The sequence below is a fragment of the Microtus oregoni genome, unplaced genomic scaffold, assembly GCF_018167655.1.
Source record: "Microtus oregoni isolate MIOR12 unplaced genomic scaffold, Mior012 000147F_ref0000457, whole genome shotgun sequence".
NCBI lineage: Eukaryota > Metazoa > Chordata > Mammalia > Rodentia > Cricetidae > Microtus > Microtus oregoni.
This window is the reverse complement of record NW_024544797.1, coordinates 1,140,817-1,284,995: the sequence shown is the minus strand read 5'-3', so window position 1 is coordinate 1,284,995 and position 144,179 is coordinate 1,140,817. Positions and strand designations below refer to the sequence as shown.

The 144,179-nt window shown below is 38.6% G+C and overlaps 1 protein-coding gene across 5 annotated transcripts; it reads right to left on the bottom strand.

Moving 5' to 3' along the window:
* Positions 1 to 24,967: 24,967 nt before the first annotated feature.
* LOC121444912 (probable ubiquitin carboxyl-terminal hydrolase FAF-X) lies at positions 24,968 to 137,785 on the bottom strand. 5 transcript variants are annotated; one of them, XM_041646850.1, is made up of 45 exons: positions 137,769 to 137,785; positions 110,056 to 110,309; positions 106,001 to 106,146; positions 103,397 to 103,476; positions 102,205 to 102,317; positions 100,825 to 101,043; positions 96,987 to 97,102; positions 96,325 to 96,576; positions 96,110 to 96,248; positions 94,024 to 94,176; positions 93,258 to 93,362; positions 91,022 to 91,228; positions 89,793 to 89,929; positions 87,686 to 87,834; positions 80,345 to 80,432; positions 79,615 to 79,957; positions 78,400 to 78,495; positions 77,742 to 77,953; positions 75,445 to 75,685; positions 74,798 to 74,947; positions 73,842 to 73,962; positions 69,900 to 70,030; positions 69,426 to 69,704; positions 66,897 to 67,022; positions 65,260 to 65,385; positions 63,728 to 63,894; positions 61,488 to 61,596; positions 61,167 to 61,313; positions 59,768 to 59,914; positions 58,544 to 58,766; positions 55,694 to 55,914; positions 52,323 to 52,513; positions 47,940 to 48,113; positions 44,843 to 44,984; positions 42,643 to 43,393; positions 41,914 to 42,037; positions 40,517 to 40,742; positions 39,231 to 39,360; positions 37,376 to 37,561; positions 36,781 to 37,001; positions 36,604 to 36,692; positions 33,497 to 33,653; positions 32,850 to 33,110; positions 31,363 to 31,458; positions 24,968 to 26,541 (listed from the first exon to the last, which is right to left on the bottom strand). In XM_041646850.1, exons 2-45 carry the CDS (start codon positions 110,149 to 110,151, stop codon positions 26,404 to 26,406), a joined length of 7,725 nt encoding a protein of 2,574 aa, XP_041502784.1. In that variant the 5' UTR covers positions 110,152 to 110,309; positions 137,769 to 137,785; the 3' UTR covers positions 24,968 to 26,403. The 5 variants fall into 5 exon arrangements, with proteins under 5 accessions (XP_041502784.1, XP_041502783.1, XP_041502785.1 ...); XM_041646849.1 differs by lacking the exon at positions 137,769 to 137,785 and adding an exon at positions 136,798 to 137,496; XM_041646851.1 differs by lacking the exon at positions 137,769 to 137,785 and adding an exon at positions 136,798 to 137,496 and having other exon boundaries at positions 87,686 to 87,819.
* Positions 137,786 to 144,179: the final 6,394 nt, after the last annotated feature.

Genomic DNA, 144,179 nt, shown 5'->3' with positions numbered 1-144,179 from the left:
GGGCAGGTAGGGCTATAAGGCCCTCACCCTGGTAGCCACGCCTCCAAACCAGTTGTATGCAATTCTGCCCTAATTGCATGGTGGCCTCAGGAAGGGGTAGAGGATGTAGGTGGGGAAGAACTAGAGGAGGGGCTGCAATCTACATGGCCGGCCATGATGGTTATAAAGACATAAAGGGATCATAGGAAACAGCTGAGGTTTACAAATGTATGGCAGGACTAGAGTCCCAAAGAATGTGCAGTTGCAAAGATAGACCTTAGTGGTTTTAGAAACGCCAGTGCCAGGTGATAGTCACCAGAAGTACCAGCTACAGTGAAATGGAGCAGACTGAGATCTCAGAGACAGGCTATGTATATGCTGTCGAAGGTAGGGCCAAAGAGGTACCTTATTTTTGATAATGCCGGAAGACATTTAAGAGATTTTAATTTTTTTAAGAACAGTTAAGACTATAGAACATTTGTGCTTATAAAATGTTTCATATTGTTGCCGGGCAGTGGTGGCGCATGCCTTTAATCCCAGCCTGGTCTACAAGAGCTAGTTCCAGGGCAGGCTCCAAAGCCACAGAGAAACCCTGTCTCAAAAAACCAAAAAAAAAAAAAAAAGTTTTATATTGTTAATATTTGGACTTAAAATATAAAGCTAAAAATTAGGGCACAGCCATAAGCACAAAATGCTAACCAGAAACCAAAATGTTCACTTCTTGTGATGCAGAAGACAGTGACCTAAGCAGTTTGATAGAGGGCTTGAAACAGCGTCCAAGCCTGTGGGTCTCAGTCTTTTGGGATTTGTACAGGAGTAGCCTATGACCACCTCCATGCCAGATGTTTGGATTGAGATTCATAACATTGGCAAACTGCACGTGTAAAATAAACGCAGAAAAAAATTGTAATGGGGGATCACCATAACATGGGAAACTGTATTAAAAGGTCAAAACATTAAAAATATTAACTAATGGTTTAAAAAATGTATCTCCTTGCTCAAGGCCTATTCAGGCTTCAAAATGCATGTTTAGCCTCCTTGTCTTTGCTAGCTTTGTTGGGTTCCAGCTATTTGGATAAACTGAGTCATATAAATTTCTTTTGCATTGCTAGTAAGAGGAAAAATTGTTTTCTAAGGATAAAACTACAAAGTCCTTTTCCCAAGGTCAGGCATTCAGATAAAGCTCCCATTCCTGCAAGTGTCACCCTCCTTATCTGTGACAAAAGGAACTTGTGCCCTGTTGCCACACCACACACAGCTGTAGTGCCTTAGAACTTGGGTAATGCTAGCCCCCAGGCTCCCTCCTGTTCCCATTTCCCCCTGGGACCTTTTCCTTGCCTTAGCAGGAGGCAGCATTAACAGCTGCATACAAACTTGTTCTATTTTTACCCTCAGAATTACTAGTTTAGTTTCTTTATTATTTATTCAAAATCATTAGGTTTTTTTTTTAAGATTTTATTTATTATGTATACAGTGTTTTGCCTGCATGTACACCTGCAGGCCAGAAGGGGACACCAGATCTCATAGATGGTTGTGAGCCACCATGTGGTTGCTGGGACTTGAACTCAGGACCTCTGGAAGAACAGTCAGTGCTCTTAACCTCTGAGCCATCTCTCCAGCCTCAAAATCATTGTTTTTTTTAAGGCTAAACCTGAAAGAATGTAAAGTTCTAATCTTATGAAAGCTGCTACCTTACGACTGTTAGGAATTACAAGTTAGTCAGTCATTTTTTTTTTTCCTTTTTAAGGTTTTTTTTTTTTTTTTTTTTTTTTGATTTTTCGAGACAGGGTTTCTCCGTAGCTTTTGGTTCCTGTCCTGGAACTAGCTCTTGTAGACCAGGCTGGCCTCGAACTCACAGAGATCCGCCTGCCTCTGCCTCCCGAGTGCTGGGATTAAAGGCGTGCGCCACCACCGCCCGGCCATTCTTTTTTTTTAAAAATATTTATTTATTGTGTGTACAATGTTCTGTTTGTGTGTATGCCTGCAGGCCAGAAGAGGGCACCAGACCTCATTACAGACGGTTGTGAGCCACCACGTGGTTGCTGGGAATTGAACTCAGGACCTTTAGAACAGCAGGCAATGCTCTTAACCACTGAGCCATCTCTTAATTACAGGGTTAAGCCTTTTTTGGTCCCCTGTACATGTTTTCAAAGTCAAACATAAAACAAGTTACTAGAAACAAAGTTTGTCTAGTTAGATATATGTAGGCAGCCCTCATACTTCAGGGATCTGCAGAATATGGCATTTAAAGTGCTGATTAAAAAGTTTATTATATTAGACAGAGACTCCATGACCCAAGGTCTCCAAAGATAATTATGGAATACCATGATGTCTCCACTTGGATCATGACAACGCTGACCACTGGGCAAGATGCCCCAATATAACACCTGCTACCAGGACCCAGCCCAGACTGTGGAAAAACAGCAAGACTTTGGAGAATTGATTGCATCACTTTTGCCTAGACAAAATAAAGTCAGTCTTTTCCACTCCCTCTTCCACATGGGCCTGGCTAAGATACTTCTGCTTCCAATGCTGTGGAGACCTGGGCATGGCTAACTATATATAGACTCTAGTCTCTGTCAGTTTTAATAGATTCAGAAGCTGCTTGGTCTATACTCAGGTGTAATTTATTTATCTTTCTGGGATCTCTGACAGTATTGATGGCTAGGCCAGCTATAACTTTGTCAGCTTATCAGCAGCAGGCATCCAGATCCTTCTACAAAGCTATATCCAGCTTGTTAGCTCATTTTATATATATCAAGACTTGCTTTTCCTAAAGCTACTAGGTCTCTTGATAAAAAAAAAATATTTTAAAACATCTAAAGGTCTGAGGATATAAAAGATCATAAGCTTTTAGGGTCTTAAAAATGATTTAAGATGTAATTGTTGTGCCCAGACTCTTACTCCCAAGAGAGACCACCAGGGATCTAGAACTTGGATGCAAAAAGCAAGGTTTATTCCAAAGTGCAGTACGAGCCAGGCAAGGAACTCATCCAGTACATTCAATACAATCTCCTAGAGATTACAGGGATTTGTATAGACAATCTTGCAGGACCACCAGTTCTCACCTAATTTGCATACACGTACCTAATTGAGGACAGCAAACGATTACAAAAGGGCACTGTTAGCTGGGTGGTGGTGGCGCACGCCTTTAATCCCAGCACTCGGGAGGTAGAGGCAGGCAGATCTCTGTGAGTTCGAGACCAGCCTGGTCTACAAGAGCTAGTTCCAGGACAGGCTCCAAAGCTACAGAGAAACATTGTCTTGAAAAAAAACAAAAAAGGGGGGGGGATGCTGTAATAGATTAAGCAAAATGCTGCAGATCCCCAAGTGGTGGCAGTGGGCCATGAGAAGCAGCAAGTCCCAGGCAAGGAGCCCCCAAGTGACCTGTGAGCCATGGCAGGGAGCAGCACAGGCAAGAGACCTCGGTGGGGCAGCCAGTTGCACGAGGAGCCGCAGCCCCAGCAGGTGAAAGACAGATGGATAGTTGCGCCATGCAGTGTGAGGTTGGATATTTATTTAGTGGGTTATGGAAGGAAAGGGGAAAAGGAAAAAAAGCAGAGAGAAAGAGAGAAACAGAAGTGGGGGAAGGGGAGAAGTAAACTGGAGAGACAGAAGCTGCCTCTTTGATGTGGGAAGGTCATTTGTCAATCTGTTGTTTCATTGGTTAATCAATAAAGAAAACTGCTTGGCCTGATAGGTCAGAAAATTAGGTAGGTGGAGTAGACAGAACAGAATGCTAGGAAGAAGGGAAGTGAGCTCAGATGCCATGCCACTCCTCTCCAGGGCAGATGCGATGAAACTCTGGCCCAAGATGTATGCAGGTCAGACATGCTGAATCTTTCCTGGTAAGCCACCACCTCGTGGTGCTACACAGATTATTAGAAATGGGTTAACCAAGATGTGAGAATTAGCCAGTAAGAGGCTAGAGCTAATGGGCCAGGCAGTGTTTAAAAGAATACTATTTGTGTGTTGTTATTTCGGGGCATAAACTAGGCCTGTGGGAGCCAGGTGGGATGAAAAGCAGGCCTTCCCGCAGCTCCTTCTACACCTCTTCGAGAGGGAGACAGAAAAGGAAAGGACTCAGGCTAGAAGCTGAAGATCAGTTTGCCTCAGCAGATAGGGGGGTTGTGGGCATGGCTTGTCTCTTAAAGGGACAGGACAGATCATTACAGGCACAAAATCCAATAAGCATGATATCATTATGCAAATGAAGTATGAATATAAGTACATTCTCAGTTGGCCCGTTCCTATCTGTCCTTGGGGTATATAGATGAAGCATACTACAGACATATTTTGGACAGTTCTTGGCTGTCCTTGAGGATGCTCTCCCAGTTGTTATCAGCTCCTGGCCCTTGTCAGGTATGAAGTGTTTTTGGCCTAGCCTAAATAGCGTGGTTCAGGAGGAAAGCAATTAGGTCACTCTGACCGGCTTTTCATTTCTCTCAGTAATACATGTTACAACAGTATAAAAAGATGATTAAGATATGTAAAATGTTTCTGATTTATTTTCCCTTTTATGGTATAGTTCTGATAAGCTGACAGACCAATGACTACTTACTGTTTGGGTCACAAGCTCAAGATTTTAGATTTATTCTGGTCGCCATCTAAACATTAACTTAAAGGTGTTTCTCATCAGGCCAAAGACATCTCTATCCAATCCATACCTGGCTCTCTGGACAGCAGAAAACTATATATGCTTCTAACCAAAATCTGTAGTTTTAGCTAGGACTACAGGTACCTGTTATCTGCTTTTTTTTTCTACAATATGGATTTCAATATAGGCCTGAAAGTTTCAAATGTATTTTCCTTTAAGTACGTAAGTTTTAACTTCTGTTCCAAGTTTAAACCTTGTGTCAATAGGTTTCCACTTGGCTGGCAGACACATCTAAGTATCAGTTGCTGACTACAACCTGCTCTGAATGACTGAGAGGCCTGGACTTGCTGAGAGCTGATGTGGATGCTCCCTGTCTCTTCAACAGAGTCAGTGAATCGGATGCTTCTGACGAGTGCCCCATTGCCTGAATTCCCTTCTTACCTTTGGCTAGCCTTTCAGCCTACCTGGGCCCTGTTAACAATGCCCCAATGTCAGCTTGAAGTAGTTACAGAAAAGACCACATTGTACCATGCTCCCTGCCCAGAATAGGTTGAAATACTAAGACAAAGGGGGGAACTCCCTGGCAAGGCTACCTATAATGCCCATCACATAACAAAAAAAAAAACAAAAAAAAACAAAAAAAAAAAAAAAGCAGGCCCAGAGTTGTCAATCAATGGATTCTAAAATGGTTCTACAATAAGAAAATACCTTGGTTCTTTATGCAGAACCAAAGAGAACATCCAGGATTATATTTATAATCTGGTTGTACCCAAAGATCCGAGCTACAGGGCCTGGGAGGATGGCCACTGCTTTGAAAAAAATCTGTTAGCTAATGATCGCCATACTATCTCCTTAAACCCATGGGCAAACAGGACCCATGATTGGGTCCTATTATTGGTATTTATGAAGGGGGAAATATAAGACCCAGCCATGACAAGCTAAGTAGAGGCTTGAATCTCAGTTGTTTACCCTAAGGCAATAAATACCTGGTTCCAATAAAGACCACAAACTACCCAGGCACCACCCAGAACAGACCAATCAAAGGAAATTCCTAATGTTTTCACCATTTTAGATAGGATCACCTGCCTGCACACACCCATCGCTTTTCACCAGGACACCTCTAGACAAATGTCAACCAATCAGAGATCCTGAAACTTAGTAATCCCTCGCCCCTACCCTTGCTACTATAAAAACCTACCTCAACTGAGCTCAGGGCTCTCTGATCACTCTAATACGTTGGACACACAGAGAGACCAAGTTTGCAAACTTGTATAAGAATAAAGTCTGTTTTACATACAGGACTCATCTCCTAGTTGGTTTTGGGGGGACTCTGTGATCGAGGCATAACATGTGCATGTGTGTTTTCATGTGCATGGATTCAAGTTTGGTAGTGCCTAAAGATCCTACAACTTGGAGGAACCTTTATTAAAAAACCAAGTCAAGCCTGGGGTATGTAACCTTTGAGAAGCCCTGGGTTCCATTCTCAGCACTGCAAGCAAGAATAAGGTAAAACAAAATGAAAACAGAATATGTACTTCAGACTCAAATGCATGCTTACTTAGAATCAGACAGAAAACACAATTCACAAAAACTAAAAGCTAAGAAATGTACTAAGTGGTGGTGGTGCAGGCATTTAATCCCATCACTTGGGAGGCAGAGGCAAGTGGATCTCTGTGAGTTCGAGGCTGGCCTGGTCTACAAGAGGTAGTTCTAGAACAGGCTCCAAAAACACAGAGACCATCACTGGCAGGAACCGATCATTTCAGGTAAAAATTTTTCTTTTATAAACAAAATGTCTGAACACATTACTGTTCAAGAATTTAACAGTTTTTTTAATTGTACCATGTGGGAGATTTTACAAGAGGTATCTATCACCCCACATCTATGGATCCTTCTGGGATTCGTAGTTTTCATTGGCACTAAAAAATTGGTATCGATTCTTGTATATTGATACAAAGTTAAATTATATTTACTATTGTATGCATGCATGTTTCTATCTCTGTTTAAAACATTTTTATGTATTGACATATATAGTATTGATATATATATATATATTGTATATATTTACCATATTGCAGTGTACATTTCTACCTCTGATTAAGATACTTATATAATGTTTGTGTATTGATATATATTTACCATATTGCAATGTATATTTGTACAGTGTTTATATTTGGAGGTCATTATCCTCATTTGTTACACAGTTGTCTATTGTCTTAGTCTTTAAGTTAGATAGGTATTGAGAATTATATAGATAAATAGTCATCTAAGTTTGTCATTTATAATTAGACTAATCAGGTTCTCTAGATATATAGAGATTATACTCAGTATAGATAGATAATCTTCAACCTCTTCAAAGAGCTGTAGAAAATGGCCTTTAATCTAACTCAGAGTTTCGTGATAGTGAGACACAATTGCTCCTGGCAACACCGCTCTATTCCCGAGAGAATGTTGAGCACCAAAGACACTCCACCTGGAGCCTTTCTATTTGGCAGAACTGGCCTTTGGGCAAAGAAATGCCCATACCGCAACCACTGACACAGATACAGAGCGTGCATCAATGGATAAAACAGGACTGTCATATCCTGCCAAGACAGGGTAAGGTAGTTTTGAAAAGTTCCTTGCCTTTAATAATGGTATGTCAGTTATGTTAGGCCTTAGCCAAAATTGGTTGACTCAACATTGCAAACGAGACTTTGGGTGATTGCCCAGGTAGTCAGTTGTCTCTGTCAATTGTTGCACATTTTGGATATATCTCGTTTGTTGAGTAGTGTTTATTCCCTTCTCAGATCTTTGACGGAGTTGAAGATTATATAATTGTAGTTACTCTTTACATTATTTAGACTCCTTGAGATAGAATGTTTAGCAAAACTTTTGTTCTCAATATTTGTTATATTTATTATTTGTTATTATTGTATATAGTTGTATTTGGTTTAGTTCTGTCTTATTTAGACAAAAAGGGGAGATGTAGGGATAAGTCCCGCCCTTAGGAGGCGTGTTCACCTCGGGCTAATGTTTGCCTATAAATTTGGCAAGCGTGCTCCCAGCCGCTGCTTCTGCTTTCCTGGTCTCTGTGGGAACGGTGGTTCTGTAAGTCTATTTCGCCATTAAAGCTGTATACATATTTTTACAATCTGTCTGCATTCGTTTACGCTGTTACACACAGAGAGATGGGGGCATGGCGAGGTTAAAAACGTGTTTTTAAAAATAGTTGAAAAGGATGGTTATGTGGCTCAGTTTGTAGACTACTTGGTTCCAACCCCAGCACCACATAAAGAATGCACATAGTGCCGGCGGTGGTGGCGCGCGCCTTTAATCCCAGCACTCGGGAGGCAGAGGCAGGTGGATCTCTGTGAGTTCGAGACCAGCCTGGTCTACAAGAGCTAGTTCCAGGACAGGCACCAAAGCTACAGAGAAACCCTGTCTCGAATAACAAAAAACAAATAAACAAAAAAAAATGCACGTAGTTGTTAATGTTTTCTTTAACTGATGAGTCTATTTTCTCAATTGTAATCCAAGAACACATAAATGTAGTTTTTTAAAAAGAAAGACTGTCCCCCAAAATTAAAGGAAATGAGAATAAGAAAGAAAGAACTAAAGTTAGATGTAAGCACACTGGGGAGGCAGAGGCAGAATGGTTGTCACAAGTTCAAGGCCAGCCAGGACTACATAGCAAGACTCTATCTCACTCCCATAAAAACAGGAAGTGGGGGAGAGAAAGAGAGAGAGAAAATATGAGAATTTTATTGCATAGTCAATTGCTATTATATTTTTTGCATTGTTGATTTCTGTTGTGTGAAAAGATCTTTCCTGGGGAAATAAAACACACACCTCTACTTACCCCATGATAGACCAAAGTTTAACTTGTACTGGGTTACTGATGGGAGTATGGTGAGGGGCTACTTACAGGAGTAGGGGTGACTCAAAAGTAACCCTAGCACAGGTGACATCTCCTCAAGAGGTACATCCTGAAGTTCTCTGCACAACTGGACAGGTCTGAGCTATTGCCTTTTGGCAGCTGGCCAGAGTTACCTGCCCCAGCAGGAACTGACCACTTCTGAAAGCTGAGGAGAAACCTTTAGAATCGTGCAAGTCTCGGCTTCCTCAGTATGTATATTTAGTGCCCTTCTGGAGGGAACCTTTCTCAACCCTTTCTGCTAGTTTTGGTTTTGTTTGTTTAAATTTTACTTTATATGTATGAGTGTTTTGCCTGCGTGTGTGCGTGTGCCGTGTGTGTCCTTGGGGACTTGCAGCGGTTTACCATACAATTGGAGTCCCTGAAACTGGAGTTAAAGGTGCCATGTGGGTACTGAGAATCAAACCTGGGTCCCCTGCAAGAACAGTCAGTGCCCTTAACTGCTGAACCATTGATGAACCAGCCTGCCTCCATTTTAGTCTTGAAAACCACCTTTTTTTTTTTTTTTTTTTTTTTTTTTGGTTTTTTTGAGACAGGGTTTCTCTGTAGCTTTGGAGCTGTCCTGGAATTCGCTCTGTAGACCAGGTTGGCCTCAAACTCACAGAGCTCTGCCTGCCTCTGCCTGCCGAGTGCTGGGATTAAAGGCATGCGCCACCACTGCCCGGCGAAAACCATCTTATAGTAAAGACAAACTAAGCTCATTCCTGTTTATGGTCAAATCTCTGTTTCTCAAGTGTTGGGCTATGTTCCACCTGTAACCTTAAGTACCCAAGTTTCTGTGCTGCCTGTTCCAAAATGTTGGTATAGCCATGTAACCCTGATTATTTACCCACTGAACCCCCATTTGGAAACCCCTACCTCTGAGGTCTAAAAGCCTTGTCTTCCTCATATCCAATGCTGACCTTTCCAACCCTGTGTTGTACATTAAAAAAAAAAAAAGGTTGCAGCTGGACAGCAGTGGCACACGCCTTTAATCTCAGCACTCGGGAGGCAGAGGCAGGTGGATCTCTGAGTTTGAGGCCAGCCTGGTCTAGAGTGAAATCTAGAATACCAAGGGCTGTACAGAGAAACCCTGTCTCAAAAAAAAAAAAGCAGGGGGCTGGAGAGATGGCTCAGCGGTTAAGAGCATTGCCTGCTCTTCCAAAGGTCCTGAGTTCAATTCCCAGCAACCACATGGTGGCTCACAACCATCTGTAATGAGGTCTGGTGCCCTCTCCTGGCTTGCAGGGATACACACAGACAGAACATTGTATACATAATAAATAAACAAAGTTAATATTTCTAAAAAAAAAAAAAAAAAAAAAAAAAACAAGATGCTTAAAAAAAAAAGCAAAACAGAAAAGCTTGCTTTAAGATTAACACAATCTCGACAGCCCTCGTTTTAATTTTTTTGAGATTAGTTCTCAGTATGTTGTTGTTCCTAATTTCTGGCTGGCTTTCTTGTCTGCGGGTTGGAGGGTAAAGATGTTACGCAGGGAAGAAGACACAGACACGCGGCGGTCCCACGTGGGTGCACTTTTAATGGGGGAGGGGTAGCAGCGGGCAGGTAAAAGGTGTGCGAACACAACAGGAGAGGCGGGGAAAAAGGGAGAGAGAGGGCTCGTGGTGGCCCTCGCTTTTTAACGAGGAATGCAAAGGCTTCTGGGAATATGTCCGTAGTTCACAAAAGAGTTTCAATATTTAACCTAATCTTACAACCTAACTTACCATGATATTTATATGATTCTCTGTAATAACTTGCTTCCCAAGGAGCACCGGCGGGTCTGGGAACAGGCGAGGCTGCACGCTGATGAAGTTCATCAAACGCTGGCTTCCCATCCCCCAGGGGCAGAGGCAGTGCCGGACCAGGAACCCCACTGGGATTACAACTCTCCCGGGGGCATTCTCACCAGAGACCGGTTCCTAACTTGCCTCATGGTGGGGCTAAGGAAGGCTGCTCTCAAACCAGTAAATTATTCTAAACTCGCAGAAATTTTCCAAGACACTAAGGAAAATCCCTCTGCATTTCTTGACCGCCTTACTAAAGCTATGTTACAGTTCACAAACATGGATCCAGAATCCACGGAGGGCAGACAGCTCCTGATGACCCATTTCGTCAACCAATGCTACTCAGACATCAAGGCAAAGCTCAGACATTTGGAGAAGGGTCCCCTAACCCCACAGGCACAGATCCTGGAGACGGCCTTTAAGGTGTACCACGCGAGGAACGACAGAACCCGGAATCATTGCCACGTAATCACCGCACCCGCCCGGCCAGCCGAGGTGATGGACTCCACTATCCCCCCTCCCCGTCTCGGCTCCCCCGCCCCCCGGGGTGCGTGAGCCGCTGGGCCCATGCTTCAAATGTGGTAAGACAGGTCACTGGGCGAAGGGATGCCCCAATCCCCATCGCAACCCAAGGGGCCCCTGCCCAATGTGTCACAGAGAGGGTCACTGGTCTGCAGACTGTCCTCGTGCATTCGATGATGCGGGGGCGGCCACCCCAGAGGACCCCCAGGTTGACCTATTGGGTTTGGCCCTGGAAGACTGAAGGTTCACGGGCTCCTCCATTGACAACCCGACCGCCACACCCATCTGCAACCAGAAGCCGCGGGTACTTCTCACCGTGTCGGGACGCCTCATCTCATTTCTCTTGGACATCGGAGCAACATATTCAGTTCTAAGGGAATTTTGGGGGCCAACCTCCCCCTCAAGCTCCCCTATCGTCAGGAAAGGGGGATAGCCTTATCTACCTCACCAAACTCCACCTCTCAATTGCATATTTAGAGGTATCTTTCTCACTCATTCATTCCTAGTTCTACCAACCTGTCCAGTCCCACTCTTGGGAAGAGATCTTCTGACCAAGCTGGGAGCCTCCATTTCTTTCGCGCCCCCCCCCCACTCGTTTTGTTTCAGATTCGTCAGTGACACAGCTGCTGCTTCTCCTGGCCCCGCGATCTTCTGATACTAACATGCCTTTTCCTCTTCCAGCCTCCCAAGTGGACCCTCTCGTGTGGGATACCCAAAACCCCGCTGTCGCTAAACACCATTCCCCCGTTGTTATTCAGTTAAAAAACCCCACTGGGTATATCACCCAAGCCCAGTTCCCCCTTTCTTCCCAAAGCCTCAGAGGACTAAAACCTATAATCTCTGATCTTTTGAGGAAGGGGCTGCTTCGCCCCACCTCCTCCCCCTTTAACAATCCTATAGTGGCTGTCAAAAAATCTAACGGAACTTATCGTTTGGTTCAGGACCTCCGGTTCATCAATTCTGCTGTCGTTCCTTTACACCCAGTCGTACCCAATCCCCTCACCCTTCTGTCCAACATTCCTTCAGGGACCTCCCACTTCTCAGTCTTAGACCTCAAGGATGCCTTTTTCTCTATTCCTCTCAGCCCTCAATCTCAGAACATCTTTGCCTTCACCTGGACAGATCCTGATACTAATTTCTCCACACAACTAACCTGGACTGTTCTCCCTCAGGGATTCTGGGACAGCCCACACCTCTTTGGCCAGGCTCTGGCCTCTGATCTGCTCTCACTGTCCCTCCTTAAATCAAAACTGGTACTCTATGTCGATGACATTCTGCTGTGTAGCCCATCTTTGGAGACTAGCAGGACTGACACCGCCACCTTATTAAATTTTTTATCCAAAAAGGGCTACAGAGTCTCGCCTTCTAAGGCTCAATTGTCCACCACTCAGGTATTTGGGATTAATCATAACCCCAACACAAAAGGCTATCACCCTGGACAGAAAAAGACTAATTCAATCTCTTGCAGTTCCTTCCACCAAAGAAGAGGTTCTATCGTTCCTGGGAGTGGCCGGTTTCCTGCGATCCTGGATTCCCTCATTCTCTCTCGTCGCTCGCCCCCTATATGAAGCAGCTCTTGGCTCTCTGCATGAGCCCCTCCTTCACCCCATCACCAAACCTTTCCAGAGACTCCAACAGGCCCTTACCCAAGCCCCAGCTCTCCATCTTCCGGATTTAACCCGCCCTTTTCTCTTTACGTAGCAGAAAAAGAGGGATATGCCCTGGGAGTCCTAGGCCATCAACTGGGACCTTCCTTCGCACCTGTAGCTTACCTGTCAAAGAAGATGGACCTCACCACTCGGGGCTGGGCACCCTGCATACGTGCTTTGGCGGCTGCTAAACTCCTTATTAGTGAGTCAAAAAAGCTAACCTTCAGAGCACCCACTACGGTTTTCTCTCATCATAACCTGTCTAACCTCTTAACTTACAAAGGCCTACAGACCCTACCTCCTTCTCGAGTTCTTTCCCTTCAGGTGGCGCTAGTGGAAGATACGAGTCTCACATTTCAATGCTGCCCACCTCTTAATATTTCAAATCTTCTACCTCAACCTAATGTTAATGATTCCCCATCCCATTCCTGCATTGAGGTCCTAGAGGACCTACTGCCCCACCCCTCACATATACAGGAGGGCAGTCTGTCCCAGGCTACTCACACCTGGTACACAGACGGCAGCTCCTTTCTATGTGACGGGACCCGCAGAGCAGGTTATGCCATAGTGTCAGACACAGAGATAGTCGAGGCAAAGGCACTCCCTGCTCATACTACTAACAAGCAGGCTGAGCTGATAGCCCTCACCCGTGCCTTTCAGTTAGCCACGGGACAATCTTTAAATGTCTACACAGATTCTAAATATGCTTTCATATCCTGTTATCTCACGTGGCCATCTGGAAGGAACGTGGGCTTCTCACGGCGAAGAGAGGGTCTATTACCAACTCAGAGCATATTATGGACTTACTAAAAGCTTCCCATCTCCCTAAAGCTATAGGAATTATTCACTGTCGGTCTCATCAGTCTGACAGTTCTATTGTTTCCAAGGGAAATAACCGGGCTGACAGAGCAGCTAAAACAGCAGCCCTTAGCTCAGATCTGCCTCAGTTACCTCAGGGAGTTCTTACAGCACAGCCTACAACCTTACAGACACCTCCTAACACTCAACAGATCCTGTCCTACCTACACCAGCTTTTTCATCCCAATGAAAAAGCTCTACTTCATTTTGTAAAAACACATATTAAACCCACACCTGAGGACATCAGGTTTCTAAAAGCCACCACTGCCTCCTGTCAGATCTGCCAAAAGTCAGATCCCAGGACCAAATATCATAGCTTCCCTTTCCCTACCCACCAGGCAAGGGGCTCCCTTCCGGGAACTGACTGGCAGCTGGATTTTACGCATATGCCCACAGTCAGGAGAATTAAATATCTCCTGGTTCTGGTGGATACAATGTCTGGGTGGGTTGAAGCCTTCCCCACCTCTAACAAGAGAGCCCAGACAGTCTCTGATGTTCTTCTCCGAGAGATTATTCCCCGGTTTGGACTCCCAACTTCTCTTCAGTCAGATAATGGTCCAGAGTTTACTTCTCAGATTTCTCAAAATCTGTCTAAAGCGCTCGGAATCCCCTGGAATTTTCACATACCGTACCATCCTCAGTCGTCAGGTAAGGTAGAACGAACTAACCGCTCTTTAAAGGAAGCTCTCGTTAAGATGTCACAGGAACTTCACCTCGACTGGGTAAGACTTCTGCCCCTCACTCTTCTCAGGCTTCGGGCTCTCCCAAAGGGCCCCCTTTTCATTTCACCCTTTGAACTCATGTATGGGCAGCCGGTCTTAACCCCCGGCCTCTCATTGGGGACCTCTCCCCTTCCTGACCACCTGCTCACTCCCCTCCTTTTCCACTTACGTTCACTACTGTGGGACTTCACAGATCACTCACTACCTCAACCATGTGCTAATACATGTCCACCACCGGTTAACATAGGAGATAAGGTATTACTCTCACCCCCAGGCCAGCGTCCCTCACCTCTTTCTCCTAAATGGCAGGGCCCTTTCAGAGTAATTCTTCTGACTCCCACAGCTGCCAAGCTTGAAGGAATTCCTCATTGGATTCACCTGTCACATCTCAAACCGTTTATCTCCACAGCTCAAGATAATCCTTCATACACGGTAATTCAGACGGGACCTTGTTCTCTTAAGTTCCAAAGGACACCGGGTTCAGCCCCCTCTACTCCAGTCTAAGGAAGACAGTGGTCCCATCCGTCGCTGTGTTAACACACCCTTCCTTCTTTAAATTCACAAATAACCATCTAGCTGTCGTTACAGGTACCATCATCAAATATGGAGTCAAGGACTCAGGTGGTAAGCAGATTCTCAACAAAGTTCTTTGACATAACAGGTCAGCCGCTGACTGCAGCAGTGGCCCCTGAAATGTTAAGGAATATATGGTTAAAATCTATTTCTTTTAAGACACTTTCTTTAAGCTCCAGGATGCCAGCCCAACCCACCTAAACAAATCAAACACAAGCGGATCATTAACGGAATAAGTATCATTTAATTTTTTATCATTCTTAACCCCAGACATCCTAAGACTCCCTCACCCCAGATCTCCTCTCCCCTTTAATTTTTTTTTCTCTACTAATGCAACTTTTGCCTTCCAGCATCTTAATGATGACCCAGCTACTTAGAAAAAGCCAGACAGATTTCTTCAATCAGCCACCTCTGACGCCAGCCAAGACTTCAAACACCAGCGGGACAATCAGCCACCCCAGACACCAGCGATCAGCGACACCAGTGACCTCAAACGCCAGTGGGACATCGCCAGAATAATCGGACATTCCCTGGATCCCCCGACGCCCAAAGCCAGCAGGAAGCAGTCATGAGAGACCAGGCTACGCCCGCATTCCCTACCCTTTAAGGTACCCCAATTTTTTTTTAATCAAACCAAAAGGGTGAAATGTTGTTCCTTTGCAGAACTACAGCTCCCAGCATTCTCCTGGACTACGGACATATTCCCAGAAGCCTTTGCATTCCTCGTTAAAAAGCGAGGGCCGCCATGAGCCCTCTCTCTTCCTCTTTCCCGCCTCTCCTGTTGTGTTCGCACACCTTTTACCTGCCCACTGTTACCCCTCCCCCATTAAAAGTGCACCCACGTGGGACCGCCGCGTGTCTGTGTCTTCTTCCCCGCGTAATGTCTTTACCCTCTAACCCGCAGACAAGAAAGCCAGCCAGAAATTAGGAACAACATATGTAACCCAAGAGAGTCTGGATTTTACCATTGTATTACCTCAGGGTCTTCTGAGGGCTGGGATTGCTTTGATTACATTCTTTTTTTTTAAATATTTATTTATTTATGTATGTATGTATACAATATTCTGTCTGTGTGTATGTTTGCAGGCCAGAAGAGGGCACCAGACCCCATTACAGATGGTTGTGAGCCACCATGTGGTTGCTGGGAATTGAACTCAGGACCTTTGGAAGAGCAGGCAATGCTCTTAACCTCTGAGCCATCTCTCCAGCCCCTCATTTTTTTTAAAGACAATGCATTTCTTGTTAAATTTATTTTATTTATTATGTATGCAATGTTCTGTCTACATATATGCCTGCACACCAGAAGAGGGCCCCAGTTCTCACTACAGATGGTTGTGAGCCACCCATGTGGTTGCTAGGAATTGAACTCAGGACCTCTGGAAGAGCAGCCAGTGGAATTTAACCACTGAGCCACCTCTCCAGCCCCTGATTATATTCTTGACAGGAATAACTTTCATTTAGATCTGCTTGAACTTTTTTTTTTAAAGATTTATTTATTATGTATACAACATTCCTGTATGTTTGTATGCCAGAAGAGGGCACCAGATCTCATTATAGATGGTTGTGAGCCACCATGTTGTTGCTGGGAATTGAACTCAGGACCTCTGGAAGAGCAATCAGTGCTCTTAACCTCTGAGCCATCTCTCCAGCCCTTGAACTTTTTATTTACTTACTTGTTTGTTTTTAAACTTTTATTTATTTATTTATTTATTTATTTATTTATTTATTTATTTATTATTTTTTTATTATTTTTTGGTGTTTTGAGACAAGGTTTTTCTGTGTAGCTTTGGAGTCTGTCCTGGAATTCACTCTGTAGACCAGGCTGGCCTTGAACTCACAGAGATCAGCTTGCTGCTGCTTCTTGATTGCTGGGATTCATCGCCCAGTGAATTTTTAATTTTTTAAAGCTGTATTTCTTTTTCTTTTACATGGATGTGTGTTTTGCCCGCGTGTATATTTGTGCACTATGTGCATGCAGATCTTGAGGTCAGAAGAGGGCATTAGATTCCCCTGGAATTGGAGTTACAGATCGTTGTGAGCCTCCATGCGGGGAGGGGGGGTGGGTAGGAATCGAATCAAGTCCTTTGGAAGAGCAAATTGTGCTCCAAACCACCAAGCCATCTCTCCAGTCCCTGCTCAGGTTTTTGGCTAATAGCTGGGATAATCTTCCATAGACCATCTTTTCATAGACCATCTTTCGGCTCTGCAAACTTGAAACATTTTTTGCTCTTCCACCACCCACTTCCCAACTGCTGTAGTGTGGTGCTACCAGGTGGGCAGGCAGATTATTCCTGGAAGTCATTCCCGTCCCAGGATGGCCAGTAATTCCTATTTGCGAAAATGGTCCAACAAAATCATGCTAACTGCATCTCCAACTTCTCCGGATTCAGAAGTCCCTCAGCCTGTGAAGTGGGGCAGAAGGAAAGACGCAGGAGATAGCAGTGTTTTGTTTTGAAACTGGGTCTAGCTATGTAGTCCGGGCAGGCCTCGAAGCCACAGTGAACTCCTGCCCGTGGAGTGTCGGGATTACAGATGTGCACCAGCCACTACTTAACCAATTATAGCTCATAGCAAACTCTTTCTCCAATTTTACACAAATGTATGACAATAGCGTTCATTTCTAGGGTCACTCCAAGGATTTCCAGCAAACTACGAGCCAGAAGCTTAAGCCTTAGCTCCGGGTCCCTGCTCTGGGCATGCATGAATGTGAAAGGTTTGGGTGTTTTTCCACTTCTGATTAACAAAGAGCGGAAACCGGAAAAAAAAAAAAAGGTGGTGGTGGGAGGGGAAGGCAGTAGAATCTGAGAGGGCGGGGTAAAGTGCTTGCCTCTGCGCAGCCGCCTCAGATCCCCTCCCCCCACTCCCTTGAGCAGATGATCCTAATTCCGTAGTTGATGTGACCCTGGTGCCACTAGAGGGCAGCAGAGCGTCACGTCTGGCGAGGCCCGGCTCATTCTCTGGGGTGCCGACGGGACTTGCGAACCTCGCTCACATAGACTTCCGGTGACACCATCCATCGGTAATAACAAAAAGTGTGCCCGCTTGACCTAGCACGGAGCCGCGGAGCACTGATAGATGCTTCCCTGTTAAAGATCAGGCTCACGGGAAAGTGTGGCGGAATGCCACCCCAATGGGCAAAGGTCCGCGTGGCAGTGGGGTCAGGCCCCTGAGGGAGGTAGCCCAGAGCTGGCAGATGTCACAGGCACTGTGTATTCACAACCAGTCGTCGCCACAGGGCACACAGAAAAAAACATTGTAAGCCCAGAGGTGTCTGTCACCGACTTTCCAGCTGCTTATTCAGGAACTCTGCAAAACTGGCGGCTGGGGGTGAAGGGCTGCCTTTTGTAGAAGAAATTTGCAAGTATCTGCATCTGTAAGGGGAATAGCAAAAGCAGAGGGGACTTCTCCGCTCTGAAAAGGAGGTGGGGGTCCGACGTCCAGGGCCCACACAAAGGCGCACAGGTGGCAATTCCTGAGAGACGCCACTGCATGACAAGGCAGCCCGACCAGCTGCAGACAGCTTTTTCCGCCTGCTTTGGGCCTTCTCTTGCCCCGGAAGCCCAACCTCAAACCCTGCCTGCCAGCAGCTCTTCGCCGTGACTCTCTAAACTCTGGATAGTGGTTCAAAAAGAAATATGGCTGCTTTTATTCCTTTTTGTTATTTAGGTTTTTTGTTCTGTTTTGTTTGAAACAGTTTCATGAGGCCCACTTGGCCTGAAGCCCAAACTGGCCTTGGACTAATCCTTCAGTGCTAGGGTTACAGGCCTGTGCTACCATGGCTGTTTTCTTTTTTTTTTTTTTAAATATTCATTTATTTATTTATTATGTATACAACACTCTTTCCACATGTATGCCTGCAGGCCAGAAGAGGGCACCAGACCCCATCACAGATGGCCGTGAGCCACCATGTGGTCGCCGGGAACCGAACTCAGGACCTTTGAAAGAGCAGGCAATGCCCTCAACCTCTGAGCCATCCCTCCAGCCCCGGCTGTTTTCTTTTTGTCTCTCACTTTCCCTCCCCCTCTCCCTCCGTCCCTCTCCCTTTCTCTTTCCACAGCTGGGCTGGGGTGGGGGTGGGGGCCGAAAGAAGGGGGTGTGGAACTCAGGCCCTTGAGCTTGCCAAGAAACCTCACTGCTACTGAGCGGTCTTCAGCCCAGAAAGACATCTATTTTAATGCTCAGTTATCTGTTTAAGATTTGATTGATTTTTAAATTTAATTTTTTTTGTGTGTGTGTGTGACAAGATCTCACTCCGTGGCTAGCCCAGCCCCTAAACTTTTTGACTTGATCTAAAAGAGTGCCTTTAAAGTCTTTTAATTCATCATTTTAACTAGAAAAACCCTCAAGGAGTGCGATGAGGTGTGGGGAGCAGACCAGTCCAGACCTGTCTCTGGCTATAGGCTGGGCCCCAACCCGGTCCTTGCCTAACCAGGAGTTCAGACACCTAATATGTTCTCACCCCAAGCCTGCGGGGCAGCGACATCTTAACATGCTTCCTTGTGAGTCCCTTTGATTGGTGGGTCACTCTCTCCCTTGTGAGTCCCTTTGGGGGGTCACTCTCCCTTGTGAATCCCTTTGATTGGGGGTCACTCCCTTGTGAATCCGTTTGGGGGTGGTCACTCTCCCTTCTGAATACCTCTGATTGGGGGGTCACTCCCTTGTGAATACCTTTGATTCGGAGTCACCCCGAATCAAAGTATTCACAGGGGTGTGTCTGATTAGAAATCACACTGCTCAGATTTGTGAGCCCCTGCAGCTACCTCAGCAGCCCTAGGAGTTAGCTGGAGTCCCCCTGAGGAAGGGCCAGGCAGATGAAGCCAGAGCACAGGATGGATCAGAGTGAAACAGCTAGTCAGTTTGTAATCAGAGGTGGACACATGGGGAGAGGACAATAGCTCAGCCCTGACTGCCCCCACCCAGGGCTGGATGTGCGTGCCTTGAGAGCTGGGTGTGCTTTGGCGGTTTTCAGGGCTCTGTTTGTGATCCTGGGGCTTACTTACTAAATTCCAGTCTTCAAAGGATGATATTTACAATAAAGTTTAAAGATGACTAAAGCTGTAGACCGCCTTGGTTCGTGCTGGCTAGGTGGTGGTGGTGGTGGTACACACCTTTAATCCCAGCACTCGGGAGGCAGAGGCAGGCGGATCTCTGTGAGTTTGAGGCCAGCCTGGTCTACAAGAGCTAGTGCCAGGACAGGCTCCAAAGCTACAGAGAAACCCTGTCTCGAAAAACTAAAAAAAAAAAAAAAAAAAAAAAAAACCCAAACAAACAAAACAAACAACAAAAAAACTAAGTGATTCAAAGAGGAAAATAAAATAACCCACTTGTTCACTCCTCCTCTAGACTTGTAGTTACAAGAGTGCATACCCCCAGCTGGGTTTTTGTGGCTCAATAAAAATTCCAGATTCATAAAGACTCATCCCATGGGGGGAAGGGTGGAGTGGGAAGAGGGGAGGGAGTGGGAAAGGGATAGCTATGTAAAATGAGAAAAGACTGTACTAAAAAAACTCTTAATAAAAAAAATAAAATTCATTCTGGTCTCTTGGTGAGAATAGCCTACTAGTGGCTGACTACAAGTTGGGAACCAAGAGCAGTAAGTGTTCTCAACTTGAGCCAATTCTCTAGCTTCCACCTTTAACTGTTTTAAACCAAGTTCATGTCAGACCTCAGTATTTAATAAAGATTCAGGTGACATTAAATGTTCTTTGGATTCTGTGTGTGTATGTAACTTTTTGTGACAGTGTCTTAACACCTTGGCCCAGAACTTACCCCGACTTCCTCCTGCTTCAGCTTCCTAAGTGGTGGAACTACAGATGTGAACCACCCCACCCACCCAGCTTTGCAGTTTTTTCAAGACAGGGCTTCTCTGTATAACAGCCCTAGCTGTCCTGGAACTCACTCTGTAGACCAGGCTAGACTCGAACTCAAGAAATCCGACTGACTCTGCCTTCTTGGTGCTGGGATTAAAGGCATGTTCCACCATTGCTCAGCCCACCCAGCTTTTAGTCCATTCTGCACTTTAAAAACACTTAGTGGCTCAGAGAGTAAAGGTACTTGATGCCAAGTCTGGTGAGTTCAGTTCTTAGCATCCACATGGTATCAGAGAACTTTTCTCTGACCTCCCCAGTAGCATGATCTCCTTCCCCATCGTACACTGTAATAATGGTCAGGGCCTATTACAGAGGTCTGGCTTTCTTGGAATGCACCTTATAGGTTGGCTTCAATATCCTAAGAGATCCACCTCCTTCTGCCTCCTAAGTGTTTGGATTAAAGGTGTGTACCAACGAAGGCTTCTACCATCCTTTAATTAAAACAGGGTCTCTGGATGACCTTTAAGGTAGGCTGACTAGCCAGGGAATCCCAGGGATATGCCTATCTTTACCTACCTAGTGTTGGTGTTCCAAGTGTGGGTTCTGCAATTTAGCTAAAGTCCTAGTGATTGCAGTCAAGTCAGCACTGCGGTAACTGAACCATTTCTCCAGCCTTTAATTCAGTACCTTTATGAATCTAGTGTATCCTTTTCTTTGGGTATGACAGAACATCCAAAAAAAAAAAAACTCTCCTGAGCTCCTGTTAGTTATTCAATGCTCCAATAGCTGGGAAAGGAATGGGTTAGAACACAGTTAAAAATGTCAAGAAGCCAGATGGGTTCTTATCAAGTCTATGAAAGTGGTTGGCCCCCTCTTCACTGGTATCTGACTGACTTGGTGAGACATGCTATGTTGTGAAGCATTAAGAAACAGTCAGGTACCATTGTACCTCAGTTGAAATGCTTCCCACTCCACTCTTCCCAAGATTTGTATATTTAAAATGTCTTCTTAAAATGTGTCTAAAACATTTTGTAATGGTTGAATTTTTAAGATGGCGTAGTTATACAGTGCTAGCTTGAGTAGTATGTGGCACAGGCTCTATCCAGCACAGCAAACTAAAAAACCCCAAAAACCTACCTCAAAGTCAAACGCAAAGGGGTCATTACAAATATAGAATTATTGAGACTGTGCATGTCATATTTGTGTTTACAGTAGGGTCTCATTCCAAAGATATCTCATATATGAAAGTAACTCCCTAGTCCCTGATGCTGAACACTTTCTTGTCCAATATTTAGCTAAGGGACATTATTCAAATAGAAATGGTCAAACCAATTAGTTTCCCAAAAGGCAAGAATATTTGACTTGGCTTTATATAGTTGAGACAGGGTCTTTTATAGTCCAGGCTGGCCCCAAATTTAGTAGTTGAAGATGACCTTTAACTGGTCTTCCCCTTAAGTGGTAGGTTCATAAGCATACCACAATACTTTGCCAATTTTTCTTTTAAAAAAAAAGTGGAGCAGGAAGGATGGAACCAGAAAATCATATATATATCTGGAACTTTGGAGGCTGTGACAAAAGATCATGGTCTGAGTTAGAATGAATTAGAGTGAATTTAAGACCAGCCTGAGTTAACAGGCTATGTTTCAATAAAAATCCAATGTGAGGAATATTTGAAATGCCCTTCTTTAGCAGTAATCCTTAAAGTATTCCAACTTTGGGGAAATTTCAATAGGTTTTGCAGAAGTCAAATGTGTTTTTTCCAGATACTGAAAATGAACAGATGAAATACTAAAGTGAATTTTCATACTAACTGAACCCCTCAAAACGGGAGTTTTCAGATTTAAAATCAAGACAGGCAGTGGTGATGCACACACAGGTGGTGCCTGTAATCCCAGCACTTGAGAGGCAGACGAATCTCTGAGTTTGAGGCCAGCCTGATCTACAGAGGTAGTTCCAGGACAGACAGGGCTGTTACACAGAAAAACAAAAAAGAAAACAAAAAACCCAGAAATAAACCAAAAACACCCCACAAACCCAAAACAAAAACCAATTTTCAGCTGCTTAGACATTAACATGTTGGATCTATATATGACCTTTTATAATAAATGTTTATAATCATTTCCCTTAAAAAAAATTCAAGGGCCAGGAATGTGGCTCAGAAACTTGCCTATACGTTAGAGGCCCTGTATTCCATCCCCAGCAATATGGGGGTGGGTGGGACTAGGCTTTAGATCTTAGAAACTGTATTTCAATAAATAAAAGAAAAACCAAAATTTAATTTATAAAGTTTTATTTTTGTATATGTGCTAGATCTTACGAACTGCGGACAATCTTTTATGTCAGTCTGTTGGCTTGTAAAAGGCTAAGAAGTATGTGAGATTTGGATGGTGAAATTTCCTTTTGGGAACCCCAATTCCAAAATTTAAAAAAAAATTGCACTCTAATATTAGTGACTTTAAAATGTGGTTCACCTTTCCCCACTTACAACCGTAAGTTTAGAGGACAAGTGCTACATACTTCTGCAAACACAAAATAATAGAAATACAATCGGCAGCAAGTTCTTAATACATTCAACACTTCTGTAGTGATTTATCACACCAAAGCCTTATTTTCAATATGCAACACTCATGTAAGTGAGGGACCAAATCTGGTTGGGCCCTATGATGAAACCAGTACCAAGAATGGTTTTGTTGGTAACATAAAAGCTGGGGCAAAGGGGTACTATTTTCCTTTATCAGCAGTCTGTATGTCCTCGTACCTTCAAACTAGAAATCAAAGCTGGGCACTTATCACAAAAAGGCAATTTTCTAAAATTCTAAATAAGGCAGGATATAGCCACCAAATTAACCACAAAATTTGACAAAGTAAAATAGTCCATGGGGAACATAACCTGGAAAAATACTAATAAAAACCCAAAGAACTATTCCAAAGTAGTCACCTGAATATTCACAGACTGTTACTTTCCTTTACAAAAGTAATTCAAATAAAAAAAGACTCATCATTTTAACCAATGAGGATTAAAGATTAAAGTTGTTACTGTTCACTAATAACAGTTAATCATGAAAATAGAAAACATTTGAATAATTCTAGGTCTGTATAATTATAGCTGAGACAAAAAAGCTGGGAAATTATCACTGAGAAAAATCAATAAAAGGAAATAAAGTCCAAATATGATTATGTTTGTATTTCTGCCTCTGTGATGGTGAACATGAGAAGTCAGTTGGTGGAGGGTTTAGAAACAGCAGCAATATGGTGTTTACCAAGTTGTACACAGAAATACTTAGATCCAAAGGTGCAACACCCCAATTCACACAGTTTCACAACTAAAATCTCTTCGGTCTTTACGTTAACAGATTCTACTGTCTTCAATAGAATAATCATGCCATTTAGAAACATGGGAGTATTTCAAAGAAGACTAGTGATCTGCAACAAACATTTAAAGGAGGAAACATATGGCTCAAAAGAACCAGTTGAGAGAACCAAATAATTTTTAGGCACTTTTAAGACTTGAAATTTAAAATGTGCCATTTATGTTTTAAAGACCTCAAAATCACCACTAAGTAGCTCTTACAATAACATGCATCTTAAAATTTTCAGTTATACATTAATGCTTAAAGAGTTAAACATAGAAAATAATTTTCATAAACAAAAAATAACTCTGTTCAGTTTCCCTAACTCATGGTCACAACACAGACGACTCTTCCTCAAATGAAGGGAAACATGACTCATAAGCCCTCACTAGGAACTGGTGGACTTATACACTCAAAGCAACTAATGGGGAGGGGGAAATCCCTCCAAAACTAAAAATTCACAGCCTTTGAAAATGTCAAGTTTTCTCTTATCTAGGAAGTCACTAAGTTTTATGTATTTCATAATTTCATTAAGGAGCAGAAAATGTCAAGGTTGTCTGTCAGATGGTAAGATAATATAACTAGTACCAGTAACTCCTCCAAACAAAACTAACGTACTTCACTATATGAGAAACTTTGAAAACTTCCAGTTGGAAAGGCAAACACTGTATACAACACCTTTGCTCAAACTTCAATTCAGGCTGAAGGTACAGCTCAGTGGCAGAGCACTTGCCCGGAGTGCTTGAGGCCATGGATCCCTAGCTCCACAAAAACCAAAACAAAAGCAAATTCTGATGTAAACAGAATCTACAGTAGAGTCAAAAGCTGCTAAAATTACAAGAAGCCTAGAGGCAGGACTGGAATACTGCGAATAAGATACCCGAAGCTTTATCTTAAATACGGCCCCTTTTAAATCACAAAATAAGATAAATGCTCAATTTTGCATCTGCTTTGAACAGTGTCAACTATAGCCTTTCAACATTTTTCTATCAACTGAAATGTAAAAAATACAACCAAGCTTGTGCTCATTAAATACACAGGTATATAAAAAAAAATACAGAAAGTACAAGATTGTTAGAGGAACTTTTACAACATCAACATCCTGCTCTCCAAGTCTTTTTTAGTAAAGAGCCAATCCTTCTGTGCACAAAATATGCAGAGAGGGGAGAGAGAGAGAGGGGGGGGGGAGAACCAAAACCCCCAAACACACCACAGGACAAAAAGTTCTTCTTAAATCAAATTCTATTTGCGAATTCAGCAAAATAATTTCTATAAAATAAAACAGCAAAATATTTAAATAGGGCGGGTTGTATCTTTTTGCAGGGGTATTTGGTTTTAGACAGTTTCCAAAAATTACACACATTCAAGTCACCAATTCTCTTTAAAATACAGTATTAACTGATGAATTAATTCAAATTGTTTATTCTAAAATTGCGATACTTCAATTATATTAATGACCAGTAATTATTTTATTTTTAAATTAGACCCTGCTTTGAACGTTAAAATTTTTGGAATGGAACAGGAGCTAGGACAATTCTTGCTTTCAAGTAAAATTATGACTGAGCAGAGAATCAGTCAGACATCTTGGTGCAGAGGTACTCAAAAGACTGGGGTTCTGACTTCTGAATCACTGGGGTCCAGCAGAGGACAGTTTGAGAAGAGTCACTTAGTAAGCTCTACCAAAGAAGAAAACAAGCACACCAGATACAGTCTTCTACTAGGCTCCAGCCAGCATCCTGGCATAGCAAATTTTTGCATTTTTGTTTTAAACCTTCCAAAATTCCCACCACTAAATTGATAAATTTGTGTTCTTTATTCCACCCAGAGATCTGCACTGTCAAACACGAGAAGGAACACATGTGCAATTGAGAACTGCCTGCTTACCACAGTTCTCCCCTCAGCCTGTATTTTATACTCTAGGGTTTAAGAAGGAAAGCTCCAGGCAATGCAGTCTCCATGTCAGGATAACTGCAGTCATTATGGTAATATTTCCTCATTGGCTACACTAACTTGTGTGAAGCCATGCTAAATGTTACAGCATATCTATAGCTTCAAAGTGATTAGCCTAACATCAGAATAAAAAGGCAATGAAAAAGATCTAGAAACATAGTACATCACCAATTTTCCACATCAACCAAATAATTAAAAGGTAACCAGCTTTACATTGCTCATAGTAAAATTGATTCCAGTGGCAAAGAATGAACACGAAAACTATTGGTGTGACATGAATGGGCTGTTTTGTTGCTGTTAATTTTTGTTTTTGTAAAGGAGGTGATCCAACTGCCACAAGGTAGGCAACACTGGCTGCAGAGTGCAGTGGGTATAACAAGAAAATTAATGTAGTTTTTGTAGATCTGTGAGTCTCATCAAGGAAAAGAAAAGTTTCTTAAGAATTAACAGTCAAACATTAATATACTATATACACCTTTGCCATTTACACATTAGCATCAGGCCATTTATTACAAAACACTATACACTTTCCACTGCAGGCGGGTTATATATTGACAGCATATTTCTGCAGATAAGACAGTGAATAAACTCTCCAATCCATGTTGATTAGGAATAGTTTTTCTAGTTTTAAATATTAGCCAGACACAGAAAAAAGTTGGACTGTAAGGCCTGGGTGCACAGTCTTGATGGAACCAGTTAATATGTGCATTTCACTGATCCTTGGTTTGAGGTGGGGACACTTCTTCACTGCCTTCATAATTTTCTTGTGCTCGTTGGCCAGTTCTCTGAGGGTTATTCATGTGATGTGCTGCTGGGCCTGTATATGGCTGTCCATGCACATGGTTATTCTGAAAGGGAAAAAAAGATCTGTGCATTACAACTTTTCCATGGCTGGATCAGACTATGTATCAGTTATACAGAGGATGAAAGGTTGGTTCCCAGCACCCATGCTAGGTGGCTTTTAACTGGCATAACTCCAGTTATAAGATCTGATACACCTGAGTCTTTGCAACTGATACTCCCTGGCATATATGCACAATACCATAATTAAACGTGGTAAAATAAATCTAGGAAGAACCCAACCTTTCCAATAGCAAGCACACTTTAAAACCACGAGTTGAAATTGTTGAGAATGTAAACATGTATCTTATTCTTAGGACTTAACCTTTAAATACACCTGCCTGATAATGGAAACTGGTGGAAAAAGAAAAACTTTATGGGCAAATACAAACCTCAGGACCCTAAAGATCAAATGACTTGGTTAAGTCTGAAACAGTATTTGTCCTAAGTGATTTTTAGTGTCAAATACATAAATTTAGGGACTAGAGACAGCTCAAAAATTTAAATTCTATTATTAGTCTATGTGTAGGTATGTGTATTATAATACATATGGGAAGGTCAGAGGAGAGCTTGAGGAATTCTTTTCTTTTTCTACTGTAACAGTCCTAGGTACTGAACTCAAGTGGGACTTGTATGACAAGTGCCTTTACCCACTGACTCTTTTGCAGATAAACCTGATTGTCTATGAAATCCATATATGAAATTGCTTATGCAGACAGATTTTGTTTTTCCAGACAGGGTTTCTCTGTAGACCAGGCTGCCTTGAGCTCACAGAGATCCTCCTGTGTAGGGATAAGTCCCGCCCCTTAGGGGGCGTGTTTGCCTCGGGCTAGTGTTCACAATGAACAATGAGTTTTTCCTGAAGTGACATTTGAAGTTTCCAGGAAGAAGACGGGGCCCCACAACAACAACTCTACCTGGTTGATATGACCTCATGATACTGATAGCGCTACTACAAGACCTGTTTTGGATACCAGCTGCACAAGACAATCCCAACTTGGTTAGCTGAAATGGTGCACATCTTGTACAACATTCTGGCCAGACCTCCACAAAATACTCAGAGACTATTTGCAATTTTAAAAGACATTGATCTTGAAATTTAACCATCATTTTACTTTCACAGGATCCCCCAGAAAGAACATCGCCCCCATGACAGCTGAAGTAATTCTAGAGGACGACGTCCCCTCTCCCAGTAAAGTTTACCCCTGGGTTTAGGGACATCATTTAGGGGTTGGGAGGTTGGGGGAGGAATTTTATAAGCTCAGGGATCATTTTGGAAAAAAAAAAAAAAAAAGAGGGAATGATGGGGTAATAGATTTCTAATTGTGAGTTACTGCTTTTAGACAAATATATTGGTATCAATTCTTGTATATTGAAACAAAGTTAAATTATATTGACTATTGTATGCATGCATGTTTCTATCTCTGTTTAAAACATTTTTATGTATTGACATATATAGTATTGATATATATATTGTATATATTTACCATATTGCAATGTACATTTCTACCTCTGATTAAGATACTTATATAATGTTTGTGTATTGATATATATTTGCCATATTGCAATGTATATTTGTACAGTGTTTATATTTGGAGGTCATTATCCTCATTTGTTACACAGTTGTCTATTGTCTTAGTCTTTAAGTTAGATAGATATTGAGAATTATATAGATAAATAGTCATCTAAGTTTGTCATTTATAATCAGACTAATCAGGTTCTCTAGATATATAGAGATTATACTCAGTATAGATAGATAATCTTCAACCTCTTCAAAGAGCTGTAGAAAATGGCCTTTAATCTAACTCAGAGTTTCGTGATAGTGAGACACAATTGCTCCTGGCAACACCGCTCTATTCCCGAGAGAATGTTGAGCACCAAAGACACTCCACCTGGAGCCTTTCTATTTGGCAGAACTGGCCTTTGGGCAAAGAAATGCCCATACCGCAACCACTGACACAGATACAGAGCGTGCATCAATGGATAAAACAGGACTGTCATATCCTGCCAAGACAGGGTAAGGTAGTTTTGAAAAGTTCCTTGCCTTTAATAATGGTATGTCAGTTATGTTAGGCCTTAGCCAAAATTGGTTGACTCAACATTGCAAACGAGACTTTGGGTGATTGCCCAGGTAGTCAGTTGTCTCTGTCAATTGTTGCACATTTTGGATATATCTCGTTTGTTGAGTAGTGTTTATTCCCTTCTCAGATCTTTGACTGAGTTGAAGATTATATAATTGTAGTTACTCTTTACATTATTTGGACTCCTTGAGATAGAATGTTTAGCAAAGCTTTTGTTCTCAATATTGTTTGTTATATTTATTATTTGTTGTTATTGTATGTAGTTGTATTTGGTTTAGTTCTGTCTTATTTAGACAAAAAGGGGAGATGTAGGGATAAGTCCTGCCCCTTAGGGGGCGTGTTCGCCTCGGGCTAACAGCTGGGCTGCCTATAAATTTGGCAAGCATGCTCCCAGCTGTCTCTTCTGCTTTCCTGGTCTCTGTGGGAATGGTGGTTCTGTAAGTCTATTTCTACATTAAAACTATATATATTTTTACAACCTGTCTGCATTCGTTTACGCCGCTACACTCCTGTGCTGGGATTAAAGGTATGTGCCACCACAGCCCAGCTGCATGCAGACAGAATTATTAGTTAATGCTACTGAAATCACAACAAGGTTGAAGAAAAAGTAACTAGGTTAGATTAGCTTTCTTAGGGCTGATCAAAGTAACCTCTGTGCTGGTTCTCTAAATTGTTTTTTAAGGATAGGGACTAGTGGTGTATGTAGCTCTGGCTGCCTTGAAACTGACTATGTTACTTTGCCTGGTGGCGCAAGCCTTTAATTTCAGCACTCAGGAGTAGAGGCAGACGATGTCTGAGTTACAGGACAGTCTTGTCTATAGAGCAAATTCCAAGACAAACAGGGCTACACACAGAAACCCATCCTTGAAAAACAAAAATAAATTAAAAAAAAAAAAAAAAGGAGAAACTCATCGTGTCAACCAGGCTATCTCTGCCTCTCCCAGTGCTGGAATTAATGTGTGTCACAGCAACTGTTCTTTCATCTTTTTAAATGTCTGAATCTGACAGGGTTGAGGTTTTCTTTATAACTCCATAAGCCAATTTAAGATTTTAGGCTTCATGTTCAATTATTCTAGATTATCAAAATAACTACATGGAACAAACACTAATTATTCCATGTGGTTCCATTTGTACCCTAAAGCATAAGGCTGTCATTCCCGCCCCCCCCCCCCCAAAGGGTTTTGTTGTAGTTTTAGAGCCTGTCCTGGAACTAGCTCTAGTAGACCAGGCTGGCCTTGAACTCAGAGATCCACCTGCCTCTGGGATTAAAGGCGTGCACCTCCACCGCCTGGTACATAAGGCTGTCTTAAGTGCCAATCTTAATGCATGCTTTTCAGGGTAGCAACACCTGGGAACTTGTCAACAGATCTCAAGCACACCCCCCCCCCCCGTTTTTGTTTTTTTTTTTTCCCCCTCTTAAAAGACAATGTGTCTCTGCTTTAACAGTCCTGGCTGCCCTGGAACTCACTAATAGCCACCTGTGTCTGCCTCCTGAGTGTTGGGATTAAAGGTTTGCAAGATAGAGTCTTAATATGTAGCCCTGGCTGGTCACAATCTCAGAGATCTGCCCATCTCTGTCTCAGGATTGCTGGGATTAAAGGTTAAGTCATCTACTCTTGGTGAGTTTTGGCAGTCTACACCATGCTAGGTAGTTGGTGTCCATTGTGTACTACTGTCAACTCAAAACATTTGATTTGGTCACATCTACGTTTTAGGAATGTTACCATTAGGATATTATTCTCTACTTTTGTAATTTTTAAAAAATATTAATGCCGGGCGGTGGTGGCGCACGCCTTTAATCCCAGCACTCGGGAGGCAGAGGCAGGCGGATCTCTGTGAGTTCGAGACCAGCCTGGTCTACAAGAGCTAGTTCCAGGACAGGCTCCAAAACAACAGAGAAACCCTGTCTCGAAAAACCAAAAAAAAAAAAAATTTTTAATTTATTATGTATATAGTATTCTGTCTGCTTGTATGCCTACGGGCCAGAAGAGGGCACCATACATCATTACAGATGGTTGTGAGCTACCATGTGGTTGCTGGGAATTGAACTCTGGACCTTTGGAAGAGCAGGCAGTGCTCTTAACCACTGAGGCATCTCTCCAGCCCCCTACTTTTGTGATTTTACAGGTATAATCACCTGTAGAAATATGTCAAATTCCCCATAATTTCTACTGTCAATGAAATCCCAGGCTAATTAAGGAACATTATTTAACTGCCATCTCTGTGTTTTCAGAATCCACTTATAGACTTAGCCTAACAAGTGTTATCATAATCCTTCACACTAAGCAATGATTATTATGCTGAGAAGAATCATGCAGTTTTACTCACTCTATACTAGTATTTGGTAAGGGAACGACATCACTGGGGCAAGTTAAATTAGCACCATGACCACATTACAACCATTCTTCTGATCATGTACCCAGAGTTAGTTCAGATAATCTATGAGTTTAGTCATGGAAAAGCCATCCTTTACAACTAAGCATGAAATTGGTTTTAGAGCAGTGGCTCTCAATCTGTGGATTGCAACCCCTGGGGGTGGTCTGAATGACCCTCTCACAGGGGTCACATATCAGATATTTACATTACAATTCATAATAGTAGCAAAATTATAGTTATAAAGTAGCAACAACAATAATTTTATGGTTGTCGGTCACCACAACACAAGGAACTGGATTAAAGGGTTGCAGCATTAGAAAGGTTGAGAACCACTGTAGAGGTTATTAACCCCACTATCTGACTCCTGCTTACCTGCTGATATTGAGATCCAGGGGAATGGGGGTATAATGGGGCATCTTCTGGTGGAGGTGATTCATGCTCATCTGGGGCATCTTGGTCATCTGGTTCCTAATTTTAAAGAAAAATTATGCAAGCAACATCAAACTCACTTCCAACTCTGTTGACGTAGTAACAACTTTTAAAAACTGTTTATAACTTCTGCAATCTAAGGTTCAGGGACCCTCCACAGTCACTGAGGGGGTGGAGTACTATAAAGAGTCAGAGGAACGGGATGTCTGTTGTGAGGCTTCATCTCCTATAAATGCCAGGGAAGCCACACACATGGCTGTCTAAACAAGGACATCCATAGATGTTAACATGGAAGGAGGAAAGTTCATGAGATTTTAAGCCTAGAGAGAGAACTATATATAGGTAAACAAGGAATGCTGAAAGCAGGAAAATTATATCCCCTAGGGAACAATCCCCTAATTATGTATCTAATACCAAATGGTCATTCCTAATGTAATAAACATGCAAGTAACTTTATACACAACTGAACACGTTATTTATACATTAAGAATATACATATATACAACATTTAAAGATAAAGAAGCCATGAATCAAAGACAGAGCAAGGGGATGTGTAGGAATTAACTAAAAGGGGGAAAATAATGTGGCTATATTTTAACTTGAAAAAAAAAATTGATCTCCACATGTGCTATGGTTCATATTCACACAAATACAGAGTAAATGAATGATGTTAAAGGCGGAAGGGAATGGAGCTAGAGAGATGAGTCAGAGTAAAGAGCACTTGCTTCAAATTCAAGTCTTGTCTTTTTTTTTTTTTTTTTGTGGTGTTTTTTGAGACAGGGTTTCTCTGCAGCTTTAGAGGCCATCCTGGAACTAGCTCTTGTAGACCAGGCTGGTCTTGAACTCACAGAGATCTGCCTATCTCTGCCTCCCAAGTGATGGGATTAAAGGCATGTGCCACCACTGCCCAGCCAGTTCAAGTATTTTTTTTTTTTTAATTTTTTTGGTTTTTTGAGACATGGTTTCTCTGTTTAACAGTCCTGGCTGCCTAGGAACTTTGTAGACCAGGCTGACCTCAAACTCACAGAGATCCAACTGTCTCTGCCTCCCAAGTGCTGAGATTAAAGGCACGCATTACCACTGCCCGGCCAAAGTTCAAGTTAATATGCAAATGGCAGTTCACAATAATTTGTTGAACTGCAATTTCAGGGAATCCAATATCCTTTTTTTCTGGCCTCCATGGACACCAAGAAGGCACATGGTGCAGACATATATACAGACAAAACACTCATACACATAAAGATTTAAAAAACAATTAAAATTTGTAATTTGGATTCTCTTAGAAGAATGAGGTTATAGCACTGTAATTTTCCAGAGGGAGGCATCCTGATTAACTTATCACTAAATATTAAAGCAAGTACAACTTTAGCAAAACCTTTAAGAAACAACACTTTCATTAATACACAACCAGTGGCCTAATGAAGAATTACTTTGCTTTCTTCCATTTCTATCTCTTGTAGACTGGTGGCTTTCTTTACCTCCTCTGGACAGAGTTCACAAGCTTTTGCAAGTGTCATTCTAGCACTATGTGATCTTTCCAAAAAATAGCCATTTGATGTTTCATTGCTTTGTACTGGGGGAGACCAATTGTTGTAAGTATACTGAGGATTGCCAGTGTATGGTCTTCTTTCGAGTTCATCTCCAAGCCATTCTACTGCCCAGGTCCATTTCCTTTTAAGATCTCCATTGCCCTTTAAAAGTAAAACCACATATACACTTAAGACGATTTGGAATATCTCAAAGAAAATTTAAAATGATGACCACCCTCACAATCTCAGGATTGTTCTCCCCCCTTGAAATAAAGACTTGCTATGTAGCTCAGGCGGTTGTTGAACCTGTTGTCCTCCTGCCTTAGCCTTGAATATTGATTTTATAGATGTATACCCACCAGTCCTGGATTAAAACAAGATCTTAACGTCATTTTTGCTTATTGTTTGTGGTACTGGGGATTTAACTCCAAGGCTTTGTATATTCTGGGTAAGTAGTATACCACAGAGCTATATATAGCCTTAGCCTTTAAAATAGGATCTTTAACTCTGATTCAAACTTTTATGAAATTACAAGAAAATACCCTCACCTGCAGGATTTGGTAAGCAACAGGACAACTGCTAAAGAGAGCTACCATACATTTTATACACTGGTATGCTCTTTTTTGATAGTGATTCTTAGAACGCTGGATTGTGTCAAACAGCCCATCTCGGTCATCTGGAATTCCTTTAAGGGCATTATGAATTCTGAAAAACAATCAGAAGATAAAAACTTCTAAAATCTAAGAGAAGCTAACATTTATTGAGTGCTATTACATGTCACCCAGTAAATGCCTGTGAGTTCAGTTGTTTCATACTGGACAGCAAATATTATTAAATCTTGGAGAAGATGACAAAATAAACAGCTTGCCTAGGGTCATACAATTGCCAACCAATCTGACTCAAGTCTGTGCATTTAACTTTACTTGTTCAAATTGCCCTTCTTATGAAGTTTAAATACATTACCAGAAGCAAAGTCAAAACAATCAAGAATAACACGAACTTAAAAAAGTTAAGAAACAAGTTCACAAACTCCGTAGTTGAGAATAATCTGATTTTTGTCTTTTGTTTTTTGAGAAAGGGTCTCATTATGTAACAAAGAATGGCTTTGACCTCTCTGTCACAGTCTCTCAACTACTGAGATTATATGCTTGTAACACCATGCCCAGTGCCTGTTTTTTTTTTGTGTTAGACATTACCTGCCAATAAACAAAATGACATACCTGTAAGACTAAGTAATCATTTAGCCATAAAAAGGAAATAAAATACCAATATATGCTATAATGGTAAATGAACCTTACAAACATTACACTGAAGGAAAATAACTGCTAAAGGAAAAAAATGCTAAATGTTGTACTTACATTTTGGCAAAATGATAGGAAAAGGCAAACTCACAGAAGAAAGGAGATTTAAATGGTTGTCAGGATGGGAAAGGAACAAGAATGTATAAATGGCTACAGGCTTCTTGCTGTTTGATCTAAGATACTACATATAAATCCTACTTCTCAATATTTTTTTTTTTGAGGGGGAGCGGTGCTGAGGGTGAGGGCCTGTGCAACCCATGTTAGATAAGCTCTCTGTCACTAAACCACCCCCAATCCTTACCTTCATTTTCACAAACTTATATAAAAGTGCTAAAATATTATTTTCCACTAATATCAATAGTTTTCCAGATACCATCTTTAAACATTATTAGCTTGATGTTGCTTCCTCATGTCTAACAAAGCAGGACACATGGGAAGACATTATGACAAAACTTCCTTCTTCCTGGTTTTTGTCAAAACAGGGTTTTTCTGTGCAGCCTTGGCTGTCCTTTGTAGACCAGGCTGGCTTCGAACTTACAGCGATTCACCTTTCTCTATGAGATGATTTTCAAGCTTGAGTTAAAATGACTACTTTCTTTCTCACAGTTAATCCAACGTGGTTTCATAATATATGCTAAAAAGAGAATTTGATATGTTTAACTAGAAAGCTACAAATTCTTTTCTATTTTTTGAGAAAGGATCTTGCTATGTAGTCTCCGCTGGCTCAGAACTCAAAGGGATCTGCCTGCCTCTGCATTGGAAAGCTGGAATTAAAAGTTCATATATGCCATTACTCCCTAAAAGCTATAATCTCTTACACTGTTTTAAGAAGGAAAATACTAGAAGCTAAACTACATTAAAGTTTATCCCAGGAGTGAAGTATCAATGGTGACAGCTATGAACATTTTGCCTCCAAGAAAACAGAAACTTTGCTTACTGCTATTTTTTTTTTTTTTTTGGTTTTTTTTCGAGACAGGGTTTCTCAGTGGCTTTGGAGCCTGTCCTGGAACTAGCTCTGTAGACAAGGCTGCTCTCGAACTCACAGAGATCCGCCTGCCTCTGCCTCCCGAGTGCTGGGATTAAAGGCGTGCGCCACCACCGCCCGGCTTGCTTACTGCTATTTTTATAACAGTAATTGGAAACATATAATGCTAAAAAGATAATTTCATAGTTTGAATCTGTAAATTCTGGCATTTGTAATCTTCCACTAAGACTAAACATTGACATAAAAAAAAGGTTTAAATTATTTTATGTGTAGATGTAGGAGTGCTTTTCCTGCATTGTATATATATGTGCCTGGTGCCTTTAGCAGTCAGAAGAGAGTTGTCAGTTACATACAGAGGGTTTTGAAACACTATGTGGGTGACCAAATATAAGTCACCTCAAAAACATGAAACATGGCCAAGCCATTCTACAACCCCAAGAATGGGTAATCTTAAAAATCAGTAAAGTGCTTTGTTAGCTATCTGTGATCATGAATAAAGTAGCAAATAATTTGAGTTGCCCAGAACCAGCACTTTCCTAGCAGAGGTTGAATAAAGTGACTCCGCCTTGTTTCCCCTTCTAACTCTGAACAAGTATTTGCTTTTGCTGTTTTAAATGGTATACCAGCATAGCACTGAAGTGCAGTCTAGTGTTCCTAAGCTGTGATGCATCTTACAGAAAATGTGTACTAAAGAAGCTCACATTGGGTGTGAGGTGTAAGCTATTGGCCGTAAATTCAACGTTAATGAGTTAGCAGTAATCTATTAAGATAACTAATATATTTCTGTGTGTGCCTCTCAGTGGATAGCTGGAGAGAACTGGTTTTATTTTCTTTCTGGTGTTTTGAGACAGGGTTTCTCTGTAGTTTTGGAGCCTGTCCTGGAACTAGCTGTTGTAGACCAGGATGGCCTCAAACTCAGAGATCTGCCTGTCTACCTCCTGCGTGCTGGGATCAAGGGCATGCACCACCACCGCCCAGCAAGAACTGGTTTTCTTTTAATCACATAGGACTAAACACAGGTCATCAGGCAGAAGCCAAGTACCCTCACCTACTGAGTTATTTTATTGCTCCACCTATGAACTCTCTCTTTCTCTTTTTTGTTAAAGACAAGGCCTCCCTACAGCCCTGGCTAGTTTGGAACTCAAAAATCTGCTTGCCTCAGCCTCCCAAGTGCTAGGATTAAAGATCTGTATTCTCTGTGCCCTCCTCACCTAAGGACTACCTTTGTGTCATGAGATTAGTTCTAAAACTAATGTAATCTAAAACTAAAATAATTCTTAGGCTTAAATGAATTCACATGTATACAAAAGTCTATTGATGGTTTTAAGTAAAAAACAATTCAGTTGAATTATGTTTAAAGTATTTTTACCTGTGAGTCTGCCAGGAATCCTCAATCAGTAAGATTTGTAAAAGCAGATCCAAATAGGGTCGGAGTTCATAAGTATAGGAATATGCAATCTAGAAATAGGTAAGACACAGTAAATAATGGATACATGGGTAACAAAATCAAGTCATAGAGATTTAGCAATGGTTATAGTTTCTTAACCTGCCAAAGAAGTTCACTGAGGACGGTAGATGAGAACTGAGGATTCTCCCAGCAGCAAAAGCGAAGCAATTTGACGGTCTCATCAGAGTTACTGCAGTCTTCAATAATTTTCTTCACATAACTTGTTCTCACAAATAAAATATCTACCACATTTTGCTGAATTGGCATTATAGGTTGTGATAAATTAGGATCACCAAAAGGATTTGGAAGAGAAGGATTACCTACAATACAGATTTGTCACCAATGAACAACCAATAAGCTTCTCCACAATAACAATGTAGACATCTAAGAAAATAGCCTGTTTTAGAAAAATGAGCAGCAAAAGTCAAGTTTCCTAAGCATAATGAAGAAACGTAGACTATGCTACAATGATTAGGTATACTAACATGAAAAATTTTAGAAATTTAACGCAGTAGAAAGCAGAAAAAGATTCATATTAATGTGAAAAAAAGTACAGAACTTGTAAATACTATAAAATGTCATAAGCACGGACCTTCCTTCACATCCTTAACTTTGTATTTATCTTCGGTATTATATTTAATTTAGTTCTAGATCTGACCCAGAGTATTCAAAACTATTGCCAAGGATACATTACCATTGATAGAAGACTGCATTCTCGAGGAGACATTGCAACAGCGGATTAGCTGTGACACTACTGAGTATAATTTGCCTAATTCAGCATACTGATATTTAATCGGAGGACCAGGACCTTCATCTAAGGACACAAGCATAAAGGTAGCAGGCACACTCAGTTTCAGCAGCTGTGTCTTCTCTGCCACTCCTGCAGTCAAAAGAGAGACAGGGAAACAGGCAGGAGAAAATGGGGAAGAAAAACATTAGGATAGAAATAACTTTGTAGCAGGGCGGTGGTGGCGCACGCCTTTAATCCCAGCACTCGGAAGGCAGATCTCTTGTGAGTTCGAGGCCAGCCTGGTCTACAAGAGCTAGTTCCAGAACAGGCACCAAAAGCTACGGAGAAACCCTGTCTCAAAAATCAAAAAAAAAAAAAAAAAAAAAAAAAAGAGGAAAGAACTTTGTGAACAAAATCAGCAGTTATTAGCCAGCTTGCTCTGTAGCTTCCATGTCTCAACCTTTTCAGGCTGGAATTACAGGCAAACCATCATATTCCACTCAGCATATACTTGAGTTGTAAGAATTTGAACTCCTGTACAAGCACTTTAACTGCTGAGCCACCTTTCTAACCCTGGTCTATCACCTTTTTTTTTTTTTTTCTTTTTTGGAAATAGGGCTTCCCTATATAGTCCTAACTCTTCTAGAAGTTACTCTATGCAGACCAGGTTGGCCTCAAATTCAGAGATCTACTTGCATCTGGTATTATGCCTAACCCTTGCCTATCACTTTATAATCAGAAACACATTGTTCTTACTTGAATTCAGACTTATTTAACTATGGTAAGAAATTTACCACTTTAGAAGTTTCTATACAAACAGTGATTATGCTGGGTGGTGGTGGTACATGCCTTTAATCCCAGCACTTGGAAGGCAGAGAGAAACTGAACTGTGAGTTCAAGGCCAGCCTGATCTCCAATCTCTCTCTCACACACACACTCACACACACACAGACACACAACTCACTCACACACACACACACACACACACACACACACACACACACACACACACACACACAGGGTTTCTGTTCGCTGTACTGGAATTTGCCTCTGTCGACCTCAGAGATCCGCCTGCCTCTGTCTCCTGGGATTAAAAATGCGTGCCACCACTGACCAGCTGGCAATTTTTATAATTTTAAATATTACAGGACATATATCTTCTGTCCAAGTTAATTAAAATAAACACCAAAATAACACAAAAATTATTTGTGCTTTTTTTTTGGGGGGGGAGGACACATCTCATTGTCATTCTGGTTGGTCTAGAACTCACCACTCACTATTAGGGAGACTGACCTCAAACTCACAGATCAGTCTGCCTCCCTAGTGCTAAAAATTAAAGGTGTGTCCCCACCCTTCAGTGTTGGAATGTGCGTATTTGTGGTAGACAAGTTTTCTCCCCCATCCAATCTTTTGCAACAAATAATGGTAGAAGACAATAGAGCACAATATTTAGGTACACTTCTAGTAGTAACTGAACAGGAATGAACAGATATTAGAAAGAGCAAGTTACTTCGAGGAGAGCTATCAAACGAGGCAGCCCTGTTCCAAGGAATTCAACACCCTCATACAGACAGATATGCATGTAAAACACCAATGTATATAAAATAATAAAGCAAACAGATGCAGTATCATTGATTAAGGAGGCAAAACTTTAATAGAGTCTCAGTTGTGTTTACCAGAGGTATTAAAAAAAAAAGCACACAGGGGAAAAGGTTTGATACAAAGAAAAAAGAAATCCTTATTTCATCATTTGACCTTCTGAATGACTTATCATTTAACATAATACTTTAACAGAGATTATGAAAATTTCACTTCTTACCTAAATTGGCATACATTACAAACAAGTTGAAATACTGCTGTAAATGACGACCATGTTCTGAAACTTCCCTCCTTAAGAGATTTAGTACTGCTCTTAATAAGTGGTCACTTAAGCTTAAGTTGTCATAAGCCTGTAAAGGAGAAAACACAAGCTAATAAGGCGTGTGCTGCCACCAACTGGCGATAATTGTATTCTTATAAAAAGGGGACATGTATGCATATGTTGAACACAAAAATACTTTTTTGGAAAAACTGATTACATGAATTCTATCTGTCCTGCCTATCACCACTAGACTGATCCAAGGCCATGTGTATGCTAATGCTAGAGAAGAACTTTGCCACTGAGCTATATTCCAAGATCTCTTCTTACTAATAGATAATGGTCTAAACTAAATTGGACCAAGCTGGCTTTTGAATTTGCAATCCTCTATCTTTAGCTTCCAAAGGGGTTGAGATTATAGGCCTGTGCCACAAACTATTAAAAGGATTTGATTCTTGGTAAAGGGAATGAAAATCTCAAGTAGGTTTCCTATTTTTTTTTCTTTTTCATTTTATTAATTTTGTTTTGAGATAGGGTCTAAATATGTAGAACCTAGGTTGGCTTTCAATTCTCAATCCCCCTGCCTCAGCTTCCAAAGATTTATAGGCACGTGCCACCACACTCAGCTTTTGAGTTAAAGATTTTTCACTTTGCTGCAATTAAAAAAAAGTTCATTAAAAAAATCCACCAAAATGAAGTAGATAGGAAAATCTCACATGGAAGCACTATTTTGTAAGCTAATTAAAAAATAGGGCTGGTGAGATGACTCAATGGGTAAAGGAGCTTACCACCCAAACAGAGGACTAGAAGTTTGATTCCTAGTACCTACATGGTGGAAGGAGAGAACTGACTCCCACACGTTATCCTTTGGCCTCTACACTTGTGCTGTGGCACATGCACAACATCCCATACATAATAAATGTTTAAAAAGCATACGCATACATACACATAAAAACTTATAACTTTACAAAAAATCCCTTCTGTGCTAGGGATAGAAACTAGAGCACCAGAGTATATTTTAGGAATGCTCTCTACCACCAAATCATATCCCAGGCTACCCATATTTTTTTAAAGGGCAAATAATCATTGCTGCTTTTTATCTAGTAATTTTAATGGAATTCAGGATCAGGCTTTGTTACTTTGGTAAACATTAAAAAAAAAAGCATTCAAGTTTCTCGCTTTAACTTCAGGAAAACACATTTGGGGGTGGGTAATACACAAATAATTACAAACAAAGGGACAATTACCTGACTAGAAGGTCCAGGAGATGCAAAAGGTGAAGGACAAGGCCCATCTTGCAAGGAAAAATGTGCAATGAAGACTATAAGTTTAGCAAATGCGCCTCTCACTTCTGCACTAGGGCATTCCAAAAGGTATTCAGAAAAACGATTTGAAACATTAAAAAGGACATTGTGAGCAAACCAAAATCGCACATTCTTGCTGTGACGAAGGAGAATACACAATGCATCATACCTAAAACAAAACAAACCACAACTATAAATTCAATTCACTTTTCCTACAAGTAAAGGGATGGATCGCTAGGAAACAAAAGACAGCAAACATTTTTTTTTACTGAAGGCAGCAGCAATAATGATCACTTCTAGTATTAACATTAAAATGACTGATATGGAGCTGGGCATACATGATGATACACGCCTTTAATCTCAGTTGGATCTGAGTTCTAGGCTAGTTTGGTCTACAGGAGTTCTAGGTTAGCTAGATTTACAGAGAAATCTTGTGGGCGTTGGGGGTAGAGACATGACTACTATATGACTTGGCCTAATCTCATGGAATTACAAAATAGGTGAAAGCTTGCATTGGTTACTAAAAAACCATTAATAGCCAGGTGGCAATGGTTCCTGGCCTACGGAGTTTCAGGACAGGACAGTGAGAGCTACACATAGAAACCTTGTCTCAAAAACCAACAAAACAAAAAAACCCCAAAACCAAAGAACATTATTAAATGATGACAAAATCTCTTCTTTCCTTATTGAACTATCTTCTGGATAAGTAAAAAAAAAAAAATTATATTGATTTAGTGTGTATAACTTAAAGGACTATTTGCAAGAATAGGCTCTCCCCTTCCACTATGTGGGTTCTGGGGATCAAACTCAGTTTTGTCAGGTTTGGTGGTTAAGAGCTTTTACCCACTGAAACATCACTGGCCCTTAATAAGGAACAATTGCTAAGTAGATATAGCTGGTCAGTAGTGGCACATGCCTTTAGTTCCAGAACTCAGGAGGAAGAGGCAGATGGATAGCTGAGTTTGAGGCCAGCCTGGTCTACAAAGCAAGTTCCAGGATAGACAGGGTTACTAGAGAAACTCTATCTGGGGAAAACAAAAAACAAACAAACAAACAAACAAAAACCCAAAAACCCCCAGAAACCAAACCAAAACAAACAAACAAAAAAACCCCAAAAACCAATGATGGTATCTATTATTTTTTTTAACAATTTTTTTTACGCTTAAGTTTATGTCAAGTATTTTAGTGTGATTTCTCTCATTATTGATTACATTTTTTTAAAAAAATCTGTCTTTTAGATTTGAAACAATGATCTTAGGGTTCTGAAAAAAATAAAACGAAACACTACTAAAAGAACTCCACCAAATTTTAAACAGGAATAAAAATCCAAAACCAGGTACCAATCACTGGCAGAGCCACGAACTATTTTCTTTGTGTGAAATCCTGTTGTAAAGAGGAACCTAGCAGCAAGCTGAATACTAATCATAGTGATTTCTTCTGCTTCAGGAGACAGGTGATCTTGCCCTAAAAAACAAACACATACACACATATTTTTAAAAACAATCAAAACTTCTGTTCAAGCCCCATTTTCAAACAAACTTGTACTCTGTGTTCTCAATTTATTAAAATAAATAGAACTCTTCTCAGATTACTTATAAAATTCTTATACCTGAATTTAGCACAAACAAAAAAAGCCAGCCATGCTGTATCACTTTAATCCCAGTACTTAGGAGGTAGAGGCAGGCAGATTTCTGTGACTACAAGGCCATCCTGGTCAACAAAGTGAATTCTAGAACAGCCAGGATTGTTACACAGAGAAACCCCATCTCAAAAAAAAAAAAAAAAAAACAAAAAACCAGAACCAAACCCAAAAAAACAAATACCTTCCCTCAACCCAAAATCAACCAAACAAAAAAAAACCCCAAGGCAGTGTTCCAACTACCATACACAAGGCCCTGGGTTCAAATCCCAGCATCACATTCAAACACATGGATCTCTGACAGGCTCCAAAGCTACAGAGAAACCCTGTCTTGGGGAGGGGTGGTAGGTAGGGGGTAGGTGAAGCAAAGCTTATTCCTATCAATAAATAAGAATTACTGTATGCTGTAAGAAGCTACCTTGACACTTACCTGGAGGAGGGTTTAAGTAAACACCATTACATGTAAGTAGTTTTTTCATAAACTGAAAGTATTCCAAACTGTACTGCATTCGGTTGTGCATGAACTGTACATTCTGCTTCCGTACACTTCTCTCAATGGCCGATGGCATAACAATCTGATGGGGCCTTGTGGCGATAGCAATCTCTGATATGTATCTTAGCAGTTCATCATCATGGTCTATTGTGTCCATTCGTTCATAAAAAAGTATATAAGCATTCCACCACCTTTTCTGGCGCCTGTATGACATGCGCTTCATCATGTGATCAAACACTTCTCCCATATACTCGCCACCAAAACATTGGTTTTTCATTTCTTCGTCGTCATCCATTTTACACTCTGTTACATCTCCATCATCAAATTTATACCAGCGATTCTTTTCTCCATCTCCTCCATTCCTCTGAATGATGTAAGAATAGTAATGTCCTCCACTTGCTTGACCACTGTGCACAAGCACACCCACAAGTCTGTACTTTGTGCTTCCTGCTTTCTCTTCAGACTGCTCATTCTGTTGTATCAATTGACTTTCTGGGTTTACATTATCCCCTTCCAGCTTAGCAACACCTGCAACTGTGTAAGGTTCCATGTCTAACTCTCGAGGAAATTCAAAGTAATCGTTGAACTTGATTGCACATTCTCTTTCCCAGTCATAATCGAATCGTTTTAGTTGGATAGCAAGAACAGGAGGTAATTTTTTAATTAGCAAACGCTTTACAGTATCAACCTAAAATAGAGAAAAGAGATACAATCCACTATAAAAAACCAAAATCCAAACAACCACCACCACTCCCAAATCAGAAAGTGAACCTAGGGTGTCACACATGCTATGCAAGTGCTTGTCCTTTAGCTATACCTCCAATTCTTTTTTGTCCAGATTTATTTTGAACTTGCTTTGTAGCCCAGACAAGTCTTGAATGTGTTATCCTCTTGCTTTAGCCTCCTGAAGTAGTTGAGGTTACAGCATTAAGACCAGACCAGGCAAACCTTTTCTCTTGGATTCATTTTTTTTTTTTTAAAGATAGGGCTTTATAGGGTCCATATGTTTTCCCTTCTGTAGTTGCGAATCACTACATCTAGTTCTTTAAGCAAATTATGTGTAAGTATACCACATGTGTGCCTAGTTGCTGAGGAGACCAGACAAGGGCAATAGATTCCCTGAAACTGGAACGACACACAACTGTGAACTTCCATGTGGATGTTAGAAACTGAATTCAGGTCCTATATAAGAGAGTAAACATTCTTCTTCACTGCTGAGCTATCTCTCCAGCCTCTTAAGCAAACTCTTAATAACAACAACAAAAATACAACGACTATATCAAGTTTTCATAAGTTATTTGGATTGCAATCAAAGTATTTGAGAAGCTGATGTAAATGTAACTGGTTAATATGAAAACGGCCTATACCAGTGATTACAAATTGCAAAAATCAGTCAATGACACATTACTTACTGCCTGGTTTCTATACTGTCCTTGCCTACAGCCATTTGTTTGTTATTTATAGTTATCAACAAAGGTTGTCTGCTGTAAATAAACTAAAGAAATAGTTTACTTTTTCTTCATTGCTCATAATCCCAATGTAGACTTTAATACTTTTCTAAGTGGTGTGGTAGGCCACACAACACAGTTAACTTAGACTTGAAATACTTTGGAAGTCAAAAAAGAAAAATAATTTACTATTTATACATTTAAATATCCTTCTCCCTTGAAGAGTTGCATTCCCATAGAAAGATCTAATTAGAAAGCAAAGAACAATTTTACTCTATTTAAAAAACTAATAGTTTCAGCAAAATAATCCTAAACATAAGAGGAAAAATGTTTTCCTCCATCAGCTCATAAGCAATTACAATTTTAAATTTCCTAGCCTTTTCTGGCACTACTTTTAAACTTCCTTCCCCCAACACACACACACACACATCCTGCTTTTTATTATCACAACAAAGGAAGATTTTTTTTTTTTTAAAAAGTGACTGACAGGTCTACCTCTAAACGCCAAGTCCCCCCACCCCTCGCTTCTTTTTATAAAGAACCTACCAAGTCCAATTTGTGCTGATCATATTCTTCACTGGAATGCAGTCCACTTATCAGGACTTAAAGACTGGAATGTCTTTCCCTTACCAGGAGCTATCAACTATCAATAGCTCCCAGAATTATCATAATTAACAGACAATACATACCTTTTTATTGCATTTTTCACAATGATAAGCATTTGCCCCTTCTAATAAATCTCCTTTGACATACTGTTCCAGAGAATCAAGAAGATTTTGGTGGTTTCTAATGTCTACATTCAGAGTCGTAAAAGATTCTTCACATTCGTACCTAAAGACATTATTTAAGAATTATCAGAAAAGGATTTACTCTTTAGTTCTCTAAATATTTCGTAATTTATATATTTAATGAAAAACAAAACTCCTAAGTCAGAATTCTACTAATACCAATAGATTTCTTGGTTATTTAGACTGTGCTGGTCACAAAATTAGATTGATTATATACTCTTCATAACAAAATTGATAGAGAACTATCACCGCCCACACTTGAGTGAAATGGATTCTGAAAGGTTAACTGAGTCAAAAGAAATAGGTGAAATGAAAATTAAGAGAGTAACTGAGTGGTGGTGCCGCCCACCTTTAATCTAACACTCTCTGAATTTGAGGCCAGCCTGGTTCACAGAGGGAATTCCAGGATAGCCAAGGCTACACAGAGAAACCCTGTCTTGAAAAACAACATCAATAAAAAGGGCTAGCTGTGCTTATAGGTTAAGATCTTTTAGTCTACCGTGCTTTCAGTAATTTTAGGTTTACAGTAATTAGTTATGGGTCCCATTGTCTCTGTATCAAGTGTTCAATTCTACCATTTTAGCAAAAGTAGACAGACAACATATTATTGAGTGAGCAAGTTCCAATAAAACTTTATAGAACAGGTAACCAGCTCGCTAAGGCCCATGCTCTATAGTTTTCGGACCATATTCTAAACAAACGAAGTCCTGTAATAGAAGACTTGGACTCTACTTGATTATACTGGATTTAACAAAAACAAAACTAGTTTAGCTGTTGGTCAAGCATTATGTATCTGATATAGATTATGATAAAGATTATGCTCTCAAAATTTTCTCTTGGCAGCCCAGTGGTGGTGGCAGCACCCGCCTTTAATCCCAGCACTTGGGAGGCAGAAGCAAAGTTCAAGGCCATCCTGGTCTACAGAGCAAATTCCAAAAACAGCCAGGGCTTCAGAGAAAAACCCAGTCTTGAAAAATTAAAAAAAATCTCTTGGTAAAAAATTCCAATACAAGATTGATGGAAACAGCTAATCAAAATGTTGGCTGTTTTATCAATAATTAAGGTTAAATTATTTATATAATTTGCCTCTGAATGATAAAAAGGTTTTTCTAAAGAACCAAAAGTTGCCCAGGCTAGTGGACAATATATGTCGAAAGAACACATATAACCTCTCATTTAAATTATGAACCCACAGAAGTCTATTTATATAGTACTTTTCAATCATTTACTGATTAAAAAACAAAATGTTTCCTTCAATGACAAAATTAGCCCAAGACTACATAAAGTAAGAGTTTGGTTTATGTAAAAATACCACCTTTAAAAAATTATAAAAAAAAATTTATAAAAAAAAAATAAAAATAAAAAAATTATACTCTGGATTGGTTCTCTACTTTCACAATAGGGGACTTGAGGATCGAATTTAGGCCATCAAGCTTGGAGACACACATCTTTTGCTTGATGACTTTAAAATTATCATCTTAGAGATTGCAAATCACCAACTTATTTTAAAAGAATTCTAATAAAAAACAAATTTAAAAATGTATTAGAGTGTGTATGCCACTTCATACAAATGTCAGGACAACTTTGTGAAGTTGGTTCTCTCCTTCAGTATTTTGACAAATTTGAGTATTTTTTGTTTCTAAAATTCATCAAGTTTATTTTTTATTACTTTATAAATAATATCAATCAAAATTCCTACTTCCTCCCCTCCTCACGCTTCCCTCCTACCTGCCCACACACCTTCCCCTCTCCCCCATTCCAGTCCTAAGAGAGGGCAGAGTGTACCCAGCCCTGTGGGAAGTCCAAGCTCCCCCCCCCCCCCCCCACATCCAGGCTTAGGAAGGTATACATCCAAATAGATAGGATCCCAAAAAGCCAGTACATGCAGTAGAGACAAATCCCAGTGCCATTATCATTGGCCCCTCAGTCTGCCCCAATTGTCAGCGACATTCAGAGGGTCCAGTTTGATCCCATGCTCGTTCAGTCCCAGTCCAACATGTGTAAGTTTCTATGTCTGCCATTTGTTGTGTTGTGTGCCCAAAGAGACCAGAAAAGGGTTTTGGATCCCCTGGAATTAGAGTTATGGTTATGAACTGGCTGATGTGGATCCTGGGAACTTGGGTTCTCTAGATACAGGAAAAGCTTGTTAATTGCTGAGTCATCTCTCCAGGCCTGAGTTTGTTAATAAAAAAAAAAAATATCTATGTGCATGGGTGTTTTGCCTGCATGTATGAATGTGTATACTGTGTATGCCTGGCGCTTGAAGAAGCCAGAAGGAGTCAGATCCCCTATAAATGGAGTTACAGACAGTTGTACATCACCACGTGGGTGCTGGGTATTGAACCTGGGTCCTCTGCAAGTATAGCCAGTTTTTAAACAATGAGCTGGCTCTCCAGCACCCCCAGTTTTAAAATTAGTACACATAGTAACAGGTTTCCTTACAGCACCAAAATAAAACCTTGATGTGATTTGATAGTGAGAAATGCCATGTTTATAAATTCCTATTTTTTTATTAAGTTTTATTTATTTAAGTATTATGTATCTGTACCCTATGCATACCTACACGTATTGTGTGCAAAATGGTAATAGGTGGAACTGTTTTACTGTTTTAGAAAGAAAATAACACCTCTAGCCAGTCATCTTCTAGGTGTATTTATATTACCATTTAAATTCTCTAAGATAAAAAGGAGAACTGAAAAGTAACATTTCTAGTCATATGCAAATTGTCATCTTTGTTCCTTAGGAATATATGAAAGAATTAAAAGCATGAAATAGTAAAATATTAAGCACAAGACAATAGCACAAGTAATCAAGTTATTTAGCAAAACCAAAAACCACCCCAAAGAACTAAGATATTCGTAATACTTATTCAATTGTGGGAGTTGAATAAAATAATGACATATTCTATTTTTATAGTAACACTAATAAGAATTTTATTCTACTTAGCATATGATAGTATATGAAACTCTATTAGCTATGACACTCTATCACCACTTACCTATGTGGGCAGCCTTGGCAAATCTTCTGATCAGCAAAAGAACCTCCCAAGACTTTACTTAACATAGCTGGATGCCCTAAGGCTTTTAAAGCTTCATCTAAACTATCCACCAATGAATTAAAGAACTCTAAAGCATCATGTTGTTCACGAAGATTAACAGGTTCACCCCAAAGTCTGTGAAATGAATGCAATATAACATGTAACATTCACAACAATACGAACATTTTCTAGGGTTGTAGGTAAGGCAATTTTAACGACAGCATACTGAAACAACTACATGAAGAAGTAGGAAACATCACAAAAGTCCAGCACTTTACGTTGAAAGTGGTACTCCAGTGGCAAAGAACTGCCACAGAACTACTGGTATAGTTGAAAGAGAGCATGGCTTTAAGAAGGGTGGTAGCTTCAGATAATGTTATATACACATGCATTTTGAAACCAGTTGTAGATGCTATCAAAATGAGGTGGTGGATCCAACAGTGATGATTTCACTAAATTTTTGGATTACAGAGTTGTGTGTCTACCTTCATTAAACTGATTATTTTCAAGTGAAAAAGACTTTTACAGTTAATCTATTTTCAGTGATCTGAGGACTTGTTAGACAAACTAATCTTAAAAACCAACTCACACATACATACATACATATGTATACATACATATGAAATTAATATAACCTTTTTGCCCTCTTTCAAGTTAAATCTGAATCTAATCACATGGAAACAATTATACAAACCTAACTGTGAGGTTCACTAGTACAGAGTAAAAAACAGCAAAGGCTTAGTGAGAGAGAAAATACCCAGCATTGTAGCATACGCCTACAATCTCAGTATTGAGGAGGCCATGGCAAGAAGATCCTAATTTCAAGGCCAGGCTGGGCTATACACCAGTCTCAAATGATAACAAAAATCAAAACTCCAAAATGAAAGTCATAAAAACAAAACAAAAAACAGAGAGAGAAAACTGTAATCAATAGATAAATTGCAGCATAAAAAGGTGAGAAAGTGTTTAATTCTTAGAATAACAGGATCAGAAATTTTAGATTTATAAAAGATTTATAAAGGCAAAAGAATAAAGTAGAGGAAAAAACGAATGAATAGTCAGTCTGTAAAGTTAGAAGATGGGTGTTCTGGTGAAAAAAGTGTAACTGGTGGTACATACAAACTTCCAGTATTGACTGAGTAGGGACTTAATTAGGGAAATATAAGAAACTGCAATTGTTCTTGTTGCTGAGTGTCAAAAAAATAAAAAAATCCTTAAGGGGAAGGGGAAAAAAATATATGGGGAAACCTCACTATGCAAGAAGCAGGGGAGGACAGACAACCCTCTAGGTTTCTTTCTTCTTCTTCTTTTTTTTTAATTATTCTTTGTTTGTTTATTTATTTATTATGTATACAATATTCTGTGTATACACAGAAGAGGGCACCAGACCTCATTGCAGACGGTTGTGAGCCACCATGTAGTTGCTGGGAATTGAACTCAGGACCTTTGGAAGAGCAGGCAATGCTCTTAACCTGTGAGCCATCTCTCCAGCCCCTCCCTCTAGGTTTCTTCTGTCAGCTGCCTGAAGGTCCCCTGGAGGAGCTATACTTTCCTTTGTTGGGGGATGGGAGTTAGGGTCCTTGGGTATGCTAGGCAAGTGTGCAACCAGACTAATTAACTGCAACCCCAACACCTTGAAGCAGCACTATTTAAAAAACAAACCATATCTTGCTATCAATCAAGAGTGCAGTGTTTCTTTTTCTCCTTTTGTTTTCTTTGGAACTCAATTTCTTTGTGTAGCCCTGACTGTCCTGGAACTCAATCTGTAGAATAGGCTGAACTCAAACTGAAGAGATCTACTAGCCTCTGCTCCTGAGTGCTAGGATTAAAGGTGTGCGTCACTGCCGCCACTGCCACCAACCACCACCTGGAGAGTTCAGTGTTTCTTTACCTGAGTTTTGTAGGTATTGACTGAAAAACATGAACTAAAGCTTAAGAAAAAACCAACCAAACAAACAAAAAATAAACCCAAACCAATCGCAAGAAGTCAATTCCCAAGAGCAGTAGTACATTTATGCTGTCTTTACTGTAAAACCACAGGAAGCATAATATGGGTAGCATAACAGTCGGTGAGGCAGTGTCTCACCATCTGTAATAAATTACAAGATCGTTCACACCAAAGGATTGTTACTAAAGGACCAAGTCTGGTCCTGTCTGTTCTTATTCCTTCTGTTCATGGATTTTGCTCCTATACACAATCCAGCAATGGTGGGTCTCTATCATCCCTTCCTTCTTCAAATGTCTTGGACTTTTAATCTTGGACTTTAAATCTTTAAAATTACACTTAAAAAAAAAACCAACCCATTCTCTGGATAAACTGGCAGTTGTAAAGATTTCATTGCTGTTACCATCAGAGAAGAGGAAGACAAAACATCATGTATCAACTTTTCACGGAGGTAAACATGGAGGCACACCACCCCATCCAGTAGCCTCCATGAAAAACAAAACAAAAAACATGGCACCAACACGTGGCAGAGCATAAAAATGGAATATGGGTTAATATAAAATGTAGGATCAAGTTAGTAATAAGCCTGAGCTATTACCTGACCATTTAATTAATATAAGCCTCTGTGGTAATTAGGAAGCAGCTTCTAGGATAGGAAAACTCCACCTGTAACAGGGTGGTATATCAAATACCCTTCATTATCAGGTATTTTACATTACAACAGTAGCATGTTATGAAGTACCAACTGAATAAAATTTTAGAGCTAGGAGGGGTGACAGGAACATGAACTGTATTAAAGGGTATTATTATTAACTTTATTAAATGCATTAGGAAAGTTGAGATGCACCCTTGTTAGAGGAGGTGTCACTGGGGGTGGGCTTTAAGGTTTCAACAGACCAAGCCAAGACCAGAGTCTCTCTTAATCTGTCTGCTGCCTGTAGATCAGGATCTAAAGCTCTCAGCTACTACTCCAGCACCATGACTGTCTGCTCCCCACCATGATAATGGACTGACCATCTGAAACTGTGAGTAAGCCCAATCAAATGTTTTCTTTTATAAGAGTTGCCTTGGTCATGGGGTCTCCTCACAGAAATAAAACAGTAACTAAGACATCAAAAAAGTAAAGGGATTAGAATGTTGTCCCTATATGCATTAAAATATCACATAGCCGGGCGATGGTGGCGCACGCCTTTAATCCCAGCAGAGGCAGAGGCAGGCGGATCTCTGTCAGTTCGAGACCAGCCTGGTCTACAGAGCTAGTTCCAGGACAGGCTCCAAAGCCACAGAGAAACCCTGTCTCGAAAAACAAAAACAAAAAAAAAAAAAAATCACATAAAATTCCACAATCTGTTTAATTTTTTTTATATTTATTTATTTATTATGTATACAATATTCTGTCTGTGTGCATGTCTGCAGGCCGGAAGAGGGCACCAGACCTCTTTACAGATGGTTGTGAGCCACCATGTGGTTGCCGGGAATTGAACTCAGGACCTTTGGAAGAGCAGGCAATGCTCTTAACCACTGAGCCATCTCTCCAGCCCTCTGTTTAATTTTTAACATCAAAAATAAAACAGCCGCCCTTCCCTATTGGGAAATATTAAGATATGTTACTTTTGTTTATGCTGCATTTGTTTAACTCTGTGAAGCTGCCTTACTGTGCCTGTCTGAAACACCTAATGGTCAAATAAAGAGCTGACTGGCCAATAGCAAGGCAAGAGCAGGGATAGGTGGGGGTGGCAGGCAGAGAGTATAAAGAAAAAGAAAATCAATGAAAGAGAGGAGCAAGACATCAGGGGCCAGCCATGGAGTCAAGAGTGAAAGTTAAGATTTACAGAAGAAAAGGAAAAAGCCCAGAGGTGAATGGTAGACGGAATAATTTAAGCCAAGCTAAGGTCAGGCACTCTTTAAATTTATTTATTTTTTTGATTTATTTATTTACTATGCATACAACATTCTGCCTCCATGTATGCCCTCAAGCCAGAGGAGGGTGCCAGATCTCAGTACAGATGGTTGTGAGCCACCATGTGGTTGCTGGGAATTGAACTCAGGACCTCTGGAAGAAAAGCCAGTGCTCTTAAATGCTGAGCCATATCTTCAGCCCAGGTCAGGCACTCTTTAAGAATAAGCCTCCATGTGATTTATTTGGGAGCTCGGTGGTAGACTCCCCAAAAAGTCAAAAGAGTAAAACATAACCGGACATTTCTCTCATTATGACAGTCATAGGGAAAAACTATGAACTCTTGTGGGCAAAAAGAAGAAAACAGTCTAAGGATAGTTGGAGTGTAATTATTGCTTAAAATCTCAACGTAAAGATATCTGAAGATACGTATTTTAGGAATATGAGCTATTCATCAAGTTTTAAGATGTGTTTTATGACTGACTATCCATCCATACTTTACCTGAACTGTTTCCAAAACCCTCTTGGCACGTAGTATTGTAGTCGAGAAGCAGCTAAATGCCCAAAGATAACCTGAAGGTGTCTTAGAACACCAATATTGTACTCTTTCCTATCTTCTGTTTTACTCAATGCTGGTTTATCTTCGAATTGTTGAGGATATCCAAACACATCATCCCTGGGATCAACATTGCTCTAGAAATCAAAAAGATATCATTAGTGAACTAATCAGAAGTGTAGTAAAATAAGTCGAGATAAATTCCAATTAGTGAACATATATATACTTGTTTCCAAAAGCACTTAATTTTCAAAAGGTGTATACATTTTAATGTATTACTTTATAGTATTACTTATTTCTGCCACTTCACAATGAATGAGAATATACACATTAATAGTTGTAAAAGAATGAAGCTAAAACCTCCTTAATATTAGGTTAAAAAAATAATTTCACTGTTTTAGCAGTAACCCATATAATTACCTTAATAAATAAATGTGATTATAAAAAAAAAAACTCGGGGCTAGAGAGATGGCTCAGAGGTTAAGAGCATTGCCTGCTCTTCCAAAGGTCCCGAGTTCAATTCCCAGCAACCACATGATGGCTCACAACCATCTGTAATGGGGTCTGGTGCCCTCTTTTGGCCTGCAGGCATACACACAGAATATTGTATACATAATAAATAAATAAATATTAAAAAAACCCAACTCATTCTGCACCAAGTCCTAAAAGTTAGAGCTAAAACATCAAAAATCTTCAAGGAAAAATCTTCAAGACATGGTAATTGGTAATGATTTCTTATTATGACATCAAAGGTACAAGCAACATGAAAATCGACAAGTTGGATGGATCTCAGGAAAATGAAAAAGTTTTGCATAAATACACTGCCAAGAGAAGCAGCTAATTTAGTGTGGGAGAAAAATGGAAAATCACTTATCTGATGAAGAAGTAGAACCCAGAATATATAGGACTCTTGAAACTCTCAATTCAAATTTTAAAATGCAAAACAGCTGGCAATTCCAACACTTAGGAGGCAGAAGCAGGAAGACTTCAAGTATGAGGTAATTCTGATCTACATAGCAAGTTGCAGGCCAGCCAGAACTACATATAATTAGACCCTCCTTAAAAAAAATAAAAAAGCAGCAAGATTTACAGAGGTTTTCTTCAAAGATGTTCTACCTTAAACTCAACTAGAATACCTAGTCTGCTAAGAACTAAAAGCAGGGTCTAAGAGATTTCTGTGTATTCATGCTCATAAAATGAGGAAGCAATCCAAGTGTCTGTGACAGATGAAGGATAAACAAAATGTGCTACATACAGCCAGTAGAAAGTATTATCCTCTGGCAGGAGGAAGCTCACAAGTTACAGGTTAGTCTGTACTATTCTCAAACAAAATGAAACAACCAAAAGAAAAAAAAAACCTTATCAGTCACAGAAGGGCAAATATTGTATAATTCCACTTATATGAGGCACTTAAGAGTAGTCAAATTTATATAGGGAAAAAAGTCACTGTCAAGGACTGTTGCCAAGGTTGAAAGTTCTTTAAATGGGTACAGAGTTTCACTTTAAAAAAAAATTATTTATTATGTATATAGTGTTCTGGGCACCAGATCTCAGATCTCATTATAGATGGGTATAAGCCATCATGTGGTTGCTGGGAATTGAACTCAGGACCTCCAGAACAGCAGACAGTTCTCTTAACCTCTGAGTCATCTCTCCAGCCCCAGAGTTTCACTTTTGCAAGATAAAAAGTTTTGGATATGGTGGTAATGATGCACAACAATAAGTGCATTTAATACTATTTAACTGTACAATAAAACATGGTTAAGATCAGTGTATTGTAAAACCTGGGAAAATAAATAGTAGAGTTGAGTACTGCAGAATGTGCCTGAAGTCCCAGCTACTTGTGCAGATCACTTGAGCCCAGCCCAGGAGTTAAAAATGGGCAACCTGGGCAAAACAGTCAGATCCTTAACAAAAACAAATAGCAGTAAAAGATATGACATGAAAATTGCCAAGGTTCAAAATCATGAGAGCCACCAAGGAAAACTTATAGTTCAGTTGACCTTTGATATAGGAATAGACAATATGTAGGGTCCTAGCCAGGTTTGGATATAAGCACCCCCTATGAAGCTTTTGTAAAAAGTAAAAATACTCAGTCCCCAATCCCTGGATCATTTAAGTCCAGTATGTCTGGGAAGAGTTAATTTAGAAGACCCAGAAATGGTAAACTGTTTCTTTAAAACAAATCCAATTTTCCTGAATGAAGGGAAGAAAAGAAGAAATATCCAAAAACATTTACAACAAGAATAGTATACTTGGGCTTCTCACTTCAATTAGCACTAACACTACAAACAGGGATAGATTAAACATTTTAAAAAGGGACATAGGGTGGGTATAGACATGACCCAACTTCAGTACTGCCACATTCTCTTCTTTGAAAACAGGCATCCTAAGTATCTGCTCTGGCTACTTTACAGGCAGCTTAAAAAAGCCTTGTCATAACAAGATCATGTGAAAAATATTTGAAGTCGAGAAGAGTTTTAAGTAGTTAGAGATATGACTGGGATGGGGGATAGTATATAAGAAAAATCATGTAAGCACAGAAAAAAACAGCCTAGCATGGCATATACACTATAATACTGGCACCTGCAAGACTCAAGCTGGAGACCTTCAGAGGCTAGCTTGAACAGCATAGCAGGAATATCCCCTCAAAAATCATGGACACAAAAATGGGAAAAAAGAAAAGTGAATATGATTTTTAAGTTGTGTGACCCAAGACAATTCTTTGTCCAATGGGGACCAGAAAACCAAAAGGGTGGTCATTGCTGATTTAATCTAATCAAAGTTCAACTTTTATCAAATACTACATAAAAAAGATGCATTGGAGACATCATACTAGGAGGTAGTCCAAGTGGGAGAGGCAAATCTAATGACAACTTTTATAGTTTTGACAGTCTAAGGAAGGAAAATACACCAGAAATAGCTCTTCATATCCACTGACAGCATTTGTGGATTCATGAAGGTCAATATTGGGAGGAAAACTGATTCTGTACCACACATGTACAGACTTTTAGAAATATTTTCTATGTAATACAACAACTACATAGCACTGACACTAAAGTATTATATAAAATCTACGGATAACCTAAAGCATGTAAAAGGATTGATTTGTGTAGGGTCTATTCAAACTATTTGTAAATGCTAGTAAGTGGATTTTAATCTACTGCGGTGGGGGTAAGGGAATCTGGAAGGGGATCCTGGACCAATCTCTTGTGGAAAGTGGTGACTATACTAGCCTCCCTCAGTCACCTTTGGGAGAATGGTATCAGTTATTAGAATTTCAAACACAGAAAAAACAAGTACTAAGCAAAATTTACCTCATTGTCCTGCTTCTCATCCCCAGAAGTATCATCATCTACATCACTACCTGTGCCTTCAATTGCAAGAATACCGTTCCTGATGGAGGGAATCATATAGAGCTGCTGAATCACGGAATTCATATAACAAGTAGCACCGGCATTTTTCAGCCCCACAAATCCTTTAGGTGGGCGGGGTCCAACAGGTGGCAGGTATTCCCACTCAGTAAGTGCTTCACAAGCTGAAAAATAAAGAGTTTTATAGCATAAGCATGAATCATTTTGTCTTTTCCAAGCCCTGTTAAACCGTCAAAACAGTTAACACTATTACCTGTGCAGCCATTGGAGTTAGGGCTCTCACTTGGCATTTTTTCCACTAATAAATGCATTTAAGACAGATAGCGACCCACCAATCTAAAATCCTATTTATTTTTGAGACAGGGTCTCATGTAGCCAGACTGGTCTGGAACTATTGATGCAACCCAGGATAATCTTGCTTTTATCACCCCAGTGATTGGACTACAAGTATGCACCACCATACCTACTTTATATAGTATGAGGAAATGAAAGTCACTGCATTCAACCAACTGAGCCACATCTCTGACTCCAACAAACTCCGTATTTTTAATCTGGTGCTGCTTCTATGGCAGTCTCTTTGATATATTCACATATGATGGGACACAGCCAACATTTCCTTGTTCAGTTTGGTTTTATCTGTACTATTCAGTCATTATTTACTTTTTGAAAAATATTTTTATTAATGTGTATGTTTGTGTATACACGTAAGCCAGAGATATGTGTAAAACCCCTGGAGTTGAAGATATAGGTATTTGTGAACCACTCAATGTGGATGCTGAGAACCAACCAAAGGACCTCTACAATAGTAGTAAGCGTTCTTAACCATTGAGTTATCTTTCCACCCCATTATTAACTTTTACTTTATATACATCACAATACATGATGGTTTGCTCAGCTTTAATGAAATAAAACTTATTCATTCATGTTTGTGGTTTTAATAATCCCAAATAGCCAGAATTTATGTCCTAGTCCTGACACTTGCAAATACAGTTAAAACTAGCTCTGCTTATTTTTTCACACCATGTTATTTTAAGGAGCAAATCAGATGGTAGATATGTATCAGCTGTATCAAGTGGAAAACAAAGTGACAAGGGATTAGAGAGATGGCTCAGCGGTTAACTGCACTGGCTGCTCTTCCAGAGGACCTGAACACACAGAGAAGATATAAATGATGATATGGCTATCAAAAATGCCAGAAATGTCCTTTTTTGTAGCACTTGTTAGCTTTCATTTTAGACAGAGCCTTGGAATGCAGTCCTAGCTGTCCTGGAATTTGCATGCAGGTCAGTATGGCCCTTTTGAATGACATGTACCTCATAGTTTGGGCCATTTGAACTTGGTCCCCAGTTTGCAGCACCATTTGGTTACTTTTACAAGGTGTAGCATTATTAGAGGAAATATGTTACTTGGGGCAGGCTCTGAGGTTTCAGAAATTATGTGCTATTTCCAGTTCATTCTGTTTCCTGTTTGCAGTTCCAGGATGTGAGCTCTTCTAATGTTCCTACCTATTGCCACACTTTCTGGCTGAGATAGTGATAGATTTATCCCTCTGAAAATGTTAGCCCAAATAAACCCTTCCTCCTTTAAGTTGTCTTGTTCATTGTGTTTTATCATAGTAATAGAAAAGTAACTAATACAAACAGGTTGGCTTCAAACTCATAGCAAACCTTTCAGATACTGAGATTACAGGTGTGTATTGCCATACCCAATTCATACTTAAAATTTAACATGCAAACGTATTACTCAAAAGGAAAATACCTCTCCATTAAGCTTAAAAAAATTTCATCTTACTATATTTAAATTTGCTAGAATAGCTAAATGTCTAATTTTAAGGTACTTTTAACAATTGTATTTTCGATTCTGGGATACAATGTAATAATAAAATCATTTTGCAGACTTTTCAAAGATTTATATAGTGCTGAGGATTTATGTATTGTATTATGTATATTCTGATTGAGCAATCTATCGATCTAACATATCGATCTATCTATATCCATGTGAAGAAACATGTATTTAACCCCAGCATTTGGAAGGCAAGATCTCTTATGAATTTGTATTCAATCAGGACTCCATAGTTAAATGTCTTAAAAGAAAAAAAAAAAAACAAGTCAGATGGGTGGTGGTGGTGGTGCACACTTTTTAACCTGGAACTCGGGAAGCAGAGGCAGGCAGGTCTCTGAGTTTGAGGCCAGCCAGGTCTACAAAGTGAGTTCCATGACAGACAGGGCCACACAGAGAAATCCTGTCTCAAAAAAAAAAAAAAAAAAAAAAAAAAACCCAGGGGCTGGAGAGATGGCTCAGAGGTTAAGAGCATTGCCTGCTCTTCCAAAGGTCCTAAGTTCAATTCCCAGCAACCACATGGTGGCTCACAACCATCTGTAAAGGGGTCTGGTGCCCTCTTCTGGCCTGCAGGCATACACACAGACAGAATATTGTATACATAATAAATAAATATTTAAAAAAAAAAACCCAAAAAAACAATGAAACAAAACACAATACAACAAGAACAAATGTGAATTCATTTCTCTATGAATGCCTAATAAGACTCTTGAGTCATGAGATTTAGGTTTTGGTTGCATTTACTAAGACTACTGACTACAATGAAGATAGATTGTATTTCAGATTTGAGAGATGACATTTAGTTTACCAACTACTTGCACTTGTACCTATGTTTCCATATATCTATTTGCTAAAAATCTCAAGATTGGTTACTAACAAAAATATGAAGATGTTTGTAAAAAGAACAGAATTTAAAAGAATCATCTCCACAATTTTATGTTTTAATGTACTTACTAGTTATTGCTGTACCAATGTAATACATTTCAGTCAAAGAATCTACTATCTGTTTGAGGTTTCTCACACAGCCAACAGCTAATGCTACAAGTAACTCAAAACCAGCATTAATCGTAGCTGGTGAACCACAGACAGGAATAGCCTGTTCAGCTGGAAGCTCTCCATTTCTCATATACTGCAGGTAAACATTGGATGCAGGAAAGATGAAATCGTCGATTAATTCCTAAACAGTTGAAAGAAAGAATACATATTAGTAATGACATATTCTGAATTTATCTTTTAAGAAAATCATTTTAAAGTTTATTACAACTTAAGACTTTCTTACATCACAGAAAACATAGTGGGGCTTCAAGTGAAAATATCCCAATTTTAAAAACTCTTTACCTACGCAACCTATTTCTTACTTATTTTTAGGTATTAAGACAGAACTGAATGCTATAGTATCATTTATATTTACTCAGAATCTACATAGCCCAGCCTGAATTTGAACTCCGAGATCATAGTGCTTGGCTCTATTTTACATTTACTTTAAAAATCAAATGGTTATCAATATAAAAAACTTTGACTGAAATTATACTAAAATGACATTTTATCACCTAAATTACCCTGTTAAAAAACTTAAAGAATTAATATAAGCTGGGCAGTGGTGGTATACTCCTTTAATCCCAGCACTTGGGAGGCAGAGGCAGGGGAATCTGTGTGAGTTCAGAGACCAAGCCTGGTCTACAAAGTGAGTTCCAGGACAGCTAGGATGGTTACACAAAGAAACCCTGTCTCGAAAATTGAGAAAAACAATTTATATATGATGTAGTCTTAACAAAACAGAGGTAGGCAAATCTAAGTTCTAGGCCAGCCTGCTCTACATAGCAAATTCCAGGATAGTCAAACCTACTATATAGAGAAACCTTGTCTTAGAAAACAAAACAAAGAAAAAAGGGACTTAGGAACAGTTCAGATTTTTCAGAAAAGAAAAATTAAGTAACACTTTACACTGACATTTTATATGCATATAGAAACACGCCTAGAAACCTGACATGGCTACTGGAAGACATAACTGCTTTACATTATCTAAACAAACATTGCAACCTTGGTAAAGATTCTTAAAAGGTAGGTTTTATAAAAGGTAACGATAACACATCAAAGACTTAATACTATCAATCAGATTCAATGACAACACTTACAAGGATAGAATATGTAGTTTAAAATCCAGAACACAGAACTTACTTTAATGAGATTAGCACCTCCCTTTTCACAACCAATATGAAACTTTTTCTCAGGAGTCTGAAAAGCCAGTAGCTCTTTTGTAACCCCAAGGTGTCCTTCCAAGATTGTCTCTTCAATACCCGTTTCACCTGTTCTTTTAACATCATCCTGCCAAAGGAGGAAAAAAAATTCAATGATGAACTTATGAAATGGAAGAATCTGAACAAGACAGCTAAAAGAACATGAGACTATTTTAAACCTTTCCAGTCAAGCAAGTTAAAATTATCTTGAAATTTCTAGAAATATGCTTTATGGATTTCTAGAAGAAATGCTAATCTGAAGGCTAAAATCTGCTGTAGTTTGGATGTGAAATGTCCCCTATAGGCTATGTTTAAACACTTGGTCCCCAGCTGCTGGTGGTATTTGGGACACTTGAAAAACCTTCAGGAGGTAGAATCCTCCTGGAGGAAATATATTAGTTACTAGAAGGATGTGTTTGTTGGCTTCACCCTATCTGGTTCTTTAGTTTAAGTATGATGGATTGGTCAGCTTTCTGTTTCTGCTGCCATACTTTTTTTGATGTGGACTCTTAAACCCCCTCACCCTTGTAGATCTCCCTTACAGATCACCTCAGAAAGAAAATTTTATACAAGTCTTCAAAAGAGTTATAATCAAAATTAAGTGTATCTGACCACTTTTGGGGGTAACACCAGCATTTTATTTATTCATTCTCCTCTCCCTCTCTCTCTCCAAACAGGGTTTCTCTGTGTAGCTTTTGCTGTCCTGGAACTTGCTCTGCAGACCAGGCTCACCTCAAACTCACAGAGATCCGCCTGTCTCTGCCTCTCTAAGGCTGGGATTAAAGGTGTGTGCCACCACCACCAGGACAGCATTTTCTTTAAATGAAAATTTGCTGAAAGACAAAAAAGCTAAAACTGCAGCTGAACCTGAGTATGCCAAATCTTCCCCGTTACCTTACTATGTAGCCCTCAATTCATACAAATGTGCTTGCTTCTGCACCTACTAGGTTTAAAAGCATGTGCCATCATGCTCAGCTTTTTACGCATGTGTTCTCTGTCTCTAGGTATGCCTGCATTCCAAATGAGGGCATCAGATCTCATTACCTATGGTTGTGAGCTGCTAAGTGGTTGCTGGGAATTGAACTCAGGAGCTTAGGAAGAGCAGCCAGTGCTCTTAACCGCTGAGCCATCTCTCCAGCCCACGTATTCTAAATCTTAAGTACACATTTTCTGTAAGTAGTAATGCATTCATTCTGTAAAGCACAACAAACAACACAATGCATGTTCTTTGGTTCTGTTTTAGATTTATTCACTTCACCAAAATGTTCTAAACTATGAACCATTATTAATAAAGCATTTAACGATGATAAAAAACAAACATAGCATTAATTGTGACTTACCCTAATTCTTTTAAGCCAATCAATTTCATTATTGAGAAGAACTTCAGCATTGGGTACATTAATATTACTGTTGTAAGCATAATTAAGAAGGTGCCGTAAAAGGGTAAAGTAGTCGCCTGAATGTTTAGCCCTCTCTCTGGCTGTGCTCTGAAAATGGGAAAATACAGTATGTTCATGCTTGGAATTTCTTTTATTCAAAACCCTGAGTCTTACTGATTAAGTATAAATTGCCCTAACTGATACAAGCTAAATTCACAAATTCCTGAATATCCTAGTTGAAGGAATTAGTTACACTAGTAAACATTTTTTTAAGTGTCTTACCCCCAAAACAGTGAAGAGCAGAGTAATGAAGAAAAGTAGAGGCCTGTGTCCCATGCAACATCTGGTGCACATTAAGAAGAATTGCTCCTGTGCTACTTGACGAACCGTTCTGAAATGTTAATTATTAAGAACATAAAGTAATATCCACTTAAGCAGTCATAAAAAATACATAAGTAAATGAGTTTACCACAGCAAGTCCAAGGCTGAGACCAAACACTGTTTCTGAACAGGTTTCAAACTCTTATAGGTAGAAAATGCTCTATAGCAAGTCCTAAAACATCCACCACCAACCCCCACACAGAATTTTCATCCAAGTGCATTTTATATGGGGTCAAAGGGAATTATGTTATCAGAGAAAGGATATTGCTGTAGGTAGTACTGTTGTACTGGTTCCAAAAGCATGGCCCCCATATGAGCAACATCAGTATCACCTGGAAACTTGTTAGGCGTGCCAGTTCTCAAATCTGATGAGAAACGGTTGTAGGTCTGGCCAAGAATGTGCCAACAAATCTTTCAGGTGATTAAGATAATCTCTAAGGACAAAGTATTTATACAGTATGTTTTCTAAGGGGACTAATGACATTATGGGAATTTTATCTAACAATTTATGGATCAATCTTTCACTTAAGTTTATATACTACATAAACTTCACGGGGAGCAGAGACAACTCTGTTTGACATGGTGCTTCTAGAACCTCAAAGAGCTGAGACACAGTATGTGTGCAAGAACCAGTTACAATTAAATCAATGACAATAAAACTTTCAGATTTGGGCCTAAATTTAAAATTTAAGATTTGAGCATTCCCTAATTCAAAAATCTTTCCTTCAATATCAGCATGCAAATGCATTATTAAATGGAACTAAATGTACAGAGCTGTCCAATCATCGTAAAGTTTTCTCAAAGAGGCAGCAAGCTTTTCCTGTTCTGTTTGGATTCCATGGAAAGAGTGTTTCTGGGTTTGTTTCTCTCTTTCTCCCCACCTCCCATCACCCCCCTTTTCTTTTCTTTTTTTTTTTTTTGGAGACAGGCTTTCTCTGTGTAGTCCTGAAACTCACTCTGTGGATAAGGCTGGCCTCATGATCTGCCTGTCTCTGCCTTCTGAGTACTGAAAACAAAGATGTATGCTACCACTGCCTGGTTGAAAGAGTTTCTTTCTTTTTTTAAACTTCATATTTATTTATTATTTATTTTTAATTAAAAATTTCCACCTCCTCCCCTTTTCCCATTTCCCTCCCCCTAGTCCCCCTCCCTCTCCAGTCCAAAGAGCAGTCAGGGTTCCCTGCCCTGTGGGAAGTCCAAGGTCCTCCCCACTCCATCCACATCCAGGTCTAGGAAGGTGAGCATCCAAACAGACTAGGCTCCCACAAAGCCAGTACATGCAGTAGGATCAAAACCCAGTGACATTGTCCTTGGCTTCTCAGTCAGCCCTTCTTGTCCAACACGTTCAGAGAGTAAGAAAGAGTTTCTTAACTGGCCAGACTGTGTTCAAAGAAATTACTTAAGGTTCTTTTCATATCAGTATATTTTCACTTGATATTACACTGTATCACATTAGTGTGCTGTCAGGAGTAGGCAAGTTGAACCTGACTCATTAACATGTAACAGCAACACCTACTAATTTTTTTGTGGTTGTTTTATGAGACATAGCCTCACTATGTAGTCCTTGTTGTCTTGGAACTTGAGATGCAGAGCAACTAGTCTCAAATTCACAATGGTATCCATGCCTCTGCCTCCAGAGTGCTGAGATTAAAGGTGTGAGCCCACCATACCTGGCCTAATTAGTTTTATAATTTACTTACATGTGAAAAATCAGACTAAGACTAATATAAATGGATGGAAACCATTTTCTACAAATTTGAATGCTTTAAAGTTGAATGACTTACATAAAAAGCAGTTTGAAACATTACTGTTACTGATTAAATGCTCTTGAGATAAAAAAAAGAGGGATTTACGCTAAGTAATTAATCTTTATTTTAGTATGATGTTTCTATGTAGCCCTCTTTTAAATTTCACATTAAAGTAACAGTTGGCACCTAGAAATTTACAACAGGAGGCCAATAAATATCCAATATTGTAGACTAAAACTAAACAAATTCAGATTAGGTTAAACATAGTTAAATGAAAATTTCTTCAACATTAATGTACTGTGGAGAGTATTTGGTTTCTCTGATACCTTGTGCTAACATAAACTTGACTCTACTTAAAAAAATAAAGCTTCTTAAAATTAAAAACAAACTTACTTGCTGTGACAGTGCAATAGTAAGTCAATAATGAACGTCTGCCAAGCCTTTTCTTTACTTAGAGCATCTAAGGCTGTTGGAATCAAGGCGAAACACAATGTCATCACTTCCAATGCTTCACAGCAAACCTGTTCATCTTCCAAGTCTGGTTCATTGCCTGCATTGGTCTGTAAAATTATATTAGAAACAAATTACTTAAAGATTCTTTTAAAGAAAAACCATACGTAACATGAAAGTCTAAGGGGAGATTCCTGATTAGGGGCTGGGGAACAGAGAGAACAAGAAAGGGAGGAGGAAGGGAAGAAACAACAAAAAATTTTGCTCACAAAGTGCAATACAAAAAATCTAATGCTTTATAAATTCATTTAAAAAGTGCTTAAGAGGAAAATATGACTTCAAAAACTTAAGTGTTTAAAATTTACCTACTCATTAAATTACATGGTCCTTCTTTTTACTCATACCTCTTGAGGCCTTTTGGAATAATTTGGAAATGAGAATAAAGTCTAATATCAATACTTTGCTGTGACTCAAAAAGGGTTAAACACATATACTGAACATATATAATCATTAACCATTTTCTAGTAAGAAACTTCTGAAGACCAACAACCAACCATTCTTTTTCCTGTGAACCACAGTAGGTTAAAATAGCTCTATTATCTAGCTTTTCTACTGTGCAATTAAAAAAAAATCAATCTCCTTGGACAATTGCTCAGTAAGGGTTTCAAAAATCTTCCTAACCCCAAATATGCGGTGATTTTATTGAAAAGTCAGTACTATAGTAATGTGAATGAACTAGGCTTTCAATTATTTTGCTGAATGAATACTGAGGACTATACCAAACAGATAATATGGGAACATACAAACAGTAAAAAGGACAATGAGTTTGATACAAAGGGTAAGTTCTACTAAGTGAGTGAATCAGTCCTTACTATTCAACTTTTTCTTAAGAATGTAGCAGTGTGGGCTGTAGAGTTGGCTCAGCAGTTAAGAGCATTGTTGCTCATATAGAGGAACAAGGTCCAATTTATAGCACTTGCGTGGTGGCTTTCAGCTGTCTATAATTCCAGTGCTAGGGGATCCAACACCCTCTTCTGACCCCTGAGAGAAGTGGGCATTCATGGCACATATATGTGCATGTAGGCAAAACACTCATACGCATAAAATAATAAAATAAATAAAACTAAAAACCAAAACAAAACCCCCAAAGAATGCAGTAAGTATCCAAGGGATAGGTAGGTATACATGACAGAACCCTAACTAATATAGGACTGAAAGATAATGAAAAAACAAATGTGAAAAAAATTCTTTGAGATAGTCTCACTTCAGTGAAAACAGAAAAATCTCTTTTAATTTTAAAGCAGCCTCACAGGATTAAGTTCTTTATTTTCAAAGTAAATATTCAATTATAGCTGCAATTATGACTATGAAAGTGATTGGATATTTTAAAATGAATACAGTATAAGTATAGTCATATACATAATTCACTAACATTCATTTTTATATAAGGGATATATTTCTCTTACAACTCTTACCTTCTCATAAATTTTTGTGATTTCTTCATTTGGGCTGAATACCAGCTGTAATCCCCCACATCCTGATGTCCAAATAATTTTTTGTATAGCTCTAATTACACAAATATCAGGCATATATCTTGAGGCCTATAAAAATGATGATTAATTAAAACTGTTGTTTAGACTATTAGTGCTGATCATCACAAAAATGACAATGATTGCACTCCCAGGTTTTTACAACAGAAAAAGTCAAATACTTGTATAGAATTTTCACAGCAGTTTTATTCGTATCTAAAAAAGGGAGAAAAAAAACCCCAAGTATATTTTGGCAAATATACAAAGTATGGCACATTCATAATGGGATATATACAGGTTTATTTTATATATAAAAGATATATTTCTAAGTATATGCATATTTGTATTTGTGTGTGTGGTGTTTTGAGACAGCCTATGTAGCTCTGGCTGTCCTGGAGGTCTCTATGTATACAAGGCTGGCCTAGAACTCAGAGATCCAACCTGCCTCTGCCTCCCAAGTACTGGGACTAAAGGCATGTGTCACCACAACCAGTTTATAACAGGATATTTAACAACAACGAATTAACTAAGGAGTCTTAGAACACTGACAATTCACAAAGTCATTAACTTGTTTTTATTTAATTCATTTTTTGATCCAGTCTTGCTAGCCTTCTTGTTATCCTTCTGCTTCAGCATCCCAAGTGTTGGGATTACAGGCATATGATCCAAATGAATAAAATTCGAGAAAATGAAAACCCTCTTAGCAAGTCACGCTGGCTCACACCTTTAGTCTCAGCACTCAGGAGGCAGAAACAGGAGGGATCTTTGAGTTCTGTCAGCCTGGTCTACACAAAGTGAGTTCCAGGACAGCTGGGACTGTTACATAGAGAAACCCTGCCTTGAAAAGCAAAGCAACAAAGAACAAAACAATCTTTCATCAGGACAGAAAAATTACTGGTTACCTGGGACTAGTGCCTGAAAAGAATGGACTGAAAAACAAATCAAAACAGAACAAAACACAAACAACAACAACAAAAAAAAAAAAAACACAAGGAAGAATTACAGAAATATTCTGTCTTAGAGCTATAGGTGTAAAACCCTGGATCTGATCTTGAGATCCAATGGCAAAGAAAAAATATTCTGTGTAGTGCTTATATTTTAAAAAGAAGTATTGGGGCTGGAGAGATGGCTCAGAGGTTAAGAGCACTGACTGCTCTTCCAAAGATCCTGAGTTCAATTCCCAGCAACCACATGTACTGAGATCTGGCGCCCTTCCTCTGGCGTGCTGGCATACATGGAGGCAGAATGTTGTATACATAATAAATAAATAAATCTTAAAAAAAGTATCAACTATACACTTTGAAAGAATGCTGTCTATTATACAAAAAGCTGATGAAAATATTGCACTAATATTAAGCTGACGTTAGGAAAACATTATCTAAACTGAACCAGGCAAAACACATGTAATAAAATAAAAATTAAAGAAAATTTAGAGTAACACTTAAGACAAGTAAAGCATTATATGTGTGTGTTACTGCACAAAATTATAATATAATTTTCATATTTATATAGAAATAATTTTGTACAGTAACACTATGACACAACTACATACACACAAGTATATTACTTTTAACAATACTAACCTCATCAGAAATCTGCTGAGCAAGACGAACAGACACATTTCTAAGCATGCATTCAGACGACGGGTTAGGAATGCTCTGAAGGGCACTTTGTAGCACCACTGCTTGATCATGAGTTACTTGGTTGACCTGAAAAAATAAAAAGTTAAAACATTTGAGTATTCTGTATGTAACTTCATCCAAACATTTGTACCCTACTCATCAACTTAAAATGATTCCCTTAAGATGTTTTCTTTCCGCAGTAACACACAAAGCACTCCACTTTGCCAACATGGCATCCAAGTAGCACAAATTTCTATACAATCCCTTACTGTAGATTAATCTAACCCATGTCTCTAAGAACAGATCAAGTTCAATCTCATCTAAAGATACAGCAAATCATGACTATTTTTTCTTACCTGTGCACCCTTTGGTTAGACCCTGCTCATAATCTCCAGTTATCAAATTCTACTTAGCAAGTGAGAAAAATTACAACTATTAAAGCCTAACATACAAAGAATAGTGGTATTTTTACCTAACAATATACTAACATTTTCAATGAACAAGAGGCATATGAAGTAGTTTGAGTAATTCTGACTTTTTTAACTGTCCACAAATACTTGACAATTATAATAACCTTAATATCTGCAACTGGCAAATGGCATATTCTCAAAGTATTATAGAAGAGATAGAAAAGGAAGCATGTTACTGGCTTTTCTGTATATTGTATACATCATTAAGTAGTCATATGTCATAAATTAAAGTATGAATCTGTTTTCATCCTAACAAGAGCCCTTTCCTCATTGGGTGAGATACAGGATCCCAACTAAACTCTTGGCCTTCCTCATGTTGTTTAAGCTACCCAGAACCACTCTTTCCCCTTTAACCTATTAAGAATTACTTTAAAATATATATAGTATGTATGTATGTATGTATGTATCTATATACACTTAATTTTAGTCATTTTTATCTTTTGTAGAAAGTTTGCTGCTTTCTTTTAGGTCTGTTTCGTATGCTATTATGGCCTTGAACTGGTGATCCTCCTGTTTTAGCTTTCTAAATGCTGAGACTACAAACTTCCACCACACCTGGTTGCTTTACAGAAAACTTCTAACATATGAAAGTGTTCAGAATAAGATAATACAATTATCTACAAGGTACTCATTATTCTGCAGGTATTGTCAATTATCTAATTACTCCTCATTTTCTATCTCTATTGCTCTTTACTCTAGGATTGCTGTTAGGGAAATTCTGGGTATCATGAAACTACATTGGGCAGTGGTGGTGCACACCTTTAATTACAGCACTCAGGAGGCAGAGTCAGGTGAATCTCTGTGAGTTCCGAGGCCAGCCTGGTCTACAGAGCAAGTTCCAAGACAGTCAGGGTCACATAGAGAAACCCTGTCTTGAAAAACCAAAACCAATAAAAAAAAAGACCCTCTCCAAACAAAAACAACAAAATATCCCAGAAACTAAAAACCAGCAACAACAAGAACAAATCTCTGTGAGTTCCGAGGCCAGCCTGGTCTACAGAGCAAGTTCCAAGACAGTCAGGGTCACATAGAGAAACCCTGTCTTGAAAAACCAAAACCAATAAAAAAAAAAAAAAAGACCCTCCCCAAACAAACACAACAAAATATCCCAGAAAGTAAAAACCAGCAACAACAAGAACAATTATGTATCATAATCACCAACATTCCACCCCTCCCCTATTAAGACATAAGTAATTTCTAAAAACAAAACTTTCGTCAGACTTTTGTAAAGAGAGGGTCTGTAGCCTAGGCTGGCCTTGAATATGTAATAATCCTCTTGCCTCCATCCCCCAAAGACTTTTGACTTCTTTCAGCAATTAATTAAATATTATTAAAAATCAACATACTGAAGAGATGGTTCAAGAGACTAAGAGCACTGGTTGTTCTTCCAAAGGACGGGGTTCAATTCCTAGCACCCACACGGCAGTTCACAACTGTCTGTAACTCCAGTTCTAGGGGATCTGATACCCTTGAACATACACTCAAGGCAAAACCCCAATGTACACTAATAATCAAATCTTCAAAAAAAAATTAAATTCATAGTTTGACCTTTAATTAGGCATCAAACTCTAGTTTATCTTGAGAATTTCACCAAAATAAAGATGCTATCTAAGCAAAAACAGAATGATAACTTCATAATTGGAGTTTAAGCAAATGAAGGTGAGAAAGAAAACTGGTAAGAGGCTAAATCAACTATAACTCAACACCACTGGTATCTTATCTGCCTGACAGAAGTTAAAAATTCATTACATGTGAGATTTTTTTTTTGGTTTACAGTGAGAGCCAAACAAAACTCAAATGGTCAGAAAAGAACTGAAGGAACCACCCTCCAAAATAGTAGTGAAGCCTTTGAAGAGCTAGTATACTTTTAATACAAATACAGTCATAAGATACCCACTAGAAAGAAAACTTCAACACTGAATCAAAGTTGAACTTTAAAATCACTGAGAAATTTAATCTTAAAAATTATATCTACTATTAGAAATTAAAAGCAAAGCAAAACCAAACAAGTCTGTATTACCGATGTCATTGGATTTCCGCCTTCTACACCTGGCTGACAAGCTTCTGCCACAGCCCGAACATGGCCATAGCCAATAGCAGTTAGTAACAGTTTGGCTATTTTAAGAGCATTGAGGTAAGCACCCCTTCGAGTTTCCATATCTGCATTTGGTAGGAAGTTATTTCTGGTTAGCATACTCAGGACAAGGGGTAGACCACCACTTTTCAAGAAGTGAAGCTGAAAATCAGAGGAATCATCTCCCAGGGGTGCACCAGCAGGCATTAACAAGGCATAGACTACCTGAAAATAAAAGGGGGAAGGGGAAAAGAAAATGATTGTATTAAAAGGAATTTAAAACATAACCTCCATGTCAAAGACTAAGACATTCCTGACTATCTTAAAACCATCTAATCTTATTCACATTCTTCATAGTAACACAAAGATCAATTTAAAGATCAAGACCCAAACTCAAAATGTAAAAGACAAAAAACCAACCTCTGTTAGGTATAGCACTTGTGAGGCAGAAGGACCAAAGAAAAGTGAGTCAAGAGACGGACTAAGGCTGCTTTCTCCAAGTTTGGCATGGTCCAAACAAATAGCTCTTAATTTTTCTATTGTTGTACTATCTGTAAGGGAAAGATATAGAAAGCATAGTCTGAAATAAAATGCAATTTACACCTTTATCACTTCTAATATTTTCAAAAGCATGGAACAGCAAACAATTCAACTGAGGTATACATTCAGTTAAGCTTCTATAACACAGAACCTTATTTGAGTTGATTTAAAAGCAACCAAATAAGAGAGAAACAAAACACCAACCAGGGCTTTTTAATTACTCAAGGAAACAGTCTCTCATCCCAGGAGCCTCCAGTCAACATGCTCTATTCAGCTGCAGGAGACCAATTTAAAACAAAACAAAACAAAACAACAAAAAACACTTCCAAAGGAACAGTTCTTTCCTACAAATTTACTGCTTACCTAAGGACATTACATTATTTCCTACCTAGTTTATTTCACTGAGAGATATAACTGTACCCAAGAAACTGAACCTTAATAAGACTGAAGAGGAGCCTGGCACATGGTGCATACCTTTAATCTCAGTGCAGAGCCAGAGGCAAGCAAGTCTGTGAGTTTGAGGACAGCTAGAGGTACACAGTGATACTCTATCTCAAACAAATAATCAAAAATCTTGAATGTAGGATGGAAGCAAAAGGTTAAGACTGAAGAAATGAGATCATTTAAGCTCATTCAGTAGGTAAATGTCCTTGCCACCAAACTGATGGATAACCTGAGTTCAATTCATATAACTCACATGATGGTATGAGGAAACTAATTTCTGAGCCACATAACCTCTGACCACCACATAAACACTGTGTTATCTACACAAAAAATGAATATATAAATTTAACAAATGTTAAAAGAAAAAAGTTTAAGGCCTGGGGCTGGAGAGATGGCTCATTAGCCTGCTCTTCCAGAGGTACAGAGTTTAAATCCCAGCAACCACATGGTGGCTCACAACCATCTGCAATGAGATCTGATGCCCTCTTCTGGTCTGCAGTCATACATGTAGACAGAATACTGTATACATAATAAATAAATAAATAAATAAATCTTTAAAGTTTAAGGCCAAGTGTGGTGGTGCAAAAGTCCCAATACTCAGGAGGTAGAGGCAGCCAAAGAGTTCTAGGCTAGCATAGTCTACATAGAAAGCTCAATGTCAGCCACAAATATTCAGCAAGATCCTGTCACAATAAGTTCAAAAGGAAGCAACAAATGCTAAACAAATCATTTAATGCTGTTGGCTTACAGTTTATCTCTCTGAAGAGTCTGAACCAAAGTACTGCTTTGTGATGTGTGCATACACACACCTAAATAATTTTAGGTCCCTGATCGTATACTTTTTAATTATAAAATATGGATGGAAAAAAAATTAATCTGCCCATAATCTTGTCATCAAGGGTAATTTACTTCGTTTACTTTTTTTTTTAAGATGATGAAGGACCATTTTATCAGTGCTTAAAAGAATAACCTCAGAACAGGCAAGCTGTAAAACCTCAGCAGCTACCTGAAGGAGGCAAATGAAGAAGAAAAAAAAGTTATGCAATTTAAGCTGTCATAGAGGTCAGACATGCGGCAAAACAACAAGCTACACGCAGGGAGGGAAGCTTTAGAGAAAGATTTAAGAAAGCCCAAGTGTTAAGGAAAGCACGCTTAGAAAAGAAGTAAAGGAAAACTTATGTTTTTTTGAGTAATTCAGAACAGTAAGCAGGCTTTTAACTATATGTGTGGGCAGTTTGTAAGCTTCTACCTTAGGTTACTGTTTTCCCTCTAGAGTCTTTAAAGGATACCTAAATATAAGCAATTATATACCTAAAGCAATGCATTATTAAAAAAAGTAAATCCAACCAATTAGGGAGGTAGTAGCTTTTAATTCAAGCAATGAGGAGGCACAGGCAAGTGGGTCTCTGTGAATTACACGCCAGCAAAACCTACATAGTAAGATCGTGTCTCAAAAATAAAAAAAAAAACAAATAAAAACAAAACAGTAAAACAAAGAGAATGAAGACCTTACAACAGACTTTGGCATATTTACATACTCTTTACATTAAACTCCTTGAAGGAAGTAGATCTTAAAAAGCAACTCATTCTGCTTTGTTATATACATATTTATATATATATATATATGTATAAAGCAATACATACTTTAACCAAATGCTGACTGTTTCAAATTTTGACATTATACTTTGATTTTAAAAAGTTCAATCATGAGTGAGTACACAATAACATTGTTCATGTGTAGAGGAAGTCTGAATAAAACTTTTTGGAGTTAGTTTACTTACTTCCATTTTTATGTGTTCTAGAGATGTAATTCAGGCCATCAGGTTTGTGTAGTAAGTACCATTACCCACTAAGCCCTCTTAATGGTACAAATATAGGTACTAGATCTTGATTTTATTAAAAAACAAAAAAAAGCAACCTTGACCTTTTTTTGTTGTTTTATTTTGTTTTTGCCTGACCTTACTGGCTCACTGTCTCCATCTGGTGGCAGGAAGTTCAAATCACAAGCTCAAGGCTTTGGTGTGGGTTTGTATTTTTAAACTATGTTGTGGAGGTTGAACCTGCACACACAAAGCAAAAACTGTCATAGGCAGGTCAGGACTAAAATGAATTGAGGAGTCTAAGCTGGTAATCTATTATGTAAATTTACTCTGTCCCATAGTAACAAGACAATAAAGTTGCTTATGTCAGAACATGGTGTTTACTTTAGAAAATAATGGTTTTTGAAGCACAAGATCGCTTCAAAAATTATGTGGACAAATTAAATGATACATTAAGCCAACGATGTGAAAAGAAGAGGAAGCAAACACTATAGAGCTGTCAATATTATCCAAGGTGGGCCGGGTGGTGGTGCACTCGGGAGGCAGAGACAGCCAAATCTCTAAGTTCGAGGCCAGTCTCTTCTTCCACTGTGAGAGTGGGTTCCAGAAATCAAATTCAGGTTTTTAAGACTGGTGACAAGCACCTTTAGCTGCTGAGCCATCTTACTGGTCCTAGGCAATCGGGTTCTACAAATGGCCATGGTACATATTTTAGGGTTTGGGACCACATGGTCTGTTACTCAGTTCTTGGCTGTTGATTGACAAAAAATTGCAAATATATGAATGAGTGAGTGTGGCAGTACACCAGCAAAACGTATAAAGGATATGAAAATTTAGATTTCATAAAATCTGGTATCAAAAGTAAGTATTTGAAATTTTATTACTGTTTGTATGTGTATATGTGTGAGTGAATGGCAAATGTGTGGAGGTCAGAGGACAGCTGAAGGCAGTCAGTTATCTTCTACCATGTGGGTTCTGGTATCTAACTACGGGTTCATTAGGTCTGGAGGGACACTTTCATTCACTGACCCAGCTCACAAGATCCTCAATAGATATCTTTTGGTTTTATTTTAGCTATTAAAAATGTAGACACTTTCAAATTGGGCAGTGGTGGCGCACGCCTTTAATCCCAGGACAAGAGGCAGAGACTTGAGTATCTCTGTAAATTCAAGGCCAGCCTGGTATATGGAGAAAGTTCCAGGACAGGCTTCAAAGCTACCCTGTCTCAAAAAAAAGATGTTGGGGTGTATAAAATTAAGCTGTAGGAAGATTCTGGTCTTTAGGCCTATTACCACTGATGCATGGTTCATTTAGGAAAAAAAACAATTGTTGTTGGGCGGTGGCACACACCTTTAATCCCAGAAGGCAAAGGCAGGCAGGTCTCTGTGTGTTCAAGGCCATTCTGGTTAGAAATGGCCTTGAACACAGCCAAGGTCACAAAGAGACAAACCCTGTCTGGAAACTCACACCTCCCGAAAAAATGTTTATATAAATATAATACACACACACACAGAGTTTATTGTTACCATGCATTATGGCATCATTAGAAACATCTTACCTGGCGGCATAAGTTTCATAAGCACTCTTGCTCCATCTCTAAGGGGTGGCATATTTAGGCTGCTCCCTAAGTCTGCAACTTGCCAAAGGAAAGAAATGTATCTGGGATGAAGTGACATAATCTAGAACACAAAATACACAAAATTACCTGTAGATTATTCCTTGACTTCAAAAAGGTCTACCTAAAATTTAAATTGCTCCTGTTGTTCTTCCTCATCCTACCTTTACAAATTCTTCATGATGCAGACCTAACATCATCTGAGCAACATCCGCAATATTATTTTTTTAAGTATTACTTTTCACCTGCATATAACTTCAGATGACTCTGGACATGCCACTAATAAATTCCTAACCAGTTTGTTCTTATACTGGAGTGTCTTGTCATTAAAGACATTAAAGTTCTTATGAGGAGGGGTGAAAGAAGAAGTCAAGAATGGGAGATGTCAGCCGGGCTGTGGTGGTGCACGCCTTTAATCCCAGCACTCGGGAGGCAAAGGCAGGCGGATCTCTGGAGTTCGAGGCCAGCCTGGTCTACAAGAGCTAGTTCCAGGACAGGCTCCAAAACAACAGAGAAACCCTGTCTCGAAAAACCAAAAAAGAATGGGAGATGTCACTGTTTCTTTGGATACAATCTGAGAAAGATTACAGATACTTCACTGCATATGGAGTTTTGAAAGGATCCATTTCACAGGATAAGCATGTAAGACAGTAGTAGCTTTCAAAATTCATATATTGAAATGTTCCAATTTAACTCCAATAGATTAACTATATGCAAGTATAAGCAAATAGTAACTACAGGGTTACCTTGCAGAAGGCTTTACTGAAATTTAAATGGATAATTCTATAGATATTTTGTCTCATGAAAGAGTTCCTCAACAGCAACAAAAAAACTTTTTTATGCATTTGATTATTTTCAACAACTCTAGCATAATGCCTTGCACAACTGAATCTACTCACCACTCCAGGCAAACAGCTTTCCACTTCTGGATTGGGGCCGTCACTATAATGATTACCATGGTTTCCAGGAGACCCAGTTGAGGAATCAGAGGAGCTATCAGGACTTGAAGGCATATTGGAGCTTATTTGTGTAAGTTTGGCTGTAATTAGCTGAAAATGATATATATTAGAATCAAAAATGGGGAAAAAAACCACACAAAACAAGAAAACTTATTTGATGATATACCAACAAATGAATCAAAAAACTACAGATGCTGGACTTGGAGAACTGGCTTAGTGATTAAGAACACTGGCTACTTTTGCAGGGGACCTACAATTCTTAGCACCTACATAGCAGTTTACAATTGTCTGTGACTCCAATTCCAGGGTATCCAATGCCCTCTCTTCTGATCTTCAAGGGAACCAGGTACACACATGGTGCAAAGACATACAAGTTTTTAAAACATTCATATACATAAAACAAAACCAGATGCTAATATTTTCGAAAGTACACGTAAAAAATACTCTTGTAGCTACTTGTTTTAATATATTGTAAGTATCCTATTGAGTTAGTGTTATAAGCTTAACATCTAACATAAATATTTAACAATGAAATACAGTCTGAGGTTCTATTAAAATTTTTTCTTTTGGTAACTATATATACTTACTGATTTATCTTTTAGATTTAATTGTCCAATCAACTTTCTGTCATCTCCAGGATCAATCAGCTCACCACCCACAAAGAGTTCAATTTTTGTATGAGCTACATTAGCTTTAATGCGATTGAGAATACATCGTCGAACTGAACCAATTGTATCATTTGTATGAGACCAAACTTCCAAGTCATCTACTTGTCTGCCCTGGTTTGGAAATCGAACTATAAAAGAGAGGTGTTTACCACGGAAAGCTCTGGTGGGGAAAAAAAATTTTAAAAAAATCTTATCAGCAGATTTCCAAATTTAGTTGCCAAGAAAAAAACGATAAAAATTTAGCATTAAGTATTTTCTTATTAAACAAAAGAATGCAAACAAGACTTTTTAGTGCCCTAAAAATAAAAATTGTTTTTAACTATAAATGCTGCAATATCCAAAACACAATGACTATATTCCATTGTTATTAACCATGGTGGCATCAAATGATGTACTGATCTATAAGAAATTAGTACAAATGTCAGGCATGGTGCCTCATTTCAGTAATTCAGTCATTGATGAAGAAGAAGGATTATAAATTTCAGTCCGGGATGAGCAACCTAAAGCAGCTCACAAAATTAAGACACAGATATAGTAATAGTTTGTTAATTTTTATGCTTGTAAAGTCTAACTCACTAATTCTTGCTATTTACAAATGTGCAAGGTAAGATTAACTTTGAGAGTAGCAACAAAAAAGCTGTCACACATTTTGCCTGAATTTTACTTATTTTTGAGATAGGGTCTCACAGGGTAGCTCTGGCTGGCCGGGAACTTGCCATGTAGACCAAATTGCTCTCAACTCAGAGAGATCTGCCTGAGTGCTGGGATTAAAGGCATGCACTACCACTCAGAATTGCCCGAAAAAAAAAAAGATGCAAAACTACAATATGTTGCCATATTATCTTGAAGGTATGATACAAAAAAGGAAATTATATTCATCAAGGACAACTACATAAATAACATCTGAATTACTAAATGGTAAAACCTAAAAAGTATTATTTGAGCATTTGAAAATATTTCTTGGCTATATTGGTTACCTGATAGTTTTTAAGACTTCATTCCAATTACTTTTCAATCTGAGTATGCTATTTTGTTGTTGTTTGACACAAGGTACAGAAGAACCAGGTTAGGTTCCTAGAACCTGCCTGACAGCTCATCTCACGGGGCTCAAATGTGTCTGTAACGTCAGTCTGAGGGGATATACTGCTTGTTTCTGACCTCCAAGGCACACATATGGAACACATACATACAATGTAGGCAATCACTCAAAAGAAGTAACTATGCACTATATTCTTTCTTTTTTCGTAATAGAATCTCATTAGAGTCTTGGTTGGTCTAGAAACTCATTATATTGACCAGTCTAAGTCAGCTCCAAATTTGTAACAGTCCCCCTGCCTATGCTAATGGGCTAAGAGGCATGCTATAGTGTTTAACAGTGTAAACAACTATAATCAATGTATAATCAAATACATAACACAGTGTAAACAACTATAAAACTGAGGCTGAAGGGATAGCTCAATAGTTTAAGAGTGCTTGCTGTACAAGCATGAAGAATGAGGATCCAAACTCATTTCCCAGCCCCCTACATTAAAAAGTTAGAAGCACTTGTTAACTCTAGAAATGTGGGTGGCAAAGACAGGATGATTAGGGTTTGTTACCAGTCTAGCTCCAGGTTCAGTGAGAAACCTTGTCTGAACGGAATAATAAGGTAGAAAATGACAGGACAACCAAATTTCACTTCTTGTTTCCATAAGTGAGCATGGTGGGTCCATTCTACATATATACATGTGTATATAACACACAATTATATTAAAACTTGGGCCTATGAACACGTAAAGTAGCTTGCTACCACACCTGAGAACCCAAGTTTGGTCCCTGGGACCCAAAGGACTCAAAGAGTAAATGGCAAAGAACTGATCTCTCAAACTGTCATATGATCTCCACACTCAAAACCATGGCATATGCATGACTACACACACAAAATAACTTACTACACACTGAGAATATGTTTAAACAAAACAAACAATCCCAAACACTTTTTAAAAAACCATATAAGGCCTGACCCACTTCCTCTCTTGGGGTTGTTTTCTTTCCTAATAAACTGTTCTACCACAAAAATAGGCAAACATTTCCAGAAGATACTTATGTTTTTAAAGGGCAAGAAACGTTTTTCAAGAAGATAAATTTCTTCTTTTTTCCTTGTACATTTTAAAAAAATGGCTAGGAAAATACCAAATGACTAAAAATTAATCGCAGTTGATCAGTTATTCACATACCTTGACATAGGCAAAATTGTTCTTTCTTCATGATAATCACTATCACATTCATTTATGTATTCTCGTAGAACAGTTAATACTCTAACCATTCGAACAGCTTCCTGTCTTGCACAATTAATACTGTCTTTGTCACCATCCAAAACACACAGCGTGTCATAAGAGGCTTTCAAACGGTCAAAGCAAGACTGAATGAAGTCTTCATGGATCACCACCTACAAATATAATGCGACAAATAAAGACAGAGATGAAAACACCCAACAATGTTGCTCTAAATAATCATATTTAGGCAGATAGTCTACTGTTGTTAAAAGGAAGCTAGTGTCAAAATAAGTTAAGGACAAATGATATTTTAAAAAAGCCATTTAGGGTTATGTAACTGGTTATGAAAATAAACCCAGTAAAGTCTTTACTATTTCAATATAATAATAAACATCAAAATAATCCAACCAAGATCATTCTCAAGGCAAGATTCACTTAGAGATATAAGAACTTGGTATTTTTACAAATGTATGTATTTTGAGGTAAAGTGTCACTATATAGTACAAGCTCACTTTAAACCTCTAATTCTCCTGCTCTCAGATGCCAACATTATAGGCACATACCATCACACCCAACTTTTATGTTTTATATGTTCTAATTCACAAGCTAGAATCCTCACCTGATTGACCTGCAGCCTTGGACCAAGGTTTGTGTATATCTCTTTAAGGAGATCTATAGCTCGGCTGGCAATATCATCATTACTCTGAATTACAACCTGCATTAAAAAAAAAAAGATTAATGTTTCTCAGGAAATGTTTTAGTTGAGCATTTAAATTCAAATCATATCCTTAGTTATTTTCAATTATACTAACAACATAATGGTTAAGTTGACTGAGTAAACGAGACAAACAGATCAAAATAAAGACTAAATGCAAGATGCAACTGTTTAAATAAAGAAATTTAAGAATGACATTTTACTACAAATAAAATATGCTCAGTCTTTCAAGAAGGAATTCAAAGTAGATAGAAGAAAACAAGATGCTACATAAAAATATAGTTTAGTATAAAAATTCTCCCTTTTGTCTCTCAGTTCCATAATATTTAAAATTTACACCTTATTACACTTGTGGCTTTCAAACTATATTCAGAACTATAGGGTTTAGATGAAGTGTGTTAAGGCTGACCCCTGTTAAGAGGACTGGAGAGGGAAAAGTGAATGAAGAAGCCTGGAGACAATGAACAAAAATAATCAGGCTTTAACTACGTTTACATTTTAGTTATGTCGTTTTATTACTGCTATTATTATTTTTAGAAATCAGAATCTCAATCTACACCTGTAGCCTCAGGCTACCCTAGAAGTCAAAATACTCCACCCTCCAAGTATATACCACCCCACTCACTGTATCTAAAGTGCAAATTTGGATTTACAGAAGGGTAATATTAAAATATGTGCTAGAGACTAACTCCTGGGCTAAATCCATGATTAAGTATGTACTACCTCTCAAGCCCTTCCACTGCTTATAAACGAAAACAAAACAAAAAGCTTTACTTATTTAAAGTTGTTAAGCACTAAAATACTACACAAAATACTTTTGCAGACATTTAAAATGTAAGTAAAAAACAGAAAATGAGTATCAGCCACTTTTAACAGATAGAAATAATATAAAACATAAAACAGTTTAGCCTTAAATGATTAACATCATACTTTTCTAGGTTTAAAAAAAGTTAAATAAAATAAAAAAGGAGCACAGAAATGCAAAAGATAACCATGAATCCCAGACTCTTGGGACAAGCATCAGATAATACATATATACTTTATGCAACACATTTAGTTATAGTTATTTATTCAAGAACATCAGGTGCAATGCTGACAGAGCTCCTACTTTTGACTTACCCTCCAAAGATAGTCTAATCCTATCAACTCCAAATCATCCATCATATAGGCTCTTCTTTTTGCTACTAGTTTTCCTTCTCGACAATTCACAGCTTTGAAGAATCTCTCAAAACATTTCATTCCATTTTCAGTTAACAAGGAAGGATCAAGCTGAAGTACATTACTTTCGAAGAAGTCCTTGTTGATATCAGGATCTAAGTCGGGTTCATCCCCCATTAATTTGGAATACCACTTGAAACAGGCTTCACGATCACAAAGGTAAACCGCATTTTCAGCTAAGCACTTCCATATTTGTTTTGCCTGAGGAGCACACAGCCACAGTTGGCCATCCTTCAATAAAAATCTTAGAAAAATAAAAAGAAATTAATTTATTTGACACAACATAACCTACCTGTTTATGTATGAAGTAATACCTCTATCACATTTATGTTTTTAACTACAAATGTCAGCTCTTTCTAAGAGTTCATCAGTTTTTATCTGAGAGTTTCAGGACAGCCAGGGCTACACAGAAAAACCCTTTCTTAAAAACAAACAAAAATGTCCTGTAATAAAAGTAAGCATAAACAAACAAGAGACATCTACCCTAAAGCTTAAAATAATGAGGAGAATGCTACAACCCAGGGACATAATCTTTTTATGTGGGAAAATAAGATGTGGCAAAAGAAAAAAAACAAAGCAAAAAAAAAAAAACAACCCCCCCACCAAAGACATAGTCAAATATCAAACAAACCTAAGAAAGTTAAGCCGTTCTTGAACTTCTTGAACATGACTATATCTACTTCCCAGTCTCACAGTCTGTGGGTCATAGTCTTCATGATCTACAAATTAAGAAAAACATGAATAATCATACCACTGCTGATTTCAACCAATGACCTGTCAGTTTAAAAAAAATCCTTTAATCTGGCTGGGGTGGTGGTGGCGTAATCTTTAATCCCAGTACTTGGGAGACAAGAGGTAGGTGTTCTCTGTGAGTTTGAGACCAACCTGGTCAAAAAGAATTCCAGGATAGCCAAGACTACACAAAGAAACCCTGTCTTGAAAAACCAAAAAAGAAACCACAAAACACATTAATCTTCTATAATTATATAAGGTAACTGGAAATCTACTAATAATAGGTGCGTTTCAACCTATCTAATATTCTAGCAAAATGTATTTCCCTTTGATGCATCCCAAAATAAATGATCTGTTAAATGTACTATTAAAATTCTTCAACACAGTCCCTTTACTCTTTGATGTGCTATTAATTCTGGCCAAGAATATTAGAGAAGTGATGTTACACCCTCCTGGTATTACAATCAGAAGGCAGATCATGCCACTTTATGTCAATCCTCACTATGCTCATGTTGACTACATAGTTGAAATGGTTTCTACCAGGCTTCTCCATTGTCAAGATGCTACTTTTCCCCACTAGCTTTAGCATCAGCCCAGCTCTATTCTGTGTTTAAGTCCTAACATCTTGGACACAGAGCTTTGAAAAAATTCAATGAAAGCCAAATAATCAAGGAAAGTCAAGAAATGTGACAGTAGCTTTGGGCTACATGAGAGGCCCTATACAAAGAAGCACCGAGACTATTAAAAACAGATAAACTTGGCATGCTGATGCACACCTCTAGTCTCAGGACTGAGGAGGCAGATCTTAAACAGTATGAGTTCGGTTGGTACACATAACTGAGTTCCAGGCCAGGAAGGGATAAACAGAGAAATCTGTCTCAAAAACAAAACACCAAACAAAAGTCGAAACATTGTAAATATTCAGTCCTAACAGTTCCTTGACTTGTTAGCAAATAAAGACAATCCATTGCTAACTTGTGTTGTCTATGTGGCAGTATTCCATTAAGGAAATATATATATGATCAATTCAGTTATCTTTGAAAATGGGTGGGAAGTGTTAATAAATCACAGCCGGGAACCAACATAAGTCAGTTGTTATTTTAAATATCAAGTTGTGGGAGCCATTTCAGAATGCATTATAAAAAAATTAACTTGGGGCTAGAAAACTGGCTCAGTGGATAAGATCACTTGTTGCTCTTGTAGAAGTAGGGTTCAATTTCCAGCATAGCACATGGTGGCTCAAACTGTAACTCCAGAACCAGAAAGATCTGATGCACTCTTCTGACCTCTTCAGACACCAGACATGAATATACTGTATACATACATGCAGGCAAAACACTCATGCATATAAAATAAAATCTAAAACAAGTCCTCCTGCTAAAAAAACTTAAGCAAAATATACTACCATCATAAGCAACCTACCAACTTTAAATTTTTAGATTTTTTAGGAGAGTTTTATAATTAGCATCAGTCTTGTAGTATACTACATTTTTCACCTCAAATACTACACGTATCTCCATTTTCTCCACATACCCAACCCTAAGGCCTTTCATATAGTGTTTTCTGGGTGCATTCCCACCAATGAGCATGTTTTCAAGATTCACGTGTTGTAGCATGTTACTCTTTTGATACGCTGAGTAATATTTTGGATAATACTGTATGGACATATCACCTTTTATTAAGTATGTAATCAACTAAGACGTTTGGACTATTTATACATTTTTGGCTATTACAAAGTTTGCTATGAACATTCACATTTAAGTTTTTACATTTGTTTCCATTTTACTTGAGTATGGGCCATACTATGGTAAATTGTTTAATATTCTGTGCAACTGCCAGTCTAATTAGTAAAGTGGCTGTACCAATTTACGAGCCCACAAAGAATGAAGCTCCAATTTCTGAACAGTCTCAGCAATACCAAGTGTTATCCTATGAGACTAGTAGGAGTGATGTACTCTTACCGTGCTTCTGATTCAAATTTCTTCAATGATACTGAGTATCTTTTAAAGTTCTTATTAGCCATCTATAGCTCATCTGGGAAAACTTTCAGTCTGTTCTGTATCCAGCTCTGAGTGGTACAGTGTGAAATGCACTAACACACTATTTCTGAGCCCTCAGTGAGACTGGGATCACAAAAGGGCTCATTTTGCCTGGTTGCTGGACTGTTTCACTTGGTGACAACAGTAAAAGGGAGCTACAACCATCCTTGTAGTTATTTTTCACCCATCTCCACTTTTCGTAGACAATTCACTTGCCATGAAATGTTCTGGTTTCTGTAGAACTCCGTTCCCTATGGCTTCTTCTCTCTTCCCTTTGGGTAGAAGGTCTGACACCAGCTAGGACTCGGGCAGAACAGCAGCCACTTCTCCAAGAACGATATCCCTTGGAGAATCATTAGGTGTTGGGGTGGGTAAAAATAGGGCCACTAATGTCCCCTGGTATGGAGTATTGGAGTCAGTTATGGTGAGGGTAACTAGGGCCCTATTTTGAGTTATGTTTCACCTTAAAGAGGCACTAAGTAGGCAGGGTAATAATAAAGAGTCCTTTAAGCTACTCTGCCTGTTAGGGCTTCTGTAGCAAAGGACTAAGGATAAAAAGGTCAGCAGTGAAGAAATAGAAACAGTCATCAAAGTCTCCCAACCAAATAAAGCCTAGGACCAGATACTTTCAGTTCAGAATTCTACAAGATTTTCAAAGAACTAATACCAATACTCCACAAATTATTCCACACAATAGAAACAGAAGGAACATTGCCAAACTCTTTTTATGAGGCTACAATTTAGCCTGATACCCAAACCACAGAAAGACATTACTAGGAAAGAATTACAGACCAATCTCACTCATGAACATTGATGCAAAAATACTAAATAAAATACTGGCAAATCGATTTTAAGAACACATCAGAACCATCATCCACCATGATCAGGTCGGCTTCATCCCACAGATGCAGGGATGGTTCAACATACAAAAATCTGTCAATGTAATCTACCATATAAAAAAACTGAAAAGTAAAAACCACATGATCATCTGATTAGATGCTGAAAAAGCTTGACAAAATACAACATCCCTTCATGATAAAGGTCTTGGAGAGAGCAGGGATACAAGGGACATGCCTAAACATAATAAAGGCAATATACAGCAAGCCCAACAGCCAACATCAAACTAAATGAAGAGAAACTCCCAGTGGTTTCACTGAAATTAGGAAAAAGACAAGGTTGTCTACTCTGTCCATATCTATTCAATACAGTTCTTGAGGTCCTAGCTAGAGCAATAAGACACTCTAAAAGGAGATCAAGGGGATACAAATTGGAAAAGAAGTCATCAAACTCTCATTATTTGCTGATGATATGATAGTTTACATAAGCGACCCCAAAAATTCTACCAAGAAACTTCTACAAACTCATAAACACTTTCAATAACGTAGCAGGATACAAGATTAACTAAAAAAGAAAAAGAAAAAAGAAAAAAAAAGGAATCAGTAGCCGTCTTGTACACAGATGATAAAAGGGCTGGGGAAGAAATTACAAAAACAACACCCTTCACAATAGCCATGAATAGCATAAACTATGTCAGAGTAACTCTAACCAAGGAAGTAGAAGACTTATATGACAAGAACTTTAAATCTTTGAAGAAAGAAATTGAAGACAACAGAAAGTGGAAAGATCTCCCATGCTCTTGGGTAGGCAGAATGAGCATAGTAAAAAATGACAATCTTACCAAAAAGCAATCTAGAGATTCAATGCAATGCCCATCAAAATCCCAGAAAAATTCTTCACAGACCTTGAAAGAACGGTATTCAACTTCATATGGAAAAGCAAAAAACCCAGGATAGCCAAAACAATCCTGTACAATAAGAGAACTTCTGAGGGCATCAAAATCCCTGACTTCAAACTCTACTACAGAGCTACAATACTGAAAACATCCTGGTATTGGCATAAGAACAGACAGGAGGACACATGGAACCAAACAGAAGACCAGGATATCAATCCACAACATCTAACACCTGATCTTTACTAAAGAAGCAAAAAATATCAAATGGAAAAAAAGAAAGCATATTTAACAAATGGTGCTGGCATAACTGGATATGACCATGCACAAAACTCAAGTCCAAATGGATCAAAGACCTCAACATAAAGCCAGCCACACTAGACCTTATAGAAGAGAAAGTGGGAAGTACACTTGAACGCACTGGCACAGGAAACCACTTCCTAAATAGAACCCCAGCAGCACACTGATAGAAACAATAAATAGGACCTCCTGAAACCGAAAAGCTTCTGTAAAGTAAAAAGACAAAATCAACAAGACAAAACGACAGCCTACAGAATGGGACAAGATCTTGACTAATCCCAAATCAGACAGAGGTCTGATCTCCAAAATATACAAAGAACTCAAGAAATTGGACATCAAAAGATCACAATATGGGGAAGGAGAGCAGAGTTGCCAGGAGGCACATGCTTGAAGAAGGTACCACATGGTAGAGCACATATAAGAAATATGGGTTAATTTAAGTTGTAAGAGCTAGTTAGTAACAAGCCTAAGCTATCAGCCAAGTATTTGTAATTATTAAGTCTCTATGTGGTTATTTGGGAAGAGGCTGGCAGGACAGAAAACCCCACCTACATATACGTAATGCTGATACAATGGTTACCTGTAATTCAGAGTATTAGTGAACTGTAGAAGCCTGACATTAGCCTGCTGAACATCTTATCTATAATGAGAGTCAAACGATACCTTCATTATGCACAAGCAAATTCTCTGCACAAATTTACTGCACAGTGGCAAATTCAGAAATATTGGCAGGTACTATCACAGGAGTAACTTAATGTGAGTTCAACAGGATTTTAGGAGCTTTAAAAACTACCTCCCCAAAGGTACAGTGAAGCCCTGTCTCAAAACAAACAAAAAAACTACCTCTTGCCCATACTAAATATCTATAGACTAGTGTTCACTAGAACACTGCTGTGAGTTAGAAGAAGAAATGGTACGAAGACTGATTAGGACAAAGAGAAGGTGAGTGATGTCAATGAATTTAGAGGGGAAAAAAGCCAGTCCTTACTATGTGCCAGATATTGCTTTAGCATAAATAATTTATTCAAGGTCCTAACAGATACCATGTTTGGGTCATTATTTCAGATTCGGATAATATGTAAGCAAACTGACAAGTATTCACACTCAGAAACAGACAATATTAGAAAAAACTTGAATGCAAGCATTCTTATGATTATGAAACTGAGGCAGTAATTCATATAGAATTTGACTCAAATGGAATAGAAACTTAACTACACATGTACCACCTAAGTATCCAAAATCAGACTCCCCAACCTCTGACAATGAAATGCAAGTACATAAAAATCAGCAGTAAAACACACATAACCTGTATGACTCTTACCCTGGAGCAAAGACTGTGTTGACAATTACAATGGCTCTGAATCACCAAAGAGATCATATAAAAACTCTGATTAACTAAATCCCAACATTTGAATGTCTGTGTATAGTGCTTATGACCTACTTCTCACTGATTTTGGCTTTCTTTGGTATAGAACATTTAGACCATACAGCTGTATACCTATGTGGCTTTCAATGTGATGATGAGAAGGACCTTAAGACTAAAATGATCAAAGATCACCATTTAGTGTACTCAGTAGCCTGATTTTTTAACTGTTTCCTGGCCCAAAAGGGAGAAATTTAAGAGCAGGGTTAACAAAATCAGCAGGGCTATCTTAAGAATTGCTTTCTTATTATGTTTGTCTAATTTATTTGTTTTTTTTTTTTTAGTTTTGTATTTTTTGTAGATCAGGCTGTCCTCGAACTCAGAGATCCACCTGTCTCTGCTTCCTGAGTGCTGAGATTAAAGGTATGCACCATCACTGCACAGCTCTGAATTTTTAATGTTAAAAAAAGTTTGGTGGTTTATAAGCACCATGAATTTCATTCAGTGCTAAGTCCATTCTACTGAAATAGGGTTACAAAAGCCTCATTTTTAATATACATCACTGTAGGTCCTATAAAGTTTCAAATGAATGGTATATATAGGAACCATGCCTAATTCAGACTATAGTGCTGATACTTGTAGTGATATTTTGTTTGTGGTTTAACAAATGAAGCTTGTCTGACAGAGTGCAAAGCTAAGCTACTAGAGGTCAGATAGTGGTGGCACACACCTGACCCAGAACAAGTAAGACAGAGGCCATCCTGGGATACAAAAAATTGATCCAGTATCAAAGAGAAACACAGCTCACACAAAGGTGTGATCACACGCCTTTAATCCCAGTACTAAGGAGCTGGACACAGGAGTGATATGGCTGGGCAGAGGGGAATATAAGGTGGGAGGAGACAGGAGCTCACTGCAGTCTGAGAAGGCATGCAGTCTGAACACAGAATTGCCCTTTTGGTCTAAGCATTAGTAGAACTCTCTAGGGACTAGCAGCTCTGCTTCTCTGATCTTCAGCATTAACCTCTATACCTGACTCTGTGTTTTTGCTATTAATACCAAATAGAAATTTATGCTACAGATACTATATAAAGTTCTCTATGGCTATGGGAACAAATCAGAACCTATGACATGGTTCTGATTTCTTTTGGGAGTGCTGAACTATAAATTTGGCATAAGATAGAGACCATGTACCAAGAAGCACACTAGTGAAAAGTTCTGACACAGCTGTGTTTTTAGAAGGCGAAATGTTGACATAAGGCTTACAGGAAAAAAAGCTTACAGAAACCATTTTTTTTGTTTTTGTTTTTGTTTTTCGAGACAGGGTTTCTCTGTAGCTTTGGTGCCTGTCCTGGCACTAGCTCTTGTAGACCAGGCTGGCCTCGAACTCCCAGAGATCCACCTGCCTCTGCCTCCCGAGTACTGGAATTAAAGGCGTGCGCCACCATCGCTCAGTTTACAGAAAACATTTTTCTTAAAAGGTGAATGGTGGTGTAGTAAAAAAACAAAACAGGTACATACATATCCAAAAGGTCCTAAGATTCTTAGCAGTGACTGGCAGAGCTCCAAGTAGAGAGAAAAAGAAACTATATTTAACCGGGGAAGGCAAATACTGGATAAAAAGCTTTCAACCCTAGACTGATGTTTAAGATTATAGAAGATCTGGAAGTCAATGTGTATCTTACATCAAAATAAGAATTCATAAACTATCTTGAGGTTTTTTAATATTAAGTGCTATTCCTAAGGTAATTAATGAAAAACAATTACTGTTACTTGCCATCATTCAGTTATCTTACAATAAGTACATACCTCTGGCATACAGTCTCATGCTTTCCATGTAAGTTGCAAGGTTTTCTGCTACCAAAGTAACTAGGGCATGATTGTGCTGAAGTTGATTGATTAAGTCATGACGATAAAATACATGGGAACTTCGCTGAGTTTGACTGAAACGAGAAGAACTTAACAATATAATTAGGCAATTAAATTCTGTTGCAATCAAGAGTTTCTTACAACTAAATTCCAAGCTACCAATTAAAAAAATTCAAAAGCCTGTTTTGCTCATTTAGTTCCTTCAATGACAATATTAGGCAATTTAAAAGAAATTTATGTATCAAACCCAGAAATATATTGATTACTTGAAATTCAAGCATCAGATTTCTCTTTACTTCAAAAGGAGCCTGTTTCAATGACTATCTACTCTCATAATATGATAGTAGCAAAGCATTTGTGTTAGGACACAGGGTTATTTAAAAATTACAAAAATCTAAACTTCTTTGTATAACTATAGCATTGTAATTGCTAGTTAATAATGTTTTTATAAATTTTTTTAGGTTAGAGAGATGGCTAAGGAGGAAAAGTTACTTGACACCCAGTTTGAAAACCTGAATCTGATCCTCATTATTCTCATTGTGCAAGGTGAGAACTGACCCCCTTAAAGGTTGTACTTCAACTGCCACACAGTGTAACATCAATCCCCATTCCCTATACCCACCAAAATATAAAAAGTAAAAAAAAAAGTATTAGCTATGTAAAGTTATACACTGGGAACATTTGGTTTGTCGCTAAGTTGTTCTTGTCACCAGAAAGATAACTACTTTCCAATTTCTTTTGTCACATTCTCTGAAGCTAGTCAATTTTTATAGCTACTACTATTCTAGTATAGATAAAGTCATTAATTTCTGGGAGAGTAGCTGAATACAATGTTTACCTGGAAGCAATAGATTTGATAAAGGTCAAGTGGTGTTATGTACACTGGGCCAAACACACTCAAAATAGACTAACAAACATAACCCCCCGGCCAATTTGTATCTATTACACAGAGAAAGCGATTAGAGAATGCTCCCAAGATTAAATGACTGTATTGTTCACATTTGATTTATGAATATTGGTACCACTATACTCAGTTCTTTATTTCTATGCCAACTACTCCACCTCTGTTTCCAGAAAGAAGGAAGAGGGCAACTCATTTCATTAAGCAGATTTTGGAATCAGATATTTCGCTCACTAACCTACTTTGTTTCTTCTTTTAAAAATATTTATTTTCATTACATGAGTGTTTGCCTACATTTATATCTATCTGGGCAACATGTATGTGCAGTCCCTACTGAAGCAAGAAGTGGGTATGGAATTCCCTGAAATGGAGTTACAGATGGTCTTGAGCTGAAGTTGAGTTCTCTGAAAGAGTATCCAGTACTCTTAACCTCTGTACCATTTCTCTAGTTCCTAATTTTGTTTATTTGAAATAACGTCTCACTATTTCATCCTGGCTGGCCTGAACTGTATAAACCACCCTGGCCTTGACCCACAGAAATCTATCGAACTCTGTTTCCTGAATGGTTGGGCACCACCATGCCTGGCCTAAAAGAGTATATTTAAAGACTGATATTAAAAAGTTCAGTGCTTTATCATGTCATCTACTATCATTTAAATTTCTCTATAATTCAATCTTCTAAATCAACTTTAAAAATTTACTAAGAAACTTTTTTGAAAACTATCATGTGACAGCCTGAAATAGCAGTATCACCTCGATTCTGACCACTTTCCTCATCAATGAAACAAAGGAGGTAGGAATGACAAAGGTTTTTTTTTTTTGTTCCAAATGAGGCCTTCTCTGTTTCCTGTCACTCCATTAAATTTTTTTAAAAGATTTATTTATGTATATGGGTACTCTATTTGCATGTACATCTTTATTTGAGAAGAGGGCATCAGATCCCACTATAGATGGTTGTGAGTCACCATGTAGTTGCTGGGAATTGAACTCAGGACCTATGGAAGAGCATTCAGAATTCTTAACCACTACTGAGCCATCTCTCCAGTCCCCATTAATTTTCTTAAAAAATTTGCTTTTACCAAGTAAAATTTATTAACAAAACATAAAAATAAAAATATTCATATTGTTTAGTTTTAAAAGTCTTACCTCAAATTTTGAGGTGCTTCACCAAACAAACTACAAATTTCTCTAATTTGTTTCAGTGCAGGAATGACCCATTTGTCATTTGTGCGAAGTTCTTCTATAAAGCGATCTATCCACTGAATCTTTTGTGTGTCCCGATCCTTAAACAATTTCAATATTTTATATATATCAATACTCAGAAGAACTCTAAGTTGGAGTATTTATAGATAAATGTACATCACAGTGAAATTAAGCTAAATTTCAATTATCCATGGAATCAGAAAATCAGTTTTTCTTATAAGATAAACATGATAAATACTTTAACTTTCTATAATTGTAAGTAAAAAAAGTGCTCTCAGTTGTCTTAACTTTACATTTACTACCAAACTCTAAAAAGTAAAAGACCAAAATAACTACGTACATTCAGTATTGTTTAAAACTTGTCAGGTTTGAGTTTTAATGTATTAAATTAAGAGGTTTTACCTCATCATAGAATCATGTAACACCCTGATGAAATCTTTTATGAGCAAATAAAAACATTTCATCTCCAAAGCCCCTAACCCAGCTTTAATAGTCTAGGATCTATTTGAAACTAATATTCCTTTACCATATATGTAACAACATTATTAGTAAATGACGTACTGCTTGTAGTTTTTCCCAAAGAGATTCATATGATTCATAAAATATTATTATAGAGAAATTAAGAAAGGCAGACTTTCACAGATTATTTTAGGATTCCTCTAGCATAAACAGAAAGACTTGAGGGCCCATATTATTTTTGTTGACAATCATCTATAGTTTGACCAATTGATTTCATGTTTCTTATAGGTTCTGTCCCAACTGCACTTCTGTCTTCTTTTGGTTTCCAAGTAGGAGTTTGTTAATCCTTCCTATTTTTGTGTATTTAAACAGGATTACAAACTTGAAATGCACTGTAAAACGAATCTGTACACATTCTTTCAAAACCACTTAGGTGACCCATTGATGGAAATTCCAACCTTGCAGGCAAATACAGACAAGTTGGGAAATCTTCCCAAGTGTTTATTTGTAAGCCATTTGTAATTACTAAGCAAGAATGAATGAAAACTCTGCAAAACGTAACATTTTGCATTAAATAAATAAAAGGCAGTCAGTCCTAAATGAACCATTTAAAAGATAATACCAGAATAACCTAAAATTATCACATATTTAAGCCATTTTAACACTGAAGGAGCAGAAAAGTCACAAAACCAAGCCAAGCAGCACCCCCTTACCTGGGAGCAACTATAATCTAGTATTTTGATATGAGCACTGAGAGCCAGGTCCATGATATCTACAGGCACATCATCACTGTGGGCTAGATTCCACAGAAGGTTCAACACTTTATGAGCCATCACACCATCTTTATCATCTTCTGCAAGACGACGAATCAGCTCAAGGAGCTTTTCACGTTGTTTTTTACTTGCATTTGTCCAACTGGCCTAGAAAGACATTTAAATGACAAGAAAATTCATATTTGGTTTTCTCTTCTTTTTTAGGGTTTGTGTTATAGTAGATTTGAATTCGGGAACATCATGGTCTACCTACTGAGTTCCAAGCCAGCCAGGGATAAACAGTGAGATACCAAACTCAAAACAAAACAAAAGTGCTTGTTATTTACCAAGTTCTTGATAAGCATTTATTAATCCAAAAAGGAATCATTCATTAAGGAATCATCTAAAGATTATTCTGGGAGGAAGAAGACCCAGGGGATGTAATAACAATTGTTCTATTTCCTTCCTTCGTATAAATATGTCACTGGTTAGGTATCACCACCATTTTAGAAGTCATTTCAACATTAAGGATGAATGACTATTAACTTTAGGGCATTCACAATAACTGATTACATTATTTCCTCAGCTGTCTAACATAGATCAAAAGATGGAAAAATATATATACAGCAAGTTTATCTTTGTATGTGTGAAATGTGTAAGATGAAATTTAAAAGCACAAAAACATTAATTTTATACTTTGTTCCCTTCAAATCAGTGATATTTTCAAGACACAGATTTACAACTGACATTACTGAAAATATGGACTTCTAGAGCCAGGTTGTGGTGGTGGGACATGCTTTTAATACCAGAACTCGAGAGAGGCAGGGGCAGGTGGATCTCTGTGTTTGAGGCCAGTCTGGTTTACAGACTGAGTTCCAGGACAGGACAGCCAAGAATACAGAGAAACCCTGCCTCAAAAAAACTAAAAAGGTCTTCGAGGCCTTGTACCTAGTAACTGACATAACACAATATGCCTGGGGTAGAGGGATTATACATAAAACAAGATGTAAACATGTTTCATTAAAGAGTACCCAGTCTACGGTTGAAGAGATGGCCCAGAAGTTAAAAGTGCTAGCTAGTCTTCCAGAGGTCCTAAAATCAACTACAACCACATGGTGGCTCACAACCATCTATGAGATCTGATGCCCTCTTCTGGCATGTAGGCATACATGCAGGCATGTATGTATATGAGGACCCAGTGTAGACATAAACATAACCATTACCTATATTAAAAACCACACGAGGCAAACAGAACCCAAGGAGCCATCTGGAACTATTTCTGACATTTATGCTACTTTATTCAAGGTAGAGATTATTAGGTGGTTTTAGTCCTTCTTCAATGTTCTGTCAATGATATTCATCCAGTTTGCTTATTCCCACTGCCATGGAGTATTTCATTAAATGGACATCCCTTATATATCCTCTATACATAGCCATTTGTAGCTAATATAAAAGCATTCTACTGCTGTGCTATACTATTTCCAGAATATTGTACCTCATCAGAAACAACGCTTAACCTTCCAAAGTGTTACAGCAACTTATATTCCCAGTCAGAATCACTATTTTTAGTAGTAACACTTGGTGATCTAATGTCAATTGTTAATAAGCCCTCTCCTTTGTGAACACTGTCATGTCTTATACTATTAATCCACAAGTTCACTTACCAATTAAGCTTTCACTGAGTCTCAGCAACTGATGAAGATTGCTAACACTAAATAACGGGACCGATGTGAATATAACTGTAATGATCTTAGCACAACCCTGTTACATTTCTATTACGTTATGCTTTACCTGAGTATATATCCCTAAAATGCCATAGTATTTGCTATTCCTTTTCTTGTCATCTCTTACATTTCTCATAATCATCCTTTCCTACTTTTCTAAAGTTTACTTCAATCTATTTCCAAAATACAGAATAGGAAAGAAAATCCAAATGATAAAATTCAAATGAGTTTTGAAAAGGAATGAGAGTCCTTATTAGGGCTATTAGCACTATTGTAAAAATGAAAATCAAGTTCTCTAGGCAAACAAACAAACAACACTGGCAAAATCCTTCACATCAGATAAAGTCCTTCAAATCAGAGAATGTCCTTATGAGAGATTTTGATTATTTGTTGACTAAAAACAGCTTGTAGTTTTAATAAATCAATTCTATTTAAAATTAAAATGTTAACAACCTTGCTGTGTTAATAATTACCTTAAAGCAATCAAAAAGATGATCAAGTTGTTCAGGAGAAAAATCCCATGCCAATTTGGCCAGTAGATCATGTACATTCTTCACAATGGCTTCATGTTTCCCTGCCTATTGAAAAATATAAACAAAGATCATAGCACACTAGACTGTGACTAACAGAAACATATACACTGACTGCTGATGACCATCAGGAAAACTTTATCATAATCTCCATTTAATCAATGCATAAAATGCTTAAAATTCTTTAGACCTAAAATGTCACAATTCCATTTCTGCATATACATAGTTAATATGTACTTTGGAAATTCCAATCAACTTGTTTGTTTATTCACATAGGATTGCTCTGTGTACCCCTGGCTGTCCTGGAACTTGCTCTGTAAACCAGGCTGGCCTTGAACTCATAAAGATCCACCTGCCTCTGCTTCCAGAGTGTTGGAATTAAAGGTGTGTGCCACCCCCGCCTTAACTTTTTAATTACAGTTTATTGAATATACTAAGATTTTAATGCCATAAATAACACACATTGGACTGGGTTATCTGTTTCCCTACCCCTTGTCTTCTGGGTCAGAATCTTGCTTTGTAGCCCAGGCTAGTTTTCAACTCCTGATTCTATTTTCTACTTCCCATGTGCTGAGATTGCAGATATACACAAGCATATTCAGCTTCCCTATTATTTTACTTTTTGCCTCTTTAACTTTTACCAAATATGAATTCTTGCATATTTTAATCATTACTGACAATTTTAGGGTAAAGTTTTCAAGATCCTTACCTGTGCAGCCCAGATATTATCAAGATCTTGCAAGGTCAGAGCTTTTTCTTTGATGACAAAACGAAGAATCTTTTCTAGCTTCTCTACATACTGTGGTTGATGAAGACTATCTCGTAAAACTATAGATAAAATATTGTTCTGTTGTATCCATTCCTAAATGTAATTTAAAAAACAGGTTTCAAAATTAAAACAAAACTTTTTGAAAGTACCATTCATATAATGTAAACAATGTGTAGGAATCCTAAAGCTTATTTACAAAATAGAGTGCAAGTATGCATTATCATCGAATATTACTTTAAAAAAACTCTATAGTGTTTAACCCTGAAATGGAATCCTGATAAAGAGCATAGGCTAGTCTTGAATGTGTTATTCTCCTGCCTCTACCTCCATCCCAACTGCTGGGATTAAAGTTGTGAGCTACCATACCTGACATTAATTTATCAGAGTATCTTCCATTAAGTTATACTCACGTCATTAAAAAGATTATAAATAACAGCATTTAACTCACAAAAATATCATTTAAATGCAATAAAACACTTAAGGTTTAGGTAGAATGAGCATAAGGCCAACTTTGGTATTTTTGAGTTCCTTACACTAATTCTAATACTGCCCCAGAATGGTTTTAATCTTAGATCAAAAGATACTTTTAAAAAGACTTTTATCCAAGTGAGAGATACACTGTCTTAGTGTAATACAGGTTTACAGATACTGACACTGGAATCTGAATCAAGTCTACATGCTTCCTTTATCTGTACCCATCCATAATACTATGTTAAGCTAGGCTGCAGCTAGACTGTCATTTATCAAACTTCAAAAGGAATAAAGTAAGACTCAAGATTATAAAAAAAGATATTTCACACAGTTATGACTCTACAGTATTCAACCGGAGAATACTGAGTTGGGCCCAAAATGTGCCTTCAATAGGAGATTTTTACTACTAAGGGACAAGTTTTAAAAATTCCCAACTTCTTAAAGGAGTCTTTTTCCTAAAATACAACAAGAGTGTGTGTGTGTGTGTGTGTGTGTGAGAGAGAGAGAGAACTGTCAACTACTACAAAAATTTTTAGGCATTTAATGCCATTTTCTGTATGTTCTAGAATGAGTCAGTCACACAGCTCAAGGATCAACAACATTCCCAATGCAGACAGGCACTTGGCATACACAAAATTAGACATCTATCACCTGGCCTCTTCACCCAGGGACAAGGTCTAAATATCTAAATATCCTTATTTTTTGGTTAACAACTGAACTCAAGGCTTCACTGAATTCTCTCTCTAACCTTTCGATAGTTTTTAAAAATCATTTCAATTGTTTCCCCTATTAACAGAAGGGAGCCATGGAGATAAAGTTTTTGGTTTGCTACAGGTGTCTCATGACTGTCTACATGTACCCAAGGAACATGGGTTTTCTAATTTAAATGGCAGTTTATTCACTAAAGCTGTAATACACGAAATATATAAGGGAAATAGTTTTCTAAATATTTGATAAATACACGACAAGCACTATAAAAACAAATTCTCAAAATTGGGATAAAACAGTAATTTATGTAGTTCTCATTCTCATATATATTATTCTCGTGTGTTTATATATATGTACATGTATGTATGTATGTATGTATATATATATATATGACAGTCTCAATACGTGGCCCTAACTAGCCTTAAGCTTGTAGCAAATCTTCCTACCTCTGCCTCCCCAGTTCTGAGATTCAATTGTACACCACCACACCCACCTGTGTATTTCATGTTTTCAAGTCATTAACTGGAATTGGTCATATGAACAGGCCCCCTTGCTTCAATTATGTTCAAATATTATATCTTGCGTTCTCTTTTAATCAATTTCCCAATTTACTGAAAAACTTGCAATAAAATGATATTGAACAAGAAATTTATTGAACACAAGATCAACCACCAATAATTATGCTATTTTAGAAAGTTTGAGATTAACAATCTTATAAATTAATCAAAACATTCAATTTACAACTTTAATTTGAACGTTAACATTACTAATTTGAGTAACAGTCATTCTAGATTTATTTATTTATATACTAAAAAAAGAAAAAAAAAGGAAAAGTGAAAGAACTCACAGCCATCCTCTCTGCTGTGAGCCACTCTTCTTCCTCAGGATTGCCATGCCGATGGGTATAGTATGACACACTAGAAATTACCTTGTTAACTTCATTCAGTGCATTCATCTTTCCATTGAAAGAAGAAATCTGCAATAACCTGTAGGAGAAATTCAGTTTTGATTTGATTCTAAAAAATTCATGTACATGATTATTTCCAAAGATAAGAAACTTACCTAAGTATCATTTTTAACCTAAATATTTCTAAGTTCTTTACAGTTTCTTCTTGTCCAGGAACCCGGGAGGCTAAATTCTTCAAAGATTTAATAATCATTGAAAGAGCATCGTTTTTGGCTTCATTCTTTGCTTCTTTCTTCAGTTCTTCATCAGTTAAGTTTTCCAAAAACTGTGGAACCATTTCTATTATTGGAAGGAAGTATTTTTTCACTGTGTTCAGAGTGATAAATTCATAGCACTGTCCAAATGGTCTGAAATAAAATAGAAAACTCCTGTAAATACTCAATTTCTTAAAATCAAATTTAGTAGATTCTCATAGTACATGTATTATTTTTAAAAACATCCAATTAACAAGTAATAAAAATCTTAACTTGAACTATTTCTCTTTAAATTTTTGTGTGCATACATGTGTATATTTTAATTTAGATTGAACATGTGCATTTGAATACAAGTACCCTCAAGAAGTCAGAGATATCAGATCACCTGGAGTTGACGTCACAGACAATTGTGAACCATGCATTAGAATCAGGTCATCTGAAAGAACAGTCACTTAGCCATTGAGATATCTCTCCAGCCCCAATTACTCCATTTCTTAACTGAACCAAAATAAAACCAGAAATGATTAAGAACACTGAACATTTCATTTTAAGATCTAACTTACTTAATAAGGGCTGCAATTATCTGAACATTTAATGCTGATCCATTAATAAAACGATCGTGCAATATCTGGAATCCATTTAATGTGCCAAATTTGTTGAGGAGGTCCACTAGCCAACCCTGCAATTAAAGTAAGAAAGTTTACTTTTTGGCTTCTAAGAAAAAGTACTATTTTGACTGATATATTAAAACCAATTAATGTCAAGTCATTCACAGTAATCCACTTGTGATGAAGAGTAAACAGCAAGCATGAATTTACATTACAGAAACAATGCATCAGCTTTGCTACTGGGGAATTAAATCCATGTTTTGTCTCAGCAATCACACACTGTAAGAGAATGTGGCTTTCCTAAGTACCTAAAAACACCTATGTTAAAATAATTTATGAGGTTAAAATACTCAAGTAATAGATGAAGGAAAAGCTATTTAACAATCTAGTATAAAATATTCTAAGTAAATCCCCTCACTCCAAGACAGGGTTTCTCTATACAGCCCCGGCTGTCCTGGAACTCCCTCTGAAGACCAGGCAAGCATTGAACTCAGAGATCTGCCTGCCTCTGACTCCTGGGTGCTGGGATCAATGGCATGTGTCACTCACTGAGTCAATTTCTTATTACAGTTATAAGCATTTAAAATTTCCATATCAAGGGGGCTGGAGAGATGGCTCAGAGGTTAAGAGCAATGACTGTTCTTCCAAAAGTCCTGAGTTCAATTCCCAGCAACTATATGGTGGCTCACAACCATCTGTAATGAGGTCTGGTGCCCTCTTCTGGCCTGCAGACATACATGGAAGGAATGCTGTATACATAATAAATATTTTTAAAAAATTCCATATAAATAGAATAATCTTGAAGCCTAAAAATGAACTGTCAATTAAAAACTAGCCCATGCCACAGGAGTTGAACACTTGGCTACCGAGAGCAAAGGCTTAGGTTTGATACACTGCAGGAGGAACAAAAGGAGAAAGGGAGGGAGGGAGAGAGGGAGAGAGGGAGAGAGGGAGAGGGAGAGGGAGAGAGAGAGAGAGAGAGAGAGAGAGAGAGAGAGAGAGAGAGAGAGAGAGGCAGGAAAACCCAATTATACCATGGTATGTGTTATTACACTTCTGGATTCTTTAGCTAATTTACATAAATGTATTCAATTCCAATCTTATTAACCTTATTAATAAAGTTTGCCATTTAAAAAAACTCAAAATGAACTGAAAGGTCACAAAAGAAATATATCAGCCGGACAGTGGTGGTGCACTCCTTTAATCGCAGCACTGGGAGGCAGAGGCAGGCGGACCTCTGAGTTTTGAGGCCAGCCTGGTCTACAAGAGCTAGTTCCAGGACAGGCACCAAAGACACAGAGAAACCCTGTTTTGGGGGGGGGGGGGGGGGATCAATATATCAAAAAGCTAAATACCCAAGACAACCTTTTACACCTTGCCACCCTCTAAAAAGCCGTGTTTTGAAATTAAATGAGGGAGAAGAAAATAGTTTCTCTACTAATGTCCTAGGCAAAAAAAAAAAAAAACCTACAGCTGAATTTAAAAAGAGGAAATGTAGAATACAGATTCTGTTGATTGGGCAATGGTGGTGCTCACCTTTAATCCCAGTACCAGGGCAAAGGCAGGAGGGAATCGCTGAGTTCAAGGCCAACCTGACCTAAAGTGTGAGTTCCAGGGTAGCCAGGGATACACTGAGAAACCCTATCTCTCAAGAAACCAAGGGAACAAATACAATAAGCTAATTATAACAATTGAAATTTTAAGTTCTCTAAGACTAGACACTGTCATATTTCAGTAAGTTCAATATTTTTCTATCTTTTATTTTAATGACCAATCCTAGGTCATTAAACTCTCAGTATTTATTTTACGTGTATGAGTGTTTCCCTTTATATACTTCACCATGTGGCATTTCTGGTGCCAGAGGCCAGAGGAGCACATTAGGTCCATTTGAGTCAAAATTAAGGGATATTGTGAATCACCATGTGGATGCTATGAACTGAACCCAGATTCTCCACAAGAGCAACAAGTGCTCTTTAACCACTGAGCCACCTCTCTAGCCCCCAAACCTCTATTCAGCTCACCAGATCTCTTTTGTGATTACTTGTAAAAAAGTACATGTTTGCTATGTATTTTTTTTTTATTTCTTCAGTAACTAGAATGAGATTACTGAGCTGATATACTTAATAGGTAATTCTTTCTCTTTTAAGATTTTATGTTCAGGGGCTGGAGAGATGGCTCAGTGTTTAAGAGTATTGCCTGCTCTTCCAAAGGTCCCAAGTTCAATTCCCGGCAACCACATGGTGGCTCACAACCATCTGTGATAAGGTCTGGCGCCCTCTTCTGGCCTGCAGACATACACACAAGTAGAATATTGTATAGATAATAAATAAAAAAAATATTTTAAAAAAAGAGATTTTATGTTTCTAAGTGTTCAGTATGCATGCATGTGCACTACCTTTGGGTGGAGGTCAGGAGGAGGCAACACATACCACCCTAGAACTGGCAACATCAAACCAGTCTTACATAGAAAAATATTTAAATGATTCCATAGCCTAGAATGTGCATGCTCTTTGCGGGGTGGGGGGTGGGGGGTGGGGATAGTTGAGAAAAGTTTTCTGTAACAGCACCGGCTGTACTGGAACTCAAAAGATCCACCTGCCTCTGCATCCCAAGTGCTGGAATTAAAGGTGTGCACCACCACCTCCTGATAATCAATTTTTAAAAAGTTTATAAAGATTTAACAATGAAAGTCACAAAATTCCTCTGACTTTCAATTTTTCTTGGCTGATTAGGAGAAGGGGGAAAAAAATCCCAAATCTTAAAAGTATCTCTCTAGGGACTAGATAGGTAGGTAGCTCAGCCGTTAAGCACTGACTGCTCTTACAAATGAATTAGGTTCAATTCCCAGCACCCACATGGGAATTGTGGATTACAGGGAATTCATTACTTTCTTCTGGCCTCTGAAGGGCACCAGGTTTGTGCATGGTGTAAAAACATACATGCAGGCAATATTCATGCACATGAAACAAAAACGAATCTCAAAAAGTTTCCTTAAAGTTTATATTTAGAAACTATGTATTAGCAGCACTTACTAAAGGAAATTAAAATTATAAAAGTATAAATTTAAAAGTATATAGTAAAAAAATCTAAAGTACAGTCTGTTTACACTGCTATAGGAAATTTATTTATTTATTTATTTTTTGATTTTTCGAGACAGGGTTTCTCCGTAGCTTTTGGTTCCTGTCCTGAGGAAATTTATTTTTAACTATATATTTTAGTAAAATTTCAAAGTTTTATCTTCCTGCTTCCATTTTATAATTTCTATTATTTTACTTTTGTGATTTATTATTAAGCATATAACATATTCCTATTCTGGAGTTAAAAAAAATATCATGGCTTTATTATCCACACCTGAGGTTTCTAATCAGTCATAATTTTTCTCTATTACTATTACAAATGAAACAAATATCTTTTATTAACCAAATTATGACTATTTCTAGTTGAGTAAAAGATAATAGGGATTAACTATACATGGAGGGGGGACCATAAGCACTGAACTGAAATACTATGACTACGCAAAGGCTCCTAGTGCTATATACTGTTTCATTAAAAGTCTCAAAGCCATATTTAGTTGTCAGATCTCAACTATTACTACACAGAAAAACTAAACACTAGTAGAATACAATAAAACAGTTTTGGTATAAAATCAAGAATTCAAACCATAATGCAAAATCCCTTTCAGAGTATAATTAAATTAGTCTTTTTCTGTGTTCATAAGAGATTGAGATTAAAGTTCTGCAGTAGAACAAAACAAATCTTAATGTTTAATTTTGAAAGTAACAAATCAACATACTTTTGGTGATCGAGGGTCTGGAGAACGAGCAAAAAGTTCATCTTCAGGCACCTGAGCACTTGAGGACACTGATTCACACGGACGTGTACCATTGTAGATATGGAATTTGCAATGAGGATTTAAGGCCATGGCAAGAAGTTCTAGAAGTGGAAACCAGTCTTGGGCCAATTTAGCCACACATAGCTCCACCAGGCGATGAGTATTGTTAATAATACATCTCTGTTATATATGGGAGAATGGTGATTTAGAGAATGTGAAACACTGCAATTTCAAACAGAAGTTGCAATCCTAATTACTCTTAAGATTAAATGAACTCCCCATTTTATACTGATTACTTGAATATATTTAATCCACTAGTATTATGACCAAATTAATCTGCTTCATAATTTATATGGTGTGTACTTTCAAGAAGTTTCTTGCTTAAAAATGAAATAAGTAATGATTGTATCTTCAGACAAGATACAAATTCCCTTTTTTCCCTCTTTAGAATTCTTACACTAGAAGCAACAATTCTAAAATTCTAAAATGTATCAGTTACTCCAAATGGAAGACTATATACTGACAAATCATATTCTAAATCTGAAAATTATGTTATATTGTGACTTTTACCCCATCATTGTAACTGAAAAAATGTTCAGAATACAAAAACATCATTGGCTTTATGACTATGTCCATAGTGAAACAAGAAATAGGTCTGTAGCAGTTAACAGCATTTCATTAGTCCAAATACAACTCTTTAAACAAAATATGATTGCATCCTACAAATAACAAATACTAAACTATTTTCATTTGCTTCTGTTCATTATTCAGAGATATTATAGCCCCTGAGTTATCTACTTAAAAGGGATGACAATTGTAAATTGAATTCAGATTATAGAATTGTTTAGACAGTAACTCATGGCTTAAACACTTAGAAGTTTTAGGTGCCAAAAATGAAATATGCATGTTTCTTTGGTGCTCTTTTCTGCAGTGAATTCATTTCTCATTATCTCTACAACACTGACTTTTCTAGTCCCTCAGACATGCATTACATTTTACCCATCTTGGGCAATTTTGCCTTCCTTAACAATATATAAAACTACATCTTACAATTGACTGCATTAGATTTTCAATAAAATGAGGGAATTTGCCCAAGTTCAAAAGGTACTGGAGAACCAGGGAGAAAGATTAAATCAAGTATTTTTAGCTCTAAATCTCATGCTAGTTTTAAATGCCCATGCTACCTCTAACAGAAATAACTTACTATAAAATTACTTTAAAAGTTAAACATTTATACTCCAATCAGCCAAATATATCATAAACAAATACACACATACTTGCCCTCCCCACCAAAAGGATTACTATATAATCTGCTTTTTAAAAGACAAATGGAAAACTCACGTGAATCTCAAACTTCCAGCCACTCACTGCTTCATCTGTAAGGATTTTTGTGAATGAGATTGTTAACCCATCTCGGAAAAATCGCTGACATGCTTCACTTTTAACATCAAGACCTAAGAAAAGGGAGGAAAAAAAAATTATTTCACAATGTTCAACTATGTGATGAAAGACATAAGTAATTGGAAACCTGGATGACAGGCTAGCAGTTAAAGGGTACTTCTGGAAAAAAGTTCACAGCATTATCCTAACACTATTGTTATTTCAAAGTTTCTACATGTCAGAAAGGAAACTTAAGTCAGAAATAAACTTTTAAAAATTATTAAGAAAAATTTATGTGTGTGTGCCTGATGTATACCATGTTTCATGCAGGTACTACAAGGGCCAGAAGAGGGTGTCAGATTCCCAGGAGCTGACATTATAAGTGATTATGAGCCAATGATCGTGAGTGCTAGGAACTAAATAAACCTGGGTCCCCTCTCTGCAAGAGCAGCAAACATTAGTAACTAACTGCTCAGCTATTTCGAGGCCTCCGGAATCAAATTCTAAAATAATTATGCAGAAGTGATAATATTAACAGTAACTCAGGGCTGAAGCTATAGCTTAGTGCAAGGGTAGCTAGTCTAACATATACACAATCTTAGGTTTAATCATCAATGAAGTAAAAAAAAAATAAAGGAAATAAATATGAGACTATAACTTAAACCCAAAATGAGTCAGTGCCATGTGACAGAGACTCAAGCATTTTGTTCTGAAAGTCTTAAATTTGACATTTCACAATCATTTTTAAAATATTAGCTTGCAAACCATGTACTTAGCGCCCACTCATATCTTTACTATTCTCAAAGAGACCAAGTAAGATGCATTGCTTCTATTTTGTTTGTTTTTTGAAACAGGGTTTCTCTGTAGCTTTGCCTACAGAGTACTCAATTGTAAAAACTTTTGTGTATATTATGGAATTCCCGTAACAGGAATAAATCTTTGAGTGACTGCAAATCTAAACAATGGACTTGCTCTTTAGAAATATAAATACATATACATTTTCTGTCTAGCACTCTTGAGGACTGTCCTTTTTAAACAAATGAGAGCTTTATCTGTAAGCTTGTGTTTTAACAGGAAAATAAAAGTTTTCAGAAATAAAGTGAAAATATATGTAGTAGCACACATTTAGAAAAGCATTGACACTCAGACATACCTTTCTTGCTAAGATCAATAGCAGCTTCTAAAAGCACTTCTAATTCCCCTTTTGGCAAAACTGGAACGACCCATCGAGGCCTAGGAATTGTATAAAATAAAATAGGGGTTTACTGGTTGTGTATTAAATATAAAACGTACTATAGTCAGTTACTAATTACAATTATTCATTTTACTATGAAAATATTAAGTATTAACTAAAATAACACTAAATACTACAACAGTGGGGCTGGCTGAATTTTCTTTTAACAATTAAGTATCATTTGTTGTCTCTACAAGAAGACTTTTAAAAAATGTAAGAAACTATTATAATAAAATACCAATTGTGCATCAGAGGCCTATTATTAAACTTCACAGGAAAGGGCTTTCAGAATTCAGATTAGAAGTATGCTTTGAACTTCTTCACAAAGAACAAAAACTTCAGGAGGCCAAGACTGATTTATGCCTCATAATCTAGCAATTTTTTCTAAAGGATCTACAGAATCCACAGGTGACTCTCCCTTAAACAAAGATGCAGCCTTTTCTTTAGTTCCAGTGCTGACCATCTAGCTATCCTTTTTATAGGCCTTCCCAATCATCACCATTAATTTACTCACTGTCCCAGGAAGAGTCAACCTTCTTCTAGCCAACCACTGAAATCTCTCCTAAAAGCTGGTCTTAACTCAATCTCAACTGCTCTTGCCCCTTTTAGTAAAAACATTCCATTAATAACCTATTAGAAATAAATAACTACCCACCATTATTTTAAAAACGTCCTTTGCATTTTTCTTCCATAAACAATTGTTTTTATGCAACCTAATATCTAGCCTGCATATTTTATCAACCACTAGACAAATCTGAAATGTAACAATGCAACTTTCCAGTATGTCATCTCTGTATTAAGAACAACCAAGAATCATTATAAATAGCCTAACATTGATCTGACAGCCCAGCTTACTATACCCAAAACTTGCAATTACCATAGATGGAGAAAGCAAGATACAAATTCAAACAATAAATAAAGGCTGCAAATAAAGCCTTACAGAAGGTGCGAGTAGGAAAACTCCAAAAAAAGGAGAAAAAAGTAAAAGAAAAATTGATTTGACAATAATTCATTGCATGTGATTATTAAAAGCTGCTACTAGAAGCATACATTCTTTTAAATGTTCCCTTTAAGATGAATCAATTGAAAATATTTCAAACAAGTAAAACAAGTTACAAAATTATAATAAGATTTTATATATAGAGAAAAAATACATATATAATAGTAAACACAAATATGGAAAAATGTACTCCTGATTTATGTTAAGAGAAATTTTTGGTTGGGATATGTAAGGGGGATAAAGCTGGGGGAAGGGGTTAGATAAATTATTATCTATTTACTATATATTATACAACATAGTTCTATGCATATTTAACAATGCATACTTATTACTAAGGAATTTAGATTTTTGTTTGTATATTTTCTCCAGATAGGGTCTATGTGGCTCTGGCTGCCCTAGAACTTACTATGTAGTCCAGGATGACCCTGTACTCACAGAGATCTGCCTGCCTCTGCCTCCCAAGTGCTGAGAATAATGATGTGCACCACTACACCCAGCTTAGTTTGTTTTAATGCAGAGGATTTTTATTCTTCCATGTATCTAACAGTTTTTACTTTTATTAAGTAAAAATACAACAAAAAAGCAAAATTCCTAAGAGTATATTTTCCATTATCCTTTTAAAAATGTTCTCATTTTAATTATTTTATGTGTATGAGTATTAAGTCTGCATGTATGCTTGGTATTTTTCAAGGCCAAAAGAGGTACCCGTAACTCCCTGGGTCTAGAATAACAGACAGATGGGTGCTGCCATATGGTTGCCAGGAACAGAATTCAAATCCTCTGGAAAAGCAGCAAGTACTCTTGCTGGTTGAGCCATTCATTGCTCCAGTGTCCACTACTCTTTCTGAGGGGCCCTTGTTGAGTTCACACTACCCAGTGAGGACTACACTCAGATAGGGTTTTTTGACATGCACTTCTGTTTCTTTACATTCTTTCCTTACCCCAAAGAACATCTTAAAAGTGTCATTCTCTTGAGTCAGCATGAAGGGCATGTCCTGAGAAACTCCTTATGATCTGGTTTGTTTCAGGGATACCCTAAAGTTATTAAACTTAGGAATATGCCAATTGAAAACCTGCTTTCATCATTGGTCAGATGGTGGTGGCACATGCCCTTAATCCCAGCACTGGGAGGCAGAGGCAGGTGGATCTCTGTGAGCTCAAGGCCAGCCTGGTCTACAGAGCAGTTCCAGGACAGTCAAGACTGTTAGAAGAGGAAATCCTGTCTTCAAAAAACAAAAACAAAACAAAACAAACAACAAACAAAAAAAACCACAAACAGTTCTACTTTGGAATCAAACAAATATGGCCCTATGTAGGTGCATATTGTTAACCTAAAAAATTTCTCACTCTTTTTCATTATATCCACCAAGAACCATGGGTTATCAAGTACTTGGTAGTGATTATGATAGGAAAATTAAGGCAGCAGATTCCTCTTCCATTGTCTTTGTGTTACCTACCACATAGAATGCTGGAAAACCTGGCTTTCTTATGTATTATATACACCAGAAACAAAACCAACTGACCTGTTGATCATATCATCTAACTTTGCCAAGTCAGTATGTGGAAATGCAGGTTCCTCATCTTCAATCTGTGGAGGGGCATCACCTTGACCTTGCTCATCAGGAGGAGTTGCCGGGGAATTCTCATTGGAAGAATCAGGCGATGAAGTCTTGATTAAAAATTAAACATTCCAGATATTAAGTTCCTATAACATACGCACACTAGTCCAAACACTAATAGATTAGTAATATTTTTTAAAATGTCAGTAGCATAAAATTTTACAAAGAGATCACTGAAAGCTTATGATTTAATATGTTCTCCTTTCAGAGTTTGTGCTGAACTATAAGAGAAAGTAAGCAACTTAATGATGAATTTTCACATTTAACATGGAAAACACTACAGTTACCACACAAAGTCACCAGAAGAATTCAAGTGCCAGAGGCCCCATATAAATAGAAGTCTATAACTTTAGAAACCTGTTTTAAACAACCAAAACACTTTGTCCTGTGTTTACAAGCTCACAAAAAATGCGAACAAAAACCAATTTTAAACATCTATAATACCACACCAACAAATAAAACACCAGCAAGGACATTTTAATTACCTCCTTGTGATCGTTTTAATGTAAAGAAAAACGATTCATGGATCTGTAAGTTTTCAATAAAATTAGGACTGTTATCTGTCCTTTTCATTTTCAAAATTAGGGCTGTATCCGTTCCCTTTCCATTCAATATCTAAGTAGTCAAAATTCTCAGCATTACATAAATTAAAATTAATGAGCTTTCCATGTATAAATCTTACAGAAAGCAAATTTTTCTTTAAGACAGGACACTAGAAATATTTACTACAACAATAGACAATTTGTTTTAAAACTATTAGCATACATTGTCAAATTACATTCTAGAACCTTCACAAATACTGCATATCTGAGGAATATTCATCCCATTTGTCACTGGTTTTTATGACATACTTGGAGCCTTAAAATCTATATACACAGATTTTTAAAGCTAAAAATTTGAGTCTCCCGCGTGACGACGCGGGAGACCGGGGTTCGATTCCCCGATGGGGACTCCCCCCCCCCAAAAAAAGCTAAAAATTTGATTAAGAAATTTCCTTTATGGGCCATCAAGATAGCTTAGTAAGGTGCTTGTCACTGAGCCTGATGACCCAAGCTAAACACCAAGAACACACGTGGCACAAAAATGACTACCTCCAGTTACTAATTTCTTTAAATTTTCTCTTTATTTCAGTATGTGTAAAGCTATCAAGAAACTGAGTCCTGGGCTGGAGGGATGACTCAGGAGTTAAGAGCAGTGGGTTCAATTCTCAGCACCCATACCAGGCAGTTCACAACCACCAGTTCCAGGAAGATATGACACTACCTCGGTAGATACCTGTACTTAGTGCATATTCCCACACATAGATGCACATACACACATATAATTAAAAATAATGAAAAGAAAACAAAAACAACAACAACAACAAAAACCCTAAGCCCTAATCGGACACTGATTAAATCTTTGGTTGCTTCTTTATGGTCCAACAGTATCAGATTTTGTGAAATAAATAAAATCCTATCATTAAATAACATAGATAGAATAGCCTGGATGGTGGTGGCACACACTTTTAATCCCAGCAGTTGAGAGATAAAGGAAGGCAAATCTCTGTGAGTTCAAAGCCAATCTGGTTTACAATGTGAGTTCCAGGACAGCCAGTGCTACAAAGAAACAAGTCCTGTCTTGAAAAAACCAAAACCAACCAAATCAAACCAAAAAATAGCAATAAGAAACAAGGAGAAATTCTATAGGTAAAGAGTGGTTGTATAGGTAAGAATGTAATTTACTTTTATTCTTTTGTTTTAAAGATGAGAGTTATCGTCAATAGATGAAAAATATATTAATACCTAACAGACATGAAATACTACTATCACAATCCTAAGACCTCTACAAAACCAAGTATATTTTTAAAATAAAATTAATATGTCTTTAAAAAGATTTTGTTTATTATAAATACAATTTCCTGCCTGCATGTATGCCTGTACACCAGAAGAAAAAAGAGATCTCATTATAAATGATTGTGAGCCACTATGTAGTTGCTAGGAACTGAACTCAGGACCTCTGAAAGAGCAGCCAGTTTTCTTAACCTCTGAACCATCTCATCTCTCTAGCTCCATAACATACGCTTTTAATCCCAGCACTTGGGAGGCAAAGACAGGAAGATCTTTGAGTTTAAGGCCAGTCTGGTTTACATGGGAGTTCCAGGACAGCCAGATACATAGTGAGAAATTCTGTTTCAAAATAAATATAGTTTTAACAAATAAGATTTCTTTTCACTGAAAGCCCTGCAAAGCCATGAAAATTGCAAAAGGAGGTGAGAATCCACATACAACACAGATAATTAAGAAGAAAGAAGGGAGAAAAATAAACTACTAGTTCCTGGTTTAAAAACAGTTATTATTGGTGTCCAACAATCCTTTGACTATATTTAAAGAAACTTGAATACTGACCTTCATATTTATGGGACAGGAAAGACTTTACTTTGTCAAGTTTTGTGACCATATGTATTACCATTTTATGTCTCAAAAATAGGAACTAGAAAAGGAAATGAATTAAGAAAGTTGGCACATTTGAAAGGGAGGACCTGGTTTGCTCATTTTCTCTCAAGTGGCAGAGGAAGGGGAGACAGAGAGATCTCTTCTGTAAGACTAATGATATAATAGCTAACCTCTAACAGCTGAATAGTAAAAACCTAGCCCCAAATCACAAATATAAGTACTCTACAATAACACTTTTGCTTTAAAACTTACCCATACAAACTCCACAAAAATGTATATCTCTGTAAACAGCATACCTATTACTCATGTTTACACAACAACCTCAACCAGTTTACCCATCACAGTACTATAGGGGCTGCAATATCACAAATGTATAAAACTATATAGATTAGAAAGGACTGAGATAAATTTCAGAATATGAAAACAAGAAAATCAAATCCAATGAAAGTAAAGAACAGTAAGAACATGTGGCATGCTTTGGGGGATATCAAAGTCCCCAAATATATTTGGGGGGCATTAATGAAATTGGTACGCCCCTAGAAAGATTAATCAGGAGAGAGAATACAAATCAGCAGTATCAGAGATGAATAAAGACACACTGCCACAAGCCCCCAATATACTTAAAAAAATAGTGAAAAGGATATCAAAGGATCTGGGGTGAGAAGCATATCCAGGAACCTGAGTTCCATTTCAGTACCAAAGGGCACAAACAGTATTATAAACAACTACATCTAAATAAAGTTGGTGCTTTAGATGAAGTGGACAAAACTGACCCCCCCCCAAAAAAAGAAAGAAAAACAGATGGACATACACATTTTTTTGCTGTTGTTGTTATTGTTTGTTTTTGTTTTTGTTTTTTTTTACAATCAGTAAATTATGCTAGTAAAAATCTTCCAATGGGGGAACAGGAATCAGGAGAACCGGAAACTTTACCTAAGTCGAATATAAAGTATAAAAATATTACTTTAAGAGCATTGGGACAAAGCAAGAAACTGACACCAGTATCTATACTAAGAGATCTTTACGAACATTTCACTTGATCCTCAAACAATGCCATGAAGTTCCATTACTGTTATCCCTATCATACAAATGAAGAAACTAAGGTTTAGAAATTATGTAACTTATCTAGTCATATAGCTGGTATGGCACAAAGGTAAAATTTGAACACCAGTAATAAGACTTGATTCTATATTCTTTTAAAAATCTTATTGTAAATTGATAATTTATGGTTTTATGTATATGGCATACAAAAAAAATAAGAGTTATGATTTACTTGGTCCCATAGGCTATACACTGAATGAATAATACAATGGTTTCTCCCAGAATCGACACAGGGCTTAAATCTTAAGTTTTATTGAAGACTGACAATGTAAGCACTAGAGTTTTTTTGTTACAGCTGAAGACCTGTATTTACTTTTCTTAAAACATTCATTTTATGGTTGCTTCACAATCATTTCTATCATGTTTCCACACTCAGCACACAGAAGATACTCCAATGTGTCTTCTTTATCTATAATGTCTTACCTGATTCTGTTGGAGGGGGGGCTGAGACTGTCCATCAGGAGCTTGTCCCTGGTTGTCATTCCCTCCAACTGGAGAGCCACGAGTCGTGGCTGTCATACTCGACACAGGGCAGATCTTTGCAATTTTGTCTGCTTATGTAGTTGTCTTACGAAAAGAAATTATAGTCCCCTTATAAAAGATGAAGTACCAGCATTTGTCAGTCTTAAAAAGCCCCAATTCAAGAATAAAACATCTTGCAGAGACCATTGCATAACCTACAAGAAAAAGGAAAGAGAACATTTTACTTTAGATATAACTATCATGAACTAAAAAACTGTTAAAAAGTTTAGTATCATGAGTGAATCAGGCCAAGAGAGCATGACTATATAAAATGACGGGTAAAAAGTAAAAAAATCTAAAGCTTCATTACTACATTCAACTTAATGGTTCCATAGCTATTATTCCATAAAATCATGTAAGTCTAGCTTTATCAAGCAGTATTTCAATTTTCTCCTGGAACTGACTCCAAAGACAGTTATCAAAAAGTTAGTTGCCACTCAGTTAAATCATGGAATGGTAAACTGTCCTTAACTAGCGGTCTAATCCCTTAAGTATACTGCAAAAGCATGTACATCAGGACAAAAACCACAAACTGACTTGTAAACTTTTTAAGAGAGACTACTTATCTAACAAAGATAGCAATTCGTTCGTACACACACACGCGCGCGCTAAAAAAAACCAAACAAGCAAATCAACATCTAGATCTTGGATTTCAGATTCTATAATTGTGAGAAATCCAAGCTCTATTGTAGTTCCTATTCTCATTCCAAACCAAGCCTCGTCATAGTAAAAATGTATAGCATACTACCCTAATACAAATGAATTCATTAAGTAATATTAAAGTTTCCACTTTTGATAAGGTATTTATCAAAAGCACTTTGGAGCCCTATTCAAGGCAACAAGTCCCAACCATTTAGTAACAAGCATTCTTCTCAAACTAACAAAAGTGCAAAGAATACTATCAAAACTTTAAGTCCATATTAGACTACTGAGTTTCTTTTGGCCTGCAGAGTAAAAGCACCTGAAGACGTGTTTTTAATGGCACTTATGTCCAGGTTCCTCATCAGATGTAATCAGGCCTACACTGCACTTTAAAAACAACAAACAAAAATCTCTTGTGATTAAATCTAATGTGAAATGTATTTGGATCTAATTTTCACGACTCCCACTAAAATAAAAATAAACCCTAAAATTGAAATATCACCCAACCCACTGACTCTTTGTGAGAAATTGTCTATAAACATTACAAAATTTCTTCTTATACAGCATGGTATACAAAACATACTTGGAGCTCCTGTGCTTCAGCATCATAACTATAAAGTGCAAGAGGCCTTCAAGGACTTTATTCAACTCATTTGTTTCTCCTGTCTGTCTGTGTACTACAGAAGGTAAGTATTACTTTACCCTTTTCCCATAGTCAAAAATAAGAGTTGCAGTTTATTAAACCTATTCAGAACCAAATCTAATTTGTATCTGCTTCTACATTATGTCTTCTAAAAACAAAGTGTACTTTTTATCGATGGGTTAATGAGGAAAATGAAATGGTGACTGGTTATAGGTCTCTGGTAGAAAACTACTTCTTCAATATTTCATATGTAAGACTATTTTGCCTGTGAAAGCAGTGACCTCAGAGGCCAGAAGAGGGAGACAGATACCTTGGAACTGGAGCTAAGATTGCCAGCCACCTTCCCATAAATACTATTAGGAGGTGTGGCTTTGTTGGAGGAAGTATATCACTGTGGGGGCAGACTCTGAGCTCTTATTTATGTTCAAGATACAAGATACTGGCCAGTAAAACACACCGCTTCCTGCTGCCTGAAAGATGTACTCTAGCATCTTCCGTGCCTGCATCCTGCCATGATGATAATGGACTGAATCCCTGAACTGTAAGCCACCCCAATTAAATGTTTTCCTTTATAAGAGGGGGAAAAAAAGATTGCCAGCCACCACGAGTTCTGGGAACCAAACCCAGGGGGCTCTAATCTCCTGGAACTGGAGCTATAGACAGTTGTGATCTGCCACGTGGGTCCTGGGAACTGAACCAGAGACCTCTGCAAGATCAGTAAACCACCAAGCCATCTCTCTTGCCTACTATACACATAGGCACAGACAAGACATACCTCCTTCCTAACATATATATTCCTAATCTATAGTCAAACCAAAGCTATTGGGCAAAAGTGATGAGAAAATCATCCCAGACAAAAGCACCACATAGATTACTAAGGGGCAAAATTACAGAAATCTATCAATCAAAAAATTTTAAAGATAAAGAGATGATTCCTAAAATTGAACTTTTCAATAAACTATTTCCTCGTGTTAAATATTCTAAAACCTAGTTATATTCATAAAAACTGGCTTATTTTTAAAATAAGTTTTTTAAAAAATAAGCTGGGGAGATAGCTCAGTGCATAAAATACCTGCTACAGAAGCATGAGGACCTGAGTTTAATTCTCAGCACCCCCATAAAGAGCCAGACAAACAGCACATGTTTGCAATCTCAGCATTGGGAAATAGATAGTAGGATCCCTGGAATTTACTGGCCAGCTACTGTAGCCCAATCTTTTAAGTTCCAGTTTAGTTAGTACTGGTGCTTGCCACCAAGCCTGACAACCTGAGTTTGATCCCTGAGATCCACATGGTGAAAGGAAAGAGCCAATTTCTATAGTCTGTCCTCTTCCACACACATGCTGTGGCACACATGCAGTAAGAAATTTAAAAGGGATAGATAGATAGATAACAGCAGTTAAGAGCACTGGCTATTCTTTTAGAGAACTCAGGTTATATTCCTATAATCTGCAAGAAGTTTATTATACTCTAACTCCCAGGGGATCAATCAGATAACCTCTTCTGGCTTTCTCAAGCACCAGGCATGCATGTGGTACACAGACATATATGCAGGTAAAACAGACATAAAATTTTTTAATTAAAAATTTTAAAAAACTTAATAAGAGAGTAATTAAGAGATAAACCAGCATTGACCTATGGTACCCACATAGACACAAAAATTTATAAAAATTATTATTAAATGGGCACATGAAAGGTCATGCTATGGAGTTTTAAAGACAGTACATTTATAATTTAACATTAAGCCCATAGCCATAAATACAAACATCTCTAAGCAATCTTATTTTTTTTATTTTCGAGACAGGGTTTCTTCGTAGCTTTTGGACCAAGCTGGCCTCGAACTCACAGAGATCCGCCTGCCTCTGCCTCCCGAGTGCTGGGATTAAAGGCGTACGCCACCACCGCCCGGCTTTAAAAAAATTTTAAATTGCTTGGCAGTGTTGGCACACTGCCTTTAATTCCAGCACTCAGAGGCAGAGTCAAGCATATCTCTGAGTTTGAGGCTAGCCTGGTCTGTGGATCAAGTTCCAGGACAGCCAGTGATACACATAGAAATCTTGTCTTGAAAAATAAAAACAAAAGGTAACACAAACAAAAAAAAAAACAAACAAAAAATGACAAGGAAAGAATAAAGAAATTCCAAACAAACCTCGGGACAATTTACTAAAACTCAAGTCTCACCTTCCACTACGTAGGTCCTAGGGATTGAACTTGAGTTGTCAGGTTTGGAGGCAGGAACCTTTATCTGCTTAGTCATCTCACTGCCCCCTCTAAGCAATTTTTAAATTTAACCTTTCCTCGAAAACAAAAGATATCCCCAGAGCCCAGCTGTGGTGGCACACGCCTTTAATCCCAGCACTTGGAAGACAGAGGCAGATGGATCTCTGTGAGTTCGAGGCCAGCCTGGTCTCAAGAGCTAGTTCCAGGACAGGCTCCAAAGCTACAGAGAAACCCTATCTCAAAAAACCAGATAGACAGACAGATATCTACATAGATAGGTAAAAGATCTCACTGTCCTAGCTCCCAATACTCCTATAATTATCAGTACATGAACTCATCATTCTGAATTTTTATGATTCCAAACATTAAGAACGAGGTTCCAAGTGTGATGTCTGGTCTAGACAACTTTACAACCAATCAATTCAGAAAATGTAAATGAGGATGTTCAATTTTTGATATGTTACTCCATGTCAACTAAATATTTACATTCTATTTTCAACACTATTTAGAGCCCTCCACATAAATCTTGTAACTAAGTCACTTCTATCTAGCTATGGCTCTATCCTAAGGATAACTTCCTCAAAGTCAAAATGGACATGCACCCTGCACTTGAAAGTCCTTATGGCAACAGAAATGTACAACTTAGAAATGCTTGATAATTAGCCAAATTCTCTTTACTCAGGCCTTCTCCACAGTGAGGTCTGTCAAGTCCTACATATACAATTATGATACTGAAAGCTTCAGTGGATGTTAGTACCCATTCTAGGCATTTTCATAGCCAACTTTTCAGGTTATTGTAATTTGACAAATAAAATGACTTCAAAAATGGTGCTATCAGGGGCTCTGGTGAGCAGTTTCCTCAGTAAAAGCACCAATACCAGGTGGGGAAAAAATTAAGTCTCTGGAAATTGTCTTAAGAACATATAACAAACTACAAAACTTTTGAGCAAAAAAAAACTACCATTATCTCATTTAAACCACCGCACTTTTCATTCTAGGGGAACACACCAAAAAACAATGGGCCTTCCCCTTCTAGTTAATGGTATCTTCCTGGGAGAAGAAAGCAGCTAGATTTCTCATCAATCCAGCAAGAGGTTCTACTGCAGGGAAGACTATCAGGTCTGGGCTCTATTGTTCCACCCAGGTCCCACTTGTGGGACAGAAGTTCTACTTAAAGGGCAGCAAACCAAGAATACTATAGTCCTAATGGTTCTCACCACAATTCATCCATAGGGTCAAGGTTCCAAGGCAGGAGGACAGGCTGAGTCAGAGAGTGAATGTTGACTCCATGAAGCACTCTGCTCAGGGTAAGTAAGCACTTTAACTATGACAGAAGCCAGCTACAGTCTATTGCTTCAGTTCTGAAGTGCTTTGTATAAAGGTTCCACCAGGGGTGGGGGCGAAAAATAAGAACAGAAATCTCTAAAGTTCTCTTATAGTAAACTGGCTATATTTCGATTAAGATATTGGTAGTTCCATAAAAGTCAACAAATTAAAATACCCAACTAGCAGTTTACCAAACAGAACAAGGGAAATGGAGCTACAGCCAACCAACTTGGGTCAAAATAGAACCTTAAGAACCAGCACAAAAGATTATCCCTGAAAAATAAGAATTCAATTGGATCAGGGATCAGACTGTGGGGAATTTTATAAGCCAAAACATCATGTAAAACAATACAGCACAGGGCTGGAGAGATGGCTCAGCGGTTAAGAACATTGCCTGCTCTTCCAAAGGTCCTGAGTTCAATTCCTGACAACCACATGATGGCTCACAACCATCTGTAATGAGGTCTGGTTCCCTCTTCTGGCCTGCAGGAATACATGCAGACAGAATATTGTATAAATAATAAATAAATAAACATAAAAAATAGAGCAATCAGTAGGTAATTAGTAAAAGCTAATAGTTGGGTGGAGGAGTGGGCAAAGACAAAAGTACAAGTGAAATTAAAAATCCACTAACATGGTTCAACAGCAGAATTGTCTGACACAAGAAAACAATCAGCATACTTGCAGACAGCAATATGAAAGAGCAAGAAAAACATGAACAGATAGATCATCAGAGCAATGTGGCACACATCAATATAGGGTAATAAAAAATAAAAGCTTTGTGATGAGATATGGTCAAAACCTAACACCAAATTTAATAAAAAAACATCAAAGGCAGCGTTCAACAAATTACAGATGGAGTATATGTTAAGATCAAGACCAAGAAATTTTAATAATCAACCTGACAAAAAGACATCTTGAAACAGAAAATTTGGTGTGAATACATTATTTTACCTCATCTTAACGGATTTAAAGCATAAAAGGCAAATATTATGGTCAAGGATTTGGCAATGAATTCTTCTAATAGCAAAAGCAAAAAAGAAACAGACAAACCAGATTTAACTAAAATCACAAACTTTGAAGGCTTGGGGTGTAGCACAATGGGAGAATGCAAGCATTCTATGTGAACAGGCAGGCACTAAGCTCAATCTCCAGTACCAAAGAAAAAAAAAATTAAAGGGTCAACAAGATGTCTGAGTAGGCCAAAGGCTCTTGCCACCAAGATTGACAATCTAAATTCAATCCCTGCCTGGAACTCACATGGTAGAACAGACTCCCAACAAGTTGTTCTCTGACCTCCACACTGAGCACTATGACAACACACACACACACTTTATAAATAAATGTAATAATCGGAGTTCAAATGATACCCTAAAGACAAAGGGGTAACTATCTAAATGGAGAAAGAAAATGATAAATGATCAGATTATGAACTTGTATTTACAACAAATATTTATCCAATTCAACAGACAAGCCAGCTGAAAGATGAGCAAAAGATCTAAAGAGATATTTCTCTAAATGCACATTAAAAGCACAATTGCATATCACACATCCCTCAGGATGGTTGTAATAAAGATAGGGAAACAAAGTGGTGGCAAGAATGAGGAGAAATTGGAACCTTTATAATGTTGCTTTTTGTTTGTTTCTTGAGACAGGATTTCTCTGCTCAATAGCCCTGACTCTCCTGAAACTAGCTCTTGTAGACCAGGCTGGCCTCAAACCTCACAGAGATCCACCTGCCTCTGCGTCCTGAGTGCTGGGATTAAAGGCTTGCACTACCATTACCCAGCATGTGTTTCTTTTAAAAGAAGGAAATTTTATCAAGTGTGGTGATACCTTTAATCCTAGCACTCTGGAGGCAGGCAGTTTGAGACTAACCTAGTCTACAGACGAAGTTTCAGGCTAGCAAAGGCTATATGGTAAGACACTGGGGAGGGAGGGAGGGAGAAATAGGGAAAGAGGGAGAGGAGGAGAGAAGAGAGAGAAAAGATAAATTTTGATGTGCTGTGACATGCGTGAAAACTTGAAGGCATTATTTTATGAAATAAGCCAATCAGGAAAGGAAAAATAACATGATTCCATTTATGAGATACATATAGTTATCAAATTCATAAAGTAAAATTGTAGTAGTTGCCAGCCTTCCCCAATCATACTATTTTGTAGCTATAAGCTTAATGTTCCACATTCTTCTTGGTTTTGCCTAGTCACATGCTCTATTTTGAAATTTCTTTTTGTAGTTCTACCTGATCTTTACATGCACTTTAACCTTGTATCCCAACTTGGTAACTTCATTCTTCCATATACCCAAACCCTTCCATTATGCTACCTTAAAAAGGTCTTATACTGCCGGGCGATGGTGGCGCACGCCTTTAATCCCAGCACTTGGGAGGCAGAGGCAGGCAGATCTCTGTGAGTTCGAGACCAGCCTGGTCTACAGAGCTAGTTCCAGGACAGGCTCCAAAACCACAGAGAAACCCTGTCTCGAAAAACCAAAAAGAAAAAGAAAAAAAAGGTCTTATACTTACTGTAGGTTGTCAGGAATTTAGGACCTTTTCTTTTTTTTTTTAAATATTTATTTATTTATTTATTATGTATACAATATTCTGTCTGTTTGTACGTCTGCAGGCCAGAAGAGGGCACCAGATCTCATTACAGATGGTTGTGAGCCACCATGTAGTTGCCGGGAATTGAACTCAGGACCTTTGGAAGAGCAGGCAATGCCCTTAACCTCTGAGCCATCTCTCCAGCCCCCTAGGACCTTTGCAAAGGCAGTTTATTGCATCCTTTTTAAACTGTTACTAATTTCGGGTAATCAAATTGCTCTCAATTCTACTGTTTCCCACAAACCCCATTATTTTTTTTGTGGATGATTATGCAGAATACAGGTTTTTCTCAGCAATGTATACAGTGTAATACAACAGACCCACAACAAAAAGTTCTATCTCCAAGTATTATCCTGCTCTCTCTAGGTGGCTAACACTTATAGAGATTATTAGAAAGCTTTAATGAGAGAATGTGCAAGTGCCAGGAACACACAGAAGGAACCCAGTAAATGATAGGTTGTTTAACAAGTGTTGGTTATTTCTCAAAATGCTGATTGAGATTATTACTCATCCTTGGCAATTCTTATTTTTGAATCTTCAAAGGCTCCTTAAAAATATGATCTCTAGGCTAATTCAAGGAAAGTCTCCAAAATACATTATCAAGATTTTCTGCTTTCGATATATTGTTCACAATTGCTATGATTTGTGAAATACGTAATTTCAATAGTTTCACATAATATAGCTATTAATATTCTATTGCATCAACCCAAAACTCTACTATACTTGATAGTTACACCGTACTTTGTGAAAATGAATTTCAAGTAAAAAAAAATTCTTACCCTCTGCAATAAAATTCAGTGTTATAATATTCCTATCAGAGTTTTAGATCTAAAGAAAATTTAATAGAAAGGAAATTAAAGAAACTAGTAACAAGAAGACATCAAAATTAAGCAGTGCCATACAACTTACTAATTATCTGCTGAATGAAAGAACATACAAATGAATCACCCTGAGGTAGAAACGTATCTTTCCTATTTAATGGAGAAATGACTTAGTAATAAGTATGCAATTGTGGTCCCAGGTCATGTGACTATACCTGCTAGGTTTCTATCAATGCTAAACTGGCTCAAATTTGCTAATTCTGGTTCTAAAGAGAATCTTTTAATTACTTCCTGTTATAAATGTAACTTAAGAGAGCCAGGCCTGAGTTCAAGGTGTTCAAGGACAACCCAGTCTACAAAGCAAGTTCCAGCCCAGCCAGGGTTACCCAGAAAAACCTTATCCTGAAAAACCCAAAATAAATAAATAGATCAACAAATAAATGTTACTTAAATATATACAGAAACAAAATTAAGATTAAACATTTATTTTGGTTTTAAAGTTATATAAATAAAAATATATAACTATAAAACCAAAATATATGCATTAACTAAGTACAAACAAACCTATTAATATAACATGACAGATGTCAGAGTAGTTCTGACTACTAAGGCTTGAGTTTCTGAGGTTTCATGTGTATACAATCATCATATGTCATGTGGGAGACAGCTTTCCCACTTCTACTTCAATTACCACACCACTCTGTACACATGGTATGTGCTATGATATCATTTGCCCTTGGCACCAACACATCATTCATGTGTTAAGTCAGCCTGCTATTCTCATTATCCCAGAAATCAATAGATGAAAACAGATTAACAACGTGTGATTCATGAAAAAAAAATGACTACAAAGAAGTACACAAAAAGCCAAAACCTTGTAGGCAATCAGGATGGGATGGCTCAAAGTACATTTAAGATTTGAAAATAGCCAGTCAAAATGAAGGAGAGTCTATATCTACTCTTCCTCTGAACATTTTTAACATTGCAGTGCTCCTTGCTGCCAACAAAAGTTTTTTTTTCTTTTTTCTACAATGAAAAAGCTATTTCCCTATGTGACTGGTTTATTGGTTACAGTTCTGCCCCCCCAAATATAACATTAGGCTAAATATCTACCTGCATCCTCTTTCTCCAAAATACTGGAACTTATTGTACATATAGTTCTGGGTCTCTTTTCAACAGATATACTTTTATTTAAAATTTCTTTATTAAATCCTTGCAAAGGATACAAGAGTAGGATAAATTCCAGCCCCCAAAACGTATCAGCCAACATATGTGAGCAACACTGTTTAAAACATCAAAGACATAAATCACCTATCAAGTAGAAAACCCTTCTGTAACATGTATCACCTACCCTACTCTTGAAATGGCAGCATAAGATGAACTCAAAGTTATCAGTTTACAGAATTTATTAATCTTTGTCAAACCGCTTTAAAAGCGACTAATCCGAAAGAATGAAACAATGACTTCATTTAATAAATAATTTAATCAAGGCAGATAGATCATTAATAATTAACTTTATATACATCTTTTTACTTGCCTGGATCTTCCACAACTAGACCGGTTAAGTCAAAAAAGTAAAGGCAAGCCGGGCAGTGGTGGCGCACGCCTTTAATCCCAGCACTCGGGAGGCAGAGGCAGGCAGATCTCTGTGAGTTCGAGGCCAGCCTGGTCTACAAGAGCTAGTTCCAGGACAGGCTCCAAAAGCTACGGAGAAACCCTGTCTTGAAAATCCAAAAAAAAAAAGTAAAGGCAAAAAATGAGTAAAGGATCTGACAAAGGAAACAAAACTTCAAATTGCTTCTCATTAATGAGGTTATCTCCAGCGTATTCAAAATCCACAAAACTGATCATTTATCTGAACTGCACAATTGAAAGGGTCTTTGTATATATAGTTACGTAATTGCCACAATTCTGTAGTATTTTCACCACCCACAAAGAAACCTCATCCAAAAGCTAAGGGTTCAGCTCAGGGGTAAGCTGTATGCAAGAAACCCTGAAATTCCATAACCAGCACCAGAAAAAAGAGAAAGAAACCATACTCCCATCATTAATCAGTCACTCCTCATTCCTTTGGCCCTTAATCTACTTTCTATCTTCTGCAACTCGTTTCACTTCAGAATGCTTTTAAAGTTCATCTAAGTTGTAGTATGTATCAGTACTTCACTTTTTACTGCTAATATACTGTTTTATATATTTTATGAATTATATTCACCATGAAGGCATTTCAGTTGTTTTTTGTTTGTTGAAATAGGGTTTCTCGGTGTAGCCCTGGCTGTCCTGGCTCTGTAGACCAGGCTTGGCCTCGAACTCTAGAGGTCCACCTGCATCCTCCTCCCAGGTGCTGGAATTAAAGGTGTGTGCCACCACCACCACCTGGCTTCAACTGTTTTCTATTAGTGTTTATATACATTAATTCCATTCTAAATTCTGTCTTTGTGCAATCAATACTAAATTTAGGTTTCAGAACACAAAATAAGACCAAAAAGATTAATTCTTAAACAGAAAAGCCATGTTCAAGCAAAAAAAATGGAAATTCACAATTTAAAATGGGTACGTAGTGAGCAAAATTAAAAAAAAAAAAAAAAAAAGACAGGGTCTCCAAATATACCCAGTCTGATCTGAAATACATCTCCAACCACTCCAGTCTATTGTCACACACCTAACACTATTATTAAGAAACAAAGGGCTAGTTGGAACTACAACAACAAAAATTTTCAGTTTTATTTCACAAAACGGAGATTATAATAAATTATATACATACTTAAATGTGAAGTTAGTTAACTACCAAAGACATGCACAAAATGTGTGTGTATTCTCTCTCTTTTTTCAAAGACAAGTCTCATGATGTAGACCTGTAGACCTGGCTGACCTAGAACTTAGATTGCCTATCTCTGCCTCCTGAGTGCTGGGATTAAAGGTGTGTCCCACTATGCCAGGCTCTGTGTCAACATTTGCATTGGTTAAAAAAAATAAATCACTGAAATCTGAGTGACAACCAACAGAAGAATGGATAAATAAAACAAGATAATTTTATAAAATGCACATTTCACAGTAATGAAAAGAAATTAGTGAATCATGCATTAAGCAAATATATGTGTATATATGACATAATTAAAAAACAGAGGTTAAAATGTTTTTGGAGTAATAAGGGGACCTTCTAGACTACTACTAAAACCACTCTGTATCATAACCTGATTGATATACTGGTAAATTATCTATTAAAAAGTAAAATTTTATAATAGATAAGCCATTCTAAACATCTAAACTTTCCTGGAAACAGCAGTCTAATAAGTTACTGGTTCTCCTGGCTTCTGTAAGATCTTTTTCCCCCCTAGAGATCACAATTTTTTCCTCAGTAGGATATTACTTGCTAGCAGGGCAGTGGTGGCATACAGCTTTAACAACAGCACTTGGGGGCTGGAGAGATGGCTCAGAGGTTAAGAGCACTGACTGCTCTTCCGGAGATCCTGAGGTCAATTCCCAGCAACCACATGGTGGCTCACAGCCATCTGTAATGAGATCTGGTGCCCTCTTCTGGCCATCTGGCCAGCAAGGATACAGACAGACAGAACACTGTATACATAATAAATAAATCTTAAAAAAAAAAAAAACCAACAGCACTTGGTAGGCAGAAGCCAGTGGATCTCTGAGTTTGAGACCAGTCTGATCTACAGACTGAATTCCAAGACAGCCAGGGATGTCCTATCTCAAAAAACAAGACAAAAAAATAAATAAATAAAGGAAAAAAATTCAAGAACTTAAAAAACAAAAACAATCTCTGTGCAGTACCTTGGCTTTGCAGGTAAGTCAAAAGACCCAAAAGGTTCATGAAATGATTTATAATAGATTTGGATAGCTAAAGTTGTGAAACAGTCCTGACTGGTTCCAACAAACTTAGTACTGACTACTCCCATTCTTACTTAAAATAAAGAGAGAGATCTGAGGAAAATAAACCCTACAAAATAGTAACCAATAAAACTGAAGCTACCTTAAACAGATTATTCACCTATTTTTACTGGTTTAATTATTTTTAAATTGGCAAAACGACACCTACACAAAACAAAGAGCGCTTACAGTTAATGCTTTCTGGTGCCAGATCCTGGGCCCCTTACATTTAGAGGATGAGGGTGATAAACATATTTAGATAATCTATCCTTTAATGTAAAGGTACCCATTGCAAAAGTACTCATTCTAAACCCAAATTCTATTCTGTGACCTTTCAACACATCTCAGCAGACAGCAACTCCAAGTGGGAGTCAATTGGAGCTAGGAAAAATTAAAGGTATTTTGCTCTAGTCTCTTATAGCATGAATTCCAATTGTTCTTAATAAAAACTCGGAATCAGCTATCAAGAGGTGAAAGCTGAAGGATCAGAGAAGCAGAGCGGCCAGCCACTAGAGTCCTTACCTCTACCAATGCAAAGACCACAAAGGTGACTGACTCCTTAGACTGCTGCCTCAGATTGCACTGCACTCCAAACTGCATCTGAGCTCCATTCTCCTGTGATATTCCTCTCTCCGCCCAGCCATATCCTTTCCTGTTTCCACCTCGCTGGTGCTGGGATTACCTTTGTGTGAGCTATTTCTCTTTTACACTGGATCAATTTTGTTAGCCCAGGGTGGCCTTGAAAGAACAGAGATCAATCCGCCCTCTCCCTAACCCTGAGATTAAAGGTGTGTGACATCACTCCCTGGCCTCTAGTGGCTTAGTTCTGCACTCTGATCTTCAGGCAAGCTTTATTTGTTAAAATACAAACAAAATATCATTACAGTCTCTATACATAGAGTCCTGTGGATCCCATTCTTTTATTTCATTCTCAAAATCTTTATTACTTAACAAAACTATTAAAGTATCTAAATGCCCTGCTACCAATTTCAATATATCCACCATGCTAATGCTCAGAACCTTTGTGTTTGTGCATGCAGGCAAGTGCATATGTAAGTCAGATGACAATCTTGGGAGTAGTTCATTAGAAGTTTGTTACCCACCTTATTTTTGAGACAGGGTCTCTCATCCACCTGGAACTGTCCAAATAGGAAAGGCTGGGCTGGCCAGTGAGCCCTAGGGATCCATCTATCTCCATTTCCTGATTTCTGAAATTAACAGATGCATGCTGTGCCTGACTTTTTTATGTGGTTTCTGGGGATTTAACTCAGGTCTTCATGCTTTAATAATTGGTTTATCTCCCCAGCTCCCTCGAAATTATCTTTAAAAAGAAAACCCAAAAACTACTGTCTTTCACTTAAAGGTCATTTGCTTATTATTCTTTTGTTGTTTCAAGACAGGGTTTGTATAGCTTTGGCTTTCCTGGAACTAGCTCTGTAGACCAGGCTGGCCTCAAACCCACAGGGATCTGCCTCAAGCGCTAGGATTAAAGAAAGGTATGCGCCACCACCGCCTGGCTCACTTATTCTAAAACCCAAACTTAAGTTCCCTAAACATATACCTTGTAACCTTAGCCTTAAATTACTTTTAAGTCTCATCTTAACTCCACATGACTCACTCTCCCCACTGTTCCTTCTACACTCTACTAGTTCTTCCTCTAAAACCAGTCTTTTCATTCTGCCATCGTACCATTTAAAGAAATGGTTCTCAAGTTTGCATTTGGCATACATTTTGCAATTCCTGAAGTCAATAATTGTCACAATAGGGAGAGGGGTAGATATTAACTGGAATTTTATGGACGGAGGTCATCGTGCCACAAGGAATTGTCTGGCCAAATAGTATTTGGTCAATAACATAAGGCTAAGAAACAATGCCTGACTGTCCTTGCCCTAACTCACAGGGACATCAAAACAGCATCTCTGAAGATCTGCAAGCCTCATTCAAATCCAAACTGAGCAACCTTTCCTACCACTACATTTCACACTTTTTGTGGTGGGGTTTTTTTTTGGGGGGGGGGTGCAGAGCATTGATCTCAGACCCCCATGAGTAGTAAATACAAAGCACATTATTAACTTAGCTAAACCCCAGCTCCTTGTACCAAATACAGTTTTTATTATTTAATATCCAATTGTCATGAAAACGTTAATAACCATCTTTATAATCCCCTACACCTAATGAGGTCAAATGAAGGAATTTAAGTCAATCATCAGAAGAAAGTAATAATCAGAGTCTGATTTTTTTTTTAAAAAAAATTTCATCAAGATCAAATACTTGCTCACTACTTAGCAGTTACAACTATAATCCAAGGCACTGGAGTTGTGTGTTTGGGGGGTATAGATAAGAAAGAAGACACTTTATTACATGGTACAATACCTAATACACAGAAGAAGGGGTGGAGAGGCAGGAAGGGTTTATAAAAGGCTGAGTACCGTGTCAGCTACTGACCATTGGATTAGCTGGAAGAATGTGAAAGAACCTTGCAAAAGCAGACTATGGGGCTGGAGAGATGGCTCAGTGGTTAAGAGCATTGCCTACTCTTCCAAAGGTCCTGAGTTCAATTCCCAGCAACCACATGGTGGCTCACAACCATCTGTAGTGACGTCTGATGCCCTCTTCTGGTCGGCAGACAGAATACTGTATACATAATAAATAAATAAATAATAAATAAATAAATAAATAAAGAATATGGTTATAAAAAAAAGCAGACTATGTCAAAAATGACGCTTTTCATGGAATTGGCACAGTAAGCAATTTGAGCAGTATTTGTGGACAGCAGGAAGAAATAATGACATTGAAACAACCTGTAGCTTACATTAAAATGACTAACTTCAGTGTGTGGGAAAGGGAAGTTCTCAGTTAAAGGAAAATCATGGAAGATTCTTTGGTCTTCATTCAGCTGCACAACCACACACAATCCCTTTCCCCAGTTGGGTTTGATGGCTCAAGACTATAATCCTATCACTCTTGTGCTTAAGCAGGAAGATTATAGGGAGCTGGAGGTTGGCAGAGATATGTGATACTGGCTCTTAAAAATGAAAACAGGCAGGCATGGTGGTGCAAGCCTGTATTCCCTACCAGCACTTTGGAAGCTGAGGCAGGAGTAACAGGAGTTTGAAGCTAGAGAGCCTGTCAACAACAAAACGTAAAATAAAAAAATACACCTCAAGTGTACTTCCTTATCCTCTTTCAAAGAATTCAAATCTCTCAAAGTTAAATAGTATTTCCCCACTCTCATAATGCAGGAAATTATAAAATTCCTGATAACCTTCACCTGTCAAACAGGAGCATAGGTTGGGGATATAGCTCAGTTAGTGGAGTACCTGCCTAGTATCAGTAAACCCCTAAGTTTGATACCCAACACTGCATAAACCCTGCATGGCAACCACACACCTGTAATCCCAGCATATAGTAAAAGGAGGTTTAAGGTAATATTCAGCTACACAATGGCTACAGCCTAGCCTGGAATAAAATAAAACTGTCTCAAAAAAAATTACTACTACCAAAAAGTAGGAACCCTCTAAAAAAAAGATACTGGACAAACAGAGCATATGAAAAATAAGTGTTTAAAAAGTGGACAGGGCATTTAAATTTAAAGGTGGATCTTTGTGAGTTTGAGGCCAGGCTGGTCTATAAAACAGGAAGGACAGTCAGGGCTACACAGAGAGACCCTGTCTCAAACAAACAAGTGAGAAATAAAGTCAGGTCATATTAAAAATCAACTTTATGACTGAGTTTTGAACAAAAAAGTATCTAAAAAGTGGAGTGGAGAGATAAAGCTAATGACTGTCAAGAATGATAGCAGGGGCTGGAGAGATGGCTCAGTGGTTAAGAACACTGACCGTTCACACTGACTGTTCTTCCAAAGGTCTGGAGTTCAACTCCCAGCAACCATATGGTGGCTCACAACCATCTGTAATGAGATTTGGTGCCCTCTTCTGGCCTGCAGACATACATGGAGGCAGAATGTTGTGTACATAATAAATATCTTTAAAAACAGAAAAGAATGATAGCAGATGCCTATTTCCATTATTACCTAAAATAAGATGTTAATTTCATAATCAGATAAAATTATAAAGCATAGTACCTCTGAAAGAAAGCTTTCCATCAAATATTAAATTACAGTTTAAGTGTTTAGAAAGAGAGCTTTAATGTTCTGAAAATTTATACCAGATGAAGAAAGTATCACTGTATTTGATAGAAGACTCTTCCAATTTAGCTTTTACCACTGGCCTGCTTTCAAAATGTTTTATCTCAGACTCTAACAAAGCGTATATGAAGACTAATTTAAAACTCATCTTAATTCTGTTTTTTTAACCTTGTATTTTCCATTACCTAGTACAATACCTAATACACAGTACATCCTAGTATATAACAGACATTTACTACATAACTAAATTTTAAATTAAGCACAACTCAAAATATTCAAGATAGAATTAGACCGTGATAGACTGATGAAGTAGGATATGCTAGAATTAAGTAATTCTCTAGGGGTAATTCCCTACCTGGGAACTTTTTGGGAACTACTACTCTTTAAATCAGGACAGGCAAACTAAGGTCAAACAAAATCCAACCTCTTGGTTTGTTTTTGGTTTTTTTTTTTCTGTTTTGTTTTGTTCAGCCTTCAAGCCAAGAATGAACTTAACACAAAATGGCTTGCAATTGATTTGCGAGAGAACATTGACTTAAAATTTCCAATTAAGCAAAATACTAGATTATACTACCAAACCAAATTCCATTTTTTCTCATTAGACCTGAATTATACTTAACTGTGTCTAGTTACATTTTTATTTCAACATACAATTTAATATACCAAATTTTACCTCTTGGCCCACAAAGTTCAAACTATTTAATAACTCACCTTTTACAGAAAAGGTTTAGCCAATCTTTCCTTTGACCTGAGTTGTCATCAAGGAGAGCACTTTCTTTTGCACTATTGTCCTTAGAAACAATCCACTGTTAAGGTTAGAATATGGTTCTAAACAAACTGTCATGTTCTCTGATGTCAAGTTAAAGACAGTCAGAAAGAGACCAGTGACCAACCACCAAAACTTGCGACTCTCAATAGCCGCCAGTCAGCAAAACATGAGGCACTAAGACAGGGCTCACCTTCTCTCCCATTTTCCTCATTATTTTTTCCCTTCGATATTCAGAATGTACAGGTTGGAATCTAATAGCCCAACAAGCAGCTCAAAATTATCCCCTCCCCCAAAAAAAGATCCCCTTTGACAGAATTTGATTAACCTGGGTCTAATATGTACAAAGTCAACATAAATTTTAAGTTACAGAAAAAAGTGTAAGGTGTCAGAAAATAATGATGCATATATGTATGGAGGTTTAGTCCAGTTCATTCCAGCAGAGATGTTGGGGACAATGCTTACTCTTTCCTAAGCATTTTACTTGCCCAGTGATCCTAGCTATCAGTCACTTCATTGCCTCAGTTTCTTAGGCTGTAAAAGTAACGATGACAGCCTTTACCCCACCTGCGCGATGCTTTGATATGAATTAAAAATTAAGGCACTTTCAATAGGAAAGTCAACAAAAACATATCTTCTTACAAGATAAGCTAAGTTACATAAAAAAATAAATCATGGGGCTGGAGAGATGGCTCAGTGGTTAAGAGCATTGCCCGCTCTTCCAAAGGTTCTGAGTTCAATTCCCAGCAACCACATGGTGGCTCACAACCATCTGTAATGAGGTCTAGTGCCCTCTTCTGGCCTGCAGACATACACACAGACAGAATATTGTATACATAATAAATAAATAAATATTTAAAATAAATAAATAAATAAATAAATCATGAAAGTAGAACGGCAACTTTGAGGAAAAGGATGAGGAAGGGGGGCAGAGGGAAGCAAGAATGGATAATAGAAGGTGAGAGCCGAGCGGTGGTGGCGCACGCCTTTAATCCTAGCACTTGGGAGGCAGAGGCAGGTGGATCTCTGTGAGTTCGAGGCCAGCCTGTTCTACAAGAGCTAATTCCAGAACAGGCCCCAAAGCTACAGAGAAACCCTGTCTCAAAAAACCAAAAAAAAAAAAGAAGAAAAAAAAAAGGAATGATCAAAGTATACTAGAAACATTTAGAAATTATAATAAAGCTTATTTTGTACAATACAATAATTTTTATTTATTTTTTTATTTTTTTTTAATAATTTTTAAAAACTTAAAATTCAAACAATCTTCCAGTGTTATGTTGTCCCCACTCTCCAACCCCAACCACGGGTCATCCTATCTACTCTGGAAGGTAAGGCAGAAGGTTCAATGCCTATTTGGGCTACACAGGTACTTTAAGGCCAGCCTAGGCAACTTTGTGAGACTCTTGTCTCAAAATAAAAACTAAACGAAGGAGGGAGGGGTGGAACTGAGGGTACATATAGGTTAGTGGCTGAGAGAACACTTGGTTCAAGGTCCTGGTTTTAATCTCTGCTACTGCAAATAAAATAGGATCCCAATTTTGTCATTCAGGGAATCAATAAGCAGTTATGTAAATAGCATTGTTGTTGGTGTTCTATAAATATCTAAAGGTAAAGGACAAAATCCCTGATCTTATCCATTAACTGATGATAGCAAAGGTAATGATTTAGAAAACAACTCATTTTTTAGTTATGGAAACAGTTTCATGAAGAAGTACATACATACATATATATATGGTATCTTGGTTATGTTTCTTCATCTCACCAGACCATTTTCTTCACTAAAAAAAATGACTAGATTCAGCAGGGCAGTGGTGGCCCACGCTTTTAATCCCAGCACTCAGAAGGCAGATACAGGCAGATCTCTATAAATTCATTCGAGGCCAACCTGTCTACAGAGCAGATTCCAGGACAATCAGGGCTGTTCACACAGAGAAACCTTGTCTCCAAAAAAAATAATAGACAGAAACAAAGACAGACTAGATTCATACTAAATTCATCCCAGAATTCATCATAAAAAGATTACTGGGAATGGAGAAATGGCTTAATGGTTAAGAGTACTTGGCTCTTGCTGAGGACCTGGGTTTGGTTTTTAAGTAAGCCAAATGGTGGCTTAGAACTATCTATAACTCCAGTTCCAAGGGATCCAATGCCTTCTTAAGAACCTTTGGGGCAATAAATTCACATGTGCACTTAACACTCATATACATAAAATAAAGCTTAAAACAAAACAAAAAAGGAAGCCTGGCATAGTGACCCATGCCTTTTAATCCCAGCACTCCAGAGGCATATCTCAGTTGAAGGTCAGCCTTGAACAACACAGTAAGTTTCAGGCCCACAAAAATTACATAGTTTGCCCACCCCCCAACACACACATAATAAAAATAAAGGCTTATTAGGTCAAGTGATTCCTCTAAGTAGTGAAGAGAAAAATTAAAACAGCAAAAATAGACATTTTTACAAGACTGATGTATTGAGTTTTTTGCCTGAAGGTATGTATGCTCGTTCACCACGTGCACACCTGGTGTTCACAGGTCAAAAAGCAGTATCGGATCCACTGAAACTATAGTTGTGCATTTTAAGTCAGCATATGTAGGTACTGGGAACGGAACCAAGTTGCCTGGGAAAGTAGCTATGTACTCTTTTTTTGTTTGTTTCCTGAGAAAAGGTTTGTGTAGCCCTCTCTGTCCTGGAACTAGCTCTGTAGAGTAAACTGGCCTCTAACTCAGAGACGCACTTGACTCTGCCTCTCCAGTGCTGGGATTTAAAGTTATATGCCACTACCACCCAGCTTTTAAAAAATCGTGTTGAGGGCTGGTAAGATAGTACAGTAGATAAAGATATTTGCCACCAAGCCTGACAATCTTGAGTTTCATCCCCAGGAACACAGATGGTAGGAGACAAAAGACTGACCTCCACAAGCACGCGCGCGCGCGCACACGCACGCACACACGCACGCACGCACACGCACACACACACACACACACACACACACACACACACACACACACACACACACACCCGCCATAAACAAGTATAATGCCATACAGAGAACTATGTTTACCAAATGGTTACCAAGCATACATCTGCCAGGGGCTTTCTGTAGGTTAAGGATCAATGTGTGACTTAGGACTGAATTTGGGTAGATAGAATCGACCAACCTAAAAGTACATAAAGGACAAAAACAAAACAACAACCAACAACTTTTTGAGACAGGCCCTTCCTATATTGGTCCATCTCCTCCAGTCCTGCCTCAGGCTCCCAAGGGCTGTGACTGTTGAAATAGGAGCAGTGGGCTGCGTCCCCAGCACCCCAGCCGCCTGCTAGCTTATGCCTGAAATGACAACACACAAACTATTCATTTAAACACTGCTTGGCCCATTTCTATCTAGCCTCTTCTAGGCTAATTCTCGCACCTGGACTAGCCCATTTCTAATCATCTGTGTAGCCCACGAGGTGGCTTACCGGGAGAATTCTAACCTACATCCATCCTGGTTCGGAGCTTCATCGCATGTGTCTGCCCAGGAGAGGGGAGCATGGCATCTCTCTGAGGCGTCTGCTCCCGGGAGAGGAGAGCTGTCAAGTCTGAGCTCACTTCCTCTTCCTCCCAGCATTCTGTTCTGTTTACTCCTCCCACCTATGTTTTAACCTATGAGGCCAAGCAGTTTCTTTATTACTTAACCAATGACCTTCCTCCATCATGTGACTACAGATGTGAGTGGGGCTATGGGAAGACAAGAATAATTAAAGCAACTAAACAAAATGAATAAAACAAAAGCAGACAGTGTAGGAGTAGAGAATCAATTCCTAAAGCCCATAGCCAAGAATGCTCAAGAATCCATTTCCAGCTGGGTATAGTAACTTCGGTATCCTAGCATTTAAAGGCAGAGGCAAGTGGATCTGAGTTTGTGGCCAGCCTGGTATACATAGCAAGTTCCAGGTCAGATTACACACATAGTGACATAGAGACGGGCTCAAAAACAAAAACTCATTTATACCATCCTTAATATATAAAAATAAGTTCAGAATATTATATTTTAAAGAAAATGAAAATAGGACAATCTCATTGGCTTACATCTTAACAAAGATCTACTTATAAGTACCTAAATCAGTTTTCTACAAAACACACAAAAATGACAATTAAGGCCTTGGAGGAACTTTGGAGATGAATAATCCTGTCCTGCTTCTTTTACACAATAGTAGTTGCTAAAACAATGCCTAGCACAAAGCAGACACCAAATAAATATGTGACAGATGAAATAAAGTCAATGCCTTAAAAAGATATTAAAAACATTAATTCTAGGCCGGGCGATGGTGGCACACGCCTTTAATCCCAGCACTCGGGAGGCAGAGGCAGGCGGATCTCTGGGCGTTCGAGACCAGCCTGGTCTACAGAGCTAGTTCCAGGACAGGCTCCAAAGCCAGAGAAACCCTGTCTCGGAAAAAAAAAAAAAAAAAAAAAAAAACATTAATTCTGGAGTCAGAAACCTTAACTCTTTTTTGTTTGTTTGTTTTCAAGACAGGGTTTCTCGGTGTTGCTTTGGAGCCAGTCCTGGAACTAGCTCTTGTAGACCAGATGGGCCTCGAACTCAGAGAGAACCACCTTCCCCTGCCTCTAGGATTAAAGGTGTGCGCCACCCTACCCGGCAGAAACCCTAACTCTTAAGAAGGTGCTCAGAACTGATAAATGAGTAAATACGTATGTATACACACGCGCACATATGTGAAGCATGTCTGTGCAATCAGTGTCTCATATACCTATCAATTTAATCCCTAAATTTCTCCCTATGTCTGGGTTTGATTATCAAAATTAGGTTCAAGAGTGTTGCTATCTAAGAGAACACAAAATGCACAGTGCTACATACAAATGCTCCCTTTCCCTAAAATGAACTGGAAAACCAAAACCAAACAAACACTCTCCTGGCCTGGGTTGCCGAGAGGAAGCTCTCTGGTCATCAGGCTTGTAGTTCTTACTTTGTCCTACCTTTTTCCCTTTAAAAGGCCAGTTAATGCTCCAATTATAGAATAAGACCAAGGTAAACATACTTTGAAAAAGTTCCACAAATGATTCTGACACAAAGTTAAGGCAGAGAAATAACTGTTAGGCAATCATCCAGAATAAAATTGGAAATTTCTCAGTGTGGCATGGCAGGTCCGTAGTCTCAAGTATTTTGAAGGCTGAGGGCCAATCTGTCCTTCATAGGGACCCAGTCTGAAACACCAAACTATACAACAACCAAAAGTCATTTGTTGAATGTATGTGTAAGGTACATATGTATATATGAAGACATAGAACATAGCATAGGTTAATACTTGAAAAACAATTTTTAGTCACTTCTCATTCTTTTGGCAAAGTTCAAGTATAATTTTAGGTAAATATCATCTTAATATAATACTTTCCCGTATCTTTTCTCTAAAAATATACTATAGTAGTCATCATTTTAGCATCACATTACCTGCAATCCCAGCACTTGGAAGGTGAAGGCAGAAGGATGGGGAGTTTAAAGTCATCTTTGACTACACAGCCAGCTTGAGTCTAGCCTAGGTTTGTGAGCTCTTGTCTCAGAACACAGAAACATAAATAATACAAAAGGACATTAAAGACCACTAAAATTTCCAGTTTCTAAAATTCACTAAAGTATTTAAGGATTCTTGTGTCACATTAAGAATGATCATAGGGGCCAAATGGTGTTGGTGCACTCCTTTAATCCCAGCACTTAGGAGGCAGAAACACTCAGACCTCTGTAAATCAAAGGCCAGCCTGGACTACAGAGCAAGTTCCAGAACAGCCAGGGCTACACAAACCCCGTCTCAAAGGGGGGTGGAGGGAGAGAATGATCATAGGGACAGAAATATAACTTGGTGGTAGCATTCCACTACCCTAGCATGCATTATGTCCTAAGAAAACAGGACACACACACCTTATGTCTGTTATGGCTATTTTCATTCCATAATTGTCAACAAAGGCTACAAAATGCTAAATGAAACCCTCGGCCTTAAAAATTTTTAGTGAGTATAAAAGTTATGTTTTCATTACAGAAATATAAAAGTTGCCTCTTATTATTTAAGCTATAAATTCACTAACCTATCACTCTGAACATTTTGTTAGACATGGGAAGATACCTATCTTTCATGGTTAAACAAGTTATTTTAATAGTCTTACAAACAAAACTAATCTAAAGCTACTCTGGTACAGAAAACAAACTAAAAAGGCTCTAATTTAAAAAAAAATAGTAGGCAGGCAATCGTGGCACACACCTCTAATGCCAGCACCTTGGAGGCAGAGGCAGGAGGTTCTCTGTGAGTTTGAGGCCAGCCTGGTCTACAAAGCAAGTTCCAGGACACCCAGAGCTACACAGAGAAATCCTGTCTCAAAAAACAAAACAAAAACAACCTAACATTTCACTAATATGGCACATAAGTTAAAGTACCACCAGCAGAGTATGACAGATGGCAGGCCCTCTGCTGGTATATAAGGAAAATAATACCCATATAATTTTATAAATGAGAATGCTTAAATGTTTAACAGTGTTGACTTGCAATTAATGCTTATTAAGTGCCAATTATACTGAAAATGGAAAACAGAAAATTCATTTTCCTATTCATCCACACAAGTTCTATAGTAACATACAACAATAGCCCCAAGGTTTTATCTCTGATGTTGTATAGAAATCATACACTTATTTATATTTTAAAGTACACTCCTTAAAATATATCTCTAGGCCGGGCGATGGTGGCACACGCCTTTAATCCCAGCACTCGGGAGGCAGAGGCAGGCGGATCTCTGGGAGTTCGAGACCAGCCTGGTCTACAGAGCTAGTTCCAGGACAGGCTCCAAAGCCACAGAGAAACCCTGTCTCAAAAAAAAAAAAAAAAAAAAACTATATATATATATATATATATATATAATCCAGGCCCACATAGAATCCATTGAGGTTTTTGTTATATTTTAACATTTGGAGTTGAGGATCAATGTAGTAATTCTTTCCCAAACACTATTATAATGTGTAAAAATACAACAAATATGATTTTCAAAGATGCAGATCCTAAATGAAATGGAAACCTAGACTGTTTCTCAATTTTTGAAAACATTTCAAGATTCAGAAAACATACCAGCAAGAAAATATGCCATTAATAATAAAAAATTATATGCTTTTAAAACAAAACTCAAGCAACTCAATAACGACTTCCTCAGCTTAGGGTCTCAAAGACTAACACACACACAATTTAATAATGTATGTGTGTGTGTGTGTGTGTGTGTGTGTGTGTACACACAGGTCAGAGGGGTGTCAGATACCCGAGGGATTCACAGACAGTTGTGGGCTGCCCAATGTGGGTGATGGGAATCCAACTTGGGTCCACTGCAAGAACCATATGTACTCAACCACTGAGCCACTTCTCCAGCCCAACATCCCTATGTATTTCAAATAATTTTCTCTCACCGGCTTTAAACAAAGACTGGTTCCAATAATAAAATTCCAGAAATATAAAAACTTTAAATTGATCTATTAAATAGAAAATATAAGCGAATATAAGTTTTCATGTGTCCAACTAATCAAAAACAAATGACTGGGAGTTTCTAACAAACATTCCTAATTAATACTATTAATACTATGATAAAGAAAAATAATTTCTGAATTGACACCACTAAATCGCTCCTCCAGAGATTATCAGAAAATGTACTGCAAGGTCCTGGTAGACAAAAGAGCCAAGGTCAATCCTACTGAATAGGAGGAAAATGGAGGGACCCAATGAAGTGCTCCATAATTTAAGGATAAAATCTACTTTTTAAAGTTACTTTCAGGAAAAAAAAAAGCAACAGATTCTCTTGTCTTCAAGTCCCACAGACATTCTCTTAGAATCTGCCAAGGTCAGCAAACGAAAGGAAGAAATAGTATTAAGATAACAGCACGTCTTCGTGTGGGGGGGGGGGGGTAGGTGTCGATAAGAAAAAGGACTAAGACATTCACATTGTTTAAAACCTGGAATTTTTAGTGAGAGAAAACAAAACATACTTATTTTTAATCTCACCCTTGGAACGTCAATTCCTAATACTTCCGGCTTTCAGTGTACCCAAACACTGGAACAATAAAGTTTAGAAGGTTAAAGTCACAAGTATGACAATGCACGCAAGTTTAAACATGATAAAAGAAATGTTGGTACCTAAATTTTCCAAAAAATCGGAGGGCATTTTACTAAAGCCAAAATGGCAGCCTGGTGATTCAACAGACTGAAAGGACCTAGAGAGCTTGTAGTCTCTATTTTTATGTTCAAATGTGCGGGTTAAAAAGAAAACCTAGTAATGGTTAGCCAGTCCTTACAATAAAGGGAGCTAATGAACTAACAGATACCGGCTGCAAAGTTTCCACATCAGTACACCCAAAATAATTCTTCTTGAGTGAAATTATACAAAAGATGGATAGATATGAAAGGCTGGTGAGTTTTAAGGTGAAAAAAATTACAAATGTCTCTCCTCCAAACATTAGCATAAGAATTGAACCTAAACCCAGAATCTCCCCCCCACCCACTCTCAACGACAGTCCGCGGCAATCAGACACACCTGTAAACTGCGGCCGTCAGAACCCAATAAACGGTGGAACTACAAACTTCCAGAATGTGAGCGTGCCCCGCTGAGGCACGTAGTCGAGAAAAAAGGCCAAGTTCTGGCGGCTGGGGCCGTGCAAACAATAACAAACCCCTCGCCCTCGCCCAGCATCCGCACCTAGTTCCCAATGAATGAGAAGCGAGCCACGGCTCCAGCAGCCGGGGCCTCCCGTCACCGGCGGCTGAAGGTTTTATTAGGCAGCACCTCGCACATGCGAGTATTTTGTCACCGTTGCTGTCTTGAGGAAGAGTTAAAAATAGAAAGGTGGCAGGTCTGCTCGCGTTCGGAGGCGACTTCGGCGTGCGAGCAGCTTGCCCGGCCCTGGGCCGCGCGCCGCTGCCGGGGCCGGGGGAGGGGGTGTGGGCCGCCGATAACCGGGCCCGGCTCTGGCACGGGGCGCGCGCCCGCGGTTATCGCCGAGGGCGGAGGGGAGGTGGCCGCGCCGGCAGGCCAGATAGCCAGGCGTCGCCGCGGCCTAGCGCGCCCGCCCGCCCCAAATCACTCCTCCTCAGTAATGGCGTTCGGTGTCAAGTGGAACAGGCTGAGGGCGTCCGCGGCGGGGAGAAGGGGCGCGCGGACCCCCCCCCTCCCCGGCGCCGTCGCGCGCTCGGGGCCGACTCCCGCACGGATGGAGGGGCGGCACGCAGCGCCCGGAGCCTTCATCCTCCTCCTCTCCACTCCAGTCAGGACGGGAAGGGGGAGGAAGGGGAGGGCCGGAGCCGTCAGCCATTTTCCCTGCCAGTCCAAAACACTCACACGCACACAGACACACACACGCGCGCGCGCGCACACGGACGCGCTCCCCGTCACACGGGCGGCCGGCCTGGGGCACGGCCGAGGGTCGCGCGCGGCCGCGGAGAAAGCCCCCCGCCGGTGCTCCGTCAGCGGCCCCCAGGGAGGGCCGGCCCTCGCACACACACCCCCTCGCCCGCGCCCGGCTCCCCACCCCTCGGGCCAGCTGTCGGCCGCGCGAGCTCCGAGCTACTCACCCAGCAGTCTTCAGAAGCAGGACACGCGGAGGCGGGAGGCGCAAGGCAAAAGCTCGAGGCCGGACAGAACGTGAGGAGAGGCTGCACGCGTGCCGACACGGCGCGGCGCTCCTCACGCTGGCCGCCCTAGGGCCGCGGCGGCTACGGCCGCCTCCTCCTCCCTCTCAGCCGCTCAGCCGACAGCGGCTCTCTTCCCCTTCTCCCCTCAGGCTGGGGCGCTCTCAGAGCTCAGTCAAGCTCCGGGCGGTGCGTTTCTCCTGCGTCACCTCCTCCTGCTCCTCCTCCTGCAGCGGCAGTTTCACCTTCCCCTAGACGCCGCCTCTGTCCCCCCACTCCGGGCCTGCTCGCCTGCCTGCGGCTCCGCTCCTCGCTCCCGTCAGCGACCCCAAGTCCCGGGGCGCTAAAAGCAGCCGCCTCCCGTGAGAGAGAGGCGGCAGCGGCCGGCTCCCGCGAGGCCTGGGAGCCGATGCAAGGCAGGGAGGGGGTTCGCTGAGACAGACGAGGCCCGAACGGGCCGGCTACCGAGCTTGCGGCTCCGCCACGGGCGGAGACTGGCTTCCGCAGCCTTGGGTATCACGGCCTCGTCAATATGGCGGAACCAACTAATCAAAAACGAAAAAAAGACAAAAAAAGAGAAAGAAACCCGCACGGCCAGTGGCGGCGACGGCAGTGGAGGTGGCAGCGGCGGCAGCAGCGCAGACTCCCACTAGTCCCAGTGCCGCCCAAGGCTCGCCGCGTCTCCGCCCCCGTCAGGCCCCGCCCCTGCCAGACCCCGCCCCTTTGCGTTCGGCCCGCCCCTCCCCCTGCCCAGCCCCCTCTAGGCCAGCTGCCCCCTCGCCTCTCCGGCCACCTCAGGTTGGTCGGGGAGCGGGAAGAACGCGCGCCGCTAGGGGGCCGGCTGAGGCGGTGGACGCCTGGAACTCGACGACCCGGGTGGGGGAGGGGAAGACAATACCGGCGTTTGGCCCTACCGTGGCTTTCGGACGGCCCCTGGTAGGGGGGGGGGTCATGCGAGGGCCAGAGACTCTTCCATCCTCTTCGGCCAGGGGACCAGGCCGAGAGCTGACAGTCGCCCCAAAAAGCTCCGAAGAGGCTGGGGTGGGAGAAGGGAAAGAGGCCGGAGTTCTGGCGTGCGGAGCGGGCGAGTGGACTGGACTGTCGGGAATGGCGGGGATATGGGCAGGCGAGGGTTAAAGGAGCGAGCTGCAGCCGCGTCGCCGAGTTTGACTAGGGCTAGCTGCTTGTTTTTGTTCCATTGTGAACCGTGGCCCCGCCGTCGAGTGCCCGGATGATGACGTCATCGGCCTCCCCCTTTTCCGGGACAGTGCGGGGGAGGGGGGGACGGAAAGTCGAGATTCCTGGGTCCCAGTGCTAGACGGTTGCAGCCGCCTTGCTTGAGGGTCCCGACTGCGCAGCTAACCCGCATCACGTGACACTAGGACGGGACGGGCCACTGAGCGGTGGTGCCAGGTCTCAAGGGTTTGACCACCTGCTCCCTGCCGATAGGGGGAAGGTGTGGCTAGAACTCCTTCGGAGTGGGGGCCTCCTTCCCACTCTTTGAGGGAGGCGCTTTAAGCAGCTCATTCACACGGTCCTGCAGCATCAGTACCTGGAAAGCATTTCGTCAGCCTTAAAGGCACACTGGCTGGGAATGGGCACATTTTGGACACAGGAATCGTTAAGACAGTAAAGACAAAAGTTGTACACCGTACCAGGCAGCTAGCTACTCGGTAATGCTAAACGTAGCAAAATAAAACTTACATTGCCATATCAGCACCATTCAGTGTGAGAACCCGGAAGGGACTTATGAACCCATCCGCTATGTCAGGGACTATTTTCTGCATATTGAGATTCCGAAGTGCAGGCTGCAGAGGAAAAATTTATCAGGGCAATCTCAAACGGAGGGATGGGGAGTTTGAAACAAGTGTATGGTTTTCCTAAAATGCACAAATGAAAAGGAAATAAAGACAATTACTGATCTATCACATTTCATTTTGACTTAAAAATGCCTGTGGGTAGCAGCTCGCATGTAAAATCATAAAATCCTATAAAATATATCGTGTACAGGACTGTTAAGTTTATGCTATAAATACATTCATTTCTAATAAAGCAGCGTTTTAAATGGAATCTCAAAGAATTTAGGTGACAGCACGTTACTGGTTAAGTTTTAAAACATTTCTCTATGCAACACAAGACTGTTTACAAAGTTCTTGCCACAAAATCTAATAGTGTGCCCCGAACACATTATTTATAGTCCTTATAACGAAACACGTGCAATATTTATTGTATAAAACTAATACATATAATAAAACTATTATGTGATTTTAGTAAGACTGAAGCTAGAGATCTGTCTACCTCCCCCATCCTCTAAAAAATACTATCACATTATGCCCTATAAATGATTACTGTGTCAACTTAAAGTAATAATCAACAGACTAAAAAGGCAACCTACAGCATGTTTTAAACAATCTCTAAATCATTTAATAAGGAATTAAAATTCACAATATATAAAACTCCTTCAGCTCAACAGCAAAACAAATAAACAAAATCCTTCAATATAAAAATAAGCAAAAGCAGGCGGATCTCTGTGAGTTTGCGGCCAGCCTGGTCTACAAGAGCTAGTTCCAGGACAGGAACCAAAAAGCTACAGAGAAACCCTGTCTCGAAAATAAAAAAAAAAAAAAAAAAAAAAAAAAAAAAAAAAAAAAAAAGCAAAAAGGGATGGTGAGATGTCTTCCTGAGTAAAAGTACTTGCTGTCAAGCCTGACAACCTGAGCTTGATCCCTGGAACCCACATGGTGGAAGAAGTAAATGGTCTCCTGCAAGTTGTCCTCTTTCGTGCATATCCACAACATGAACACACATACACACAGTTTTCAAAATGTAAAAATAAGCAAAGGAAACTGGGTGTAAGGCAGCAGGTGCCTGTAATCCCAGCACTCTAGGTTAGACAGGAGAATCTTCAGTTTGAATCCAGCCTGGGCTATGTAGTCAGATTCTATCTTGAAAAATAATATTAAAATTTAAAAATAAAAGTTAGCAAAGGATTCGAACACTCATTCATCAAATAGATGAATGGCCAGTAAATACATGAAAAAATACTTACCACCACCATTCATTAGAGAAACACAAGCAGAGTCACAGGAGATAACACTTCATAGTCTGTTACTATTACATAGTCCAAGACTATTAACAGAAAAAGCAAGGAGATAACAAGGCCAGATGCAGAAAAATTGAAATTCTACCTTGCTGGTGGAAAAGTAAACTGGTGCAGCTGCTACTGAAAGTAACAGGCTGGTCCTCAAACAGATAAACATTGCCATCTGACCCAGCCAACTCTACTCCTAGGTAAAGCCTAAAGCATTGAAAACAGGGACTCAAACAAATGTCTCTCAGCGGCTATTGGCTGGAGGGCGGAAGGACCTCCCGCAACACTTGTCTACCAATGTTCATAGCAGCATTAGTCACAATAGCCAAAATGCGGAAACGGCCCAGACACTGAGCAGATGAATAGATAAAATGTGGTAGACATACACAATGGAATGTTATCCTGCCTTAAAAAGGAATGAGACTCTTGATAGAGACTAGAACATGTATGAACCTGGGAACCTTCTAAGGAAAATAAAGCAGATACAGAAGCTCCCATATGATTTCACTTTGTGTGGCATCTTTAAAGCAGGCAAGTTTATACAGACAAAGTAGGGTAGAGGATAGGAGGTAGGGTTTACCGGACACAGGATTTCTATGGAGGTGACAAAAAAAAATTAGGGCAGTGGGAAACGGGGATGCTTGTAGAATACTGTTAATGTACTTCATGCCATGGAACAACAGACTTAGGTAATTACAATGGTAAATGTTATAAATGTTTTACTATGTAATTTTTAAGGATAAAATCTCAGTAATGCTCAACACAAGTGAGGCTCTGGAGTCAATCCTCAACAATCTCCCACCCCCTTTAAAGAGGAAACAATCCCAATCAAATACTGGTAATTTCCTACGGGAATCTCTATATTACACCCTTACCAGCAGGTCTAGTTTTAAGTCTTCTCCAGCAACTCTCCAGGGGTAAATGTACACTTGGCTCCCAGAGGGGGGTGTGGCTACAGGACTGCCCACTTAGACATCTTCCATTCAGCTCATGAGACAGGAAATGAACAGTGCTGGGTTAAGAGAGTAAATTCAACACCAGAGTACAACCGAGATGAAAGTTAACTGTAGTCCAGCCCTTTCTTCTCGCTTCCTTTGTTTTGGTTTCTCTTTGCTAACAGTTGTCCTTTCAGGGCTAAAGACTGTAATTTTTTTCAACTTCCTGGTTCTTTGCTATCAGAACAGAACCTTATTATATTTCATTTCCTCATAAAATTTCCCATTGCATTCGGTCCCCTCTTCACTCTACCCAAAAAAATTTGCTAAGCAGCATACATCTTAAAATATAGGATTTCTTGAGGACAAATTTCAAAGCAGTTCTGTATGGGGGGTAAATGCGTCTCCCTATAAAACAGTTAGAAAGCCAGCAGTGGTGGCGCACGCCTTTAATCCCAGCGCTTGAGAGGCAGAGACAGGAGGATCTCTGGGAGTTCAAGACCAGTCTGTTCTTACACAGTGAGTTCCAGGACAACCAAGACTTCACAGAGAAACATTGCCCCAAGCCAAAAACATTACAGAACAAAAACAAAAAAAAGTTAGAAAATGGTCTGTCCATTTTGTTCTGTTGGTGCTTCTCTGAAACTAACCAATTTCCAGTTAAGGGCTTGGATACAAAGTCCAGCAAGGACACCAAGAGTAACCCTGGCTTTGGATCATCTCTTGGTCTCAGGGGCATACATACACATTTCCAAAGGAGAAGTGTCTGATACCTGCCTACTTGAGAGTTAAAGTAAATGCTTTAATCTTGGTATCTGCATCAGCAGTCACCAATGACTACCACAGCCATTACAAGGAGACCATCAAGGACAAGCTAGTTAATGAGTGTTATCAAATCAACGAATATTTAAGATTAGCTAGTAAATAAGTCTTAAGAGTTTTCAGTTCATATATGAAATTGGGTAGTTGTCTCAAATTTCATAATCACCTTAATATATTTGATATTATTAAGTTGTGAAACTGAACTATTTCTAAATAGTTTCTAAACTATTCACAAGAAATAAAGACATTTTCATCAACCATATGTTTTTCCCTCCAGGATTTTGTGCTATTTTACAACTTGTAATTTGTGGTGATTCCTTTTCTCATTGTAAATATTATCTTTTGTGTCTAATTTTGTATTTTAATTTGAAAAGTTTTTCCTGAAAGCTACCCAGATTGTGTGTCAGACTTCACAAAGCTCTATTAAAAAAGGCAAGAGAAGTTGGGTGATGGTGGCACTTGTCTCTAATCTCAGCACTTGGGAGGCAGAGTTAAATGGCTGAGTTAGAGGTCAGCCTGGTCTACAGAGTGAGTTCCAGCACAGCTAGGGCTACACAGAGAAACCTTGTCTCAAGCCGGGCGATGGTGGCGCACGCCTTTAATCCCAGCACTTGGGAGGCAGAGGCAGGCGGATCTCTGTGAGTTCGAGACCAGCCTGGTCTACAGAGCTAGTTCCAGGACAGGCTCCAAAGCCACAGAGAAACCGTGTCTCGAAAAACCAAAAAAGAAAGAAAGAAAGAAAGAAAGAAAGAAAGAAAGAAAGAAAGAAAGAAAGAAAGAAAGAAAGAAAGAAAGAAAGAAAGAAACCTTGTCTCAGAAAAGAAAAAGAGGTAAGAGGAAAATCACAACAAATGATAATAATAAAAGACCTAAGTATGAAGGTGTCTTCATGACTATGATTGTTAACTTGGTGAGAATTTAGAAATCACTTAGGAGACAAATCTCTGGGTGTGTCTACAGTGGTATTTCTCAGAGAGGTTTAATGCAAAAAGGAAAACTCAACCTGAGTGTGGGTGGAACCATTTCCTGGGCTGGGCTCCTGGACTACATTCATTTAAAAAAATGAGAAAGCAAACAGAGTGTGGTGGTACAGGCATTTAATAGAGAAGCACTCAGGAGACAGAGGCAGGTGGGTCTCGGAGTTCTAGGCCAGGCTGGTCTACAGAGCTAGTTCCAGGACAGTCAGGGTCGTTACACAGAGAAACCCTGTCTCAAAAAAACAAAAACAAAAAGAGAGAGAAAGCAAGCTGAACCCCAGCATTCGTCTCTCCACTTCCTGATTGTGGATGTCATGTGAACAGCTGCCTAAAGCTCCTGCTGCCTTGACTTCCCCATCGTGACAGATGTGCAATGCAATAGTGAGTCAAAATAGACCCTTCCTTTCTTAGGTTGCTTTTCTTAAGTGTTCCATCACAGAAAAAAGAAACAGAACTAGCTGGGCATGGTGGCGCATGCCTTTTATCCCAGCACTCAGGAGGCAGAGGCAGGCAGAACTCTGTGAGTTTGAGGCCAGCCTGGTCTACAGAGCAGTTCCTGGACAGCCAGGGCTACACAGAGAAACTGAGGAAAACAAAAACAAAAAGGAAATGTAACTAACTCAGTGTCCATGGTAAAGAAAGTTTGTGCATGTTTTTCTGATAGCTTCTACTGGATAATAAACACAAAGTTATTCCTAGCAACCTTAAACAAAAAGCCAAGAAAAACAGAACACAAACACATATAACAAGATGAAATACTTTTCACCTTCATTTTCTTTCTTTTGTGTTTTTTTTTTCTATTTGTTTGTTTGGAGACAGGGTCTCTCTCCACAGCCCTGGATGTCCCGGAATTTGATATGTATACCAGGCTAGTCTCAAACTTACAAAGTTCTCTTGCCTCCCCAGTACTGGGATTAAAGGCATGGGCCATTACACCCAGTTCAACTTGATATTTCAAAGGAACTTTAAAAGCTGGTCAGGTGAAAGATCAGTGCCCTGAACCTGTGCAAGGAGCTGCATGACTTTGCAGGATGTCCAAAGAAGGGGCCAAATGAAGGAACAAAACCAGAGGACTCACAAGGCAGCAGGCCAGCCCTCCAAAGGGAAGACACTACAGAAAAGCACGGGGCACAGGCACCTATCTCATTAAGAAGTAGTTTTTCAAAATGTTAACACTGTATAGCAGGTCCCTTGGTTAATTAATACCCTAGCATTGTTAATAAGAAGAGATTTCTTTCTTTAGAAATGAACATTTCCAGTTGTGATCTATACATGAGACTTATCTACATTTGGCTAGCATGCAGTTACCACCAGAGACTAGACAGCTGGTAGGCATTCAAGATTGGAAAACTGAGACCTGAAAAGGCTGGCTGAATCCTAGAGCTGACTCAGCCGGCTTCCAACAGGAAGCATCAGTTAATATTTCTCCAGTGCGTCTGTTAGTCTTCACTAAAAGTACAAGGACACTCGTTTTACTTTAGACTATGGGGATCTTTGGAT

What these genes read in the sequence shown, in the direction of transcription:
- LOC121444912 (XM_041646850.1), bottom strand. Translation starts at nt 110,151, where the DNA reads ATGACAGCCACGACTCGTGGCTCTCCAGTTGGAGGGAATGACAACCAG. An exon ending in CCCCCCTCCAACAGAATCAG is followed by an intron (nt 106,147 to 110,055) that starts GTAAGACATTAT and finishes TTTTTAATCAAG; the next exon opens with ACTTCATCGCCTGATTCTTC. An exon ending in ATTGGCTTAAAAGAATTAGG is followed by an intron (nt 59,915 to 61,166) that starts GTAAGTCACAAT and finishes CTCCTTTGGCAG; the next exon opens with GATGATGTTAAAAGAACAGG.